Genomic DNA, 144,179 nt, shown 5'->3' with positions numbered 1-144,179 from the left:
ATGTCATAATACAAATTTATGGCTACAGTTTACCCATCTTGTAATGGAGACTTCCACCAGGATAATGTGCCATGTCACAAAGCACAAGTTATCTGAAACTTGTTCCATGAAAATAGCAATGAGTTCACTGTACTTCAATGGCTTCCCCAGCCACCAAATCTGAATTCAATAGCAAACCTTTGGGATGTGGTAGAATGGGAGATTCGCAGAAGAAATGTACAGCTAATAAATCTGCAGCAGTTACATGATGAAATCATGTCGTGTTGATGATGCAGGATGCAGTCATGTTTACAGCGCCATGCTATAAAAAATTCAAGTTGTTCTGAGAGTAAATGAGGTCCTACCCAGTATTACAATGGTGGTCGTTACAAAATGGCCAATGAGTGTGTGTGTGTGTATGTATATACACACATATGTATATGTATAAATAAACACATTTTATATATACACATGAAGGAGCGGGGGTGGCGCAGCAGGCTTGGCCTGTGTCTGCTCTCTGGTAGGTCTGGGGTTTGAGTTCTGTTTGGGGTGCCCTGCGGCAGACTGGTGTCCCGTCTTGGGTGTGTCCCCTCCCCCTCCAGCCTTACACCCTGTGTTACCAGGTCAGGCTCTGGCTCGCCGCGACTCCACTCAGGACAAGCTGTTTCAGTCAGTGTGTGTATACACATAAAATATTTTTTCTTGAACTACATTTTATAAATCTTTTGAAAAATTACCACATAACTGTACACCTTTTTCTTAGCTCTTTACTGACTATTAGCAGGGCTAGATTTTAGAATTTTTATGGTCCTAGGCACCTTCAGTACCAAAGAGGGTGAAAAAATTGAATTATGTCCATTGAGACAGAGTGTTGAATTTTGTGTTAACTGCTGTTTTATTTTTGTAAGTATGTAAGTTTTTGTCTGCTTTATAGTATTTGAGCTAAGTACTTTTCCTGGTTAAAGATAGTATTTAAAACAGTATGAGCATCCTCTGGTGCCTAATGCGTGGTCATTGAAAACATGTCATTGTAGTTGCAAATTTAGCTCCTTTAGAAGGCTGCATATAAAATTTGAGACTAAGTACTTCTCTTGCTTGGTGGTAAATAGAGACAATAATGATTGTGAGTTTTTAAGATATAACCTGCAGTAACTCAGGGCAGTCTCTAAATTCAGTCAGGATCAATGCCCCATGTGCAGGCAATACTCATGGAGATGGGAGTATGGGCTAGACTCATACTTATCAGAACTCCAGGTTATCTGAATACTTCAAGCAACTTTTTCTCATCAAAGTCCAGATGACAAAATTACAGAAAGTGTTGTTTGAGAAGACAAAGAAACAGCTGTCAAGAAAATGGACTAGCACCTATCTCATGCACCTGTGTGTGACAGCCTATTGTTTGCACCACTGTATTTTTGAATTTACATGATATGTATGGGAGGTCTATATGACAGGAAAAAATAAAACACAAAATGCAAGGGTTTTAGCTATTATACCCATCAAATTTACATCTACATTTATTCTATATATATTTTATGATATATTATCAACAGTGGGCAGCAAGAGTCTAATTCTGAAGCGTTTACTTAATGACAGATCAAACAAATTACAGTTTTCAATGGAAATAAAAAGTCAAATCAAGTACATCAATAGTGTATGAAAGTGCAGTTATACAAATCAACCAGAAGGTGGAAGTACAGCACTGACAGAAGCACTACCTGTGAGCCGAGTGCCCATGACACTGATTGCCAGGCGAGCTGCACTGTGAGACTTGGGCAAAGCATACTGGGTAGACAGGATGGACAGGTGGTGAATGGCAAATGTCTGTGGATATGAAATCACATGTCACATGCTAATTTTAATCATAATGTAAAGGCAGGACCTTTAAAATTAAAGGTTGTGAAGTAAATGACCAGGTATAGTTTGTTTCTTTCGACTTTATGCACCGACGTTCATCGCATGAGTAGGTGCACAAAACTCAGGATAAACAAATCCTGATCGCCTTCCTACATTCTTTTAAAGGTACACAAACATTTACACACTATACAGGAGTAGCAGCTGTTTAAAGGCTTATCTGTGCATGATCATAAAGTTATGGTGTATGAACATTTACACCTTACATGAGCCGAAGAGATCATTAAGCGAGTCCGAAAAAGGTGAGTTTTCAGACTCATCTTGAATGTAGACAGAGTTTCAGCAGTTCTGAATGAGAGGGGGAGCTCATTCCACCACAACAGAGTGAGAACCAAGAACGTCCACATGGGACAACCAAGCATGCAGAAGTAGATGAGCGAAGCAGTCTGGTCTGCGTGTAGCGGCTGATCAAGTCTTGTAAATGCCTAGGAGCAGTTCTACTGAAGAATTTGTATGCAATAACAAGGGTCTTAAATTTTATCCCTACAGCTATAGGAAGCCAGTGCGGAGAAACAAGTAGAGGAGATACATGGGAACGCTTTGGCAAGTTAAACACAACTCGTGTAGCAGCATTCTATATCAGCTGTAGAGGTTTGATGGCAGTAGCGGGAAGGCCACACAAGAGAGAGTTGCAGTCTTTCATTAAAAAGCATTAGAAAAAACAGAAGCAAAGAGGTTGCAAAATTAAGTTACTTAGTTTCATTTTATAAAGTTTAACATTTTTATTATGTATTTAAATAAAATTAAAATATAATCTAAAGTCCAAACTAAACCTATTTAGACATTAAGGGCCATATTAATTATACTTTGAGTTTCAAAGTAAACATCCAATCTAATAAATAACCAAACATTTCTCAAATTACTTCCCAAGGTACAACCGAAACTGAGGCATAACTCTCTCACACACACACACACACACACCATCTGAAACCCCTCATCCCATACGGGGTCACAGTGAGCCAGAGCCTAACGCGGCAACACAGGGCAAAAGGCTGGAGGGGGAGGGGACACACCCAGGATGGGATGCCAGTCCATCGCAAGGCACCCCAAGCAGGACTCAAACCCCAGACCCACCGGAGAGCAGGACCCAGTCCAACCCACTGTGCCACTGCGCCCCCCCAACTGAGGCATAACTAAAATAAATAAATATAAATAAAGCAACATTTGTCATGTTCGCAGGTAGCAAGAGAGGTGACGGACCCAAATGCAGGTGCGTGGTTTATTAGGCAGCGTGGGCAGACAAGAAGTAGGCAAATTAGAATAGTCCAAGAACAAGCAGTAAGTCACCGAGGAGCAAATGTCGAACAGGGAAGAATCCAAATCAGTGGTCCGGAAATGAAGCCGTAGGTCAGGATACCAAGGAGACATGGAGGAGAGGGCAAGGAAACAAGGGGGTAGAAACATAGGAGAAATTGCAGGCCCATGATGGCGTGGAGGTTGCAGTTTGCTCAAATGAGGATTAGTGATACGGGGTGTTTCGTGCAGCCCTTTTATGCCCCCTCTCCCTAATCTGCTGCAGGTGCATCTGCTTCGTGGTGAACTGGAGCCTAACCCAGCAACACAGGGCGCAAGGTTGGAGGAGGAGACACCCAGGACGGGATGCCAGTGCATCGTAAGGCACCCGAAGAAGGACTCAAACCCTAGACCCACCGGAGAGCAGGACCTGGCCAAACTTGCTGCGCCACTGCGTCCCCCCAAGTAGAAAGTAGTGAAACTTAAATTTCAGAAGTACAGAGTACAGTCAGTTAGTCACATAAGCTCATATAAACCACTATACATTACATGACCACCTGTATGTAGGCCTTTTTGAACAGATAACTTAATGCATGTGTATTGAGATCAGGAGAGAATTGAGTGCAAAAAAATGTTTTGAGACCCTTTCTGAATTTTGAGAGAGATACAGCAGTTCTGAGTGAAAGAGGAGGGTTGTTCCACCATCTGGGAGCCAGAACTGAAAACCTTTATGCTTTTGATTTTGAACATCTTGTGCATAGAACCACCAAGCAGGCGGAGTTGAAGGAGCACTTCAAGGAGCACTTCGTTGATTGTTTTGTAGGCTGTAACTAGAGTCTTAATGCAGTCTGCTGTGGGAAGCCAATGGAGTGAGACAAGGAGAGGAGATACATGGGAACGCAACTCATGCAGCAGAATTCTGTATCAATCAGAGAGATTTGATGGCAGAGGCTGGAAGACCAGACAGGAGAGAGTTTCAACAGTTCAGGCAGGATATCATCATGGTCTGGACCAGAAGATGTACAGATAACCAATAACAAAAACTAGAAGAAAATCTTCCTGTCTTTGCAATGCAGTCACAACTTTCACTTTGAATATCATCTGGAATACATTTACATTTACATTCATTTAGCAGACACTTTTCTCCAAAAAAATGTACATCTCATAGAAAATACACACACACACACACACACACACACACACACACACACACACACACACAGAGAAAGAGTCTGAACCGCTCATCCCATACGGGGTTACGGGGAGCCGGAGCCTAACCCAGCAACACAGGGGGTAGGGCTGGAGGGGGAGGGGACACACCCAGGATGGGACGCCAATCCATCGCAAGGCACCTTTAAGCAGGACTCAAACCCCAGACCCACCGGAGAGCAGGACCTGGGCCAACCCATTGTACCACTGTGCACCCCTATAGAAAATACAATGTCTAAATTATATTAGCAGAAAGAGGCATAGATGCAGATGTGTGATTATTTTTTTAAGTACAGTTAGTTAATTACCTCTATATGAACCGATGTACATCACACAAGTAGCTGCATAAAACTTTATCCATTTTATTTTTGTTTTTTAAATATAAACATTTATGTTAAATTACAACAGTACCTGAGTAAAGGTTCATCCATTGTTGAACAGGCAAGATCTCAAAGTTAGAGGCGCATGAACATTTACACATTAAGTGAACCTAAGAGATCATAGGCAAAGTGAATCTGAAGAGGTGAGTTTTAAGACCCTTTTTATATGTGGACAGAAATTTAGTAGGTCTGAGTGAGAGGAGGAGGTCATTCCACCACAACGGGGCCAGAACCAAGAACTTTCTTGCTTTATATTTCATGCTTGCGGCCACCAAGTAGGCAGATGTGGAAGAGCATAGCAGTCTGTTTGGGGTGTAGTGGATGGTCAAGTCTTGTAGATAGCTGGAAGCAGTTCCACTGATGCTTTGCCATAACTGCCATATGCCATAACCAGGGTCTTAAATTTGATCCAGACAGCTATAGGAAGCCAATACAAAGAGAAAAGGAGGGGAGATACATGGGAATGCTTCGGCAAATCAAACACAACTCAGCTAGCGGTGTTCTGTATCAGCTGTAGATATTTGGTGGTAGTAGCAGGAAGGCCAGACAGGAGAGTGTTGCAGTAGTCTAGGCAGGATGTTACCATTGCCACGCGGAACCAAGGACACCGGGACAGCTGGACCCAAGTGCAGGATCATTAATCTGGAATCAAGGGGTCAGGCGAGTTCTCGTTGTCGGGAACAGGCAAAGGGTCAGTCGATCGGCGATCAAAGTGAGAGCGAGGATCCATGAACGTGGTCAGGGGACGAAGCGAAGGGTCAAAAACCGGAGACCGGATACAGGAAACAAGGGGTGTGGAAGAGCAGGACATAGTGCAGGAGGACGATTGTCTCAAATGAGATTCCATGAGTGTACGGGAGCTGAGGAGGGTCTTTTAAAGGTGAGTGGTCAGTCAGGTGCTAGATTGGTGTCAGGTGCTGTTGATTGTGGTGCAGGCGTGGACGTGAAAACCATGGCCTGGACAAGTAATTGCAGAGAGTCCTTTGTGAGATAAGGACGGATCCTGCGGATGTCATGCAGGATGTATCTGCAGGTCCAGGTTGTAGCTTCAATGTGCTGAGAGAAAGACAGACTTGAGTAAAGCATCACTCCCAGACTCTTAGCTGAATAAGTAGCCAAAATGAGTGAGTTGTCCAGTTTAATAGAGAGTTCATGACAGAAAGACAGGCCAGCTGGGAGGTGAAGGATCTCTGTTTTGGAGAGATATTTAAGTTTATTTATTTAATAGATCCTCTTCTCCAAAGCAGCACACTACTCAAGGCAAATAAAAGTACATTTCACAGCAGAGGAAGAGTTTTACATACTGACACAGAAAGTAGTTTGTCTGATACTCCCATTTTTATCATTTCATTACTTTAGTAGCTGCTTACTGGACTGTCAGAGATGAAATACAGAAATAATCATAGCAGAGGATGTTACAACCCCAGGCATCTATACGGGTGACTAAGGTGTAACATCAGGTAAGTGGTGATGAATGGTAACAAGGGGCTAACAAAATCACACTTTCCAACAAGGAAGTGCTTAAGTGTAAGTTTGTTACTGTGCTAATCAGTGCAGATATTCTGGTGACTATTTACAATATTTACATAACACAAAGACACTTTCCAGGGGAAAAATGAACTAAGACATCACCAAAGAAAAGAGCTTAGGAAAACCAGACTAAACTATCTCAAGTTGGTAGACTACCCTAGCTATTAAACAAAACAAAAGGGCATCCTAGATGCTGAAGACCCTAACTAACTTACCCTATCTACCAAAAACCAAAAGTACAGGGGGTAGCATCTGCCTCTTTCCAAATGTGTCTAGACAGGCTGCTGAAATCTACATGTTGGAGTGTAGGTCACGTGATTTGCTTACCTGTCCGCTTTTCCTCAAGAGAACAACACAAAATCAATAGACCAACAAAAGAATAACTAAACACACAAAACAACAGAGTCAATAATCCAAACACTGTCGAAGCACAAGCACAATGAGGCAATGGTCAGGGTGTCTTGGCAAATGAAAGGGGGACTTAAAATGGTGGAGCATAGAGGTGATAGGTTTAAAATGGAGGAACTGAAGAGATGACTAATGATAATGGACAGAGATGAAAACCAATGGTAAACAGACCTGTAAACAAATTCAGCTTAGGGTGTGTAAAATTTGCATGTTTCTCCCCATGTTTGCACTCCCCCAGATATGCACAGAAGACCACAATGGCGAACTGCTTCCATGCCTCCCTTGCCTTATTAACCATGCCTACATTTACTGAGTCATCCGTGACTTGATAACATATCCATCGAATAGGGTTTGCCCATTCTAAGGGCCTGTTTTACTGTGACAAAAATGTACCGTACCATCCATCCATCCATCCATCCATCCATCCATCCATCCATCCATCTTCCTCCGCTTATCCGGGACCAGGTCGCGGGGGCAGTAGTCCGAGCAGAGCCCCCCAGACTTCCCTCTCCCCGCACACCTCCTCCAGCTCCTCTGGGGGAATCCCAAGGCGTTCCCAGGCCAGCCGGGAGACATAGTCTCTCCAACGTGTCCTGGGTCTGCCCCGAGGCCTCCTCCCAGTGGGACATGCCCGGAACACCTCACCAGGGAGGTATCCAGGAGGCATCCGGAACAGATGCCCGAGCCACCTCAACTGGCTCCTCTCGATGCGGAGGAGCAGCGGCTCTACTCCGAGCTCCTCCCGGGTGACTGAGCTCCTCACCCTATCCCTAAGGGTGCGCCCAGCCACTCTGCGGAGGAAACTCATTTCTGCCGCTTGTATCCGCGATCTCATTCTTTCGGTCATGATCCAGAGTTCATGCCCATAGGTGAGGGTAGGAACGTAGATCGACCGGTAAACTGAGAGCTTCGCCTTACGACTCAGCTCCCTCTTCACCACAACAGACCGGTACAGTGACCGCATTACTGCGGACGCCGCACTGATCCGTCTGTCAACCTGCCGCTCCATTTTTCCCTCACTCGTGAACAAGACCCCGAGATACTTAAACTCCTCCACTTGAGGGAGCAACTCCCCCCTAACCCGGAGGGGGCAATCCACCTTTTTCCGACTGAGAACCATGGCCTCGGATTTGGAGGTGCTGATTCTCATCCCCGCTGCTTCGCACTCGGCTGCGAACCTCCCCAGTGCACGCTGCAAGTCTTGACTTGATGAAGCCAACAGGACCACATCGTCCGCAAAAAGCAGAGACGAGATCTCGCGGCCACCAAAACAGACAACCTCCGTTCCCTGGCTGCGCCTAGAAATTCTGTCCATAAAGATAATGAACAGAATCGGTGACAAAGGGCAGCCCTGGCGGAGTCCAACATGCACCGGGAACAGGTCTGACTTACTGCCGGCAATGCGAACCAAGATCCTGCTCCGGTCATACAGGGAACGAACAGCCCGTAGCAACGAGCCCCGAACCCCATAATCCCGAAGTACCCCCCACGGGATGCCATGAGGGACACGGTCGAATGCCTTCTCCAGGTCCACAAAACACATGTGGACTGGTTGGGCAAACTCCCACGAACCCTCCAGCACCCTAGTGAGGGTATAGAGCTGGTCCAGTGTTCCACGGCCAGGGCGAAAACCGCATTGCTCCTCCTGAATCCGAGGTTCGACTATCGGTCGGATTCTCCTTTCCAGTACCCTGGCATAGACTTTCCCAGGGAGGCTAAGGAGTGTGATCCCCCTGTAGTTGGAACACAATCTCCGGTCCCCCTTCTTAAAAAGAGGGACCACCACCCCGGTCTGCCAGTCCAGAGGCGTCGTTCCCGAACTCCACGCGATGCTGCAGAGGCGTGTCAGCCAAGACAGCCCCACAACATCCAGAGACTTGAGAAACTCGGGACGGATCTCATCCACCCCCGGAGCCTTGCCACCGAGGAGTTTTTTGACTACCTCAGCAACTTCAGCCAGGGTAATGGACGAGTCCCCCTCCGAGTCCCCAGCCTCAGCTTCCTCTACGGAAGGCGTGTCGGAGGGATTGAGGAGATCCTCAAAGTACTCCTTCCACCGCCCGAGAACATCCTCAGCTGAAGTCAGCAGCGCACCACTTCCACTGTAAACAGTGTTCGTGGAACACCGCTTCCCCCCTCTGAGTCGCCGGACGGTTTGCCAGAATCTCTTTGAGGCCGACCGAAAGTCTTCCTCCATGGCCTCACTGAACTCCTCCCAAGCCTGAGTTTTTGCTGCGGCGACTGCCAGAGCCGCGCTCCGTTTGGCCCGTCGGTACCTGTCAGCTGCTTCAGGAGTCCCATGAGCCAGCCAGGCCTGATAGAACTCCTTCTTCAGCTTGACGGCATCCCTTACTTCTGGTGTCCACCACCGTGTTAGGGGATTGCCGCCGCGACAGGCGCCGGAGACCTTATGGCCGCAGCTCCGAACCGCCGCCCCGACAATGGAGGCGCGGAACATAGTCCATTCAGACTGGATGTCCCCCACCTACCTCGGGACCTGGTTGAAGCTCTGTCGGAGGTGGGAGTTGAAGACCTCTCTGACAGGGGCCTCCGCCAAACGTTCCCAACAGACCCTCACTATGCGTTTGGGCCTGCCAGGTCTGTCCAGCTTTTTCCCCCGCCATCGAATCCAACTCACCACCAGGTGGTGATCAGTTGACAGCTCAGCCCCTCTCTTCACCCGAGTGTCCAAGACATATGGCCGAAGGTCAGAAGAAACGACTACAAAGTCGATCATTGACCTCCGACCTAGGGTGTCCTGGTGCCAAGTGCACTGATGGACACCCTTATGTATGAACATGGTGTTCGTTATGGATAAACCGCGACTAGCACAGAAATCCAATAACAACTCACCGCTCAGGTTCAGATCAGGGAGGCCGTTCCTCCCAATCACGCCCCTCCAGGTATCACTGTTGCTGCCCACCTGGGCGTTAAAGTCCCCCAGTAGAACGACAAAGTCCCCAGTGGGAGCGCTTTCCAGCACGCCCCCCAGGGACTCTAAAAAGGCCGGGTACTCTACACTGCCGCTAGGCGCATAAGCACAAACGACAGTGAGAGACCGTTCCCTGACCCGAAGGCGTAGGGAGACAACCCTCTCATTCACCGGGGTAGACTCCAACACATGGCGGCTGAACTGGGGGGCTATTAATAAGCCCACACCAGCCCGCCGCCTCTCACCTTGGGCAACGCCAGAATAGTGGAGAGTCCACCCTCGATCGAGGAGAGTGGTTCCAGAACCCAAGCTGTGAGTGGAAGTGAGCCCGACTATATCTAGACGGTATCTCTCAACTTCCCGCACCAGCTCAGGCTCCTTCCCCGCCAGTGAGGTGACATTCCAAGTCCCAAAAACCAGAGTTGGCGCCCGAGGTTTGGGTCGGCCGGACACTCGGCCCCGACCACCGCCCAAATCACAATGCACCGGCCCCTTACGGTTTCTCCGGCAGGTGGTGAGCCCACCGAAGAGCGGCTCCACGTCATGGCTTCGGGCTGAGCCCGGCCAGGCCCCGTGGACATAGACCTGGCCACCAGGCGCTCGCATGCAAGCCCCCCCCCCAGGCCTGGCTCCAGGGTGGGGCCCCGGTGACCCCATACCGGGCGGGGTAAACGAAAGCCTTGATTTTTCCTTCATAAGGGGTTTTTGAACCGCGCTTTGTCTCGTCTGTCATCCAGGACCTGTCTGCCATGGGAGACCCTACCAGGGGCATATAGCCCCAGACAACATAGCTCCTGGACTCATTCAGGCACTCAAACCCCTCCACCACGGTAAGGTGGGGGTTCACGGAGGAGATGTCACATTGTGCAAATCTTATTTCTAATTAGTCAGTAAGCTACATCAATATTCACATGCCAGTTGATTAAGTTTGGTAAGGAGAATCAGGCTCCCAGGAACTCCCTATCTCATCCACGGCTTTATCAGGCCAGAACCTTCACACTGTCCCAGTGAAAGGTATGCTTAGTGACAGTGGATAGTGTTATCACATCCCCAGCTGGTATTTGTGTACCCACATCAACAGATTTCCATTGGTCTGTCTCGTCTAGTGACACTCACAGATGCTACATTGCATGTTGTAGATAACATTCCTCTTGTCAAGGTCAGTGATGATTTGCTTATGGCTCGAAGCCATGTTATTTCCAGTGTGTTACTTGGATTGTGAGCCATCTGTATCCCATATGGGTGGAGCAGCTGGGATGTAATCTCAGAGACATTCTTTATGTAAAGCAATATAATCCATGTGAGTGTGTATGTGTGTTGATGTGTCCTTAGCTGGTAGACACCTGTCACAAATACGTCTTCTGACAAAGTTGTATGGTACCTATTAAGCCCACACATACCCATTCGTTCTTCACCTCAGGTTTATGCACGGTGTCCGTAATATAGTTTGTTCTGAAACAACTGAATAGGGTCTAGATAAAGCTTCTACGGCAGGTGGGGTGGTGGTTCTTATGACTGGTCTGGATGTGTTATTTTTGTGTAGGCCAATGTTTCTAATTGTCCCCGATGCTCTGTTTTACAGAACCATCCAGAAAGGGAAAATTTTTGATATGCTCCTTTTGCATTGTGAATCCAATGCCTTCAAGTGGTGGATTTAGTGTAAAGGCCATCTCCAATTCCATATTTAATGATCACAAATCTGTCATCCACACATCGGTTCCAAAATTTCTGACAAATTTTAGGCAAAACACTGCATTCCAGTTTCTGCATTGCCGCTACAGCAATCAGTTCCAGGATTGCTGTGACTTTGAACTTCATACAGAGATACTTTTCGTTAGGACAGCATGAGAATTCTGGATAGAACAAGACATAACAGGAGTTCCTGGAAGTCTGGCTCTCCGGACCAAACTCAAACCAACAGTTAAATGAAGTCAGATGACAGTTGTAAGTAATACAGTAAATGTGTAATATCAGTTTCAGTGTGCATTATATTCACTTTGGAGGATCGCCGCTGCAGTTCATCATGATTCATGTAAGTTTATTTGCTACCACTATATTGTTAAGGGGGAGCTGTGCTGGAGCAGCGGGCTTGGCCAGGTCCCGCTCTCTAGTGGGTCTTGGGTTTGAGTCCCACTTGGGGTGCTTTGCGACGGACTGGTGTCCTGTCCTGGGTGTGTCCCCTCCCCCTCCAGCCTCATTCCCTGTTCTTCTGGGTTAGGTCCTGGTTCACTGTGATCCTGCTTGGGACAAATGGCTTCTCTTTGTATGTGTGTGTGTGTGTGTGTGTGTGTGTGTATATTGTTAACCTCACATCCAAACCCCACACGCAAACACCTGGCCACAATTAGCACAGTGTATAAAGGGCATCAAACAACCACCATCCAGTTGCGGAATCTTGTCAGAGATAACCATCCTCCAGTACTCAGCAATCATTCTTGCAACCTTACCTCTTCTCGTTCCTTGGCTTTTCTCGTCCTTGCTCCCCTGCTAGGCTCCAAGGCTCCCATGGCAACAACCTTTCACTTTGTCCTCCCAACTACAGCTCTGGATCCTCCCTACAACGTTTGCCAATCAATCAGATCTTCTTCCTGTCCCTGACTACAAAATCTGCTTTGTCCCTTTGGTACAAAATAAAACATCTTGCACTTGGGTCCAACATCTGTGCTGTCGATCTGTGTCTTAACATACTGTATATCCTGATATATCTACATTATTCCATTCTTATCGTGTAGTTGTGCTCTTGGATAAAAGTAATCTGTTTTGTGTTTGTGCATTAAGTGATTTTTTTGTTATCTATTTATTTTGTGGTTTGTCAAAGTGCATGGAAATCTAAACTGTGTCCTGTACTACAAACTGGGTGTCACTCAGGCACTTATAGTAATCGTGCCATTTCTTTGTTTGGTTTCTTTTGATTATAATCAGGAAATAGATTTGGTTTTGGTCTTCAGCTGACGTGAATTAGCCAGGTTTAAATTACAGCAGGTGCGAAGACTCAGGATGCAAAGATAAGGGAGTCTACGTGTGGGACTCCACCAAGGGAAGCCTCTGACACTACACGAGTTCTGCTTTCAACACTGTGTTCTGTGAGGAAACATGTGTGGAACATGTCTGACATCAAAGTTGTCTATGGCAACCAAATTGTGCGATATCACCATCAATCAAAGACCCAGACGCTCACGTTGCTTCAGTAAGATGGTTTATAATCATCAGTCAAGTCCTCCATCCTGTTTCAAGCTCTCAATGGGACTCAGCTGCCAGTCTGTTGTGAGGAAGGCTGACTGCATCCCAGCCCACCCTTCCCACCTCTCATTGGACCTCCTGGCCCTAACTGAAACCTGGATTACCCCAGATAACATGGCCACACCCACAGCCCTCTCCAGAAACTACTCATTCTCCTCCACCTCGTGTCCCTCTGACAGAGGTGAAGGCACAGGCCTGCTCATCTCTTCCTAGTGGGAATATTCTGTTCTTCCTCTCCACCTGCCTGATCGGTCCTCTTTTGAATTGCATGTTGTCTCTCTCATTGCCCAAGTCACACTCATTGTGGTTGTTCTCTGTTGCCCCCCCTGGCCCTCCCAGCTGCTTCCTGGATGACCTTGACATCTTGTTGAGCTCTCTCCCATGGGACAAAACTCCAATGTTCTACTGGGTGACTTCAACCTGCATGCTGAGGACATTCATGCAAGCAGTCTTCTGTCACTCCTGCAAATCCAATTCGATCCCTCTCTGTCTCAATTTCCTGCAACTCACAAAACCAGCAATCACCACAAACTTGTCTTCTCTAACTGTGGCTGTCATGCCCACTCTGTTACTCCACTGCATGTCTCTGATCATTTCTTTATCTCCTTCCAGCCCTGCATCACTATTAACCCGTCTCTTCCTTCTGCATCCATTGTCACCTTCTCCGCAACCTAAAATCTCTCTCACCCTCCCACCTCTTCTCTGCCACACCCTCTCTCCCTTCTGCTGCACAATTCACAGAGCTGCCCACAGACATTGCTACTAATGTTTTCCTCTCTGCCATATCTTCCTCTCTAGACTCTCTCTGTCCTTTAACTTCCAGACCACATGCCCCAGTTCCACCCTATGGCTGTCAGATGTACTGTGTACCAACAGAACCAAACTCTAGGCTGCAGAGCAACGATGCTGAAAATCAAAGACTCGCACAGATCCATTTGTCTACAAGGATCTCTTAGCATCCTTCCACTCTGTTGTCTCTTCAGCTAAAACCATCTTCTTCTACATTAACCTTCAGTCTGCAATTAACAAACCACACAGATTTTTCACAACCTTTAAATTCTTACTCTGTCCTCCTTCTCCAACCCTTCCTTTTCTCTCAATGCTGATAAATTTGCTTTGTTTTTCATGCACATAGTCAACGGAATCACGGACAAGTTCTTCTCATCTGCTTGCCTTGATTGTGCTGCACGTCCCTGTGAAGTCACACTACCTGAATTCAAGCCCCGTCAGAAAGTGAAATCTCCAACCTCCTGCTTTTACACAGAGCCCCCATCTGCTCCCTCCTCATTTCTCTGCATTGACTTCCTATAGCTGCTCAGATAAAATTCAAGACTCAGGTTATGGCCTACAAAACCATCAATCGAAGTGTGCCCCAATATCTACAAGACCTGATCAAAACACACCCCAACCAGACTGCAACGCTCCTCCACCTCTGCCCGCTTGGTGGTCCCACATACAAAAGGTCCAAAACCAAAAGCATAAAGGTTTTCGGTTCTGGCTCTTATGTGGTGGAATGACCTCCCATTCTCACTCAGACTGCTGAATTTGTCACTATATTTAAGAAAGGTCTTAAAACTCACCTCTTCCAGATTCACTTCTCCCATGATCTCTTCTGCATGTTAATGAGTAATTGTTTCTTCCTGAACAACCTTGTGATAATAACTGCTGAATAACAGATAAACTTTAATGCATCTGCTCATGTGATGTACATTGGTTCATAACATGAAATGTAACAAATTAACTGTGCTTAGATTCACCCATCTGCATCTAAGTCTCTCTCTCTGTTGATGTAATGCACTCATTGTAATTCTCTGTGAGGTGTACTTTGCGTTGGAGAAAAGCGTCTACTAAGTGAATAAATATAAATGCAGTACAGGTAAATATTTTTTCTTCACACGACATCAATAGCTGTGTTTCTCGGTGGATAAAGGAGATGAATATCACTTCTTAAAGCAGCTCTCTTTGATCATCCAGCTCAGCCACATGATCAGCAGCTACTTCTACTTGGGAGACACAATCAGTGGGTCCTGTATTGCCTACCTCCTCTCTGTATGATGTTTCATCATTGTTGCTGATGAGACCCACCACAGTTGTGTCATCTGGAAACTTAATGATGTGGTTGGAGCTGGATCTTGTGGTTCAATCAGGAGTCAGTAGGGTGAAGAGCAAGGGGCTGAGCATGCACCCCTGGGGTTCCCCTCTGCTCAGTGTGGTGGTGCTTGAAATCGTGCTGCCAATCCGAAGTGACTGAGGTTTTCCAGTGAGGAAATCCAAAACTCAGTTATAGAGGGAGGTGTTCAGGCCCAGCCGGTCTAGTTTGCCCACGAGTTGCTGAGGGATGATGGTATTGAATACTGAGCTGAAATCAATGAACAGCATTCTGATGTAGATGTTCTTGTTTTCCAGGTGTGCCAGGGCCAGATGGAGGGGGGAGGATACTGAATCCTCCATGGACCAGTTGACCCAATATGCAAATTGGACTGGGTCAAGAGTGGGGGGGGCAGAATGGATTTTATGTGTTGCATGACTAACCTTTTGAAGGACTTCATGATGATGGGGGTCAGCGGAACAGGGCGATAGTCAGTCAGGCAGGATGCAGATGACTCCTTTGGCACCGGTGTTATGGTGGCTGCTTTGAATCATGTGGGGATAATTGCCTGACCCAGTGAAATGTTGAAGATGTTTGTGAAGACATCTTTAAGCTCTTCTACACAGTCCTTCATAACACGGCCAGGTATGTTGTCTGGGCCAACAGCCTTGTGGGGGTTGATCCTAATTATGGATCTCTTGATGCTGGCTGTGGATAGACACATGACGTGGTCGTCAGCTGTTGCTGGTATCTTTAGTGTCGGTGTATTGTTCAGCATTTCAAAGTGTGCATAAAATTCGTTGAGTTGATCTGGCAGAGAGCTGTTGCTGTCACAGGCCTGTGGTGGGGGCTTGTAATGCGTAATGATCTGGATTCCCTGCCACAGACTCGGTGTGTCTCTGTTGTTGCTAAAATGTCAGTTTATCATTTGCATGTACTGGCACTTGACTTCTCTGATGCCACAGGACAGGTTGGTCCTTCCTCTTCTAAGAGCTGCTCAGTCCCCTGATCTGAAAGCAGCATCCTGGGTTCTCAGCAGTGTGTGGACCTCCCCTGTCAGCCATGGTTTCTGGTTAGCCAGCATGGTGATGGTCTTAGTGACAGTGACATCATTGATGCATTTCCTGATGTAGGTAGTAAATGTCTCTGCGTACTCTTGAATGTTTGTGTGATAATCATAGGTTCTCTGAACATAGTCCAGTTAGTGGTATGGAAGCAGTCTTGTAGTGCAGCTGTGACTCCCTCAGGCCACACTCTGATCTGTTTTAAAACTGGTCTGGCAGCTTCCACCCAAGGTTTGTTTGCAGGCAAGAGCAGAACAGCGATTTGGTCAGAGAAGCCTAGGTGGGTGATGGGGGTGGCTTTGTAGGCACCCTTAACGTTTGTGTAAACAGAGTCCAGTGTATTGTTCCCTCTTTTCAGAAAGTCAAGGTGCTGGTAAAGTTTAGGTAGCAAGTTAAAGCTTGTGTGATTGAAGTCCCCGACAAAAATAAATATACATCAGGGTGGGCCATTTGTTGCTTGTTGGTGGCATTCTATAGTTGAGTAAGTGCCTCTCTAGCGTTGGTGCTCGGAGGTATATACACAGTTACCAGCAGGATGGCCCCTTGGCATATAGCAAAGGTCAGCACTTAATAGACATAAACTTTTTGTGTTTAAACACTAACAGTGATGAAGTGTTTATGAACCACTACAGTATATTGGCACCAAGCTTTGTTTACATAAAGACACAGGCCACCCCTGCGAGTCTTGCCAGACAACACTTTGTCTCTGTAAGCCCTGGAGGAGGTCCATCTGAATGGCGGAGTCTGGGACAGTTTCGTTTAGCCATGTTTCCGTAAAAACAAAAACACAGCAGTCCCTCATACTACGCTGAGTGATTCTTTGTAGCCGAATTTAATCCAGTTTGTTGCGGAGAAGTAGCTATTTTCAACTATTGGCAAAGTCAGCTAATGACAGAGTCATCACAGTAAAATACTATCATAAGTGGAGACCACAGAACCATATTTACTGGGCAATTCAAACAGCTGTGGTATCTCATAGCTCCTTATTGGTGGGTGCTCATGTGGTTTCAAATTCAGCTCTCTTGAGTTTGCATATTCCCATTATGTTCTTGTATGTTTTCTCCAGGCCATCCAGTTTCCACCAACACTGAAAAGATGAGTGTCTCCTGAACAATGACTTCAAATTGCTATTATCGTGTTTGTGTGTGAGTGAATATTTGTTTGTGTGTGATTGCCCTGCAATGGACCTACTTCCCATCCAAGGTGTACCCAGCCTCACTGCTTATGATTCTGGGACTTGCTCGGGACCATTGCAAACCTGCACTGGACAAGCAGTTATTGACAATGGAAAAAATGTGTTTGACATCAGTGAAGGTTTTGTATAACCTTACCAAGACTAAATATAACTTCCTGAGTTTCATCAATCAGCTGAACCACTCTATAACCAACAGGTCTCAGAATTATTAACTAAAAGGTATTATGTACCTGAGCTCTTTTCTTTTACAATCTTCTTGATGTTTTGTGAAGTTACTGATTATTCTGAAAACCATCCTATGTTGAATCTAGGTTCTAATGTGTGCATAACCCTGCCATTATCATAGGTTTACATTGGTCATACTGAATAGTGTGTCATGCCCAATGATGTCATGCTCAACACCAAAGCAGAACTACCCATATATGCCTGTTCAGAATCCACCTAATCACAAGAATTAAAGCACTATGATGACAATTCACATTCGTGGACTCTCCAGAGAACAAACTTATTGTTGAAGACCTTGTTCATGTCACACCCTCTGCCACACCTGCAAGCACTCATGGCACTTGAGTATAAAGGACGCAACCAGACCAGGGATGACTGCGGAACCTCATACGAGCTCCCGCTGTCTCGCACTTCCTTATCCTGGTTCCCTGTTGACGTCTCCCTCGGCTCCCTAACTGTGTTTCTGTCCTTGACCTCACTTCTTGAGCACCCCTCCTGTACGACGATTGCAGATCAAATGAACCCCAACTGTCCCTGACTATTCTTGTGGATCTCCCTACTAATAAAGCACCTGCAACTGAGTCCACTGCGTCAGTCTCCTGTGTCCGCTATGGCAGAAGGTTCCGCCTCTCAACTGGACTCAGCGGTGCTCAACCGCCGTACACCACGCCGTCTCCGCTCAAGGCACCATGCTGGGGGTGCATGAGCAGTCCCTGCACCGACTGGAGCAGATACTGGAAGGGCTGGTCTCCGCCTTGGAAGAGAGTAGGGTGATAGGGGTGTCTTCAGCCTCCCCGGAACCCCCAACGTTGTCAGTTCTGGACCCTGCCCACATTGGTCTTTGCTTGGTCGCTCCTGAGAGGTACGATGGTTATCCAGAGAATTGCCAGGGGTTCATAATGTAATGCGAGCTGGTGTTCTCGTGCATGCTGCATCTGTTTGGCAATGACGAGACAAAAGTGGCGTACCTCATCTCCCTGCTGACAGGTCCCGCACTCCAGTGGGCGACGGCGGGTTGGAGGGACCGACCACCTATGAAGATTTCCGGGGGCGGTTCGAGGCCGTCTTCAACCATCCCCAGTCGGCTAGGGCTGCCAGTGACCATTAAGCAGAGCAACTGCTCGGTCGCAGACTACTCCCTGGAGTTTCGGACCCTGGTAGAGCAAAGTGGTTGGAACTCCACCATCCTCCTGGCTAGCTTCCATGCTGGCCTTGACCCCTGGATCCAAGCTTAGCTTGCCTACTGGGGAGTGGACTGGGACCTAGATCGATTCATTGAGAACGCAGTCATGGTTGACGATCTGGGCCGAGAACACCTCCCAGAGCCGTGGCCGGTTCCTCTCTTCCTGGAGCCCACCTCCGATGGTCCAGAAGCAATGCTACACCAGATGAGAGGAGACGCAGACTGCGGGAGGGCCTGTGCATGTACTGTGGAGCATATGGACATTACAGACAGGACTGCCCACAACAGCCCATGCACAAGACACGCCCAGAGTCCCAGGTGAGTGTTGCCCGCTGCTCTTGATCTCAGTTAAACCTACTGGTGATACTCGCTTGTGAGGTAGGACTGGTTCAGGTACTGGAAATGGTGGATTCTGGAGTGGCGAGGTGCTTCATGGATGAGGGGTTTGCATGTCACTTAGGCATCCCTATAAGGGCCTGTGATGTATCGTTAAGGATCAGTGCACTAGATGGCCAGCAGTTGAGTTTCAGAGTAGTGGCCTATATCACAGAGAGTTTACAAGTCACGGTGGGAGTGTGCCATCAAGAGGGGCTGTCCTTTTACGTTATCCAGGCCCCAGAGACCCCGGTGATCTTGGGTTTCTCTTGGCTTATCCAGCACGATCCCGTCTTTCATTGGAGTTCCAGGGAGCTGGTGTCCTGGGGCCGCCGATGTACCCACACATGTTTAACACTCTCCTGTCGCACTACCTCTGCGGAAGGTACATAGGAGGCCATTCCGGTTGTCATCCACCTGGAATATAGTGACCTCAGCGAGGTCTTCGGTGTCACCCAGGCTGCCATACTTCCACCATACCGTAGCTGGGATTGTGCGATCGACCTCCTCCCAGGCACTAGACCTCCCTGCGGTCAAGTGTACCCCCTGTTCTTTCCAGAGCAGAGAGCCATGGAAACTTATATCATGGAGGCACTGGAGGCATGCATTATTCAACCCTCCATGTCACCATCCTCCGCAGGATTCTTTTTTGAGGGAAAGAAGGACGGGGGGCTGTGGCCATGTATTGATTACAGGGGTTTAAACGCAAGGTCTCCGGTGCCTGTCGCGGCGGCAATCCCCGAACACGGTGGTGGACACCGGAAGTAAGGGATGCCGTCAAGCTGAAGAAGGAGTTCTATCGGGCCTGGCTGGCTCATGGGACTCCTGAAGCAGCTGACAGGTACCGACGGGCCAAACGGAGCGCGGCTCTGGCAGTCGCCGCGGCAAAAACTCGGGCTTGGGAGGAGTTCGGTGAGGCCATGGAGGAAGACTTTCGGTCGGCCTCAAAGAGATTCTGGCAAACCGTCCGGCGACTCAGAGGGGGGAAGCGGTGTTCCACGAACACTGTTTACAGTGGAAGTGGTGCGCTGCTGACCTCAGCTGAGGATGTTCTCGGGCGGTGGAAGGAGTACTTTGAGGATCTCCTCAATCCCTCCGACACGCCTTCCGTAGAGGAAGCTGAGGCTGGGGACTCGGAGGGGGACTCGTCCATTACCCTGGCTGAAGTTGCTGAGGTAGTCAAAAAACTCCTCGGTGGCAAGGCTCCGGGGGTGGATGAGATCCGTCCCGAGTTTCTCAAGTCTCTGGATGTTGTGGGGCTGTCTTGGCTGACACGCCTCTGCAGCATCGCGTGGAGTTCGGGAACGACGCCTCTGGACTGGCAGACCGGGGTGGTGGTCCCTCTTTTTAAGAAGGGGGACCGGAGATTGTGTTCCAACTACAGGGGGATCACACTCCTTAGCCTCCCTGGGAAAGTCTATGCCAGGGTACTGGAAAGGAGAATCCGACCGATAGTCGAACCTCGGATTCAGGAGGAGCAATGCGGTTTTCACCCTGGCCGTGGAACACTGGACCAGCTCTATACCCTCACTAGGGTGTTGGAGGGTTCGTGGGAGTTTGCCCAACCAGTCCATATGTGTTTTGTGGACCTGGAGAAGGCATTCGACCGTGTCCCTCGTGGCATCCTGTGGGGGGTGCTTCGGGATTATGGGGTTCGGGGCTCGTTGCTACGGGCTGTTCGTTCCCTGTATGACCGGAGCAGGAGCTTGGTTCGCATTGCCGGCAGTAAGTCAGACCTGTTCCCGGTGCATGTCAGACTCCGCCAGGGCTGCCCTTTGTCACCGATTCTGTTCATTATTTTTATGGACAGAATTTCTAGGCGCAGTCAGGGAACGGAGGGTGTCTGTTTTGGTGGCCGCGAGATCTCGTCTCTGCTTTTTGCGGACGATGTGGTCCTGTTGGCTTCATCAAGTCAAGACTTGCAGCGTGCACTGGGGAGGTTTGCAGCCGAGTGCGAAGCGGCGGGGATGAGAATCAGCACCTCCAAATCCGAGGCCATGGTTCTCAGTCGGAAAAAGGTGGATTGCCCCCTCCGGGTTAGGGGGGAGTTGCTCCCTCAAGTGGAGGAGTTTAAGTATCTTGGGGTCTTGTTCACGAGTGAGGGAAAAATGGAGCGGCAGGTCGACAGACGGATCGGTGCGGCGTCCGCAGTAATGCGGTCATTGTACCGGTCTGTTGTGGTGAAGAGGGAGCTGAGTCGTAAGGCGAAGCTCTCAATTTACCGGTCGATCTACGTTCCTACCCTCACCTATGGTCATGAACTCTGGATCATGACCGAAAGAATGAGATCGCGGATACAAGCGGCAGAAATGAGTTTCCTCCGCAGAGTGGCTGGGCGCACCCTTAGGGATAGGGTGAGGAGCTCAGTCACCCGGGAGGAACTCGGAGTAGAGCCGCTGCTCCTCCGCATCGAGAGGAGCCAGTTGAGGTGGCTCGGGCATCTGTTCCGGATGCCTCCTGGACGCCTCCCTGGTGAGGTGGTCCGGGCTTGTCCCACTGGGAGGAGGCCTCGGGGCAGACCCAGGACACGTTGGAGAGACTATGTCTCCCGGCTGGCCTGGGAACGCCTTGGGGTTCCCCCAGAGGAACTGGAGGAGGTGTGCGGGGAGAGGGAGGTCTGGAGTACTCTGCTCGGACTGCTGCCCCCGCGACCCGGCCCCGGATAAAAGCGGAGGAAGATGGATGGATGGATGGATGGGTTTAAACGCCATCACAGTGCGTTATCCGCATCCTCTACCTTTGATCTTTGCAGTACTCGAGCAAGTTCACGGCCCTGCCTGGTTTACCAAACTCAACCTTACAAGAACTTACAATCTTATCCGGATACAAGAGGGGAATGAGTGGAAGACCGCCTTAAGCACCACCCTCGGGCATTATGAGTATCTCGTCATGCAGTTCAGCCTTTCAAACACGCCTTCCATATTCCAAGCTGTGAGGGTATGGACGATGGATGGAGGCAGCAGTGGAGACCACAGAACCAAAAAAGATTTATTTTTGTTTACTTAAAAAGATGTTCTTCAAAACACATTAACCCCAGCCAAAATACAAAAACAAACATTAAGTTACAAAAGAACATAAGACCTATGAGGCATGGGCTTAACCCCTTGCACCAACAGCAATACACAGCTCTCCTGTTTGCTGTGTCAGTGCCTGTCTGCCTAAATCTGCATAAGTTTGCATCCGTCTGCCCCAGCTTTATAGCAGTAACTCCGCCCTCCTGGTTACACCATAACAGCCTCAATAACTATTTCAAAGTACATTTCCCCAAAAATAACATTCAACATAAATAAAAAACATACAAGCCATACAAAACATTTATCCGTTATAAATATTTGTATCTTACAATATATAAGAACAATTATCCCATTACACAGTAAAAACACCCCTGTCAACTTGGTTGTGCCCAAGGACTCCCACCTAGAAATACCCCAAATGGTTCACTCCATCTGGTTTGCAATACAAGCTACCCAGCACAACAAAATGCCAAATAGTTGAATGGTAAGCAAAAAGATTACAGAACTGCTTTTTGAAAACTGCAGTAAATGTGTTTACTTTTAACAACCAACTCCATGTACTTGTCATACTGTAATAAAAGAAGTGTTAATAGTTAATGACAAACAGATACCGGTAGGCCTTTCCCAGCACCCAACCTGGTTCAAACAGAAAATGTTAAGTGACATACTGGACCAAGATGAACAGCATAACAGTACAAAATGAAATGCAGGTGAACAGGCAGTAGCAACAACAAGATTCAGTACTACATTGATGGTTTTTTTTTGCTGGCATCTTACTGATTCTTCTTTGCTACCAGCATGCCCGTCACAGCTCAGTATGTGACAAAAGCTTTTGTCAACCTGTGACCTGATCAACGAGTGCATTCTAGTCTACCTGGATGACATCCTGGTGTTTTCCCAAACCTGGAATCAGCATGTGAAGGACGTCAGGACAGTTCTACAATGACTCCTCCAGAACGGCCTGTACATCAAAGGTGAGAAATGTTTGTTTCATCAGACCCAAGTATCTTTTTTTGAGGTACATCCTCGACCGACAAGGAGTGGCCATGGATCCACGAAAGGTCCGAGCCTTACTGGAGTGGCTGCAACCCAAAACCCTGAAGGAGCTGCAATGCTTCCTGGGCTTTGCAAACTTCTGTTGGTGCTTCATCCGTGGGTACAGCTCGGTCGCTGCTCCCCTGACGGCACTCACCTCTAGTAAGAGTCTGTGCCTACAGTGGACAGAGGAGACCCAACAAGCTTTCGTTGGCCTCAAGGTGCGGTTCACCTCTGCACCCATCCTCCGGCACCCAGATCCCTCACTTCCCTTCGTGGTCGAGGTGGATGCCTCTGTGGTGGGAGTAGGGGTGGTCCTGTCACAGCACCAGGGAACCCCCTCCAAGCTTTTCCTCTGTGCTTTCTTCTCCCGCAAGCTCAGCCCAGCTGAGCAGAATTATGACATCGGGAACTGGGAGTTGTTAGCCATCAAACTGGCACTCAAGGAGTGGCGCCAGTGGCTGGAGAGAGCAACACACCCCTTCCTGGTCCTCTCCAATCACCATAACCTTCCTCCAGACCGCATGCTGGCTGACTCCTCGCCAGGCAAGGTGGGCCCTGTTCTTTACGCGTTTCCATTTCACCAACTCGTACAGACCAGGATCAAAGAACACCAAGGCAGACGCCCTGTCTCTGATCTATGACCCTGAACCAACACCGACGCACTCCGAGACCATCCTGCCCCGGCAGTGTATCATAGCTCCATTTAGGTGGAAGTTCTTCAATGAACTCTGAACGGCCCAGGCCACTGACCCTGGACCCCCTGACCGGCTGGCCGGGAAGGAATATGTCCCGACCCGGCTCTGGTCATCGGTCCTGCAATGGGTTCATGACGCTCTGGAAGCCGGACACCCCAGGGTGCGCCAAACGGTCTTCCGCCTCCAGGGGAGGTTCTGGTGTCCATCCATGCCCAAGGATTTGCAGGAATACATCGGTGCCTGTGTTGCCTGCACTCAGGCAAAGACACCTACTCTGAAGCCTACAGGCCTCCTCAAACCCCTGGCTATGCCAACTCGCCCCTGGACTCACATCACTGTGGACTTCCTAGTTGACCTACCTCTATCGGACAGTAAGACCGTAGTTCTTACCTTGATCAATCGCTTCTCTAAACCTTGTTAGCTGCTCCCTCTCGCAAGGCTCACTACAGCGCTACAGACAGCGGAACTTCTGTTCCAGCACATCTTTTGCTCCAATGGGCTTCCGGAAGACATTGTGTCCGATAGAGGACCTCAATTCACCTCCTGAGTCTGGATGGTGTTCTGGGACAGACTTGGAGTGTCTGTCAGCCTGACCTCAGGGTGCCACCCGCAAGCGAACGGGCAAGTTGAGCAGCTACAGCAGGAGATTGACAAGTTCCTCCGCCTCTACTGCTCGAGGAAGCAGCACGAGTGGGCGCTTCCTGCCATGGGCCGAATACACCCATAACGCCCAGCCCCACGCATCAACAGGTATGTCTCCCTTTCAGTGCATCAACCTGCCTTGTCTCCTTGGCAGTCCTCCCCCCAGCCAGGTCCCTGCTGTGGAAGCATGGTTTAAAGACAGTGAAGAGACTTGGCAACTGGTGCGCAACTGTCTGCAGACACAGACTCAACGGTACAAACACCAGGCAGACCGACACTGTCATCACCTCACCTTCATTCCCGGACAGAGAGTATTTTTGTCCACTAGAGATCTGAAACTTCGCCTCCTGTCCCGTAAACTCAGTCCCCGCTACATAGGTCCGTTCAAGGTCCTCCGACGGGTCATTCCAATTACCTACAAACTCCTACTGCCATCCTGGTTACGAGTCCAGCCAATATTTCATGTTTCCTTGTTAAAGCTGTGCGCTACATCCCTTTTTCAGGCCTCTGGTAAGACACTGCCAGCCTGAAAAAGGGATGGGGATCCTGCGTACCTGGTAAAAGCCCTCCTCAACTCCTCTCGTCGGCAAGGGGGCTTGCAGTACCTCATGGACTGGGAGGGGTACGGTCCAGAGGAGCAAAACTGGGTTCCAGCCCGCGACATTCTTAATCCTGCCTTCTCTCAGCTTTTCACAGGGATCACCCGGACCGGCCGGCGCTTCTCGTCGAAGGGCAGGAGGTGCCGCCCGTGGGGGGGGGGGGTTCTGTCACACCCACCACCGCACCTGCAAGCACTCAAGGCATGTGAGTATAAAGGGCGCAACCAGACCAGGGCTGATTGTGAAACCTCATACAAGCCATCGCTCCTGCTGCCTTGTGCTCAGTATTTACCTTGCTGTGCTTTTTCCCTGCTTCCTTATCCTGGTTCCCCGTTGACATCTCCCTTGGCTCCCTGACCGTGTTTCTGTCCTCGACCTCATTTCTTGAGCGCCCTTCCTGTATGACAACTGTGGATCGAACAAACCCCGACTGTCCCCGACTATTCTTGTGGATCTCCCTACTAATAAAGCACCTGCAACTGAGTCCACTGTGCCCGTCTCCTGTGTCCACTATGGCAGTTCATCCGAGAAGCTGCTCATATCTGCATCAGAGTTCAAGGCTCCCTCAACCTGTTCATTGTTCTCACTATATTCGTCCGTTTTACCCATATTGAGTCTTTGTTTTTTCACCAAGAGCACCACTCTACTTTAATAAATTTTGTACTTAAGTTCCTCACTGCAACATGCCTCAGGGTTGTCATTACATGGTTCTTCCTACTGATGTTGAGGGTTCTGATATTATGTACCACCAAATCAATGAGGACTCTTGGTTACCACTTTAAAAAATTGCCATCAGTCTACTTCTTTAGATACTCAATTAAAATCCTTATTTCAGATTAGTGTTTACACAACCTTCAAACCACAGATTTAAATATACAATATTTACATTATTCTTACATATTTTATCAATAACAAGTTATCCAATCCAGATTTCTACAGTCAGTATCCAGAGTAATTCCCATGAATCCAGTGTTGAACAACTCTGAATGTGCCCACCACTTGAAAACTGACTCAAAAATAAAGGCACCAGTTTACCTAAAGAGCCACTGTTTGGGCTCTGGAGGACATTGGTGTGCCTAGAGGAAATCCATCACCCTGGAGCTGAAAAGCATATTTATTTATACTACCTAACTTCAGTACTTCAATATTTTCTTGCTGCAAGTTATTAATCAATAAATAAGTTCCTGGCATAGATTATAGCCTCTGTAGTAACTGGAATGAAGAAAAAATGTTGTGACTGACAGAAGAAAATCTCCTTACAGCCATGACCACATTGTTGTCATGGAGATTTCTTGTTCCATATTCTGTAATTTTTATATAAATGTAACTTCAGACCATATACTGCTGCATCTTGTGGAATCATGTCACTTCACAGTGAAATTTTCTCTCTGAAGGACACAGTGACTAAGGGACAGAGAGCACTCACAGATAATGAGTGATGATCTCCCAACTTCCTGCGTGAATGTGGATAACACCACCACCTTGGCAGATAATTGACAGCAGGCAATATAAGCCTACTTATGCAGCTTTTCATTATTTAGCATAGCAGCACCTGTGTTCATCAGGTAAAACAATGCAACAGAGCCCCTGACAGCATGCCTCCCCATTGTCGATCTGTGATTCATCAGCCATCTTTTTTCTTTTTCTGGTCACTTCCAAGGGGACTGTTTTTTAAAATACTCGTTGTACATTTCCTCCAGTTCAAGTCACCAAAGCCACAACAACAAATTGTGTTGTGCCTCCACAGCAAAGAGACCTCCATGTTGAGAACTTGTGAAGAACTGTGTTTTTTCAGAAACTAATGACTCAGGGTGAACATCCCTCTAAGGGATTCAGAGGGGGGTAAATTACATTTTACACTGCCATAGAGCCATTTTTGGGACTTTCACTTTTTTTTTTTTTTTTTTTTTTCTAAACACACACACATTTTCAGAACCGCTTATCCCATACAGGGTCGCGGGAAACCGGAGCCTACCCGGTAACACAGGGTGTAAGGCCGGAGGGGGAGGGGACACACCCAGGACGGGACGCCAGTCCGTCGCAAGGCACCCCAAGCAGGACTCGAACCCCAGACCCACTGGAGAGCAGGACCGTGGTCCAACCCACTGCGCCACTGCACCACCATGCCCCCTGTTTAACAGTGGATGTTTATTGCTATAAATTCGGGGCACAGTAAATTCTCAAATAAGGTTAGCATTTCCATTAATGGAATTGGCAGGAAGGAATGTGTCAGTCATTCCAAATTAACACACAGACCCCAGATAAATGCATAAAAGTTTGAAGGTCAGCTTGTTGTTTATAGTGGCACATACAACATCTTTAGATACTCCTCACTGTGGCAAACTACTCGGTAGTGTAATCCTCACCCTTTAATTCCATCAATCACTTGAAAATTGAGTCTCTTGGAGCTGCCAAAAGTTTGTCATCAGATTCTGTTGGAATATATTCTATCATCAGGTGTGACATTTAGAAAAAAATTAGGTCCATTTGTCACCTAATTTGCTGCTCTGAAAATGTTTCAACAAAGGTCAATTTGTCACTTTGACAAATTTCCAGAAATTGAATTCTAAAACCAGGTGTCAATGTCTTTTTATTTTTAAAGATCTTAGATTGCATTACAGAACGGTGGAATGGGCTGACTTGGAACCTTTCCTTTAACGCAATAGCATCTCAGAATTAGTCAGAGTCTTACTTCAAATGTTGTTACAACTGGCTTTTTTACTGCTGAAAGTAAAGCATTTTATACAAAGTATGTAACTTCACTCACCGGTTGTCTTGTCAGGATTGCTGTGGACCAAAGCTTATCCTGGATCTAACAGAAGCAATACTATGTGGGTGCACCCTAGACAGGACACCACTGCATCCAGTGGTCTTCTAGAATTTAGGTACAAAATTTTAAGCTCATTCACAGAATCTAACTTCCAATAGTATGTCTTTGCAAGATATTTCTGTGGATTTTTCACAAATATGTACTTGACTCAAGTGCATAACTTACTTCTACTAAATATTTAGCCTGCATCATAATTTTAAGAAACGTAGAGAGTTCTAGATACTTTTAAAAAATGTAAATACCTTGCTCAAGGGGGACAGGTGCACAACCACGTTTTTCTTGATCACAAAAATTTGTGACCAGTCAATCACAGAAATTGCAAAAATCTAAATTTTAAAAAATTTTTGCAAAATAGTCCATTTCAGTTGCATTAGAAGTCAGATACATGTACAATGCCTTAACTTGAAAGGAAACTGAACATTTTCAAAAGAAAAATTTAAACACCATAACCCGTCAGTCAAATAACCAGTCTGTTACAGTGATGTACGCTGAAATGGTAATTTGGGCAATCTTTGCAAATATTTATAACATCATAATTTGGTTTTCCTAAAGAGAATTGGCCACAGGATTCACAAAATAGCCATTTGTGGCTATTGGCCAACCAGTTTCCCTCTGCTGCACAAGAGTACTGCAGCAGGAAATGGCATTCGAACCTCTGACCTGAGTCGGAACATGGCAGCTGTAACCACTCTGATATCTGCTACCTCTGGTTTACACTTATAGTCATACTGAGTCAGGAATTAGTTTTTAATGTACTGTTAAATGTTTCATCATGGGGGGGCGCAATATCGCATTGGGTTGGACCTGGTCCTGCTCTCCGGTGGGTCTGGGGTTCGAGTCCCGCTTGGGGTGCCTTGCGACGGACTGGCGTCCCGTCCTGGGCGTGTCCCCTCCCCTCCAGCCTTACGCCCTGAGTTGCCGGGTTAGGCTCCGGTTCCCCGCGACCCCGTATGGGACAAGCGGTTCAGAAAATGTGTGTGTGTGTGTGTGTGTATATTAATATTTTTTTGTATATAAAACTAAGGGAGGCAAAATGTAAAAAATTCACAAAAATTAAAAACATAACCTAGCTCTTTTAGCACATACACAAAAAAGTCAAAAAGGAAAGAAAATAGAATAGGGAATGACATAAAAATTATACATAAAAAAATATATCACAAAAAAGAATACAACAGGAGAAAATACATGTAATAGTTTAATGGGGAAATATAGTAAAACAACGTAATTCTCTCAGTGCTCATATAGTAGAATTATTTATATCCATAAAATTATCCATTGCAAACAAAAATGAAAAGAGATAAGACTGATATTTCTCCTACAAAAGGAGATGAAGAGTATAATCCATTGTATATACTGTAAGTAATACATATTTTATGCACTAAAAGTTCAAATGTGTACTCTAGCAATGAATGAGCCCCACATTTCTTCAAAGCATGTACTTTGGTTTTAAGGCTCACACTTCATCCACACACACATTTTCAGAACCGCTTGTCCCATACAGGGTCACGGAGCCTACCCGGTAACACAGGGCATAAGGCCGGAGGGGGGAGAGGACACACCCAGGACGGGACGCCAGTCCGTCACAAGGCACCCCAAGCAGGACTCGAACTGCAGATCCACTGAAGAGCAGGACCCGGTCCAACCCACTGCACCACCGCGCCCCCCACACTTCATCCACTGAAATATATTCTGCTAAAAGATTTAATTGTGTGATACTGAGTTCATGTCTGGATTTCTAATTCAATAAAATTACCTTTTTTTAGGAATAGTAAAGGTAATAAGTATTATCTGACAGTTCTGAATTGGAGGAACAAATAATCTGGGGAAGAAGTAGTGGAAAAATGCAACTATTCTAATAGTAACAGCCTACCAGAAACACTGTGTATTTTTGCAGAGCCAAATCGAGTGAAGTATTTCTCTGGAATGTTCAATGTACACTGCATGCACCTGAATTCATTAAGACATTGAGTCTATAAGTCACCTTACATTGAATAACCTGTATATTAGTATTATTATTCATCAAGAAGATATTTTGGACAGAAATGTGTGTCGAAAACTCATGGCCAGGTTTCAGTGATGTGTCTTTCCCACTAGAGGGTATTTTAACTTTTTAACTCCACATTCAACAATAATTTATTTAAAGAGTTTTTTCTAAGATTTCCAAATGTCTTCTGTTAATTAAGATAACAGTAAATTGTTTGATTTGTAAATTTTTTACTTATTGACTGATTTAACTGGTTATATAAAAAATTATAAATATTGTTCCTTTCCAATATTACATTTTTTCAAGTTCATAAACCCAGTGAACCTGTGAGAGCAGGGGTGGAAGATGACTCACAGGTTGATATTATGACTTCTGATCTTGGAACAGTTATGACTACAAGCAGCAGGATGTACATGGTAGTAACCAGTTCAGATGGTGATGGAAAGCAATTGCAGGTTTGTATCTGCTGGTGGAGGAAGGTAATATTGATAAGAGGCCTGAGGGTTCACCAGGAAAGAAAAGGTACCTGGATGTAGGAGGGCAGGTGCCCGGCATTGATCACTACTTGTTGAGAAGTAGTTCAAGTCAATCAATTGAAGTCCAGCGGCAGGTCTCACCAAAGTTTGCAGGATATCAGTACCCCTGGCACGGAGGAGGCAGGACTAGGCACCGAGTTACACGATGGTGAAAGCCCAGGCAGGTGAGGCTGTGCAGACAGAAGGGAGTAAACTGTCAAGGGGGCAGCGGTCAAAGGTTAGGTGGCCAGCAGGTAGAGGAGCTGGTGCATGAGATAGTGTAAATAATAATTTGGATGTGGTGGTTGGGGGAGTCAAGGGGATGTATGATGGCAATTCAGGATATTTTTTCACTGTGGCATCACGGTAAAGTCGGCTGGATTGTATCCTTGTGTATAGCTGTTGTAATATATGCATGGGGTATAACATTTTGTCCTGTTTACATTGAATGAATGAATGAATGTTATCAATGTATTATGCTGAAAGATGTGGCTCAGATGCATAATACCATTTGTTCACAGTCAGATTTTTTTTTTATTCTATTGGATCAAAAGTCAGGGTTGTGCCAGACTAGAATGTATTTTGCAAGGTGTCTATTTGGACTCAGGAATTTTGTTGTTTTTCCACTAGGCTGATATTGTCAAAGCAGTTGACATTACTACATTCTTAAAGCAGCCATGTGATTTTATAGTAGTCTTGACAAAAAGCAAGTCAAAGAATTTCCTTGCACTCTGACTGCTCTATTTTTGTCTGAAAACTATCCTTTTCATAAGGATAAAGCCATGTACATTTACATTTCCATTAAGTTATTCATTTAGCTGATGGTTTTCTCCAAAGCAATGTACAATGTTAAGGTTAGTTATTACAAGCTATTACAGTTATTACAATTATTTACCCATTTGTACAGCTGGGTAATTTTTACTGGAGCAATTTTAGGGTAAGTACCTTGGGTTGTTCACTGCCATTTAGTGATATATTGTAACTGGTTTGCTAAGTAATAATAATAATAATAATAATAATAATAATAATGAAGTGCTTCGACAATCCTCCTCAAATTTTATGCTGCTGTAAAGTTTTTTGTTTTTCCAGTAAAATTTTGTTCTTATTCAATCAAGTGAATGAAACCAGCAAGTCATAGTAGGCTGAGCTGGAATCATTGCAGTTTTAAATAGAATTATCATTTTGATGGTTGCTATTTTCCTTATCATGGAAAAAGGTATTGTAACGACCCGCATTACTGTGTTTAGGCGGGATGATGTATTTGCTGTAAATAGTTGCATTATGGAAAAATATGAAATGTAGGTGTACAACCACTGGGGGCACTTTTGGGGAAAATGATGGGGTGACCATGTTTGCCAGTGTGTTGAGAGAGAGCCTGGGGACACTAAGCAGAGAAGGCTGGCTTGAGGCGCAGATCCTGGAGGAAACAGGGACCTTGGACCAAGAGCATTATTTCCGTGTGTGTTGGTGTTCATTAAAATGTTTGTGATGAATGCTGTCTCTGCATCCTTCTTCGCCCCATCCAAACCCACGTCACTGTGTGCCACAGTATTTTTTCAGCACTGGGTAAAAAAGCTGTTGAAACAACTCTGACAACCTGGAGGTTATAAATAATACATTTATTTATTTTACAGACACTTTTCTCCAAAGAAACTTCTAATGAACTCTATGTAGTGCCCACACACCTTATAAACTAAGGTGACTTACACTGTTAGATACACTACTTACAATGGGTCATTCATCCATACATCAGTGAAACACACTTTCTCTGTCACTCACACACTATAGGTGAACCTGAGCAGCATGTCTTCAAACTGTGGGAGGAAATCAGAACACCTAGAGAGAACCCATGCAGACACAGGGAGAACATGCAAACTCCATATCCACTGAGCAGGGATTGAACCCACATCCTCTCACACCACCCAGGTGCTGTGAAACAGCAACACTACTCACTGTGCCACCATGCACCCTCAATCAAATGTTAATACCAAAATTGTGGATTTTTCCCAATTTACAGAGCAATTACAAACACATGCCATGGCTCTATTTCTTACATAGTGAAAATACTTTTACTGGTCTTAGAGGGTTTTCATTCTCACTATATCTAAGGTGTTTTTTACAGAAACGAATCTACAAATATATCAAAAAGCATTTATATTATAAAGCTTTTATTATTGTGATTTAGCAGATAAAAATCAATGTTAATTACAGACTTCTAGTCCTGTGTTCATAAGGAATCAGTATACTGTGTTCTGAAGTTTCCATCTTACAGATCTTTGTGTTGCACTCACCTCAACTAACAAATCCAATTAAGTCTCAATTTAGAACCAAATATAAATAACATGCTTAAATAAATAACATACTTGGGAAGTCTGCAGTCCTTGCACAAATTAAGTCTTAGAATTTTGCAAAAGTAATTAAATCTTATACCTTAACATCTGAGACCTCTGCACAAGATAATGGGACACATCTCTCTCCTTCCCCTGCCATTTTCTTCTGAAATGGCTGATTTGATCCATTATTTTGACTGAGAAGTTGTCATTTATAGTTGCACGAAAAAGTTTGAGAACCCTTTGGAATTTGCAGGACTTCTGCTTAAATTACTCATAAAATGTGGTCCAATCTTCAAGTCAAAAAAGTGGACAAATACAATCTGCTTAAACTAATAACATAAGCAATTGTACTTCTTTTCAATATTGAATATATCACTTAAACATTCACAGTGCAGTCTCAAAAAAGTATGTGAACCTCTAGGCTACTGACTTCTCCAAAAGTTCATTGGAGTCAGGTGTTCCAAATACTGAGATGAGGTAGGATATGTGGAGTGGAGTTTCCCTGCCCTACAAAAATATGCACAAAGATTACTGACAGTCTGCTCATGTGTACTATGTCAAGATCACAAGAGATTTCAGAGGACCTTAGAAAACGAAATGCTGAGATTATATATAAAGTTAGAAAGCTGGAAAAGACTATACAAGTGTTTCTAAAGCTCTAGGGGTTTATCAGTCCGCAGTAAGACAAAGTTTAACTCTTGTACAGAAACTCACTACACTACACTACATTTAGAGGAAATAAAACCACTGCACACCAAAACCACATCTTCCATCCAGCCATGAAGCATGGTGTAAGGAGTATCATGGTTTGAGGCTGCTTTGATACCTCAAGACCTAGACAACTTGCTATCATAGAGGGAATAATGAACTCAAAGCTGTATCAAGAAGGTTTACAAGAGAATGTCAGAATAGTGGTCTGTGACCTGAATAAAATTGGGTGACACAAAAAAAACAATTACCTGAAACAGAGGAGTAAATCAACAACAGGGTGGCTTAAACAGAAGAAAATTTGTGTTCTGGAACTGCAAAATCAGACTGGCCCTCAACCCAATTGAGATGCTGTGACATGACCTGAGAGCTGTTCAGGCAAGGAATCCTAGAAAGACCAATGAAATGAGTTTTGCAAAGAATGGTCTAAAACTCCTCATAAACATTGAGCAAGTCTGATAAGCAGGAAAGGTTTTGCAGAGCTTACCGGTGTTAAGAGGTTCTACCAGCTACTAAATACAGAAGTTCATACATTTTTCCTGCCCAGACTGTGAATATTTAAATGATATGTTCAGTAATGACAAGATGGCACAATTTTTTGTGTGTCATTTGTTTAAGCAGATAGCATTTATTACTGTGTCTTTGTTGAAGATCAAACCACATTATGAGTAATGATGTATAAGTCCATGTAATTCCAAAGGGTTCACAAATGTTTTCTTAATTGTATGTATCATCAGAACTAGTCCAGTCTCAGGATGGTTTGTGTTTAGCCATTTAACAATTCATTTAGACCTGTCAGCCAACTGTTGCATGTTATAACATGCAGATTGTAAAGCTTGTATTAATTGGTGTATTACATCCTGGGGTGGCAGCTGCTCCATACAGAACAAGAAAGCCCTACAGAGGGTGGTCAAAACAGCTCAGGAAATCATCGGCACACAGCTACAAGCAGTCAAGGACACCTACACCACACGCTGCCTCCAAAAGACAATGCGCATCATGAGAGATCATAGTCACCCCGCACGGGCACTTTTCTCTTCCCTGCCATCTGCAAAATGGCTTAGGTCTATTCGAACCCGCACAGCTAAGTACAGGAACAGCTTTTACCCCACTGCTGTAAGACTGTACAACACTAACCAATGTGCCACCTTTAGTAACTAGAGTTGGACTGCTCCACATAAGCACATTGGTAAATTACACAGTCACTTTAAGCATTCTCATTCTCTCGTTCTGAGTTCTCTGACTGTTACCATTATTGTTACTACTGTTACCATTATTTATTGTTATTGTTGTCATTGCTGCTATTGTTATTTACTGTCATTGACACTGTTTTGTTTGTCATTGTTTTGTTTGTGCAGTATTTCTATTGTCCTTGCCCATAATCTGTGGTACTTGTATCTATGATAATAAACTTGAACTTGAAACTTGAAAAATACACCCCACTTCATGTTTCTCAGCTTGATATATCCCACTGTTTATATATTGCTCAAAATATGAAAAATGTTTTAACTCAATTCAAAAAAATACTTTGAAAGCGAAATCTTTTAAAACATCTTTATTTTTTAAGTAAACAAAAATAGCACAAAGTATTAAACAATAAAAATATTAAAACTCTGAAATAAATTGTAAACAAATATTTTAAAATGCAAAATAGAAATTTAGTTATTTTATGTCTGAAAAATGAAAAATCTTGAAAACTGTATCACTGGTGCTGGTGAATAAAAATATAGGTGGCATTAATTTCCTTATGAATCAATAATGCTGATGTTGTTTACATGAGGCAGAAATCCCATCTCTACAGCCAGTTCCAAAATCCCAGGGATGGCATTGAGTTTATCAAAGATAGCTTTCGGAAAGACATCTTTGTCTACAGTTGTTCTCTGCTTCTTACAAAAATTGGTCCCAGTGGCTTCAATCTCTGTGCGTCCACACTGTCTCTTCCGCCCCCGTTTGCTGTTACTATGGCACGCCGCATGCAAATATGAGATTTCCAAAGATGATGCATCAATTTCTGATGGAGTGGTAGACCAAGCTGCAAACAAGCAGAACAATGGATCAAAATATGAAGTAAGGACACACCTGATAAAAACATAATGGTGTTCCAATTATTTTAGCTTAACCAAAAAAAAAAAAAAAAACTATTACGCTTTTAAAAAGTCAGCAACTTTAAAGAAAATGTCTGCACTCAAAATGTTGTACTACTCCAGATAGTCAACAAATCTAATGTTCTCCTCTAGCTACAATTGTAATGGAACAGAAAATTAAGGTTAAGACATACATAATGGAAAAGGTACTGGAGTCCGAGCTGCCATCAAATCTTCTGCTGAAGGACAAGGAGTCCAAGCTTCAGACAATGGCACTGATGATGGAGCAAGATGTAAGATAGAGACATGCAATGAAAAACACTTTACCTTGTCTTGAAAAATATAGTTCAACAATTCTTAACTATAAATGCCTTATATTTTTTCAAAAAATAAAGTACAATTTAAAGAATAAATGTAAATGAATAAATTAAATCTAAAAACGGAATTGTGAAAGCAAGATGCAATAGTGAAGGAAGACCGTGCTTGAGACTTACGCAATGGAACTGAAGCAGGAGTCCAGACATTCGCAGACATCTGCAGCGGTGAAGGAACGAGATATGAAGGAAAAGATGTATTCACTGAAAAACATAATACATTTAAAATGATTTTTTTTACATTGACAAAGTTAACACAGCAATTTTTCTTTTTACAGCCAAAATTTAGAACTGTTTCAGCAATTAACTGTAAAAATCTAATTTTCTGTGCTTGGTGTAATTTGAAAGGAAGACAAAACCAACCTGGAGACATACACAGGGGAATCTGAGCTGGAGTCTGAGCTGCAATCCAATCCTCCGCCAAAGGACCAGGAGACCAGGCTTCAGACATTTGAACTGGCAATTCAAAACATCAGATGTATTATCAAAATTCTGCATTTTAAGGTACCTTCCACTTGAAAGAAAATTAAAAACATTCAGCATGCCACTGGTTAAAAATTCTACTTGATGTGGTAACATATTAACTGCACCCATTTCAGCAAAAACAACCATTTTCAGTGAATGACAGAAAAACCGTAATTTCGCAGCCAAGTCAATACACCTCAGCATTGAGCTCAGCTACACCTGTAAACCAAACCTCAATTTGCTTAGGTCAAATGTGATGCCATTTTGAAAGTTCTTTATACTTTTCATACTTTGAGGGTTTTTTCTTTAAGCTATTTTTAATTTACCATATGAATAATTTCTTTTACTAAAATCTTCAGTCTCTGTAAATATTAGCATATACTGATTCAACAGTGATTTAAATGTCTGTCACCTCCACAGGTAAAGGATACAGATGCATTTCTGTGCATCCAAATGCAGAAGGGTGATGTTCTCAAAAGCAGAGTGAATTTATCTACACCGGACAGCCAGCATGGCCAGCACTAAGGTTTTCAGCAATTTGTGCTACAGTAGCTCTCTGAGATTGGACCAGACACCTTCGCTCCCCACACGCATCAATGAGCCTTGGGTGCTTATGACCCTGTCGCCACTTCACAGGTTGTCCTTCCTTGGACCACTTTTGGCAGGTAATAGGTAGGTACTGCATAATGGGAACACCTCAAATAACCTGCAATTTTGGAGATGCTCTGGCCCAGTTGTCTAGCCCTCACAATTTGGACCTTGTCAAAGTCGCTCAGATCCTTACACTTGCCCATTTTTCCTGCTTCCAACACATCAAATTCAAGAACTGATTATTCACTTGAGGGGGGTGCGGTGATGCAGCAGGTTTGACCGGGTCCTGCTCTCCAGTGGGTCTGGGGTTCAAGTCCTGCTTGGTATGCCCTGCAATGGACTGGCATCCCGTCCTGGGTGTGTCCCCCCCTCCCCCCAGAATTGCGCCTTGTGTTGCCAGGTTAGGCTCCGGTTCACTGCGACCCCACCTGGGACAAGTGGTTTCAGCCACAGCCACTGTTCACTTGCTGCTTAATATATCCCACCCCTTAACAGGTGCTATTGTAACAAGATAATCAATGTTATTCACTGATCATATCCAGTGGTCTGGCAAGGCTCCCGTTCTTCTTCTCTGCCTCTCTCAACCGGTGTCTCCTGCAGGGCTTGGTGCTGGGTTCTCTGCTCTTCTCCATCTACACCTCCTCCTCGGCCCTGTCATTGCCGCCCATGGATTCAAATACCACTGTTACACTGATGATACCAGATCTTGCTCTCCTTTTCACCTGGAGCATCAGACATTTCCGCACGCATCTTTGCCTGCCTGTGAGACATCTCTGCATGGATGTCTAATCACCACCTCCAACTCAACCTCTTCAAAACAGAGATGCTACACCTCCGAGCTGGCCTGTTTTTCTGTCATGATCTCCCAATCAAACTAGACAACTGACTCTTTTTGCCTACCTCCTCGGCTAAGAGTCTGGGAGTGATAACTGACTCAAGTCTATCTTTCTCTCAGCACACTGAAGTCACAACCCGGACCTGCAGATACATCCTCCATAACATCCACAGCATCCGTCCATATCTCACAACTGACTCTGCGCACCTACTTGTCCAGGCCATGGTGACATCCCGTCTGGCCTTCCTGCTACTGCCGTCAAACCTCTACAGCTGATACAGAATGCTGATGTCCGAGTTGTGCTTGACTTGCAGAAGCATTTGCATGTATCTCCTCTACTCGTTTCCTTGCACTGGCTTCCTACAGTTGCCCAGATCAAATTTAAAACCCTGGTTATGAGGTACAAATGCATCAATGGAACTGCTTCCAGCTATCTACATGACTTCTACATCATTTGCTACACGCCAGCCAGACTGCTACACTTTATCATTTGCTACACGCCAGCCAGACTGCTACACTTTATCATTTGCTACACGCCAGCCAGACTGCTACACTCTTTGACATCTGCCCGCTTGGTTGTCCCACGCATGAAAGGTAAAGCATGGAGGTTCTCAGTTCTGGCTGCTTTGTTGTGGAACGACCACCCCCTCTCGCTCAGAACTTCTGAATCTTTGTCCACATTTAAAAAGGGTCTTAAAACTCATCTCTTCTGGACTGACTTTGCCCACGATCTCTTAAGTTCATGTAAGGTATGAATGTTCATGCCCGTAAGGTATACATGTTCATGATCATGCTCGGATCAGTCCTTTACAGAACCAAGCCTGCAAAGTAACGTAAATGTTTACGTGTATCTCAAAAAAACAAAATAAAATAAATAAAAAACTACTAGGAAGGTGATTAGGAATCAGTGATATTCTGGAAAAGTTTTATGGAGCTACCTGTGTGATGAACATCAGTGCAGAGGATGAAGAAAACAAACTGCACTTAACTGTACATCTGCAGCCATGTCTTTTTCTCCTAAGGTAATGCACAAATTTTATTTTCTATGACATGCGCGTCGCTTTGGAGAAAATCGTCTGCTAAATGAATAAATGTAAATGTAAATTTCATTCACTTCAGCTGTCGGTGGGTTTAATGTTTTGGCTGATTGGTCTATGTGCACTGTGCAAACAAAGACAGACAGTGCTTAAGTGAGAGGAGGAACACAAAGCGAGGTGATGCGCCAAGTGTCCCATAAGGGATATCGTATACAGAAGCGTGACTTGGACCAGACAGGGACAGGGACACAGAGGACAGATGCAGATCAGACTGAAGCGCTGGACTACAACACAAACATACTATGAAAAGGACTTCAGAAACATGTGCGTGAACATGGAAGATGAATTACTAAGTAATCGCTAGGAAATGTGGTACAGAGCTTCTCAAGCATCTGCAACTAGATGTTTGTCCATCACTCCTTTTATAGTGCTGGGGATTTAGTGTTTATTGGGTTCAGGTGTGCTGGATGCGGCCAATTGGCTCCTGGGGTGATGTACGTTACGGTCATTGTCAGTCCGATTTTTAGGGGTCGTGACAGTATCACTATAAATTATAGTAATGTTTGTGTCAAATAAATCACTACTCAGTGAAGAGACACTGTGGTTAACAATTCAAACATTAAACTGCAAGTGTTATAAATATGCCTAAATATCTGTTTCAGTGTAGCCATTAACATCACTGAGCCTCAGGGTAAATATGTAAACTGAAAGTCAATGTATATTCTTATGTTCTCTCTTTTGCAGAAACCTTTATAAATAGTCTTAATGAATCCTTGCAAAATAAAAATAATGTCTCTACAGCAGATGTTATTTAAGTTTTGAATCTCGCCTGTTTAAGAATCTGGTGGAGGGTATTGATCTATTCCTTGAAGAAGAGTACATGTACAAAATCAAAATGCATAGCGGTGAATATGATAATGGTGAAATGTGTCCTGAACAATTTAAAATTAATTGTAATCGTAAGCAATAATACATAAATTGTTATATATTGACAAAACGCATCTTTGAAAAAAGTTTGAAAATGTAATACTTCATGCACCTGTATCAGGTAGGCTAAGAACTTCACCCCATCTTGACACCCAAGCTATTATACCTATTCAATAGTTTAATGAATCTTGTGAAAACGTACTAATAGTTTAGCATTTTTAAATTTTTATTTAGGCATTGGCCCGTGTATTTATTTGAGAGGCTGTGTGTGTTCATAAAACATCCTCAGTGCCTGCCTCCCAATATCAATATGTTGCTGATTAAAAGACACGGCTATTATATTACAATAATATAGAACATAATAACAGTAATAAATATAATGCATTCACCACGTAAGAACGTTCAAAATTCAAATAGACTGTAGATGCACGTTTTATCATTTCCATAGTTTTAAACGTATGTGCAGCACCATCCATCGACGTAGTAACACAAGTAGTGAACCAATACATTTTTAAACGATGCCAGGACGCATCGACACCACCCGTGTGCAATATAAATTTACATGTATTAATTTAGCTGATGCTTTTCTCCAAAACGACTTACAATTACTTACACAGCTGGATACTTTCAGTGAAGCAATCTAGGACCTTTTTATCTTGGTCAAGGTACTAGGGAGCTGGTGGAATCTGAACAAGCGACCATCGGATCCGAAAACTATTACACTCAGTTGCCCTCTTTTCGTTATAGTATTTATAAATCTACGGAATTTTGAAATTCGTGTTGATATTTCTGTATATACAGCACAATTCTCTAACATTACTTCGTAAAAGACACGTTATTGCCATAAGAGTATGTTTAAAAATTTCTATGGCCCCCGCAAACACACAGCAGGGTAAAATACGAAGCATGCGTGCGACTGCAATACAATAGAAATGACGGGAAAATCTGTCTCGTTCTTTACATTACAGTTCCTTGTACGAACTGCAACCTTTAATTCTCTCGTTTTGATTTATCTTTATTATTATTTACACTCGGAAAACTAGCAAATGTCGTCGTCGGCCACTCGGCATATTTATAATATATATAATGATGGAACATTGCCTTAAAATGACAAAATACCGGGCGATTCCGTAATAGCACACAACCCTGGGTAACGTTTACTTTGCGAGCTTACCAACAGTAATAAATCCACATGGCGCCACAGGATGGTGGTTAATTCTCTGAATATATGAACTCATCGGATACATTGAAAACGGCTGGTGAAAACAACTTCTGACTGGTTACCACCAAGTGAGAAAATTTTTCTTTGCAAGCAGAATTTAACTACGAATGCGTTCAGTTGCTAAGAGACGCGATGACGTCATCGTTTCCCCTAACGGTCAAACGTATAGAAATTACGATGAGAGGTGCAAAGATGGCGGCGTTGGAGCATGTTTTAGAGGTGTCAGTAGTGGTTTCTGATTGGACAAATGTTTTACATTTGATATCAGTGGAAACGAATTAAGGTGATAGTATAATGATCAACAGGTCATCTTGGGAGACTGAGACAATTTTTAAAGAGGGAAGAAACCCAGAAACAGCACCAAGTTCGAACATGTTGTTGTAAACTAAATCCAGTCGTCCAGCTTACTATATATGATATTTGTTTGTTTCTTTGTTTTTTTCTTTCAGACAGCTGGTAGTATAGTTAGAGCTACTACCTTTGCTACCAAGGTTTGATTCCTACCTCTGGCTGTACCCTTAAGCAAGGTACTTACCCTAAAAACTGTTCCCATGAAATTATCCAGCTGTATAAATGGGTAAATAATGGTAACCTTGATATTGTTTGTTGCTTTGGAAAAAAGCATCAGCTAAATGAATAAATGAAAACTTTCTACTTCCCTCCCTATTCTCATTATTTTCAGTATACTTTTTTTTTTGCTGAGATGTATGTCGCTTTGGACAAAAGCGTTTGCTAAATGAATAAATGTAAATGTAATGTATATACTCACTGTACTGCAGCCCCTGTTTTATCTTTTAGTCCATAGCGATGTCATACAATTCTAGGAACTCAGTGGAAGACATTATTATCTATAACAATAGAATTTATGTAGAATCTTAATTTCTACATTAATATTCAAGGCATATTCAATCTTCTTCATAACATTAGTATCTATGTATAACCCAAATGTTAGTTCTGTGTCTATATAAATTACACACACACACACACACACACTGGCTGAAACCGCTTGTCCCAAGCGGGATCGCGGCAAACCAGATCCTAACTCAGCAACACAGGGTGCAAGGCTGGGGAGGGGCACACCCAGGACGGGATGCCAGTCTGTCACAAGGCACCCCAAGTGGGACTCAAACCCCAGACCCACCAGAGAGCAGGACCCAGCCAAGCCTGCTGCGCCCCCCTCCATATAAAGTACAGTACTGTACAAAAGCTTTAGGCACTTGGTTGGGGGAAAAGCTATAAAGTGAGAATGCTTCCAAAAATAATGCTCTTAATTAATAAACTTCTTACAAAGCTTAGTAGCAACCGCTTGGCGTGGTGGGCTTGGCCGGGTCCCACTCTCTAGTGGGTCTGAGGTTCCTGGGTGTGTCCCTTCCCCTCCAACCTTGTGCCCTCTGCTGCTGGGTGAGGCTCGGGTTTGCCGCGACCCTGCTCAGGACAAGCGGTCTCAGATTGTGTGTGTGTGTGTGTGTGTCTGTGTATACTTTCTTTAACGACTGGCTGATAACACTACATAGAGTTCATTGGAAGTCGCTTTGGAGAAAAGCATCTGCTAAATAAATAAATGTAAATGTAACGGTATAGAAAGCCCTTACTGTAATACTGTAACTTTTTGCTAAAGTAATGCTTGTAAACCTAAAATATTGTAAAGATGCGCGTTACCGAGAACTTGGGCAGGAAACGGGTCTGTTGTAAATAGTTGGACTCTGGGTAAATTGTAAAGTGTTCAACCATTGGGGGCAATTCCGGAGAGTGTGAAGGGCTGGCTGTGCTGGCAGTGAGTGGAGAGGAAGCCTGGGCTTTCTCAATAGCACATATTTTCAATACCACATTCCATCATTCTGTGTCATTACTACCACTTGGTGTTTACCTTTTGTGCTGGTCCAAGTAGTATATGGAATCATTACACGTGATGTCTAAACTATATGTATGTTACAGCTTAGTTAATATACACACACCTTGATGAAGGCACTCCATTGAAAAATTTCCATGTTTTCAAAATTAAAAACTGATTTTAGTAAGCTATGTGTTTCTTATTCACAGCCATAAACTTTTGATTCACAGACTTCCAACCCTTTGAGTTTTTACGTTACATGAAGGTGAAGTCTGTAAGATAGACAAACAAATACTTTACTTTTTCAAGACTCTAAATTGCCCAATTGAGTGGTACAAATCTTCTGACAAAATTATTTGAAGGGCAGCTTGTTTGAGTATTACAGAAACCACAGACCAGTCTGACATTAAAAAAACCTCCTTCTTCGTTATAACAAAGTATGCAGATGTACCCACTTAAAAAAGATGTACCCACTTAATTTAGTAACCCTTCTAAATAAAATAAATTAAAAAAATATTGAAACTTATTATTTTATTAATATTTATCATTTTAAACTTATTATTTTAGAACTGAGAAATCCAGTTAAAACATTTTTTCTTTTTCATCAGCCTCTGACAGCTGAGGAAAAATATGGATGTGTTAAAAGCGCTTGTACGTGTCCAAGTCTTCAGTGAAAGCAAAACAGTTATGGCACCGGTGCGTGGCGATGAGTTGACTGCTGATCCTTGCAGACTTATTAGTTTAGTGTATATTGTTTTGTATGTGTCACTATCCTTCCAGCCAGTTTACTCTTATTACTTATGACCGCCAAACACTTCTGCAAATACGTGAAACAGTGCGATTAGACGCAATTCTTAGCGTTAGAGAGCTGAACTTACTTCCTTCGCTCTGCCACGAACAACATCGACATGACCGCGACCCACCAGGCCCGGTGTGCAAATGAGAACTTAAGTTAACGCCGCGGGCTACGACTTCCGATGCCCAGCATTTTCCTATCCAACGTTCAATCTCTGGACAACAAACTGGACGATCTCACAAGACGACTTAAATTTCGAAGAGACTTACAGAACTGCTGTGTTTTCTGATTTCCGGAGACGTGGCTCACCGCCAGCACACCGGACCACGCGGTCCAGCCCGAGGGCTTCTCAATCTACCGCGCAGATCGGACTGATTCATCGGGGAAAAAAAAAAGGAGGGGGCGTAGGTTTTTTTATTAACAATGCATCATGGTGTACAAATGTGGAAGTGATTGCACAGAACTGCACTCCGGAGCTTGAATACCTTCTCAAATGCTGACCGTTCTACCTTCCGAGGGAGTTCTCGGCTGTGCTCATGCTGACTCATGGCTGCGGTTTATTACATCCCACCCCAAGGGAACACATACACAGAACGAACTGTACCACGTCGTCACTAGGAGAACAAGCACCTAGACAGCCTGTTCATTATTTCTGGGAACTTTAACCAAGCCGATTTCAGGAATGCGTACCTGAAGTACCATCAGCACATCTCCTGCCCCACCAGAGGGTCAAACACCCTCGACCACTGCTACACTTCACACAAAGGTGCGTACCGCTCCCTGCTGCGTCCGCACCTCGGGCAGTCAGATCACACCTCGATCATGCTGATCCAGGCAGAAACTGAAGTGAGAGGAACCTGTGATGCGCACTGTGCAGCGCTGGACACCAGAAGCGGAGGAAAGGCTCCAGCACTGCTTTGACTCCGTGGACTGGGACATAATGTTCAGAAACTCATCCTCCAGTCTGGACGAGTATGCCACAGAGTGGTCACGGACTTCATCCGGTACTGTGTAAGTGTATGCATACCACATACAGTCCGCTCATTCCCTAACCAAACACCAAAACACCGAAATCCGAAATAAGATCTGTCACGTGTGTGCAAACCTGTGCGTTTCAGTCCGGAGATACGGATGCGCACAAGAAGAGTAAGTATGAGCTCCGCAAAGCCATCGTCGCCAGTTCGAAACGGAAATAGCAGGAAGGTAGAATCAGAGTTTAACTGCACTCAAGATGCACGCAGGTTGTGGCAGGGGATCCAAACTTTAACAAATAATAAACCACAGAGGCGGACATGACAGGTGCCGCAGCGTCTCTCCCTGACGAACTGAACACGTTTTATGGCCATTTCGAGTTCGTGAACAAAGACCTCCCGGTGCAGATTCCATAGCGCTGCATGGTGATGACGCTAGTCTCACCATCTCTGTGGCACAAGTGAGAAAAACTTTTAGCTAAGTCAACATCTGCAAAGCTGCTGGTCCGGATGGAATTTCAGGGCGAGTTTTACATTCTCTGTGAGCAACTAGCTGCTGTCTTCACGGACATATTTAACACCTCCTTAAAAAGCTCAATTGTACCCACTTGTATCAAAAACACCACCATCATCCCCGTTCCTAAGATGAACAAAGTGAGCTGCCTTAATGACTATCGCCCAGTGGCACTGACCCCCATTGCAATGAAATGCTTTGAGAGGCTGGTGCTGGGACACATTAAGGACACCATCCCAAACACTCTGGACCCACTGCAGTTTGCCTACGCCACAACAGATCCACTGAAGACACAATATCACACACACTTCACACCACTCTGGCTCACCTGGACAATTAAAACTGCTATGCAAGGCTATTTTTTATGGACTATAGCTTGGCATTCAGCACTGTCATCCCAACCAAGCTGATCAACAAACTACTAGGTCTGAGGCTGAGTGCCACATTGTGCAACTGGATCCTGGATTTCCTCACCAACAGACTCCAGCATGTGTGAATTGGCAGAAATACCTCCTCCCCACTGATCCTCAACACTGGCACTCCACAGGGAAGCGTCCTGAGCCCGGTGCTGTATTCCTAGTTCACACATGACTGTGTGGCCAGGCACAGCTCCAACACCATCATAAAGTTTGCTGATGATACCACCATTGTGGGTCTGATCAACAACGATGAGACAGCCTATAGAGAGGAGGTGAGGCTCCTGGCAAAGTGGTGCCAGGACAACAACCTGTCCCTCAATGTCAGTAAAACTAAGGAACTGGTGATTGACTTCAGGAAACAGGATTCAGCTCATGCGCCCATATACATATAGGAGGGGACATTGTAGAGAGGGTCAACAGCTTCAGATTCCTAGGGGTCACCCTCACTGCCAAACTCACATGGACTGAGCACACAGCATCAACCATCAAAAAGGCTCATCAACGTCTCCACTTCTTCAGGCGTCTGAAGAAAGCCAGGACGTCCACTACAGTCCTCACCACTTTCTACAGGTGTGCTGTGGAGTCCGTCCTCACGGTGTATTACATCCTGGTGTGGCAGCTGCTCCATACAGGACAAGAAAGCCCTACAGAGGGTGGTCAAAACAGCTCAGGAAATCATCGGCACACAGCTACCAGCAGTCCAGGACACCTACACCACACGCTGTCTCAGAAAAACGATGCACATCATGAAAGATCACAGTCACCCCGCACAGGCACTTTTCTCTTCTCTGCCATCTGCAAAGCGGCCCAGGTCTATTCGAACCCGCACTGCTAGGTACAGGAACAGCTTTTACCCCAGTGCTGTAAGAGTATATAACACTCACCAGTCTGCAACCTTTAGTAACTAGAGTTAGACTGCTCCACCCAAGCACATTGGTAGATCACATAGTCACTTTAAGCATTCTTATGTTCTGAGTTCTCTGCCTGTCTACTGGTATTATTGTTATTGTTGTTACCGTTATTGCTATTTGCATTACTCACTGTCATTGCCATTGTAATTGTTTTGTTTTGTGCAGTATTTCTATTGTCTTTGTCCATAGTCTGTGGAGAAGCATTCAAGAAAAGAATTTCATGATACTTGTACACAGCAGTTGTACCTATGACAATAAACTTGAAACTTGAACTTGAAACTTGGTCTCCTTCCTGCTTGTTTGAGCTGCTCTTCATAGTATCAGTGAGTTAAAGCTGAACACAGCATATGTGAGTGAAGAAGGCAAGAATACACGTCAATAAATAATGCTCAAAAGATGACAGCAATTACATCTGCAAATGCTGAACAAACTATGTGAATGCAGTATTGTTCCTTAAAACAAAAAGGCTGCAAAAAAAGCCAAAAGCCGCAAAAAAATTGCTGCAGCCAGAGTGCCACCTTGTGTTTTACAACAAAACTATTGCATACAAAAGCTCCTCTCTTTAAAAAAAAAAAAAAAGTAAAAGATGGTCCTTGACTTCCAAATTTGATTGGGACCCAAAGTTGATTTGTTAGTCAAAAGTGACACATAGTGGGCCAGAATCATCAATTCTATATGCAACTACTAATGCAATGTGTGCCAGAAAAAATATGTATTTGACTAAGTGATGGTATTTCAGAATTGCATGTCTGCCTCTGTATCTCTCCATCAGTTGAAAAAAGTGCCACTCAGAAGATTGTCTCTCTCCCTTTAGCAGATCTTTCACAGAGAGGAGGCAAACACCCCCCTCCCTCTGCTCTTGTGAGCTTGGGTATGTCATGCACATGTCTGAGCATTCTTTTCCCTGGCAGGAGTATTCACGACACGGTGTAAGTAAGAAAGCTTAATAAAGAAGCCTGCACAAAGCTAGACCAGGATGTTGTTGCTCATGTGTGGCTCTGTGATCTCTAGTTTTTCACTACACATTACACTTAATTCACTGACACCCAATGATAGTATAGTAATAAGAAATAAAAATATAAGAAATTTTAAAACAGCATAAGTTGTATGCTATTAACCTTGAAGTTTGGCAAACAACTGTATCTCAACTCAGAGCCAGTGGTGTTACATGGAGATGCAGGATGACAGCAATAAAACTTCACTTACGTCTCAATGCTGGTGGATGTAGATGTAGGGGTTTGTTCAAGCTGCAGGATCATCTGCAGCTTCTTTACCTTCGCTTTGCTTGCTTTCAACTTTCCCCACTCTTTTGAAAAACTTGAGGCCATGCTTAGGGTTTGCTCTCTGCCAACAACCCAGTGGGGGATGCTTTGGCATGCAACTTTAATTAAGCCAGTGACCAACTGTAGTTCTGTACTTCGAATATGCAGTGCCTGGGATGGCAGCATAAAGATGTCAAATGGCTGTACCCAAATAGCTGTTCCCATGTGAAAAGACAAATTGCTGGTCAGGTAACAGCATCAGGTACAGTACATGTACACCCAGGCCTTGCCTGACAAGGTTTGTTTGTTCTATGAAATCACCATGAAATCACAAATTCCCATAGAGACAGAGTCAGATTAACATTATTTCTTACAGAGATCAGGTACCACACAAAAAAAATAATTTGCTTTAGATTAGATACCAAAATAAACAGTATTATTATGCATTACATATAATTTGCTCAAATTATTTCTAACTTGTTCTTTACTGTGATATTATAACCAAGTTCATTATCAGTAAGTGCTTGTCCAGTGCAGGGTTGTGGACAGAGTCAATCCAGGAAGTACAAAATGTGAAACAAGGTACTCTGGAGAGAGACAGTGTGTTAATTTAGCTTAGTAAGCAGCTGTGGAACTGCGAAGCACAAGGTTTACTTGCTGTGCCACTGTGTTCCCTTGAGTAAGGCAACTTACCATTAATTCATACAGTAATCATACTCTGTGATATAAATGTGTGTGTTTAAGCATCAGTTTAAGTTGCTTGGGAGAAAATATAGTAATCAGAGGTTGTGATTTGTTGAGATTATCAGTGTGACAGGAAGTTGTTCTCCATTCTTCCTTGAATTTGCACAAGTTTCTTTACAGTCACATACATTTTTTAGCATTCTATAATTTTGTCCCCTAAAAGTGTTATTCCAAATAATGTTAGTAGTTTGCCAAAGGGAACTACAGCAGGACCTGTGTCATTTGTTAGTATACAATCTCATCATCATTGGCATCCATCAGTCTAGAAAGACCATGGAATTGCGCCTTGGTTTTGTCCACTTCACGGTGGTTTGCATCGCCGGCCATGACTGTGAAGGCCCAAACGAATACGTATACAATCTACTACATTCAATTCAATTTATTTTTATAGAGTGCTCTTCTCACACAGTGACGCAGAGCGCTTTAACACAGGCATAAGGCAAGAAAAACAGATACAAACAAAGAAGACAGTTGACTAATGGCTACCATAATGAAGTACTTTTATAGAACTATAAGTATGCTGGCCACTGGGGAAAGGAACAAAAACTCCCAGCTGAAGGCTGAGGCAGAAAAAAAAACCTCTGGGGGTCCACGGGCCAGTGGTTGCCCACCCCTCCTGGACATTCTAGAAAGTAACAGTTGTAAGCCAGTGTAACAAGTAATAATGATTATGTTGCTAAATGGCATCTTGAATCCCCAGCTCAGCATGGAACGTCTCGTTCATCATGGCAGATGGACATCATCCTCTGTCAGCATGGGATTCATCTGTCATCACTGGCTGGCCTCCTCAGGTCTTATGTAACGAGGTAGTGCTCAAAAAGAAGAAAGAACAGAATTAGTAATTTGTTACTGAAGTTAATTTAATATGCATTTTTATAAAGGTGATAAAAACAACCAAGGCAGGTGGAATTACATTTCGAGGTGGAATGCCTGAGTGAACATGTAAGTCTTTAGTCGGGATTTGAAGACGGAAACAGACGGGGCATTTCTAACAGTAACTGTTAAGACTATTCCACAGTTTAAGTGCTGTATAACTAAAGGCACGACCTCCTACTGAGGTCTCATTGATCACAGGTGCTTTAAGGTAACCTGCATCTAATGAAAGGAGATATCGTCCTGGGATATAAGAATCAATGATCTCACAAAGGTAAGCCGGAGCAATGCCATGTACTGCCTTATAGGTCAAAAGTAGGATTTTATAATCAACTCTAAATGCGACCGGGAGCCAATGCAACAATCTAAGTACTGGTGTTATATAGTCAAACTTGCTAGTTCTAGTGACAATTCTCGCAGCAGCATTTTGTACCAACTATAACCTGGATACAGTCTGGTATGGACAACCTGACAATAAAGCATTACAGTAATCCAGCCTGCTGGAAACAAAAACATAAACCAGTTTCTCAGAATCCTGTCTACATAGGAATCACTGCAATGTAGCTATGTATATGAATTTAGAATAAAAAATTTAGTTGAAACATTTTTAAAATGAGGCAGCACAAAGTATAGTATGGTACCTTGTAATTGAAGGACCCAGCGGACGCCACCATACTCACTGCCACCATAAAAGTCTTGTGAAAAGCCTGAATTGCTCCAGTTAAAGCTACCCAGCAGTGTACATGGGTAAATAACTGAAAACACCGAAGTATGAAAACCTGGCATTGTACGGTGCCTTGGACAAAGGTGTCAGCTACCTAACTAAATGTAAATTTTAAATTCCTGCAAGACTGGAGACAAGCCAAGTTAAATAAGCACATTATGAAATTTTCTACAAGGCAGCCTTAATTTAAATTCTTTACCTTAGAAGTCAAATGAAAATGAGATGCAACTAATTTAAGTTAGCAACTAATACATAAAATCATGTAATAAGTAGGTAAAACAATTTATGATTTATTCTACAGAAGCGGCATTGTTGTACTAGTTAAAATAGGGACAGCTGGTAGCATAGTGGTTAGAGTTGCTTTGAGTCTCACCTCCAGATGTAGTACCCAAGGTACTTACCCTAACCAGTTCCAGTAAAAAAAATTACCCAGCTGTATAAATGGGTAAATAACTGTAAGTACATCATAAGTTGCTTTGGAGAAAAGGGTCAGCTAAATGAATAAATGTAAAACAGTGCAGCTGAGACATTATTACTGCAAATTAAATTACTGAAAAGAAGAGAAGCACAGGAAATACTGGTGCACAGCACCTTCGACTTACAAACATAGTTGGGACTGGAACTTTGATTGCAACAGGAATTGTTCAAAAGACCCACTCATACGTCATAATCAATAAAAGCTTAATAATAGACATTCCTTTATTTATTCATGAGCTTGAGTCTGTCAGTACATCAGATAAAGCTTTAATCAGTTAAAAAGTACATTTAAAATCATACACAATCTCTCAAACCGCTTGTCCCGAGCGGGGTTGCGGCGAGCCAGAGCCTAACCCGGCAACACAGGGTGCAAGGCTGAAGGGGGGAGGGGCACACCGGGGATGGTAATCTGCCGCAAGGCACCCCAAGCAGGATTCAAACCCCAGACCAGCCACACAGCAGGCCCTGGTCAAACCCACCGCACCTCCCCACATTTAAAATGAAAAAAGTAATTTTACATTAATTTAATGAAATAAAAAGTATTTAAAATGACTGCAAAACAAAAATACATCTCTGCAAACACTTACTCAGTACTAATTTTTGTCTGTAAACCAGTGCAGCCTTCCTCTTCTTTTTACTGATCAGCTAATACAGGGCCACCAGACATGAGTTGTACATACCATAAACTCGCAGAAGTGCCTGGAATCAAGGCAATCCTGCACTCCTTCGGGGGGAGCAGGATACCAGTGTGCTGGTTCTGGCACTGGGAGCAGAATATGTTCTACTGTGAATTGTATATCTGGAGGGACACTGTAGTCAGAACACATTTCATACATCTTTAACAAAAATGTCAACAAGATTTGATAGTACATTGGACTAAAATATGCCACAACTCTTGCAGCTTTGGTAAATTCAAAGGTTTAGGGTCCACAAGGTTGTCCTTCCATATTTACACAAATATACAAGAAAAAACTAAGTACTGCTGTTCCCAGGCCATGGTGCAACAATACACTTAAAACTGTAACCTCACCAAACGACATAAAACAAAGTGTGACAGCCGAGTGGCAATTGGTTGTTAGCAGCAGCTGTAAAAATAGTCAGAGCTATTTTAGGTTAACAAAAAGAACAGTCTAACAGGTAGATTAATAGATACTATATAGGAATTTACAGTACATTCAAGTAATTTGATGCCAACACACAAAAAAGTTCAGACAGAGGTATGTTTTCCACTGGGTTACCTCACCTTTCCTGTTAATTACACTTTTTAATCGTTTGTGAAGTGAAGATGCTAATTGTTGCAGTTTTGCAAGTGGAATTTTTGTCCATTCTTGCTAGATACTAGACTTCAGCTGCTCATCAGTCTGTGGTCGCCATTGCCTGATTCTCCTCTTCATGATGCAACGTATATTTTCAATAGTAAACAGATGTGGACTGCTGGCGGGCGAGTCAAGCACATGTTACAAAGTCTACAAAGCTACGCTGATGTAGCAAGTCCAGAATGAGGCCTGGCATTGTGTTGCTGAAATAACCCTGGATTTCCCAGGAAAAGATGCTGCCATATGTCTTTCTAAAATCCCAATATACGCCTCTGCGTCAATGGTGCCTTCACACATATACAACTCACCCATGCTGTGGGCACTGCTGCACCCCCCATATCATCAGAGATGCTGGCTTTTGCACCTTCTTCTGATAACACTCTGCATGGACCTTTTTGCCTTTGGCACAGAGTATACAGTATGTATTTTGTGTTTTGGTGTACTTTGTTTAGGTACAGCCATGATATGTTATCGTTTTTAAAATGGAACGACCTAAACAGAGAGGTCACATTTAGTTGTGCAAAACATGTATGCTGTGTTCATATATTTTATGTTACTCGAACCTACACTGTATAGTCCACGCACCCACACACAATTTCTACAACCGCTTGTCCCAAGCGTGGTCCCGACGAGCCGGAGCCTTACCTGGCAACACAGGAAGCAAGGCCAAAGGGGGAGAGCACACATCCATGATGGGACGCCAGTCCACCGCAAGGCACCCCAAGCACTCGAACCCTAGACCCACCGTATATAGTCCAGTGCTCTTTATATGAATAATGAACCATTTCAGTTGTGCTACATCTCAGTGAGGGGGTGTGGTGGCGCAGTGAGTTTAGCTGGTGGCTGCTGTGTGGCGGTCTGAGGTTTGAGCCCTGCTTGGGGTGCCTGGCAATGGACTGGCGTTCCGCCCTGGGTGCATCCCTTCCCCCTCCGGCCCTGCATTGCTGGGTAAGGCTCTGGCTTGTCAGCGGTTGTTGACAATGAATGGATGCATTTCAATGCTTGTAACTTTGCAATCCAAGAAATCTGTGTGCCCAGTGCCCTCTTTCTCTCTTCATCAATGAACACGGTGTGACAAAAAAAATAGTTCATATTTTATATAAATTTTTTTTTCACCTGTCACACTGAAGTTGCAGATATGGAGTGTACGGTCAGCTGAGCGGCAAATTCTGGAGTTACAGAGGTGAGATAACACCAACCACCCAACCACAGGAGTTACAAAAACCTCACAGAAACCATTGGGCCCCATTCCTCAGTTGTCACCAGTCTCTGATGTATGACCTATGATCCCTGATCTAATCTTGAAATAGCAGTACCTCCAAGACAATACAGTATTCATGACAAGTCTAACTGTAAAGTTTAAAAATTGGACAGGCATTCACTTGGTGACTGCCCTTGTGACCCAAGATTATAGATAAAAATTTCACAGCCTGTATTGCCTTTCTGTACCCAAAGCCAAGGAGGTACTTAACCTTAAATTGGGAGAAAACAATGCTGGTAGCTGGCAAGACATTTTATAGTTTAATTTTTTTGATGAAAGGAAGTGAATTTTTCATCCTCAAAAATTTCTGGCAAGCTCTTCACAGAAGAGGGACAAGAAGCACAATTCCACCCAGGAGTGATGAGCTCAGTGAACATTAAGACCCTTGAGGTAGCAACACTGCTCCTCTACTTTGAGAGGAGCAATTGTAATAGTTTGGAAAGCCCTCTGGGCACCTTCTCTGTACCTGGTTTACCTCACTCAGTGGCCAGGCAGCAGGTCAAGGCCACTAAAGAGAATACTACATTTCCTGCCTGCCCTGCTAAATCAGGCTGAAACCCCAGGAGTTGCTATGCAAAAAAGTATAGGCTGCCCTGCTTGGCTTGGTCTTGCCAGTCTTTAGTAAGGCAAGAAATTTTTGAATTTGAATGGATTTTTGGTGTGAACAACACTCAGTAAAATTCCACAAAATGCATTAATGTGTCCATGTCCTTTATCCTGGTGTTAGTTTTTATGTTGCTTTGTCATTTTTTGTGCTTTCATTTTCATTTTACATACTTTATGGAAAAGCTGTGGATAAATCACAAACATGCAGTGCATGCAAGACAACCTAAGAATATTTATGAACTAGAAGTGTTCTGCAAGGAAGAGTGGGGGAAAAATTCTTAAAACAAGAATTTACAAAAAAAAAAAAAAAACAGACTTGACAGCTGGCTACAAGAAACATTTGGAGGCTGTGGTTTTTGCTGAAGGTAGCATTACTAATTCTGAAAAACAAGGTGCCCAGAATTTTGTATGTCTTATTTTTCCAATCTATTAAATTCAACAAAAAAAATAATTATTGTGCATTAAAATTTGCACAAATATATTTGTTTCCCTACAAGGACTGTGTTAGCTTTTTTTTTTTTTTTTTTTTTAAAAACTTGGAAACTCACCAAAACATCTGACCAAAGGTACTCAAACTTACGCACACAGCTATGTATACTCTTAGTGGATGTGGATTTTTGCCATCACTTCAGTAAATAACACAGTAATACTTTTGTGGATCTACCTACCCTTTCTGTCCTAGTCTTCCCTTAATCAGCCCTGCAATAAGGCCAATTCAAACACCCCAAGGTATGTTGGTCTGTCTTTATTCTTCTTTAGCAGCACAAAGCCAGTCAACAGTGGCCCTATGCAAATGGTATAAAGATCGTGGTGAGGTTGTTTGAACTGGTTTCTTAGTTAGTGTCTAACTTAGTTTCAGATAATGTATTTCAAGTGGGTCTAGAAAACACTCATCCCCCCAAAAAAAAAAAGACTGGTACCCATCTCACACACCTGTCAACGACAGCCTGATGTTTGCGTTTGCTATTTTCTGAACTTTTTATGAAAAGCATTTAAAAAAAAAAAAATTTCATATGTACAGAAGTCCCCAACACATGGAAAAAAGCACAAAATGCAAGTACTATAAATGGGTACTAAAATATAAACATTTTAAATGCATGAGAACTGTACAAATTTGTGAAACAAAAGTTTTTTAAAAAAGCTACACTGCCTACCGTCAGCAGTGAAAAAGGCTTACTGAATAAATCTACAATGTGTAACACCTCACATAAATACAAACCCTGATATAAAAATAGGCCATTAGAAATGTTTTCTCAATGGATTACAATGGCACTCTGTCACTGGTCACTGAAGAAATGCTGGAGACCACCTGAGGTCTCTTGCAAAGAGCAAAGACAACAGGCCTCCTGTGAAGAGACCCCTATCCTTTGGTCATTACAGGTAGTGGCCTCACTCGCCACGTAAACTGGAGCTGATTATGTCCATGAAGGTGGCCTCAATGCGGTAGCATAACTGTACAGCTGGGTCAGTGCAGTGCAGCTCATCAGGTAGACTTGGTGTGGATGACATCACTGCTACAGCTTCCACTGGCCTCTCCTTCAGGTACTGCAGCCCTAGAAAAGGATGAAATGGTGTAAATAGTTACTGCTGAGGCGCTACAAGGCGGAAAATGCTCCCCATGGCTGCCCAGCCTTTTCAGTGGTGTTTGTTCTGTCTCTATGACCACTTCAAAACAAGGAGCACAAACCCATGCACTTTTACTGTACATCCTACAGAAATGCAAAGTTCTATAGAATCACATAATTACAGAGTGATAAATATAACTTGGAGAGCTTTTTGTGAACTTAGCCCTCATACATGTGCATACTGGATAAACCTGAAACCATTAGTAACTTTTTTAAACAATTATAACTTCATTCAAGTTATAGATCAATTATAACTTGACCTAATTACCATAATTGCTTGTACACCTCTATTTTTCAAAAATTGTGAAAACAACTTGGATCCATGGTCCAGCAGTCAAAAACAATTTCAAGAGATTGAAAAAATAAAGGTGCTCAATCAATCTGATCTAATTAGGCTGTGAAGAAAAACAGCAGCAATTGCTCTGCCAATCCAACTCTTTGCCCTGTGCTGCCACTTACTGGCAATGATGGGGTCCACGTCGCGAGCCTGTGTGGCAACGTCTGAGGCACACACCTGTCCCACTTGGACCAGCAGGGCAATGACATCATCATACAGTGGTGGGAAGGCTTGGCAGAAGGCTCCCAGGCACGGTAGTGTGGGCATAAAGAAAGAGTACCTTTTTGCCTGTGTCAAAACTGGGGACAGGGAAGGTTTTCTTATAGCATCATTCTCAAAAGTACATGCAAAAAGCAGTTACTCTTTCATTAGAATGTACTGACAATAGTACAAACCAAGAGCCTGCTTCCAAACCTTTTGAATCCATGAATCAACAACACATAAAAATTCCACTCTTTTTCAAAAGTAATGCAAAACAGCTTTATGCTATATGAAATGCAAAGTCATATAACCCCCATCTGTGGCCGAAATGGGGTTGACAAGGACCCCAAACACCCAAATTGTTCCTTTAGTTAATAATAATACCTAGAATGACACTGACTCAAGAGGATGAAATACAGAATGTTTAATTTTTAGCAAAAAATGCTTTTGGGCAAAATAAAAATTATTGGACACATTAAAAAAAAAAAAAAAAAAGAATTACCTCTTAGACAGCATAGCATGGGTCAAAAACACTCATACATGGCAATTTATAGGCAATTCTATGCCTTCCAAAAGAACTGTTGTAACATGGTATTGATATTCTGATATTCCTGGGCTCACTCTCTGTGACGGGGTGAATAGTCGCAGGAGAAGTCAGACATAAGGTGGTTCAGGGTGCTGCTGGAGTTATACCAGCACATCCCAACTGAAGGAGACCCTGGAGCATACCCAGAACCCGTTGGAGAGATTGTGATCGCTCGGCTGGCCTGGGAATACCAGAAAATAAAAGGAGGAGCTGGAAACTGTTGCTTCATGCAGGAAGTTCTCTATCTTCCTGCTCAGCCTGCCACAACCAACCCTCTCTCCTCTCCATAACTGGGAAGAAAATGAGTGATGCTGGTTTAACAAAATGACAAAAAGTCCAAGATTTCTGACATATACTACTGAGAAACACATACTACAAGACAGATGCATATGGGAAGAACACCCCAAAACACAAACTCGTCTACTAAGGTGCAGTTGTTCCCCCCCTCACCTAAGAGAGAGCAACCCTCTCTCTTGCAGGAGAGGACCAGGACCTCAGACTCAGGGGTGCTGCTCAACATCCCAGCTGTTTCACTCTAGGCAGAAAATGGTTCAAGAGCATGCCAAAGGTCAATCAGATTAAGCCAAAAAGAGAGCATCATCTGCAAACTTGAGACACAACACACAATCTTAACGGAGTCTGATACCCACATCAAATACAGTCCACGGCACGATGTCTACAGGCACAACTTAGCGTTCATACCTTGGATAGCACACACCAGAGGCTCTTGAACTCATATTCCTGCAGTATCTCCCATAACATGCACCAAGGGACAAGATCATATGCCTTTTCCCAAATCCACAAAACACACAAAGCTGAATTACAGTATTCCCATGCCCTCTCAAATAACTGTGCCATGGAGAACAGCTAGTCCACTCTTTCACAACCAAGACAAAAAACATGCAATGTTCCTCCTCAATCTGAAGACCAACTATCAGACAGGTCTCCTTTCTAGTGTATCTAGCAGTGCAAGTCACCTTCTGTAAATAGAATGTGGGCTGATAACACTACATAGGGCTCATTGGAAGTCACTTTGGAGAAAAGTATCTGCTAAATGAATAAACATTTACATTTATTTATTTAGCTGATGCTTTTCTACAAAGTGACCTACAATATTGAGCTAGCTTAAAATTATTAACCCATTTATACAGCTGGGTAACTTGACTTGAGCAATTTAGCGTAAGTACCTTGCTCAAGGATAGTACAGCAGGAGGTGAGACTGGAACCTGTGACCTGTGGATCCAAAGGCACTAGCTCAAACCACTACACTACCAGCTTCCCATAAATGTAAATGGAATCCACCAGTAACATGAAACACAGACTCCTATTAGCAGGGCATGCCCATTAGATTCAGGAGTTCCTCAAAGTGTTCCTTCCATTTAATAGCATTCACTTCAGCAGTTTTTCAGTTCTGCTAAGGACAGCCTAGGTAGGATCAAACCTCCTTCTGAGGCCCCAAATGCTTTGCCAGATTAAGCTGACATTCTTTCTACATATTCTTTTTAAATTCCACCAATACCTTCGCTGTGGCACCCTTGACTTGCCACTACTTCTCAGCAAAATCAAATGATCCCTGAAAACACTGACCAGAAAATATTGTTCTTCAGTTTAACAGCTTTCCTCACAGCTGGTGTTCACCAGTGGGTCGTAAGGATGCAAACAGTGAAGACACCAACTGCCCTCAGACCACATCTTTTAACAGGTAGCTCCACAACTTAAGTCTTGAACACAATCCATTAATGGCCCCAGTCTCAGAACAGGGGAGAATTCCTTAAGGTAAGAACAAAAGTAATCTTGTACTGAGTTTTTTGTCCAAGAAAACCCTCACAGAATGTTTGGATCTCCCAGTTTTGTTCAGCCAGCATACAAACATTGAATCCAATTCACCACCAAGCACTGAATTACTTGACAGCACTGCCCGACTCCTCAACGGAGTGTCTTAAACATGCAGGCTACACTCAGATGACACAACCACGAAGTCACAAAACACACTGAGTATTAATATCATTACAACGGACCCTCCAAAGCCTACTGATGTATCTTTTATCGTTTGGGTTGGTGCTGTTTGATGTTGCGTGAAAAGGTGTTTGTATTTGGTTGCCAACTCGTAATTGCTAATGAGTGGTTGGCAGTAAGTTCAAATTGTACAATTAGGAATGTGATCTATAGAACTGCCACTAGATGGCCATACGTTAACATTCTTTGTTTAGCGAAAATGCGATATAGCAGAGAAGAAGAGTTTGCCTCAGAGTGTGCACGAGTGGAGTGATGGATGTTTTGTTGGTATTTTAATTACATGTAACGTAACCTATTAGGATAAGCAGGATAGAAAATTGATGGATGGATGGATAGATGGTAACATTATTAGAAAATCCAGAAGTTGGTCTCGTCATTTGTGAGCTGAAGAAGCTGCAATGGGGTTAGTGACAACATTCTTTGGTGCCGAAACCCAGGAAGGAAGACTAACTAAACGGATAGCTCGCTGCAGCTAGCGAAGGAACAGGCAAAAGGGAAAATGTCAAACTGATTACAGAGACTGGAACACAAATGTGGAGTTTTATGGGCATCCGCAACGAAACTACTGAGGTCTCTAGAAGAAGAAAAATGTAAGGACAACACGAATTGTGACAGAGTTGTTGTCCATGCTCTCAATTAAGGAGGAGAACCTCCACAAACTGGATAAAGAAATAGAAGACAAAATACCAATAGACAAGCTAGATGCAGATGTAGCAAAAACCACAGACTAGACCACATCAGTCTGTGGAAATCCTGTGCTGCCAGATTTACTGAACATCAGATTGAAGCGGCAGAAGGCGTTAGGGCGGCCCGGCTAAATTATGCGAGTACACATACAGACAGATTAACTAATAGACCATCAGTGGAATTACTAAAGTTGTCTATAAGTAAATTTAACAGAGAAGTATGTCTTTGGCAAGAGTTCTGGGATCAGTTTGAAACTGCTATCCATGAAAACAGAGAATTAAGCAAAATGGAGAAATTTGCTTACTTGAAGTCATACTTTGTTCGACCTGCTGCTCGAGCTGTTGCAGGATTAAAAATATCCGACAGCAATTATGACGGAGCAATTGATACCCTGAAGGAAAGATTTGGAAGAAAGAACCTTGTGGTGAGTGCACACGCCCAAGTTATTGAAATTGACTCCAGTAAAGAAACCTTCTGATGCTGAAGCATTAAGACAACTGTATGATGAGTGTGAGATACAGATCAGAAGTTCAGAACCCTTAGATGTTGTATCAGACACTTATGGAGGATTCTTGTGCCCCACACTGCTTCAGATGATACCAGACAATCTTGTCCTTGAGTCAACCTGTAAAATGAGTCCAGGTCATCAATGGAAGGTTCCTGAGCTTATAACTTTGCTTCAATGGGAAGTTGAAAGTAAAGAGCGTGCGATGCACTTTACTAATACAGGAACCATAACCAAGGATGCACAGGCTTCTCACAAACCGTACTATAAAGCAGATGCACGGAGCGAGACAAAGGTCAGAAAGGGCAAACATGCCTACAGCCGCAGCTCTCCACACAGGCGGTTTTAATGCACCTCTTACTTGTATATTCTGTGATAGCACAAGCCACAAATCAGAATTGTGCACAGATGACATAGTGAACACTCGAAAGGAGAAATGATAGAAAATGAGGTGTTTTGTCTACGACCACAACACAACACAAGGGTTTGTAAAACAAAGGGTGTGTCATGCACTGCTTGTGGCAGAAGACACCATGCTGCATTGTGTGACAAGGCCGAACAAGCAGAAGCCCCCAACGACACTGAAGGTTCTACAGATGCACTCATTTCATCCGTTATGCCCCGCACTGCAACAACACACACGAAGGGTCAGAACACCCTGCTGTCGCAAACAGTGAGAGCGTGGACTGAAGGACCCGGCCAACGGAAGGCAGTGCGCTGTTTAATGGATGGTGGGAGCCAACAAAGTTTCATCCACAAGAAGCAGGTAAAGATTTTTGGTCTGCCAGTTCAAAGGAGGGAGACTCTAAAGTTGTATACCTTCAGCTCTCAGAACCCAGTAAGGGTTGTGAGAAATGCTGTAAAATTAGTGCTGGAGAATGTCTGGAATAAGGAACAGAAAATAAAGATTGAAGCCACTGAGACACCGCAAGTGTGTACCACAATTATGAAGGTTCCTGGTGAACATATTCGACACCAGCTAGAGAAGAGGGGCCTACCACTAGCAGGTGTTTCAGTCGATAGCAATGAGGAGCGAAAAATATCCATACTGATTGGAGCCAATTACTACCGGAAGATATTGTCAGCAAGAGTACAGCAAATATCACAAGCCCTAGTAGCTGTAGAAACAATATTTGGCTGGGCAGTACAGGGTCCAGTCTCTGCTTCAAACATGAGCGAAGTCACTTGTATGAACACTGGAATGAGAGAATGCAATGAAGTCTCAAAGCAGCTGCACATATTCTGGGAATTGGATTCCCTGGGCATAACACAGGGAGATGGGGACAGCGCAGATGACAGCGAGGCTAGATGGAGCTTTGAGGGGGTCAGTCAAATATATTAGAGGGCGATATGAGGTAGGGTTACTGTGGCAGCAAAATGCCCCACACCTCCCAGACAATTTCAGAATTGCCCATAAAAGACTTGACGGACTGCAAAGGAAACTGAAAACAGATGTAGTGTTGTTCAAGGAATACAATGATGTCATTGAGGATTATCTGTAGCAAGGGGTGTGTGAAAATGTCCCAGAAGACAACTGTTCACAAGCGATAGAGGACAACGTAACATATTACTTGTCCTATCATGCTGTAATCAGAGAAGACAAAATGACAACTAAACAGAGTGGTCCTTGATGCCTCCTCTCATGAGCATGGCAGTCCATCTTTGAACAATTGTTTACTGACCGATCCAAACCTTAATCCAGACCTTTTAAGCATTTTAGTGAAATTTAGACTGCATCTAGTTGCATTCACATCAGACATTACAAGGGCTTTCCTATAGATATCCATTACAAAGACAGAGAAAGATGCCTTAAAATTCTCATGGATTACAGGACCACCTGACGCTGAGAGTACAAGGCCACGCAAGATGAGGATGACCCATGTCGTGTTTGGGGTTTCTTTAAGACCATTCCTGCTGGCAGCCACGATCCAGCATCATCTACAATGGTACAGCCATCCATCCACATGCCATTAACATTCTAGAAACCCGCCTTTATGTAGATGATCTGATTGCCAGCTCAGAGGATACCAAAGAAGCTTATATGCTGACATCAGAAGCAAAGGAGATCTTGTCCACAGCCAGCATGAACTTGTGTAAGTGGAAAACAAATTCTGCTGAGCTGAAGGCTAAATGGCTGAACAGTGGCTTTGAATGTACGCAGGAACCTGAAGCACATGGTTGTGTGCTAAAAGTGCTTGGGCTGGTGTGGAGACCAGATACTGACAATTTTGTCTTTGACCTTAGACACCTGATGAGCACCTTAAAGTAACACAAAAAAGAAGCATCTTGAAATCATCAGCTACAATATTCGATCCCACAGGTTTCCATTTACTATACGAGTTACATGCCTTTTCCAAGACATGTGGCAAAGAGGCTTAGGATGGGACGAGGAGCTGCCAGAAGACCTCAGTCATGAATGGCAACAATGGTGCATGGAGCTCCAACAGCAGCATCGGATCACCATTCCGAGGGGGTACAGAATAAGTGACTGGCAGAATAAGCAATCCCCACTTCTTCATGTCTTCAGTGATTCCAGTGAAAGGGCATATGGAGCAGTTGCATACCTCCAAGGATGAACTAAGGAGGGAAGAACTGTGACTAGTTTTGTTGCATCCAAATCAAGAGTGTCACCCATAAAGAAACTAATTTTACCACGTTTGGATTTGATGGGAGGTTTAGTTGGAGCTAGAATAGGGAGGAACTTGTTAAAGATTCTGAACATGATGCCATCCCAGCTTTGCTTGTGGTCAGATTTCATGTTTGTTATTCAGTGGATTTGTGGCTCAGCACAAAGATGGAAGCAGTTTGTTGCAAACACACAGTCACAGTCACCTGTCAGAAGCTTGTGGATTCAGGAGGCACAAGGCAAAGTGTTTGCCAGAGAAATGAATAAAGACAGGGCAGAGTATTCACGAGGACTCAAAAATCAGAGACCTTAACCCTTTCCTTGATGAATATGGATTAATATGTGTGGAAGGAAGGTTGCAACAGTCAAGCCTGAGTGAGAGAGAGCAGCATCCATGGCTGCTACCCACCAACCACCAACTGTCTGACATGCTGGTTATGTATTGCCACAGCAAGCTAATGCATTCAGGAGTCAGGACACACTGGTCCAGCTGAGGGAAAGATACTGGATCCCAGGTGGCAGACAGAAGGTAAAGAAGATCATATCTGCTTGCGTAATCTGTAAAAGGTTCAGAGCAACCCCAGCTCAGCAGGTGACTGACCCCTACCAAGGAACAGGATTGCTGAATCACCTCCATTTGAAAATACAGGCATTGACTTTGCTGGCCCTTCTTATGTGAAGAACTATACCAACGTAGAAAAGGCAAACATTGTGTTCACTTGTGCTGTGACACAAGCGATACACTTAATGTCAGACTGGTCCATAGAAAAATTCCTCCTGGCTCTAAAAAGATTCATGTCCAGGTGTGGCCTCTGCGGAGTCACCTACTCAGACAATGCTCAAACCTTCAAAAGGGCTGATCATGATCTTAGAGAACTCTGGGCGGCAATTAAAGAGCCTGAGCTTCTGGAATATTTTTCCTCAGATGGCATATAGTGGAAGTTCATAGCAGAAAGAACACCTTGGTGGGGTGGATTTTAGGAACGGTTAATCCAATCAGTGAAAACAAGTCTGAAAAGAGTGATGAGGAAAGCGTCGTTGAGCTTTGAAGAATTGTCTTCGTTGTTGACAGAGGTGGAAGCAATAGTCAATTCAAGGCCGCTCACATTTATGTACAGTGAGTTGGAAGAACCTCAACCGTCGACATCAGCACATTTTCTTGTTGGGAAAAGACGTACTTCCTTACCACCAAAGTCTTTCCACAGTGAGAGTCAAAGCACCAACGACGGTAAAGAGGAACTAACACAAAGATGGAAATATCACCCAAGGCTTCTTAATGAGTACTGGAAGTGATGGAGAATGGAGTATCTGTTAGACTTGAAGTCTGCATATACCAGTAAGATACCCCTTCCTACTCCACTGAAGGAAGGAGCTCTAGTCTTGGCTGGAGATAACCAAATGCCATGGCCTATCTAGGAAACTGGGATAATCAATCTCCCAGGCAGAGATGGATGTGTGAGGTCGTGCACTGTGCAACTTCTAGCTGGGACTGTATTAAGAAGACCTGTTCAGCATTTATTTCCTTTAGAAATTTGATTGTGTTACGGTCTTCGGGGGGGGGGAGGATGTTGTATCTTTTATTGTTTGGGTTGGTGCTGTTTGATGATGTGTGGAAAGGTGGTGTTTGTATTTGGTTGCCAACTTGTAATTGTTGATGAGTGCTCGGGAGTGAGTTCAAATTGTACAATTTGGAATGCGATTTATAGCACTGCCACTAGATGGTCATACATTAATAAAATTCTTTGTTTACTGAAAATGCAATATGTAGAGAAAAAGAGTTTGCATTAGAGTATGTATAAGTGGAGCAATAGATGTCATGTCATTGTCCGAACCGCTTGTCCCACACGGGGTCGCAGGGAGCCAGAGCGTAACCTGGAAACACAGGGCGTAAGGCCGGAGGGGGAGGGGACACACCCAGGACAGGACGCCAGTCCGTCGCAAGGCACCCGAAGCGGGACTCGAACCCCAAACCCACCGAAGAGCGGGACCAGGACCAACCCACTACGCCACCGCACCCCCTAGCAGCAGATGGTTTGTTGATATTTTAATTAAACATAACGTCGTTACTAAAAAACCCAGAAGTCGGTCTCGTCATTTGTGAAGTCAAGAAGCTGCAATGCGGTTAGTGACAACACCTATCTTGGAAGTATAAGGCAGGAGGGCAGGGTATGCCATAGATGGGACACTGTAGGACAATCACAGATTAATACACACAAATTGCAATTTAGAGTCACTAGTTCACCTGAAACACGTATCTTTGGACTGTAAGGGAAAACCAGAATACCTGTAGGAAAACCTGTGTAGGTTTAGCAATGAGCAGAAAGGTACCAGCAGTACCCAAGAACAGCAGAATAAATCAACAAAGTAAAATGATTAAATAAAAGTAATATTGACAATGAAAGGAAAAGGGGACAGAAAATGATTCTGCAAGTAGCAAAGGCAGAATTTAAAGCTGCCCAGAATAGGTCTGACACTCTGGAACTGATTTAACATTTATCTGTGTTTTTAAAAAAAAAAAAAAAAAAAAAACATGGTTGGAATTTTACATGTTTTATGAAAAAAATGGTTAAGACTTTAATGGCACAAGACAGCAATACTTATTCTTCCCAATTTAAGTGAATTGTAATTAACAGTTGAGAATTTAACTTACAAGCAGATTTTCAGGCAAGGGAAGCCTGTATATTAAAGTGCAGTTACACAAATCAGCCAGAAGGTGGGAGTACAGCACTGACAGAAGCACTACCTGTGAGCAGTGTGCCCATGACACTGATTGCCAGGCGAGCCACACTGAGAGACTTGGGCAGAGCATACTGGGTGCACAGGTGGGACAGGAGCTGAATGGCAAATATCTGTGGAGAGGAAATCACACTTCAGCTGAAGATTTAATCAGAAGGTCAATGCAAGACCTTTAAAGTTAAAGGCTATGGAGTAAATGACTGGGGGATTGAGAGCATGTGTAAATTTAGCTGTGCATGTACCTGTTTTTCAAGCTGTGGCTGGGCCAGGAGTTCAGGGATAAAATCTAGGCAGATGTGAATGGAGGGTATTCCTGCCACTGTCAAGGGGAGCAGGGCCTGGGGGTAGCCCTGTGAAGGGAAACACATTGCTGTCAGAGTCTGCAAGAACCAAGATCAGCCTTGAATACTGTTTCAAGCTGAGACAAGAGCTTTACCACAATTAGAACCTGTGGTACTTATCTGACAAAGCTATCACATCTTAGCCAAATAAAGCATAGACAATACAGATAACAGGGTATTAGACTATATATTTACATTTATTCACTTAGCTGACACTTTTCTCCAAAATGACTCACAGTGTTAAGCTAGCTACAGCTATTTACCCATTTATACAGCTGGGCAATTCTACTGAAGCAATTTAGGGCAAGTACTTTGTTAAAGGGTGCTACAACTGAAGGTGATATTCAAACCTGCAAGCCTTGGGTCCAAAGACACCAGCTCTAGCCACTACCAGCTGGCCCAGTTGACTATAAAAGTAGAAACAGTGCTCCTTAACTGCTGTTAACCATGTCTCAGATTCATCCAAGTATTTGGGAACCTCAGCCTCGCATCCTACAGTTCGCCCTAGTTACCTGGAAGTGGACCAGTTTTGCGATGTTGGGATCAGCAATGAACATCTGGTGGAGCAGGGAACAGATCAGGCACTGCACCTCCCGTAGGTCACTCAGCAAGCCCCTTTCTGGCTCCTCATCTGTAGCATGCCCTGCCCATGACCCCACTTCCATTTCGTCTCCTTCTTCTGTCTTTACATTGGTAGGGCCACAGCTGATACCCTTCAAAAGACTTTCAGCGCTGCGCCCCTGCTGCTGCTCCTCGCTAGTTGGCATACAGATCTCAAGCAGAATCTGCACAGCTGCACTGTCCTGGGATTAAGACATGGGGGCAAAGAGAGAAAGATGTGCAGAGATGAGGCCCCGTTCCCTTGGTACCATGCCCAGCCTCCCTGATGGGCCATCTGACATGGAATTTACAGCTGTTCTCATTACAAGAGGAAACGGGCAAGTACTGTGTTGCTACAAAAGATCCAGATCAGTCTGGCATCAGTCTCCCATAGGACGGGACAGGACATAAACCACACCACAGGCTTCAATCCATTAGTCTCCCCCATCAAGAGTTGAATTATTTAAGGGCCAGTTGGAAAGACACAATTTATATGGAAGCTTTCAAGAAAGAGTTTTTGATAGTGTACCGATTCCACTTCTACTCTCCTGTAATATAAAATAAACACTTCAAAGTCAAAGACCACCTTTCGTGTTAATCTCAAAATCATCAGAAAACTATAGTTGCCTAAAAACATAAGGCAAGCTTAAAAATGGATATCTGTAAAAGAACAGGTTCAAACCTAAATACTACTTTGGACATGTTAAAACTCAGCAATTCTGTAACAAAATATTTGTTTCCATGGCCTGCTAGGTTAGCAGAATCCATGGTGGAAGGCACGTCTGAACCCACTTGCAGAACTACAAGGATGAGGAGGGAGGTGTACCTGCGCTGCCAGCAGGGCATTCTTCAGCTCCTCCCGTGTCACTTCAGGAGTGTCTGGCTGGCCAGCCAGTCCCAGACTGGAAATAGTCTGGCTCTGTCTGTCAAAATCTGCTGTCTCCTTCAGGTGGGCATTCAGGTAGGCCTTGGAGGCAAGGAGGTAGCCGTTCAGCACGTGCAGCGTTATGTCCATTAGTGGAGGGCACCTGGGCATCAGTGCAAGAAATTCCATCCAGCCGCAAAACCAACAAAACCCACCGTCAGAATCTTTCATGGGGTGATGCACAGAAATCCTGTCCTTACATTATTTGTTCTATATTGGTAGTAGGCTGGCTATAAATCCAATGTTGTATTAAAAGGTCACCATGACTCAAACCAGGTATCTGGCAGTCTTAAATAACCCATACATTAAGAAGCATTTTTTTTTGCAGTTTAACTAATATTACATTAAAAATAGATAGTTAAATTAGTCCATAAAAACACTACATGTTCAATCTACATTACCTAATTCACAACCCACAGAAACAGACTGACAGCTGCCTATCAGTGCAGATGAATGATGGAACATGTGAAAAGTCAAATCCGCACACAGCAAGAGAGGAACATGGGTACCTGTAGACTCTTTGGTCACACCGCAGCACAATAAGTGGGTCCACCATCAGGTCATTTTGTGTGTACTTTTGCTGCCGGAAGAGCTTTGTGGAGGGCTGCAGTGCATTCACCGTCATGACCCACAACCTGAAAAGAATCATGACCACAAATTCACACTAGAGGACCAAAAGCCCAAAAGAGTAAGTCAAAATAGAAATAATACTTTAGCAACTTTGACAATCATTTCCCTTAATGTCTTTCTTCACAAAAAATGTTCTTACCAACATAACAGTAAAGTTTTTACTCTTGTTGACAATCACCGAGAACTTCAAAACATCATCCTAAGTTTTGCATGAAGATTTATTACACACTGTTGCCTCAAGGCTTTAACCACACTCAATATCAGAAGAAAAACAATGCATTTGGATTCCACCCAGGAGAGTCCATCATCAATGAGCTGTTTTACTGAATAGCAGCCAATCAATTCATCATCTGCATTCTCAGTCCAGTCTTTGAGATGGTCACTAGGACATGGCCTCCTCTCTAACAGCAATCTGTTACCCAGAGCAGTACGGTGGCACATCGAGTAGCACTGCTGTCTCACAGTGCCTGGGTGGTGCGAGAGAACATGGGTTCGATCCCTGCTCAGTCTGTGTGAAGTTTGCATGTTCTTCTCGTGTCTGTGTGGGTTTCCTCCAGGTGCTCTGGCCACCCATTGTAAGTAGTGTATCTAGCAGTGCAAGTCACCTTGGTGAATAAGGTGTGTGGGCTGATTACGCTACATAGAGCTCATTGAAAGTCGCTTCGGAGAAAAGAGTCTGCTAAATAAGTAAATGTAACAATAGCAAAATATTAATTAGGAATGTTCTACATATTTTAGATCCCCACTCTTATGTACCCCATCCAGAAATAAATACAGAAAATGCCACACCAATGCTTGGCTTTAACAGTTCAAATATCATCAGGAGAAAGGTCAGCCACGGAAATATGCAGGAATACACAGGTCAAGGTTAAAAGGCCAACAGACAGAGTAAAGTGTGGAGTCACTGACCTCCTGGGCATCACCGTATTGAGGACCATCCATAGCTTATTCACTGTCTGCAGAACTCGTCGGGAAACCCCGTTGCTCAGCAGCAGGCTCATGCTGGAAGTAAGTGCCTCTGCATACGGGATGAGGTCACTGGCTGAGAGTAGGGTCAGGTACTCTAGCATCTGCATCAGCCGTGGCCCACTGGATGGAAGCGTACAGAAGGCTGGGCCAGTAATTGACAGGAATGAGAGGAGGTTGGGAACAATGGAAAAGAAAGCAAACATAAAACTTATAACATGACCTGGAGGGTTTAAATTATATATCTTCCCTGTTCTAGAAAAACCTGTAAAATTACACTTAAGAACAGAAATAAAGTCCACCCCTCTTTGCTATCAGCTACAAGATTCATTATGTCATCTGTTAACACAGGGGATGGCTGTCACCCACAGCGCTCCATAGCTACTCAGTTTAGCTCTCTTGTATGGCATATGTTATGTAAAAGATGGGGTTCTTTTTGTTGGTTAACCCTTGTAAAGTTGGATTAAATCACATTCATGTTCCCATGATCAGCAGTCATATTAACACATGTAAAGCACCGTGCCTAAAACGTAGAAGAGAAACCAATGTTAAACAAGAGTGATGGGCTCCCTATCAGGCTCAGAGCCTGCCTGGTAGTGCTCACCCTCTTGGAGCTGCTTCTGCGAGTACTTTCTGGTGGAGCTGGTGAGCAGCATCCTGCGGAGCAGAGGCAATGTGCCTGTGATCTCCTCCTCACAGATCCAGTCTTCCACCATGCACAGGTGGGGGTAGTTGGTGGCAAGGAGTCGCAGCAGTGCAGAGTGTAGCCCTGACGGATGGTGAGTGGAAAAGGGATGGAGACAGAACGGTGATGAGGACAGACAACTTGGTTAACCATATCATACTGTCCTCTTCTTCAAAAGTCAGGTGTCTTGGAGTACTTTGGTCAGAAATTAAATCATCCCATCAAGGCCTGTTTATCTCCACAGTTCACAGCAAAGAAAACCACTGAGCTCTGAAAGACTAAAAATTTTCAGTTTACTGAATTTGATTAAATTTGATCTAATTGATTTCACTGATGTTTGTGACTTCCCAAAACGTCATACTAATTCCAACTATTTATTGTACATCTATGGATAGCAGTACCATTTCATACAAAAGACAGACCTGAAAAAATAAGTGGGTACCATTTTAAATTGAATAGAACAGATATCGCTCAAAAGACAAACTAGCAAAAAAAAAAAAAAAAAAAAAATATAATCATTAAAAAATTTTTTTATCAATTTCCTAAAGTTTAAAAATTATGTATGAATGAGTGACCCACTGTAAGTAGTGTATCTAGCAGTATAAGTCACCTTGGTGAATAAGGTGTGTGGGCTGATAACACTACATATACTGTAGTTCATTGGAAGTCACTTTGGAGAAAAGCATCTGCTAAATAAATAAATGTAAATGTAGAATATAAACATGGCTTCCTCAGCTAACAATTAGCTTGCAGGGCCCAGCTCTTACCTCCCAGCTCTTGCTGCAGCCCCTGGGCCTGGCGAATCAGATACTTGATGGGGATCTGGTCCATGAGTGTTGATGAGTACGACTTAGGTTTCTTCTGCATAAGGGCTGTGGCAACAGTGAACCAGGGAAAGTTAAACATTTTCTGGAAACAGCTACAATCCTGCCACCATGGCCCTGCTACTTGGACAAGGTTCTCTACCCCCACCCTCCTGAACCGCTACTGGTTCATTAGTAAAGATGAGAGGTGTTGTTTACACCACACATTTGAGGTATGAAGCTCTTAAACAAACTTGACAATTTGGGCAGAGTTTTGCAGCTACAAACCACTAATAATTAAACAAGCAAACAAAAGCCATGTCCAGATCAATGGCTTGTTGATGGCACACTAAATCTTGCCAGCATACTGTCAAGTTGTCTTAGCCAAGTCTAATGCCACATCTCACTGGAGTGCTACAGGGGTTATGTAGAAGAAAGACCCTCTCAAAAGGCAGTACAATAGAGCAAGCTGCTAGTTAAACAGTTCCACTGAGGCTTGCACTCTTCACATTGTTTCATAGAATTTCCATCTCTCTGAGGTAGCAGACGCCCATTCGAGTAACAAGAATTCCACTTTATGAGGAGTTGAATTTTTTTTTTCCTCCGAGTCCTGTTTATAAGGAGTTTTTTGGCATTTATGAGGACAAAATTTGGATTTTGTGTGCCTTCTGACGGCTTAGATTTATTCATTAGGCACACGCAGTCTCCAAAACAACGTACAATAATTATCATACAGTAATTAGCTGATGCCTTTGTTCAAGTTAACTTAGAAAACTCCCTACACTCATTGGCTCACCTATACACCAGAGTAATGTAACATGCTAAAATACATACATACACACTACAGCCCATTTAGAGTCACCAATCCAACTGAAACAGGTCTTTGGACTGTGGGAGGAAACCAGGGGCACCTGGATGAAACCCATGTGAACATTGGAAGAACATGCCAACTTCACACACAAAGCACCTTTCTCCTGTTATAATCTTGGTTGGCATTGCTGCTGTCTGGGCTATCCAAACAATGTCAACTTGTTCAGGGAGAATGAATTCATTAGCATTGTTTTCATAGATTTGTCTTTTCTGTATACATTTAATGGGAATTGGTGATATTTCAGTACAAATATGTGTTAATTTTGGGGTTCAGGAACACACAGTAATTTTACCATTGAAATTAATGGTAACTACATCACTTATGAGAATTCATACTTCTACAAAAACTCTTCAGAAGAGTAGAGGCTGTGGCATTTTACAAACCCAGTGCTTTTGTGTTGGCCAACAGGGACTCTTCATAGGACAATACGTAGTAGAGGACCAGCAGCTGCGTGGTAATGCTGTAATGACACCGTACCTGGCTGCTATCCCCCTGTCACACATCCAGAAGCAAAATATTAAAACCAATCAGCAACAACACAAAAAAAAAAAAAAAATTAAGAGGAAAAAAAAAAAAACAGATGAGTAATTAAGTACCACAGACAGCCAAGCTATAAGACCAATTGTAACCAAATTAAAACAAATTACACCAGAGTGAAAACAGAGAGCAGTGTGAACAGAATCAAGGTCTTACTACTGCTATACTCTTGCTATTTAATGTCGCAGTTTTTGCACTTCTCTGTTCTTTACAGTGCTTTGAGATGACCAGGGAGTGTTGGGCAGTGATATGTGACTGCAAAACACTTACTCCAGTGAGGCCCTGAAAGACGCTTAGGATCTCCTGCTCAGTAATGGGCTGGTTGGTGGCCTCGGGGTTGGCCTTGGAGGCTGGCGTGAGTATGGAGTTGATGTAGACATCAATGAGAGGCAGAAGCTGGGTGTGGAGGGGCACAGAAGTCTCGCAAAGCTGTCTGAAGATCCAATCCTATGTTAGGCAAGGGACAAAATTCAAATGTAATACCCATAACTGGTCCATAATAGCAATGATCTGGAGCTATAGTTGAGAGTCTTGTCATGTTACCTGTGTTTCATATGGCTGTACTTTTTTTGCAGAAGCCAAAATAAGTGTGCCTATAAATGATGGGAACTTACAAACTCAATTTCAGGTATAAAAATACACATGAGGTATGTTCAAACCATCATTGAAGGCTCCAACCCTATGAATGGTATTGCCTTAGTGGCATCCTGCATGGTGCTTAATCTGAACTGTATCAGAAAATATCCAGCTATATAACAAATAGAAAATAGTTTAAACATTTTGACAAACTTAAACTGATATTTCCCTGCAGAAACACTGGGAGTTGTATTTTTTCCAGTGTAGTGAAAAATTTTCCAGTTTTCTCTGTTCATGCAGCTTTTTGACATTACATTCACATCTTTTCTCAGTTCTAGTAGTATATGAATGGAACCTAATAGAGAAAGTTATGACATTTCCTTTGTGAGGAAGATAACAAAACGTGCAACCCTAGGTATGAATACGCAACTGCCAATTTACAGCGAACACAGTCAGCTGCCTTTAGCTGCAATGACAGTAAAACTTCATGTAGCTGTAGCCCAGGGTCTGTTTTAGCTCACGTCTTCATGCAGAACTGATGTGATCAAATTTACTGTCAAAAAGCATCACAAATACAGAAAACTGGAAAGCAGAAAATGCTTCACAGCACCCTATGAAGAGGATACAGAATGTGAGGTTATTTTTGTAGTAATACCAGTGGCTCAACAGCCAAAATTAAAAAAACTGTATCAGTTGAGAAAGGTCCAACTGTGAGGTTCACCTTTATTGACACCTTGTACTTGGTGAAGGCTCTGCTTTTCAGGAGCTGGTAGATACAGTGAATGGGCAGGAACCCAGTAATGTTGGCACTCAGGTTGTTGGTAACTGCAACCCTCACAGCATGGGCAGTGACTACCTGCAATATAAAACACAGGATAGTTGAAATGCAAGATGGGACTGAATGGTAGCATAGTAGTCAGAGCTCCTGTCTTTGGATTCAAAGGTAAGGTTTCCGGTTCATATTTCACCTACTACCATAGTACCTTTGAGCAAGGAACTTACCCTAAATTGATTCAGTAAAAAGTGGTTATACTCCGCTGTATAAATGGGTAAATTGCTGTAGATAACGTAATACTAAGTTACTTCGGAGAAAACTGTCAGCTAAATGAAAAAAAATGTTACATTGTATTCTGCTGCTCCCCAGACTTTCTCCTTTCCTTCTCCAAAAGGAAAAATATTGCTCCCTGTGCTGTCAAGAGGAATGCAACTGTATACACTTCCTTGGCTCTAGTTTATTAAACTCCAGAGGTAGTCATTCAACAATTCTGTGGTCTATATCCTCCAGTGAAGAAAGAGCAAAAACTAAGTGGTGCTGATATAAAATCTTGGTAGCAGTGCAGACGAAAGCCCAGTAAGGAGCAGTGCAAACTCTGAAGGCTAGTCAGCTGTCTAGCCCATCAGAGAGCTGTCAGATTTGCTTAAGCAAAGCCAGCTATTTCTCAATATTTTTATGCTACCAGAGAGCAGCTCTCTGCCAAGTCTGCTCTTTCGAAGTAGAAATGCACCATTTTAAAACAAGCAAAATTTCTTTCTTCCCACTTCTCCCACGCTGCACTTTGAGTTTGTCAACAAAAGGGTTTGGATGTTTTTTTTTTTTTTTTTAAGAAGCATGCTACAGATAATATCATATGGATAGCAGTCCCTTTCCATCACACTTGTAGCTCAAAGCATCCCTGCAGGCTACAACACAGCACCTGTTCTGTGAAGATTTCTTGTGTGAAAATTGTCTTCATTTTACTGAGGGAACTTGGCTTTATCACAATCTGGAGAAGACCAAAAAAAAAAAAAAAAAAAAAAAGGTTAGTAAGGAATTAATCACAGTGATGTTCGAAAGCTGCAATTTCACTACTGCACCCAGAAAATGTCCAAGGGGAAAATGAACTACTTTGCAATATATAATTTCATTTCATTATGGGGAGGCTAAACAAGAGGCTATAAAACAATGAGCCAAAGTGTTGTATAAAAAAAAAAAAAAAGACAATTCTAAAAGGTTCTGAACTTAATTACTATAACAAATGGTTGCACTGCTTTCATTCAAACAGCAAGACAGTTCATAGTCAAACATTTGCTGAGGGAGGAATGGGAGACTGTGTTTTAAACAGCCAGGGGATGAGCAGCATTCTGTTACCCATCTCCCCAACCAAGACAGCAGTATTGATCTTCACTTTACCTTCATGCCTAAAGTGGAGCAGACCAGTTCAATGATGGCACTAAGCTGGTTGCTATGGAAATACATTGCAACCAGAAGCAACATCTCTCCGAAGGAAGCAGATACGCCTGCAGCACTGAAGAGAGGCACAGGGTGGAGGAGCCAAATTTATGAGGCACTTATAAATACAACTTCTGCACACCCTTCCCAAGTAAAACAGCACTAATTTACTTTAGAGAGGAGAACCTAGCCACTATACTTTCATAATGAGAGTGTGTTTACACTAGATCATGTCGCAATGTATTATTGGTGCCCTAAATTTAAAAAAAAAAAAAAGAAAATTTATAAGTAAGGGTCACAATGGTTTCAACAATGGCTGAAAGACTACATTCTGGCTAACAAACAGGCCCTAGAAATGTGTTCTTTTACAGACTATGATTTGCAAAATAAAGGTAAACTGAAGAGTATTTTGAAGCAGTATTTCCAAACAGTCTAAATATTCCATCTCCACACATTACACCAGTAGCCACTCATCTCAGTGAATAAAGATTTTGTATAATATCACCTCTCAAAGTACTCCTCTTCTTTGATCATCCAACTCAACCACATCACCATTAACTGCTCCTGTTCAGGGGTGCTGTGAAAAAAGACACACTCAGTGGGCGTTAATGCATTGTATGCAAAGCTCAGTGCATCTTTTCCATTCCTGAGATCTCCACTAAGAACAACTGAGCAGCAGTCAACAGACCAAGCTGAGTTCACTTTCTGCCATGGGAGGAAGAATTCTGGATGACTGTTCACCATCTCCCAAACTGCACGAGCCCATACTCTCTATTCATTCTAATTCCCTTGCTCTTTGTTTCTGAACCCCATGACCACTCTTACACTATCTTACCCTACATCACCACACATCCTCCAATATTTCCCATAGCAAAAGAGCAACCAGTATGCAAGAAGCAACTGTACCTAACAAGTGTAGGGAAGGCCAGCAATTTGCAGAAGGACAGTGACACAAAGCGCACACCAGCTGGAGTGGCAGGGGGCCGGCTAGTCATCAGCTGGAGGAGCTGCTCGGCCTCCTCATCAGTGGGCCTTTAGAGGAGAATGCACATGACGATATGATTAGACACACACCAGCAACCAGTCAATCATATACTGACACAAAATTATACAGTTACACACACTTATCCAATACACAAACATTCCTTTGAAGCTGGGCCCCCATTCATTTCTTTGTGTCACTACAGCCTTCTAACCAGGTTTTTAGTCACAAAATGACACTCAATAAAACACACACACAGAGTCTGAAATCGCTCAGCCCAAGTAGGGTTGCGGCAAACTGGAGCCTAACCCAGCAACACAGGGCGCAAGGCTGGAGGGGGAGGGAACACACCCAGGACGGGACGTCAGTCCGTCGCCAGGCACCCCAAGCAGGACTCGAACCCCAGACCCAACAGAGAGCAGGCACAGGCCAAACCCACTGCGCCACCGCACCCCCCTCACTCAATAACAGCCACTCCTTATAGTTCTGTTTTCCTGCCACTGCAGCAATACATTTCTCACCCTAATCATCACTGACCACTTTGTTTACCTCCAGCCAGGAGATGTGGATTTCATTAGGGTTTTAGAAGCACAAAACACTGGGAAGTCACCAAATTGTCACAAAACTGACAGTCAAGGCTTTGAAAACAAGTGAGCGTGATATGTTTGAGAGATTTAGATTTTGGGGGACAACGAAGGCAGCGTCATAGCAAGCCTTGGAGGCGGGGTTATACCTGAGTCCTGCAATGCCCATAAGGGCACAGTAGAGTCGTAGTAGAGCACTAGCCTTCACCACATGCTCCTCGCGCAGGCCAGAGCAGATGGTGCCAGCAGACACGTCACCCTCACTGTCATTTGGCACATGGGTACTGCGCGAGCGTGGCAGAATGCCCACCAGCTCAAGCAGTAGCTGCCGCCGCATCTGCCAAAGCACCGAGCTGCTCTCACGCTTTCTCTGCAGTCAGACCGAAGAGAGAACACATGCAACACAGCCCATTAGCACACACCAACAAAACAGGCCTATACCATGTGACCAGCTCCAATATTTGACAACAATAAGGTTGGGTGGTGTTTGCACCATCTTTTCTTTAAACTGCTTTATTAATTACTTTCATCATCATTACCAGCCTTTTTATTCAGCGTCCACAACAGTTTGTACAGCATGACATTGGAAAAAAAGCACTTTCTCAAGGGAACAACATTATGGCATTATGGTTTCATCACAGAACTCAGAGAACAGCAGTAAGGATAAAAGGCCATGCCCTACTTGCTGCCCTGGGTAGTTTTATTTGGATAGCAAAGCTCCTCAACTGGCATTTCAAAACAGATGCTAATTAATGTATTCAGAAATATCTGACTGGTGAAGAGTTCAGGTTTAAGACTGGTGAATGAGAGCATCTGACCAAAGGAGATAGCAGAATGCAAGTCTGCTTGTGGCACTGTGCTCCTCACCCACCTGCTGCCCATTGCGGATGAATAGGCCGAACCAAGTTCGCACTTTGCTATTGGTGCCCAGCAGCAGCCCACTGACAAAGGACACAAGGGGGCTGACTGCATCATCAGCAGTGTCCAGCTTGTAGTCGAGAGTCAAGGCCACTCCCAGGCCAGGCAGATGACACGCTTCCACCTGAGAAGAACAGCACACATTACTGTACCAAACTACAGAAAACAGCCACACACACACAGCTAATAATTAATCATCTACTGGTGACAAACTATATCAAAAAATATTTTAAAAGTCTTCATACATAATCTACCACAGATTTTTTATCCTCAATATAGTCATTTCTTGCTTAATGACCCATGCCCATTAACATAGTACACTCACCTTGGACCAGCAATCTATTCATAAGTCAATTTGTCTCCAAGTCCAAACTGTCTTAAAACTATGTCACTATAAATATAAATTCAAAGAACAGCTGTATTTTTAAGTAATTTGCTGGTTAAGTTCTCTTACAACCTTAAAAAAAAAAGCTACAAAACTATTCTGTAAGACTTTCAATGTTTTTTATTTCAACATTAAAGTTTAAACTTAAATTCACTAAATATAAAATACTTCATCACTGTGTAGCAGAGTTAATTTAAGGTGGTCACACACACCCTTTTTATTGGGGTATAAAGCATACAAATTTCCTAACAAATTTTACAGATTGATCATTATAAAACTTTAGATAATAGAACTTTTCGCTGATGAAAACTAAGAAGTAGTGTCCCCCCCCCCGAAATGCTAACCATGCACCAAAGCATCACCTAATGCACCAACAGATGGCAATCACAAATAAGCAATATTTTATGTTCTCAAAAAGAACAGAAAATAAGCAAACAGAAGATGAACAACCTGCAGATGATCCTGTCTTCTCCATTCACGTTTTGAACACATTAGTAAAAGTTCTGCCCGTCCGTTATAATGGATGCCTATAATAGCTTCCATTTCAAGTTTGTGCAGCTGTCTATGTTTCAATGTAAATAAAATACAACTTATTTTGTTTTTAATAATTTCTTACTGTGCTTTAATTTCTTCTTTTTAATTATTGTACTGGTTATTAGCGAATTTCATGTGATATGGGGGGTAGGTAAAAGAACGAGCACCAACACCTTGGAGTAGTTGGGGGAGGAGTCTGCAGTACTGCGCAATTAGCATCCGAAAAACTCCACCACTGCCTCCCTCTGCAGTCTCTACAGTCGCTTAGTTCAATACCACCATTTTGCTTCCACTGCAGATAAACTGTAGAAATCTTGATGTTATACCTGGATATCGGATGAATGATGTGCAAAACGATTTATCGTTGCAAACTGAGGAGACTGTATCAAAATTTCTGTTACACTATGGACCAGAGTTCTCTGCAGAACTACTGTGCTGATTTTGGTTCATACTACTTAAATGCTGCATTCATTGACTGAATTCTGGGTAACTTTTTTTTGAACATCTGCTCACAGTGATAAAAAGATTTAGATGTTTCTTGCACTGTATATTTAACATTTTTTTTTAGATGTTTAATTAACTGACCATAGCTAACTTTATTGGATTAACTTATTTAACCACAGAAGCCCACAGTTAATTAAGTGATAAGCATATTTAAAATAATTTAAAAGTTCAAATATCAAGTACATTTAAAGGAAATGTTTACTTCTATTAGTCCAAACACACTTTTCTGAAAAGAACCAGCAGGAACATTAATAAAAGTGGCACCTAAAATGGTATTCAGTATCACCCATTTCTAAAGTAAATTAAGAGGCAAGTTGGCTTGCGAACCAGCATTTGCTTCATGTTCTCTCCAGGGGCCAAGATTAGAAAACTACATTTTAGGGATTTTAACACAGTGATGGACTTGATACATTTCCCCTTTAAGTAGGCCCTCATCTGCAATGCATACTCATCAAAGCCACTGAAATTGTGGGACAGTGTGGACTCACCACCATTGCCCTGACATTGAGTGCCTGAGATGGGTTCATCTGGCAAAGCTGACGCAGGGCCTCTGTCCTGCGCCGCCCACCCACACTCTCTTCGTCTTGCCGCTCCCCATTCTTGATCAGGCCCCTGCATACTGGTTAGATACCCCAAATTCGTTAATAAAGCACTCTCAACATTCAAAATTCCCAAGGAAAACACTTCAGCAAATTGTTTTTAACCTCTTGAAATGATGAAAAAGTGCAAACTTCAGGTTCAGCATGTACCATGGTGGTTAAGGACATGTACCATTAAGGTTGCCAGCTGTAGTGTCACTTTGCTATTACACCACTATTGCTGCAGTACACTTGAGTTAATACAAAAAAAAAAAAAAAAAAAAACTTGCTTTGAAGTGATCTTGTAAAATATCCAGGTGTATAAATGGGTAAAAATTGCTGACATGCAGCTGCCAACTCAGGGATTAGACAAATGAATGGTAGCACAGTGGTTAGAGCTGCCACCTTTAGACCCAAAGGTTCTAGGTTCAAATCCTATTTATTGCTTTAGTAACCTTGAACAAGGCACTTACCCTAAAATGCTCCAGTAAAAATTACCCATCTGTATAAACAGGTATATAATTGTAGGTAGCTTAGCACTGTGAGTCACTTTGGAGAAAAGCATTAGGTAAAAATGAACAAATGAGGCTCTGACCCAGTGGGAGTTTCTAGCTAGACATATGTATTTGTATGGCACTGACACACTTTAGCTTACATATGTTATATTTATTCATTCAGCTGACTTTTCTCCAAAGCGACTTACGTTGCTAAGGTACCCACAATAATTTACCCATTTATACAGCTGGAGCAATGTACCTTGCTCAAGGGTACTACAGCAGTAGGTGAGATCTGAAGCAGTGACCATCGAATCCGAAGGCAGCGGCTTTAACCACTACCTTGTCAGCTGTCCCTTTTTGTGTTATCAAGTTAAAATTAGTGTAATGGTTATCAAAACCATTTGATTCATTCTACAGGAAAATTTTTTTCACATGCAAAGCACATATAAATACAACGACAAAAACTATATAAATACACTGCACTCAACGTTCATGGAACAGGGTCCCATACAATTAAAAACCGCTATAACAGCTTATGGAAAGGTATGTTTTTTCCCCATAAAAAAAGCTTATAAAAATCAGTACAGTACCATTTTTTGCCCAATATGTGGTCATTCTACTTCAACAAATGTACTTTATGTGATCTCAAAAAAGAAACAACGGATAACTCACCATACATGAGCACTCAATTGCATAGGAATGATTCTATTCAGCACATGAAAACTCCCATCCCGGATTATCAATTTTCAGAGAAAGTAAACACTTTGGAAAAGTGGGGGTAGACAAAAAATGTGTCAACAATGATAACTAAATGATACATTCTTAGGAAAAAAAAATAAAACTCTTACATTCCCGGAACAGGGTTGTAAAATACCGCAAAATTTCCCAAGAGGCCATAACAGTTAATGCACAGATTATAATTATATTGAGATTTTAAGTGGGAGGGGTACCAAATGAAGTAAGCAAAATTGCACTCAATTTGGAGAAAAAGCATCAGCTAAATTAACAAAATGACCATTTACATTTATTCATTTAGCTGATGCTTTTCTGCAAAGCGCCTTACATTGATAAGGTTACAGTTATAGATCATGACCATGAATAAATTTAAAAAATCAAAAGCTAAAATAGTGGAACCTCAGAAATTGAGCCCTACCTTCATTGAAGCTGTCTGGGACATTGGCAACCAGCAGACATAGGAACCAGTCACCATTGCGAACATGCAGCAGGGCCTCTGCAACCTCTACAATTGGCAGCAAGGAAGGCAATTCTGGGAGGAAAAAAGACACCACAATGTCGCAAACCAGTAATGTGACAAGAAAGTGCAATGACTTCAGAAATCTCTCACTGATTTTATGGTTGCCTGTACTAAACAATACATTCAGAAGGCATACACAAAGTATTTCATTACTGCAGCATTATACCTGCTTGTAGGATGCAGAGTACATCTGCTACTTCCTCCAGGTACACAGGGCTTTCAAACAGCTCAGAGGACTTCAAGAAAAACTCTCCATTGGAATCGGCAACCTGGCAGCAAAAAGCAATAAAAAGGATTTAAGCATATTCATAAAATCTGACCAGATACATAAAAATGTGTTTATAAAGTTTACTCTAAGTCTTCAAAAGAATTGAGAACAAAACATAAAAAAACTTGGTTATATGAATGCATAACTAGTTATAAAAGTGACTTTACATAAGAGCTTCTGCAACAAAGCAGATAGATACTGAAGTACATTAACACAGCATGTCAGACATTTACTACAATTATTGAATAAATCTGACAGTTGTGGGAAAAAAGTGATGGGCTATATTTTCTTCTCTACTGGTTGAAGGTACCTGAACATTCTAAAATGCTCTTGGAGTGATATCCACTTTTTGTCCCCTTACAGCAGAATATTTGATCAAACTGGCAACAGATATCATCTGGCACAGCCACTCTGAGAAAAAACTATGCTGGACTCCAAACTACACCTTTAGACCAGCATTTGCCTTGTGTCATAAAAGCCACTCAGACAGCACAAGTAAAATAAGGAAGTCTTCAGTACAGCACATTACGCAAAGTGATAACCATAAAAATAAGGATACGAAGCACACGGCAAGAGATACCTTGTTCATTATGGCCAATAGCTCACTTAAGGCAAGCCTCAGTCTTCGGAGGGGATCGCTGTGCTCAAACTCAAGTGTGAGGCCATGCTGAAGCTGTGAAACCAGAACACTCTCCCCATTGCCGCCACCAGTCTTGTGTCTGAAGCATATAGTCAAGGACATCAAGAAGATGTAATGAACTTGCTGTTATTTGTATATTTTTAAAACAAACATTTACAACAGATGAATATTATAACCTTGCATGGTGTGTATGAGACTTGCTGTCAACCTCACCTGTGCCAGCAGACGTACATAGCTGAAATACATTATAACTGTGTATGAATATACGAGAAACAGGGCAGATACCTGAGAAGCTGCTCCTTCCTGGCATCCTGCTCAAGTGCATGGAAATCAACTGAGAGGAGTGCAACAATAGAGTTGACAGCCTCCACGCCCGAGAGCAGACGCAGGATGAGTTTTTTATCCTGCGCCCAGGAGTGGCTCTGATCGGCCGGGGCGCACAGGGCCATGCGAACGAGGCAGGGGAGTAGCAGCCGCAGCTCTGGGTCACTCAGCGCTGCCAGACATACTACATCTACTTTCTGCATGGCCTCAAAGGCATACGGGCTGACATGCTGCAGAGCGACGCTGTCCGACATCCCGCTGCACTGTGGACCTGGCAATGAATGAGCAGAAAAGACAGTGACAGTCACCGTGACGCCACCCAGGCTGCTCTCCCAACTCTGCTTCTGGGTTCCAAGAGCACTCATGACACCCGGGTGGAAGCAGGAAGGGAACCCCTCGGGACTGAACTTGGAAGTCAGTGGTACAAAACAAGACAAGTTACTTACAAAAGTGTTAACCCTAAGAACTTTAGAAAGACAGAGCGAGCGGTCTACACAAGCAACCGTGACTACACCACCGCACAGGCTCACTCGCCAGACTTCTGCACTGCGGCTCAGCACAGCTAGCATAGAACAATAATGAATGAGGGCTTTTTTAAGCTTTCTTTCAGACCACCTTTCAGTTTCACACGCAGAATGTGTGACAGAAAGTGTGTCCATTGTTGAATGTGTCTTACCTTAGTTGTTAAAACTTTGGATAACGCCGAAGCGACGCTCCAGCCAGGCCTTCGGACTACCAGAAGCCTCGGTGTTTCCTGATCGGTGCTACACCACCGCACCGGCGAGCGCGATTCAGTAGAAGCGCACCTCGCGTTGCTCCGTCAGCATAATCATAATTGTTAAATTACCGCCCCTTATATTTAAACTGATATCCGTGCTGAGTCGTTGGGTAGAAACCTTGCAGAAAATACGCAGTTTACTTAATAAGAAAAAAGAAACACGTCGTTAAATAGCATGTGTGTAAAGAGACACAGACCTAAATATACAATGGTAGTAACTGGCAGCATCCGGGTGTAGATATGCGGAAGGTCTACGTAAAACACGTAGTCAGTTCGACCAGTAGAAGGCGTACAAATGGAAAACTACGCAAAATGAACCGGAGTAGAAAATGAACAACGGTAACTCAGGAATATGAAGTCAGTTTATTGTACATGTGATCAACAGAACATGTCCGTAGGTAGCTCGCTACCTGATAAAACATAATAATAATAACAATAGTGTACAATGGATGTTCAGGACCGCCCAAGTTCCATATGCTTCAAATAAAGAGAAACGGTGGAGAAGTTTATAAATAAATTTTATTCATCCAAAGTGCTTTAAAAAGAACCCTTTTTCATTAAGTCATGAAAATCCCTAACAACATTTTGTACAATTTTCAGCTTTCCGGCCTCTGATGCTCTGAAGTATCTTTTCATGAGAAAAGAAAGAAAAAAAAAAAACACACTGATGACAAGCATTTCACTGGTTGTTTTCTGAGATTAACCTATAGCTTATATCACCTCCAATTCTAGATCAGGTAAAGCACTAACAGTGGAGATGATTCATTCAGATTTCAGAAAAGTAAGAAGAGAAGACGAGAAATAACTGGGCCCAGGTAGTTCCCATCTCGAGGTGCCACTGAAACGACACACATGCTTGCTATCCCAAAACTGCAGGACTGTTCAAACGCTCCACACTAGCTTCTTATTTTTCAAATGCTCATATTCAAACAGCAAATACATGCAAATTCAGGGTGTTAACTTGGCAAGAGTTGTTCAGATTTGAATCAACAAATTTAAAACTAAAAAAAAAAAAAAACTGAAATGAAATGAATAAAAAAAATGGAAAAAAAAAAAGGTTTTGAATGACAGCACTTTTGTTTTTGAGCCATAAAATTTGTTCTGATTACTTGGACCCACTTAGCTTGTTTATATAGAGTCATCTTCTGGATCAATTTGAAAGTATCAAGACAACTCTCAAAACCTTTGTCAATATTCAACGGATACCTGCATTTTAAAGTGAGTAAAGCTGTCCCCTTTTATTCCTCAGATATTGTTTTACAAAATCAGAATATTGGAGGTCTTGTTAAAAACAATGCAAACAGCTGGTTTTCTGAAGAACATACTATAAAAAAACCTGAATATACCCTGAAACCTTCACACCAGCCACTCAGCTCAGCTTCTTTGATGTCCTTTGACTGCCTTACAGCAGGAATTGGCACAGAAAACATACACTCACTGTCTGAAACCACTTTTCTCGCAGGAAACTGGAACCTAACCCGGCAACACGGCACAAAGCTGGAGGGGACACACCCAGGATAGGTTGCCAGTCCACCACAAGGGACCCCAAAGAGGACTCGAATCCCAGATCCACCGGAGAGCAGGACCCGACCAAGCCCGCTGTGCCACCGTGCCCCCCATTGCACAGAAAACATGGAATTTTAATAATCTCAAAGGTCCTGTCCCACTTCAGTCATTTACCAACAGCTGACACACACAAAATAAGCTGATTTTCTACTCCAACGCTTTGTATTATTCAGCCACGGAGGCAGGGAATGTCATCATCTACACCAACATTATGACACATAACTTAGTTAAGCTTGAAATTCACACTCAAAATATTTTATGGTTTCATCCAATGTAGATAATACTGGGGACTTGGAAAACATTATACCAAGGCAGTAAATTTCCCTTGGGTTTAGTACAATGTAATGAGTTTGTAAGAATTGCTGGATTCGGACTGATCAAACACCTTTAATGAATATATTCTCATATGAAGTGGTATGGTTCATTCATTTCATACTATCAAGAATAATTAAAAAGATCCTTTTTGTATAAATGCAGCTCTTACAAGATTAAGCACATTGTACATAATCTGTATTTCAAAAGCCAGTCTCTGATGAGGTAAAGATAATTGGGAGTTCAGCTACAGTGAAGCATACATAAGGCAGAAAGCAATTTTAAAATGTATTATGAACAGAAAAGACAAAGCATTTTTAAATATAACTTCACTTTATATGAAACCTGTATTACGCACAAATCTCTGAGACTGCAGGTTATTAGACAGGACAGAAAACAGACCAGATACAAGATTTTAGAAAACTGCATCAAGGAAGTCAAAGTCTATCTTGATATGACAAATAAAGCCACATGGTGTCACAACTTAAATCGAATCTTGGTTTAATGCCATATTTTCTTCCAGTCTTGGCTTTGTACACCATCATCCTGTAAGTAGTTCTTAATTCCATGTGCACATTCTGGAAAAACATTAAAATCTACGAATCCAAAAAAAAAAAAAAAAAAAAAAAAATTGCCACTCTGCACAGCTTCAATACAGTAGAATGAAATAAAATTGACATTTCATATTTATATATGTATATATTTACACACAAATCCAGATGGCCAATTTGACCTTCATGTGAGAAGAAACTACTATTACTGACATACGGACTGAAACACTTGGGGAGGGGGGGGAATGTACTCAATTTTCAGTGTGGGAAAAGCATGAGGGAACAGGTAGTGTCTGAAATCAGCATACACGTTTTATTCCAACAGTGGAAGATCAACGGGAGGAGTATTTGAAAAGCCATTCATCTTTCTCTGTGCGCAAAACTGCATATCTCCACAGGCTGTAATTTACACCACACATTTACTTTGAAAGTAAAGAGCTGGTCTAAATGTAGCCGTGATTAATCGTGAAAAAGCCATCTTCCACACCTGTGCAGGTAAACCAGATTTAAAGAGAGGAGGTGGGTGGTGTAAGACGGGGGATGGGGGAGATGGTGTAGGTAGGGATGAGTGGGTCAGTAAAGACACACCTTTATCTGCTGGTCTGGCACTTGCCTCTCATTTCAGACAAAAGCATCAGCTGGAACAGGGAAGCAAACCTGAAGATCAACTACAGTGAGATGCATGCAGTTCACATTTTCAGTTTGTCAAAGTGCAGACTTCCGCTGATGTCCTTAGCCAGATTTCACAGAACAATCCCTCCCACCCACCCCCCCCCCAAGAAACACAAGAACAGGAAAATTGAGTTGAGGCTCTTTATTCCTAAAACAGGTGCTGCACCAAACTTAGTGGTACAGCATTTATATAGATTTTTTATATATATATATATTTTATTCATATATATATAGCGCCGTTTGGTTCGAGTCTAAATGTGTGGTATAAAATACTATATACGACAATGTACCTCTTATTTGAACACAGTGAACTTCATTGCTGTACAAGTACTCTGCAGCTACAGCTTAGCTGTAAGTCTCCCACACACAAAGGCATGGACATAAACCTCCAACCTACTTCATCTGTACATCATGACAAATACAAATCTGTCCCCTTTACAAAAAATAATACTCTAAAAGCAACCTACTGCAACTTTTTTTTATTTTTGTGGGTTTTTTAATTAAGACGATTACATATATTTTTGACCAACTTTTTTTAAAGCAGGAAGGCAATATAAACCTTCTATATTTTAATATATAAAAGAGGTTAAGAAATAAGACAAATTACACATTTAAAAACTTACAATAAATAAGATTGATGCAGGCTATTCATTTGGATAGCGTTTCATCCAAAGAGAGGAATTTCAGCTTTTTTTTTTTTTTTTTTTTTTTTTAGCAAAGTCAATTAGTTGGTTTTATCACTGATAGTCCCTTTTCTTGCAATACTTTACAGACATGTATCATGTGGACAGGGCCACTCCAGTGTTACCATTGCAAATACCATGGCTGTGGGGGTGGGGTGGAGGTTTCTCTGTTTCCTGATAGTGGCCTCATTCTTCTGCAGTGGTTTTCTCATTTCAGAGGCTGGACCAGCAACAGAAGCAGCATAACTTTCATGGTATTAGCTAATAGAAACACATGGTGCCCTGGTCCACTTGCATTGGGAGGGCTTCAGACTCCAAGTCCGGCACTATAGTTGGGTGACAGGTAGGTCCCTTTCAAGCGCTGTTACTCCTTCCACCTCCTACTCCTCTTCCTCACTGCTCCTGCACCACCTCCCCAGGCTGTTCCTATGCTGCCCATTACAGCATGTTCATTATGAAGTTGTACATCTGATTCAGCACCACAAAGTGAACGGGTAAACAGGACCGCCGGTCCTGCGTTGCTGGGTCACATGTTAGCCAGGAGAGGGCATTGTACTGCTCAAGAACAAATCTGTGGCGGGAAAGAACAAAAATAGGTCATCAAAAAGCTTTCCCCAACTCGAGTTGAATTCAGTCCACTCCATTTGGATGCCACACACAAAGAACACCTCCTTCTGAAGCATTAAGCTTGCGTGACATTTTTCAGTTCCAAAAAAATTGAGAACCATTTCATTCTATGCCAACATAAATTAAGCAGAATGGCAATCTAATTGTTCTGACACCATGTTAATGACATTTCTTCAGCTCCACACAAGGAACAGTACCTGAGCACATCAGAGGTCTGACTGGAGTCCAGGGGGTGGGAGTGTTTGCTGTGCAGCAGCTCATCTGATTGCACTGAGGACACATGGAGGTGCAAAGAAGCCTGCAAGGACAGGAGTTGGAGTGACTGTGGATGTTCACACACATTCAAACCCCATCACAACAAAGCATATAAATCTGAAACAAAGAGTAGACAGACTATGCAGGAAGCATAAGATCCAGAGTTACAGAAATATTCCTTAGGGGGCACATTAAGATTAACAACCCTTTGCTAAAACTCCTAATTTTATTTGAATGAGGAGCTGGATCCTCAGTTCTGTCAACAGTAGTAGCCCCCTGATCCAGTGTGCAAGTTGTCATTTTTTTTAATGCTGAAGAAAAAAGAACATCCCTGTTTTAAAATGAGGAACTTAAATCACTTGACTGGGTCAGGGACAATAAAATAATCATGATACCAGATGAGCGAATCCAGTGCATGGGTAGAGGAGTAACTGCCTATTACATTAAGGGGGGGGGAGAAGCGTGAGGGGTTCAAATTATTATGCTGAGATACTGCCAGAGGCTTGCTGTAACACTTCCCAAAATAGTGTGAAAGGAAGGAATAAACCACCTGTAGAGTTTTGTATGGAAATGAACAGAGGAACTCACCTTGAGGAAAAGAGGACACTGGTTCTGAGCTTGTGGACAGGCTGACCAGAACCAGTCAGGCAGTGGGCCAGCTTTAGCTGTGGACACAAAGTAGCCTAGAGCCAGGGGTTGCTGGAGAATGTTTGGAGTTTCATCATGAGATTCCATCCGGTCGGTGCTCTGTCCCTGAGAGGGAGACGTTCAGCATATGAGTGGCAATACACATGTGCACAATGCTACCATTCATAGTTTTGGCCAATCAAAGGTCACCTCAAAGGTACAGCACAGCACAAAACGATATATCGATAGACATATATACTTTATTGATTCCCAGGTGGAAATAAGTATCTATTCTCATGCTCTCTCCTGTTTAATATTCTCCACAAATTTTTTCTTTTAAAAGTACTGGAGTCAAGCAGGTCTGTGTGAGACACAGCATCAGAGAAGCTGCTGGTGAGTGAAGAACGTGTGCACTTGCTTTAGCCCACCTTGCTGCCATCTCCTCCTTGATGGTAGTGTGAGCCTGGTGAGTGAACTGGGGATGTGGTGGGGGAGGCTGGCAGGATGCTGATGATATCCGGGTCCACCAGGTCATTCTCCGTGTCCAGAAGCTCAAAGATTCCGATTGCATCTGAGCCATCTGAAAAACCAGGGCACAGGTTAGTAAAGAACATCTGGGCACAGAATGCAGGTGGTCCCTGATTTACGATGGCGTTACATTCCACGAAACGCATTGTAAGTTAAAAATATTATAAGTTGAAAATGTATTTAATACACCTAATACACACCTTTGCGTGACAGACTGGGAGATGCTGATTGCTGCCCAGCATTGCGAGAGAGAATCGCACCGCATATTGCTCGCCCGGGGGGGTGGGGGGGGGGGGGAATTCGAAGTACTGTTTCTACTGAATGTCTATCGCCAGCTCACCATCGTTAAGTCGGGGAGGGGGGGAAAAAAAAAAAAAAAAAAAAAAAAGCACAAGTCGAACCATTGTAAGTCGGGAACCACCTGTACTAATTTACACTTAGTTTGGCTGAGCACAACAGCAGTCAAAGAAGAATGGAGCTACGCCGACTCACCATTGATGGGGTTGAAAGCAATGTCAATGTTCTCCGTAGTATAGTTGGAGCTAGCGACCTGGACAAAGGCAGAGGTTGGGAACACCAAGATGTGCGTGCAGGAAGTGTCCTGGGGTGTGTTCAGCTGGGATGTTTGCATGTTTAGGGTGGTGCTGCGTCCAAACACTGAGCCCGTGGATACAGAATCTACAGGTGACAGCCCAAAGCAAAGAAATGTGTCAATGCAACCAGGACATTGCTCTAGGCTACATGGTCTGATATTCAAACTTGACATTGACCTTTTAAGAAATAAAATATCAAGGCAACAGTCTGGCAAACATAACTGTCATAAGATTTCATGTGTCTCTCAAATAGTTACTTCATATTATCTGATGGTTCAACTAAGCAGAAATATGTAATTATTGCCCTAAAATGCAGAGCAGAATTCACAAACAGTACTGCCATGCTACAGGGAAAAGAAAAGAACAGTACCTGGCATAATGACGAAGGAACCCTGTGGTTCCATAGCAACCAGGCAAGCACTGAGAATACTGGGAGTATCCGCAGCAGAAATGCCACACATTCTGCACATCTCCTTCAGGCGTCGGCTCAAGGACTGCAGGTTTCGTCTACTGAGGATGATACTCCAGTCTGAAACGAAGAGGGAACATCAGACAGAGGCACAGCTTCTACTCTCTGCCTTTCCTTCTCTACTTTTCAGTCTGGAAGCATTTAGACCAAGCAGTCAGTATCACACCTTGGCTTCCCAGAACGAACACCACGACTACCCTAAAAATGTGCTTCCAAAAGTCTGCCATTCTGTCATATGTGGAGCATTGCAGAAAGGCAAATTAACAAGCTAGACTGATTTTGTGAGACTGTGGACACTAGTACTTACCTCTCAGCTCCCCATGACCTATTCTGCCAAGGCGACCAATCACCACTCTCCAGGGTAGTGATGTCATCTGCACCAGTCCAAGACACCACTCCCACAGCTTCTGGAGACCAAGTCTCCTGGCTGAGCCCTTTTTCCTTCGGGCCCTAACACACCAAGTGAAACGGCCGTTAATAATGCTGCGGCCAAAAAAAAAAAAGAAAATTCTCACCACAATAACTGGCAGCTATTCCATTCAGAGAAACAGGGCATGATTGTTTTTGCTCCTGGTTAGGTATTCATCTCCTCTGAAAACTAATAAGAAGTGGTAATTATGAAAGTATTAAACTTTGTTGATCACCTGTTGGGTACATCAATGCTGATGATGCACGTCTCCAGTAGCTCCCCATAAAGGTCTGTGCAGGTGGCCAGCAGCCAGCGCTGGTCATGCGAAAGGCAGTAGCCTACAAAGAGAACATTGTATTTTTGCGATGCCTCGCCAAACGTCTCCCCAAGTTCTGTCTGTTTATCCTTCACCGGGGCCAAGATGAAGGGTGGTGTGTAAAGCCGCAGACACTCTGGCCTCTGTCAAGGAGAAAAGGGGAAAGGGTCAAAGGTTATGCTCTGGCTTGCACAGGTTCACTGCTCTGAAACAATATGCCTATGACACCTGAATACTGGAAGATAAACCAAGCTTTTGCCAAAATAAGGCAAGGTATAACCAAAAGTCACCCAACCAGATAACTGCTTGAAAAGTGGAAAGACTCTTGCATCTTGCTTTTTACATCTACCTCTGGGCTCTTGAGGGCAGTGTCCAGGGCCAGGCCTGGCCCAAAGCCAGTCAGGGTTTTGACGTTGGTAGAACTAGGCATCGGCCGTCGGCACTGAGAGAAAACTGAGAAGGCCAGTGACTTAAGGTGCTGGGCATACATGTGTCGCTCCTCACTCTGCACCGGCTGAAGAAGATACTGGCAGGGGATGATCTGGAAAGAAGAATGAGATTTGTATCAGAATGTAACAAAGAAAGGACAGTTAATTATGGAACACAAAAACTCCACAGCAGAACATGGAAGGCAGGTGTGAAGTGGAGGAACAGACTGGTTACCTGCACGGATACAGCATTCCTGATGTGTGTAGGAAGGAACTGGAGCATCTCCAGGTAGCAGCGCAGGAGGCCTGCCGTCCACACGTTGGAGCGTGGTATCCCTTCTGCCTCTTCATAGCTGAACGGGTCCACGATATACACAACAATAGCAGGCGGGTAGGTGACAGCGTGTGACTCACCATCTGTGGGCACACCGACCTTCTCCCGCTCCATGGTGCTGAAAGAGAGGCTTGGTCAAGGAACCATTGCAGGATGAGGGGTAACATGCAACAAGGGTCTTTGATTTGCTAGTAGCTAGTAAAGAGCTGAAGAGCAAGCATACCTTTCGGGTGGTTCCGTGGCCCCTTGTATTGGGTTGGCACAGGACACACTGTCCCCAGAGGGGCCAGTGCTAGCCTGCCCACCCAGAGCGCCCATGTTCCCGAAGGGTGGGAAGGAGCTGGGTTTAGCTGACTGCATGCTGCTACCCATGCCTGCAGGGCCTGAAGAGGATGTGCTGCCGACCGCAGAAGCACTGCTACTGGCGAGTGACGAGCCCCCGTGTGTGCTGGTGCAGGTGCTTTGGGTTCCAGCGGAGGAGGTGGTGGAGGGGTTGGCTGGCTGTGTAGATGAGGGCTGGGGCAGGGGAGGAGGTGTTGGCTGAGCAAGAAGGGAGCTGTCCAGAGAAAGACCAGCAAGGTATGGTGCTAGAGAAAGGGAAATGAATTTAAATAAAAAAAAAAAAAAAAAGTGTCAGTGATGTCCATTAGTTTTAGACAAGAACATTTGTAGGTTCATACAATGAAAACAAGCCATAAATCAGGACCCAATTTATCAGGTGTTGCTCAGTTTGTTTTTTTAAAAAAAAAAGAAAAACACCCTTAAAAGTACTAATTGGATGCCTAAGAAGAAAAACTCTAAATGATCTGTCAATGACTAATGTGTGTCATACTGAAAAAAACTGAGCACTGTAATTAAGCCCAATTATTTAGTTTTAAAAAATGAAGTTTATTCATTTTACTTTGAGTCACCAGCTCAAACTAATACAACAAATGTCTGATAGTTCCAAGTAAATAGTTATAAACAACCCCTGAAGAACAGGGCTGACATACCAAGGTCATGTCGGCATACTTGGGCATAAAGTTTTAGTTTGGCAAAGTAGTCACTGGGACCGCTGGCTGCTTTGATAAACCAGTCGCTCACGGGCCGCTCAGACAGCTTCTTGGCTGCAGTATTGCCAACGCGCACAATGCCATCAGCGTGCACTTTGGAGAGGGGCCGGTGCTGGCCAAGGCGGCACGACTGAGTGGGTTGGGGCAGAGATTTAATTAAGACACAGCATCTTTAACAACTCATCAGATCTTTCATTTAAAAAGTAGTTTGTAACTATACTACTTCAGATTGAGAACAATTAACCTAACAGAAGGGGGGGAGAGGAGTGAGAGGGGAAACAGCACATGAAAGGAAATGTCAAAAGTCTGACAAAATCAGGTGAAGTTAGTGCACAGCAGCAGTTTTTGCTGGGGGGGGGGGGGGTAATAAAACGGGAAACAAGTGAGGGACCGCTTTGTCAAAGGTCTCACCTCATAAACCGCAGTCAGGTCCCTGAAAAAGTTTCTTGCACCATTAAGCAATGCATCATTCTCAGGGCACAGCACCAGGTAGCCCACATCACGCTGGGAGCCAAAGGGATCCAGCAGCAGCTTCTCCCAGTAGGGCAGGCTGAAGGGTGACAGCACCACAAAGTCGTATTCGTAGCCTACCAAAAACGTAGGGATGGGTAGTGGCTCTGGGGACTCATCAGTGCCTGGAGAAAGGGAGAGAGAGAATTTCCATCACAGGCCATCCTAACACAGCCCCAAAGAAAGGATTGGGGGAGCTCTTCCAGTCATAACCAAATCTGACTATGGGGCACTGGACAGCAGTCTGTATGGCATTGAGTGGGTCAATGCATGCCACATACCATAGGACCCGCGGCCAGCCATTTTATGGAACTGCTGCCAGGTGAGGGGACCCTGGACACCCCAGGAACGAACTGTCCTCTTCTTCTGGATGGCATCCTGAAGCACAGGCTGCAGTGACATTAATACCCGCAGAACATCCTGCGAGCACAGCGTGCTGACATCCACTGCTGAGGGGGGCAGACACACATGCAGAAAAACATCCTTAAGACTGGGTTCAAGATTTACATTTACATTTATTAATTTAGCAGACGCTTTTGTCCAAAGCGATGTACATCTCAGCAAAAGTACCATTTATGCATTACATTAAGAGAAAGAGACACAGCTGCAGACATGTGACTCAAGTAAACCTAGTTTGTTGCCTACCACTTGCTGCACCGAGGTTCATTGAAATCAACAACATAACTACTTTAAACAACCATTTAGCAACTAGATGAACTGCAGCAAGTCACATTAAGCAGGGATATGGCAGCTGCCTAAAAATCCAAGAAGAACACTGGGGAGCCTCACCATTGCGCTTGGCCCAGTGGTGCAGACAGGTGCTCTTCACAAGTGCCTCGTCCACCTTTCCCCCTGACATGTTGTCCATGAACTGACGGCCATGCTCCAGAGCCAGATAGCAGTCACCACAGTAGTCCCTCTCTTCAACACGCTGGCCTGCCCAGGGGGGCACCACTGACCCCTCAGCCTCCAGAACAGAGAGGGGTGAAAAAGGACTGCTGCACTGTTCCTGCAGCAGGAGGAGAAGCTCATCGGGAACACGGTCCCTGGGGCTGCCCAGCCACTCTGGGCAGGTGCTCCCATTGCGTAAGGCCTCAAAGCGGCGCTCAATCTCGCGACCAGCATCTGAACCCCGGCCTACAATGTCCAGCTCATCCTCTAGAAAGAGGCCAGACCCACTGCCGTAACGGCGATTCACCACAGCACTGAAGCCACAGGTGCAGGAGTACTGCACCTCACAGTTAGGGTCACTGATGTAGACTCCCACGTCGGCACCCTTGATGTTCATATTGCAGACACAGACACAACAGCTGTCGAAGTTGCAGTCCTTGAAGAGGTTCATGACTGACTCAGACAAGATAAGGGTAACATAAAGGCTGTGGGCCTCGGGCACAGAGGGCACAGTAGCTGGTTCCACAGAGTTGAGTGGCCGGCAAGTGGAGGGTGTGGAGGCAGGTGAGTACAGATCTGAGTTTTCATACTTGAGGGAGCCCTGCACACTTGAGGGACCCCGTGGGGTGCGTGGGGTGCGTGGCGTACGGGGGGTGGGAGCTGAAAAGCGGGGTGTGGCTGGCGATGGAAGGATGCCGGGGCCACTGTTACTGGGGGGTGCGCTGTTGGACATGAAGGGTGTGTGGGTTTGAGGTGTGTAGGTCTGGGTGTAATCCTGGTCCAGGGCACTTCCCACACTTGGGATATTGCTGTGGGGTGGAGGAGAGGACACACATTTGTTAAAGGGAAATGCTCCACCTGTGAGCTGTCAGCAGGGATCTGAAAAGTGTTCCTCCTCACAAATCCAGAACATCCTAAGCCCTGGGGCAAATGCATCCTCCACAATGTTTTATGGTACACTTCTTCAAATTAAAACAGATATCAGAACAAGACAGACTGCATGGAAGGAACAAGTAAAGCTTTATTCTCACCAGTTTAATAGCATGGCTTATAAAAGTATCCAGGCAAACTTAATGGTATTCCTGCAACCATTTTACAGCCTGTGAGTTTACTGCCAGGTTTACCAGGTTGAAATGTGCTTGCCAGGATAAAAACTTTCCTCTAAATTCATGGTAAAATTACAATAAAAGCTTTGTCTTTTTCCTACATACTTGTTCTGATTTACAGGGGGGAAAAAAAACCAGTGTAACTAACTTCAGCACAGACCACCAGCATGCAATTAACCACAAATGACATTCACACAGGGGAGAGGAAGTGCCTGCATCTGAAAGTTTCTCCTTTACATACACCACAAACTGCAACAACATGTAAATATTTCATAAAGTCACATCTCCTAAACAGCTAAAAGGACATCTGGGTGAGCTGGTGTTTTGAAAGTAAAATAACGGCCGATGACAACCTGAAACCCTTCCGATGGTTTCTGCCATGCAAGCTATTTAACGCACAACCAGAGAAGTGAGGAAAACCACAAGGGTTGTGATGGCAAAAAAGCCTAAACTACATCCCCTCTTGGCACTGATACTGAAAATGTTCAAGGGAAGAACTTCAGCTAGTCCAGCTAACTTTAAGACAAAGGCTTCTGCAGCACAGAAAGTGTGGTAGAGGACACAGACTTCAAAGACACAAAAGGTAGCTGATTTAGTCCCCACATGAGAACAACGGACCCTAACATTATATTCTTAAAGCATGAAACCTGCACACATACAAACTATATACCAATCAATTAGGTCTTGTTCTACAGGAATATGGTGGAAAAAAACAATATCACTATTTACACCAATACCCATGAAGAGGAGGAGCATTCACCTGTCTTTGTTGAGGAAGGCCATGCCTGGCATGGGGTTGAGCAGCTCCAGTTTGCCTGCACAGCTCCAGCTGGGGCGGTAGACACACTCCTCGGGTAGCTTGATTGGTGGCAGGCACTGGCTGGGCAGTGTCTTCAATGGGGCGAACATAGAGCATCCCAGGAAAGGCTGGCAGACCTCAGGCTTGTACACAAATGAGAAGTCCTGTGGATAAGGGGAAAGGCTATCAGTGCCATTTATACAAACGGTCACTTTCCACTGACAGGAATTTGCTTTTCCAGGAACCGAACACCTTAATGCAAGCCATTAGGAGCACTGTAAAGTGCCCCAAGTTAAAAATCACTGTGTGAAATAAGTAGTTTAGAGACTAACAGACCACCAAGAGGACTGGCTTGAACATGTAGCCACTGGCAGACAACCACTTCATTACTGCTTTTGTACTTGGGGGCAGTCACATGTTTAATATGATGTAGAGATCAGCATTTTAAGATTAAGAACCAAATATCTGAAGCCTGGGGAAATGGTATTAATCTCCCATTGCAGTCTCCTGTACAGTTATAGTAAATAAGCACACAGAAAAGAGATGGTAATGGGCATCTTCATGACCTGTGGGAAATCAAAATTAGTCCTGTTTAAACTGCTGTCCACTCAGTGTGCAACATGTAAGGTCAAGGTAAAACAGACTGCTAGGGGAACATTTTCAGGGACACAGAAAAGCAGTAGGAGGATGCCTCTAATACTCCACCAAGCCTGGGTCAGAGATGGAGCGAACCTTGATCTCAGACGGCTTTGGGCTGCAGAAGCTCTCCTCCACCTCAATCCTGAACTGGCCACTGAGTGAGGTGGTCCCATCCAATGCAGTCATGCCAGCCCCAGTATCCATACTGCCATATTCTTTACTTCCTGTGTTCATAGGCGAGTACCCCATGATGTGCTGTTCAAGGGAGGGGGGTGTAGGGAACATCTGGTGGAGGTCTGCAGAGCCTGGAAAACAAAAAAGGAATTTTTATGAAAAAGTCAACTTTTCAAGAAGTGGACTCAGTTTTGGGATTATTCCAGGTATACCACCTAAAAAAGCCAGCAAACTACACTTTAAAACCTTGCTCTATAGTCCAGGTTCATCACTTCAACAGAGACAAGTGTTAGACAAGTGACTACACTTTCCACTTTGAGCGTGAAATTCTACAGAGATGTGTCACTGGGGTTAATTGTCCTTTCAAACTCATTAAGTATCTGAGAAGTAGCTTTCATTCAGTATATAAAAAGTGCTCCTGAATTCATGCAGCTAAACTATCTCCTATACTTGAACATCTGTTTCAGTTTTCAGGTGTTAACCACCAACTGTCTCCATAACTTCCTGTGACAGAAAGCTTTGGCCCAATTTTAAGAATTTCTAAACTCCTCCACTAGATGGCAGTCCACAAAGAATTTTGACAGGTAATAAATAAGCAGAGTGGCATTTCACACATGGGAACAGCAGACCACTGTAAAAGCCACTGAGGAGCAAATGGCATTTTTGTACCTCATTAATCCACTGAGTTTCAGCGAAGCACATCAGAGCATTTTGGAAGAAAGTTCCAAACAATGGACAAGAAATGATGGCCAATGTGTCCTGGACACAATGTAATCTACAGTCTTACTTATGCAGGACAGCGGGTCAAGTGTCGTGGGTTTCGATTCCTTATTGCCGAATTTTTCATCCGTCCCACTGACAACTCGCCTGGAGCCAGGCTGTGAGAAGAAAAATTAAGAACAAAAAAGGAAGTTCAGTAACAATCCAAAATCCCAAAGGTCATTAAAACATTTGGAAATGGCTCCCTGAAACCAATTCTACAGCACAACAGGGATTACTGAAGTCCTTTCAGAAGCTTCTTGTTAGTCCACATGAAAGTTTTACTTTTAACACTTATGGAAAACTCAACCATCTTCCAATACATGTACACGCAGACAGGGCCAGGACCAGGGTCTGTCTTAGTTAATGTGATATCTGTTCATGACAACCATCAGACCCACTGACCACAAGCTCGTCCTCATCAGAGTTGAAGAGGTTGTCCAGGTCATTGATGGAGACAGCAAGGTCAGTCTCATTCATCAGGCTGGTGGAGGCAGTGCGATTGTGGGCTGCTGTGTGCTGGGCATCTGCTGAGGGGATTTACATAGCAGGACATGTAATGGTCAGGATAAATAGCAGTGTGTGAAATAAACACTACCAGGTCAGGAGATGAGCACAAAAAGCCTGAACATGACAGCTCATGCTGCTCCAAAGTGCCAGTGGTTTTCATGCCTGTGATGTGATTATTCAGGTGAAGTATCGTGAACTACTAACGGATTGTATCACAACCTACAAGGTGAGGGTGAGGCTCTAAAGCAGCAACCATTACCTGACTTGCCAGAAGGGCTGAAAAGTGACATGGCATCCTCACAATCTGCAGCACCAGCATTGGAATCATCCCCCTGCCACCAGAGAAAGGGAGGGAGGAAGAGTGTATTGTCTGTTACGCACCTTCTCTAAAATAGATTCAGGTTGTAAAGACAGATGTGGGAAAACCCATAAAATAAAGACAACTAGAAACTAAACATGAAGATGGAGAATTCACACAACAAAGAAAATTGAGGGAAGACAGTCTACTAACCTTGTGTTTCTTTCCAGCCTCCCTCTCACCACCCTGCTTGTCCTTCTTTTCTGGGAACAAAAACTCCACATCTCCATCCACAAATGCATAGGGGTCCACCTCAGGCTCATGCTCACTGTCACCAATGGCAGCTGTCAGGTGCTGGTTCCGTCTCTGCAGGTAGGTCTGTACCAGTTCCTCTGACACTTTCAAGGGTTTTGTGGAGGCAGCCAGAAGCCTAAGATGTCACAACAGTATCCATAAGGTCTTAAACTTGGACAGGATCCAAGGTATTACTCATTCAGTTCAAAGAGATTAATACACATAGTTAAAATGCAAACATATAGACTGCCTGAGGACATCCTGGGGGCAACAGGCAGCATAGTGGTTGGAGCTGTCACCTCTCACTGAAAGGACCCAGGTTCAATTCCCACCTCCCACTGTAGTACCATTGAGCAGTTTCTTACTGTTGATTGCTCCAGTAAAAATTACACAGCTGTACAAATGGGTACATAGTGCTACGTTATTTACTATTCAATCCATATGCTGCAAGTCACTTTTAAGAGAAGTGTCAGCTAAACGAAAAAATAATAAAATCCTAAGAGCTAAAGAACAGATTAGATACAGCACCAGTGTGACAAAAGATGCCTAGACAGCCAAAGAGTACTTCTGATCTGGATCAGCTGCAACAGAGATATGCAAACTTGAAACTGACCTGGAAACAACTTGAAGGGATGTATGTGCCCAAATCCCCCATTAACTCCCCCACACACGCGCACACGCACACACACAAAAGAAATTCATGTTCCCCCAGGCAAGGGACAGATAGTGAATACTGAACCAAGAACATACTTAATGTCCAACAGGGCAGGAGGTCCATCTTCTGAAGTACAGATAAAATACTGAGCTCCACATAAGAGTCTTGATTACTGACCATCAAAATATGCTGTCAAATTCAGACAGGATCACAGTCTTACTTCAGCAGTACATTTAATGAATTTTCTCTGTGGAAATTTGACTACAACTACACATGGTAAACCTTCTCACAACAACTATGGTAAGCAATGACAATGCAGTAGCCATTATTTTCATTTCTGTATCAGTATTGCACAGTGATGACAGAAGTTTGCAGTAATCCAGTGGGGAATGGTAACACCAGCCTTTAGAAAACTTACAAAATGTTACGTACCCTATCTCCAAACACACGCATGTGCGCGTGAGGGAGAGAAGGACAGCTAATATTTTAAAATAGTACTAAACAATGGTTTCTGCTTATGAGCAAATACTGTGAGAGGCATGCTAGCAGTGGCAGCATTGTGACACTCTCCAGTGAAGCAGTGGGGTACTGTGGCCCTGTCCAGAGATTACTGGGCATTCAGGGCTGCAGCAAAAGGATTACACGTACAGGAACAGTCGAGAACTGGCCTGCAATTACATAATCATTCAATAATTCCCATCAGGAAAGACATGCTCTCATTTTAGACCCTACCTTTACAGCTGCTTTAATGGCTGCTGCTTACATTAATTGCACTATCCTCTCTTTCCACAGGGGCATCCACTGCTTTATCTAATCAAGATTCTGGAACCAAAAGTGAATAGCATTCCAGCTTGCCACAGTGTTCAGCACAAATATGAGAATGCATGATGTCAAAAGGTTACATAGCAAGTGATTAATGTAGTACAGCTGCGTAGCGTGGCAGGGAACATTCTCAGCTGTGAGCACAGACAGGCTCTGAGAACCTGCTTGGAACAGCATACAGCTTTGAGAAAAGGTTAGAGGTCCCTGTCCGTCCACCCCCACCCCAAAAAAAAAAAAAAAAAAAAAAATCCTGTGACTGGCACCACGGTGACAATCGTCTCATTCTCCTAGGCATTGGCACCACACTCACTCTGTGACTGACACGATGCCATCATGTCCCCCAAGGTATTCATCTCTCAGCTTGTCGCCAGGAAGCTGCGGTGTGGGGAAGTCTGCCTCTTTCCTGCGCGGCAGGTTGAAGAACTTCCAGGGCATGTGTGCAGCATCATCTTCCAGGCTGACAGCAGTCCCCACATAGACAATGGGCTCCAGTGCTTCTGTAAAGGCAGCATGGAAGGGATGGGCGAGGCTGTCCAGGCGAGGGTCTTCGGTCCCCTTCTGTGCCACCAGGCAGGGTTCAGCCACAGCCTGGTAGAAGTGCTGCCCATGAGGGGTGTGGGGGTTCTTCATAGATTCGCCTGCCTCCTCCCCCCTCTCACACGGGTGAGGGCTGAGCGGTGGAGGCTGTGGAGAGCCCACCATTTCTGGTGGTGTGCTGTGCAGCTGGAGACCTCTGGTGCCAGTGGTGGAAGCCACCATATCAGCATGACGCAGGCCCGAAAAACGGCTTGTTTCCTGAGGCCTCATGACCAGGCGCTGGGCAGCTGCAGCATCAGGTTCCAGTGGCATGTCTTCGTTTGTAGCGCTGCGGTGATGGAATGGTGTCTGCGGCCTCTTCTGCTGCTTCTCAGTCTTTTCAGGCTTCTCTGCAGTCTTGTGCTTGGGGGGCAGCTGAGGGGGCTGGCTGGCCAACTGGGACTGTCCCGAAACACTGCCAGCACGCTGCTTCAGGTTTTTGTGCCTAGTGTGGCCAGGGTGGAATGAGAACAATTAACTCATTAAAAAAGTAAAATGTTTAATGAACAGATCATTTGTTTGAGCTGTCACTCATTTCTAAAGCTTAACAAATCATGCTTCAAAAAAAAAAAAAAAAAAAAAGTAGCTAATGTATGTTTATACAACTCATTTATTTCAATGAGTCCACTGAATATGATAAATTGGGTGTATTAACTAGTAATGATTGAGTGAGGCTTCATGAACCATTTAATTGGAGCGATGAAACTATCAACGGCTCATTGATTACAACCAATCAAAGTTTTTAAAAGTAGAGCAAGGTTTCCACCGGCTCAAGGAAGACATTGATTCATATCACCACCTATTAAGCAGTAAGAAAACCAATCTCTGCCAGTCACTCATTACCTGATTCCTACCATGCTTTTTACAACAGTAGTTGACAGTTTTAAATGGCATGAATGACACGAACCCCGGTACATTTACGACACCCTTTAGTAAATGATCCATTTAGTAAATTAAACTGCCTCTGGTGTACAAACAGCTGATTCAACAGGTTGACACACAACTGCATATGTTTTGTTTTCTTTCATTTTTCTTTATCATGGTCATAATCAGCTGAAAGCCACATCTACATAGAGACGAACATGTAAATGATCTCCACATTGGTCACCGTTAAAAGGACCCCAAGGCAAACCCACAGTTGAGATGGTGGTGGCTACACTGAACACATTTCATTAGTACAAAAACACTTTGTGACTGGAGGAGCATTGCTCTTCTTCTAACAGTTCAAGTTTTGCTTTACAGGGACAGTAATAGTGTCCCTTTCCATCAGACTGCTTTCCTAGGTTCCAGGCAGCGTGAATTGTCAGTCAGATGCACAGACCAAGAAGGTTCAGGTTCCATTCCCGGGCCAAGTACGTGACCTTAACAGCGAAGCCCTCTTTTGCAGGAGGCTTGCAGCATCTGTAACTACTTCAGGATGTTAGAAAGGAAGTAATCAGCCTGTTAACTGCTGCAGAGAGAATGAGGGTGAGTGTGGGGAGAGCACAAAGAGGCTTGGCCAGAGGAAAGTATAGCAGCCCATGCCCATACATCTCTAAAGCCAGGAGAGTATTAACATGACGCAAAGGCCACCGGCTCTACACATTTCCTTAGTATCTTAACTAGGCTCTTTAAAGACAAAAGCTGGATATGGCAGGAGTCAGTCATTCAGATGATCGTCTCCCCATCAACAGCTCGGTTAAAACTCAGCTGGCAAGCACGGTTCTTCTCCAGTTGCAGCAGAAACTGCAAGGCTTCTGGACAAATAATGAGGTACTGCATGCCCATAAAATTATGCTACATATGCTACATATAAAAGTGCATGCACCCCTTCTCAAAGCACCCCTTCTTGCCCATCCTCCAGCCTTTCTGACAGCTCCAGACTGGAGACATTGAGTAATTGCCAGCTACTAGACTGCATTGCTGAACATAACCTTATTTTATTTGTGTTGAGTTGGCAGAACCTACCCAGTAGAGCTTCATTTTTACCAGTAGTAATGTTGTAACATGATGCATTTCTACAGATCACCTGTTGGTGAAAAATAGAAAGGAACCAAAGAGCTGCAGATAACCAGGTGAGATTACGCATTTCAATTATGAATTGAAATGACTCATTTAGACCCAAAACATTGTTGATCCTAATGCACAGTGTTTACACAGGGGGGAGGAAAAAACAAGGTACACTTACAATTCAAAGGTTCAGCTTTCACCACTTGCTCACAGGAAAGTTCCCAACATCGCAGCACACAAAATCATTAAGAGCCAAAGGCCTCACCTTGAGCAGGTGCAGCTGGACCTTTGAATGGGTTCCACAAAATCCCAGGTCCCAACTTTCTCCACCAGCTCTTCATCACAGGGTCCATTGGTGGTCGCTGAGAATTTCCGCCTGGCAGAAAAGCAGGAGCCACCCAGAATTCATTAACCTGACAGACCTAATTATTTTCTTTACATGTGTTTAGCACAATTTCTAACTTAGCATGATAGTAAATACATTACATTCTGTAAATTTTCTCAAGACAAAGAAAAAATAAATAAGGGGACCAACTGGAAAATACTCATAGTGGGCAGCACTTGTATGTCTTTATTAAGCTGTGTCCTTAAATCACTATGATAAACAGTACGAATGGAGTGGAGGGTCCTGCCCTCCCACATACTTGTTCTGAGCTCGGTTGATATTGCACTCCTGCCACACCCGCTCCACCACCTGGCTGGCCAGCTTGCGAGGGATCCGGCCTCCATGGTGGTTGGTGCTGTCTACACTGAAGCCGTCCGACGACAAGGAAAGCTTTACACACTTCTGTGATGACTGGGAGTCAGCTGCTGATAGGGTTGGTCAGAAGATGCAGAAAGAAATATGATGAACAACTCTATTCCAGGCATGAAGACACCCTCGTATACAACCTTTAAATAGTCATCCTTCTGCTTTCTTGGTCACAAATTAGGACCACCATTAGGATTTCAGAAGGCTCACTGGCCTGCCCGTATACTCACACCAACCATCTTTTTGGTGCGTCTCTCAGACAGAGACAAAATGCATTTAACCTTATATACAAACTACAAATCAAAATGACTCTACGTAAACAGTACAGCACTCCATTTAGAGCAGGGACAGTCAGGCAGTGTACCTGTCTGGGTCTCCTCGGGTGATGTGGGAGGTGTGAGGGTGACTGAGGAGATGGCAGGGTCTCGCTGAGAGGCAGGCACTTGGTGGCCACCAGAATAAGCAGCCGTGCAGTGGGAGGACCCCATAGGGGCCACGATGGGGATATCGGACTGAGGGACAAGCACCAGGCAGGAGGGGTAAACCATCCGAACCCCACCTGAGAAGAACCGAGAAACAAGTCAGATTTTCTCAAAAGAAAAACTATCAAATGTTATCACTGCAAGCAGACTGGTAAGTGCCTCAACAGAGATCTTACCAACAAGGACCTCCACTGCAGCCAATGAGTCATCTTCCCAGTCCATGTCCTCTGTTTTTTCCTCAAAGTTCTCCTTGGAGCTGGGACTGATGGGATAGAATTGGTTCCATTCCTCAATTAGCTTCTGTGTGGGGGGGTCCGACAGCTTGAAGGACTGGCCAGTCAGAGTTCCGTTCAAACCAAATGGACTCAGAATCACTAAAGAGAGGAGGGAGGGAAAGGAGGTGAGAACTCAGTCTATGACACACTCCTACATACTCATTCACAACCACACTTAAGCTCAAAAAGCCATACAACCTTCTCTCTTTTAAAACTTGGGTTTGCCCTTTACACAACAGCAGTCACCCTGATAGTGATGCACAGCTTGCCAACATCTACCAAGCTCTGCAGCAATTATAATACAAAAAGGTCCATTCAGAGGTCTTTATGGGTGGTTATATAGCAAAGGCCACCTCCCAGTAGATATCTTACTGAAACAGAAAGCACCATATGCCTAGCCTTCTCCACTGACCTTTCTTCAATATGAGCTTACCGAGAAAGCCTTATGAGCATGCTATGCTGACCTCTGGTTGAAGTGAACAGGTCCCATACAGTTTGTTCCCCCATGCCACCCACACCAAACCCTTTCCTGCTACACTTCATTGCTGTGGTAATGGCTGGGAGCCCCACCACTACCAAGCAGCTTTATCGATCTGTAGGTTCAGTGGGTAGGTCAAGACTGAACTTCCAGGAAGATATCTGCAGGGCTCGATTACCATGCAGCTTGCTGGCCACCAGGCAAGAATCCACTGAAAATATACGGGAGCCGCGGAGGTGGATTGGAGGGGGAAATCAAAGCTTGTATTTACTCTCTCCCCCATCAATTTCTCTGATCCCAGGGGATACTGGCTATAGACCAAGAGAAGCTTGACTTGACTGTTGTGGTGTTCCAGTGCCCTGTGACACCATCATGGTGGGGTTGTACAGAAATGACAGGTATGATAGATAAATAAATAAATGTAAAGAAACAATTTGCTTGGATTAGTGGCCCATTGAGGGCACAGTGGGCTTGGCCGGGTCCAACTCTCTGGCAGGTCTGGGGTTCGAGTCCTGCTTGGGGTGCCTTGCGAAAGACTGGCGTCCTGTCCTAGGTGTGTCCCCTCCCCCTCCAGCCCTGCGCCCTGTGTTGCCGGGTTAGCCTCCGGTTCGCCGCAACCCCGACAAGTAGTTTCACACTCCGAGTGAGAGAGAGTGCGAGTGTGTGTGTGTAGTGGCCCATTTCAGGCCAACTAAATGCTTGGTCTCCCTGAATGCCTGCATTGTCAAAGCTACCCTGGTGGCTTTGTTTACCATGGAGGAGTCATGTACCTGAAGCCCTTGCCCTAACCTGCTCATGATTCAATTCAAAAAGGCATCACTTGATCATAACCAGGCCCAAATGTCCCTCTTGGGCATTATGTCAACAGCCACAATATTGGCTGCAATACAGCTCATCAGAAAGACAGGCATGTTCTGTCCTGTAATCTGGGTGGATCTGTAAGTGAAGCATGAAGGGAAGACTTCAGCAGAACCAGAGCAGGAATTAAATATCTATCATCATACATTTTGCAGTGGAATGAGATCTGTTGCTTTCAAACACTGCCCCCTTGACGTTGAAATGAAACCATTTGCAAGCCTATAACGTGGCAAAACAAGCAACAGCATTAATAAGGATGCACACAGCTGTGATCTCAAAGACAGAACCCTGTACGAAGCACCAGTCTCTTAAGGGGATGAGACCAGTGTCTCGAAAAGGCTGCCTGAACTTAATCATCCTTGTTACTTCTGTTCACGTTTTGTGTTGAGGAGGTGGTCCTGCAATCTAATATCACATGGAGCAGCACTAAATCCTAACGTTCATGACTACCACATTTTGTTGTAAACATGCCTGTAAATAAAACAGCTTCTCCACTTGTGCACAGAGAATGCAGGTAATATACCCTAGACATGGTCTTTATAGAATATAAAGAAAGAATCATGTTTGTATGTCCCTCTAAGTATCAGACAAAAGTAAATTACATTAAACCAACTGCATTATGAGCTGCTTCACAGAAATTTGAGAGATAATGTGCAGTCAACAATTTGTACAGGTTGTGAACCTGTCTGAGCTAGGGGGCAACATTCACCTTGGAAAGGAGTGCTGGATTGCTGTGCAACTCGCAGGTGCTCCTCACTGAGGTGGTAGACAGGTTGGTGCTGGTTGATTTCCACGCTGGTGCACACATTGCTATCCCCATGCAGGAAGAAGGTGAAGGCGCAGGACAAGTGCTCACTGGAGGGAAGACAAAAATGGAACAGAGGATAATGATAAGGGGTTAAAGAATGTCTGCATTGGTTCACAGTGTGGAACAAACAGGAACCTGTGATGAACTTCAGCTCCTGCAGAAAAGGATTACAGAAACAAATCTTGCCATTACACACATGCTCTCCAGTGAAACCAGAAAGGAAGCAGAGGATACAGTGAACGTCTAGATAATACACCTCCATAAAGCCACTCAATTTGATTTCCGTAACCACACAGAGAACCCAAACTGGTCTGAGGTTTTCAAATACCCAGCAGTTTAAATATGAATACTTGGTAAGGATTGGATATCGAAGGGCTATGGTTTTTGCAATTACATTTATTCATTCAGCTGATGCTTTTCTACAAAAGAAGTTACAATATTGAACTACTTACAATTATTTACCCATTTATACAGCTGGGTAATTTTTATTGCAGAAATTTTATGGTAAGTACCTTGTTCAAAAGGTACTACAGCTGGAGGTGGGATGTGAACCTGCAACCTTTGGGTCCAAAGGCAGCAGTTCTAACCATTACGTAACCTGCTGCCCTGTAAGCAAGGGCTCTCCAGTTGTACCCTTAAGCAAGCTACTCAAATTGCTTGTTCATAAAGCTATATAAATTGGATGAACTGATGAAATCTAGAACTGGGATTGGAAGTCTGACTCAGTTTGTTCATTAATCTACCCATTATGCCACAACAAATAAAACGTTAATATTATAGCCATCTCTGGCTTTATTCACAGGCTAGGTTCTGCAAAAACATCAGATAAAGCTAAAATGAATTAAGAATTTGCTGTAAGACTTGTTTATTTGCTTGTCCTCTGCAGGATCACTGTGTTCCAGAGGCTATCCAGACATGGAGCACAGTGGGAAAAATGACAGCCCATCACAGTACTTGTATTAGCCTGGTTTTTTTACTCACTGGGTGAGGTTTGTAAAAGTCTCAGCTATAGCTATGACAGTCTTATAGGAGCTCATATTTTATTAACGTCAAGCTTCAGTATGTTAAAACTGACTGAAAACAAAAAGTCAAATCATTGACTAATTTATCCCATAAATACGCACAGTTCATAATCTCATTATTAATCGCCAAAAACACAGAGCGAAGAGGGGATGTAAACAGTGTGGAAGGGAACTGAAACAATCCAGTCCAACATTCCTGCTCTGTTGCACCCTGCTGGCAGGTGACGTTCTCTTTGCATATTGTTTACAATAGACAAGATACAATTAAAACAAAAATGTTTTCACTATCTCGAACGTTTGTAACACAAGGATACAGCATGCTATGACCTAATGAAATGACAAGAAGAAAATACAGAAACAAAAAGAAAGCCAAAAAGAAAGCAATAGTCAGTGCAAGTTAATCAGGGGGAGGAGGGCACAGGACAGGACATGACATGGAGTTGTGTTTGAGGTGACAGATCCACAGTGGGAACTCCCACTTCAAAAGCTTGTCACAGCCAAACTCAGAGAAATATTAGTGAATGCAGGTTCTTTCTTAGCAAACAAACTGGGACCCAAACGTAGAATCACGTACAGGAATTTCAAAATGAGAAGCAAATAGAGTGAGCTGTAGACCATATGGCTTAATGATTCAACTTTACAGGAGGGTAGAGCTGTTCCAGAAGTGCCCAGACCCTTGGATCAAAAGTAGAGCCAGAACCAAGAGACACTGTGGAGAGCCAGGGGCTCAAAAGTGCACACAGTACACCAAACAAAATTTTAGTGGCAAGCAGGAGAGCTCCTAAAGCAAGAGGCAGAGAAATCCATAGCAACCACAGTGGGATTACAGCAAGGCAAGGAGGGGCATTGCAGAATGAAGACTTTGTTGTTCACATTCAACAAACTCCATACTCTCAAACATCAGGAAGACCAACAGATTCTGATACCCTGCAAACTCTGACCTGCTAGCCTTACAGGTGCCCCCAGTAAATGCTCTTTGGGCAGCCATCACTCTGCTCTCAGAAACCCAGTAAACGGACATGGAAGTTTTCAAATTTCATAGTGCTGGAAAGGACACAGGACAGGAAACAAAACTATTTGAGTAAAGGTCCGGATTTTAAATACAGACAGTCCCCGACTTACAATGGGGTTATGTTCCAATAAACCCATCATAAGTCAAAAATGTTGTAAGTCAAAAATGCATTTAATACACCTAGCCTACCAAGTATCATCGCTTCTTATCCTTTAAGATGGTCAAGATCATCAACTGCAAAAGTCCAAGTTCAGGTGCAATGGCCATTACGGGCTTGTCGCCTTCATGCTGGGCAATTATCTTGAGTTTCCCCTCAAGAGTAATCTCCTTCCTCTTCTCAGCAGTAGCAGGAGACACAGATGGCGATTTGTAGACATGATGATCCATAAAACACAATGCATATACGGTGGGTATCAAAAAAAAAATAAAATGCTGGCAACACAGAACACTGTAGAGCACCGCTTGTATACACTAGCCGTCGCATGGCACCTGGGAGATCCAAATCGCTGCCGCTGCAGTCACGTCTGCGCCCACACCTCAACAAGCAGCACCTGGCATTAATCGGAGCATTCGGCTACAAAAACACCTCTCAGTCGCTTCTCAGTTGTGGAATCTTACTGAGACAACCTTCACCTCTGTGCCAACGATACTCACCGCATTCTAAGTCCTGGTTTCCTTTGTCCTTGTATCCCGTTCTTTGTTCCCTGGGTCCTGACGATTTGCCTCGCCTCCCAACTTCGGGTCTTCGCTCTCACCTTAACTGCCGCTCGACCAACTCTTTGCATGTCCCCAACAACGAGAACACTTCTGATCCCTTGGTTTTAAATAAACGATCCTGCACTTGGGTTCAACCTCCCCCATGTCCTCTGTTTGCCATGAAAGCTGGCCAGCATCACAAGAGAGTATTGTACCGCATATATCTCACCATCGTAAATACGAAAAATCATAAGTCAGACTACCTCAAGTGACCAGTTATCCTCCTCAAAACACAGACAAAGGGCAAACTGCCAGTGCACCATCCTACAGAAAAACGTGTCAGGTGCTAACAGGGAGCCAGAACAACTCTGTGACAAAGAATATGTGACTGGCTCAAAAGAGTAACAGGTTTTAGCAAAACAAATGCCGTTCTCAATGTTTTTTGCTCCCAGATATACAGAGGAGAACAGGAAGAGGTAAACAGCTGACAGACTTGGAAGAAAAAAATGGACCCATAAGGCAAACGTGCAAATATGAAATGCTAAGCATTACACTTCAGAGGACATTCGAGGCAGCTGTCAAACATGAAATCCTGTACTACCATGGAATGAATGTGAGTGACTGCACCTTCAGTAGAGCCCCAAAAAGAAGAAAGCATTGAGGTCTCCAGAGCAACACATCACTCACTGTAAGCAGCTGCATGTGGGAGTCAACCTCCCTCTCTACACCCCCAGGCAACATGTCAGAACCTTAGAGACTTCCTGAAAGACAATAACATTCTGAGATGGCTTGGCCAAAAATTACACTTAACTACACTTAAAGTAAAAATTATTTCACCTGAGGACATTTTACTAAATGTAAATTCTAGAAAAACTGCCCATGGCTGAGCTGCAAAGCTGGCATAATGAAAAAACTGGATAGGTTATCTTTTGCCAAGAACGGCAACCAAAATTTAATTAGAAAGTAGTGTGCAAATATGCCCTGCAGGCAGCAGAGGGTTCCTCTGTCCCACCAGTGCAGTCACACAGGTGGTGGCATTATAGAGGACAGGAAGTGAGAGTCTTCCTCCAGGATGTAAACAAGAACCTCACTGCTGTGAAAACAGGGCAGCAGAAGGACAACCTGCACCTCCTACGTTTCTCCAAAGTCAGTGGTGTAGAACATAATGCAACCCATCGACCACACACTTCCCCGCCACACTTCTACTACAAGGGATTGTCACTGGGGAATGAAAATGTAAGCAAAATATGCATAAAAAAAACAACAACGACAACAACAACAACAACAACATCATCATGCTCCAAACAGGCCAATATGTGGCACCGGTGCAATGCGGAAGCCAATTTTCAAAGAACTGGAATAAGCTGGATGAGTGGCGAAAATGAACAAAAACTGCTGAAGAACACCACAAGCCTGCCAACACCAGGGTCCCCCTCAAAAACCTTTACCCACACACAGCCCTCTTTTATTAACAGACCTAACCAGAGCAGAAAACCAAAGGGATCACTGCCACCTATTGAGAATAGAAGGAACTACAATGACTTCTACATCCACCACCCACACATACTTTCTAGATTCAACAAATAATTTAAAATTACAAAAGTCATTCCAAAAAGGTGCTGATGACCTGACATTCCTTTCCAATTTCATAAAATGGGAAAGCCAGGTAGAGAAAGGCAAGGGATACAAGTGAGATTAAAATAAGTGTAGCTGCAGATAGGTTAAACATTAATGCCTTTATCAGTTCTTTTTAAAAACTTTGAACAGCCGGATTAGTTCAACCATTCTAAATGTTCCCTGGGGATGCGGTGGTGCAGTGGGTTTTACTGGGTCCTGCTCTCTGGCAGGTCTGGGGTTCGAGTCCTGCTTGGGGTGCCTTGTGATGGACTGGCGTCCCGTCCTGGGTGTGTCCCCTCCCCCTCCACCCTTGCACCCTGTGTTGCCAGGTTAGACTCCAGTTTGTCACGACCCTGCGTGGGACAAGCGGTTTCAGACTCTGTGTGTGTGTATATAAATGTTCCCTGCACCCAGGGTCGCATACTATAGTCAAGGACAGAACAATACACACTGAAGTAAATATATTAAGATTTTATCTTCTGAGAAAAAAGACAAAATGCAAATATTTCACAGGTAGGTGACAAATATCCAGTTGTTTTTGGAGAGGCAGTAACTTTTCAGTGGCAAGTGTTGAGAAGTGGTTTGGTGAATCCTTGGCACATTTTTGCTGCCATTGGGCAGCCAGTGGAAGGGGATGTGATTATTTTCCTTGAGTTCGATCCCTGTTGAACCGGAGGTTTCCCTTCAGCTGCACGTGGAGGACACAAGCATTTGTGGAATGTGCAATGTCTCCCTACCTCTTACTCACACTTCCTGAACTGCCGGTTTGTATTGTGTGTTCTGGATACACAAGGTCTTTCCCTTTCTTTGCTTCCTGCAGATTTCTAATGCAGTCCCACATGGCTGTGTCTATTCTGCTTTAGTGTTGTTTTTGAGGTGTGGTATACCAGCTTCATCTTTGTATCTCAGCTTCGTGAACTGAACAAACTGCTGGAGCACTGATCAGTTTAAAAGGGGTGAGTGGTCTTCCCTGCAGACCCCCCCCCCCCCCAGCAGAGTGCTTTCTGCTTCTGTTCCTATCCGTTCCTTTTTTGTTTACACGCCCATGCTGGGACCAAGTCAGACAGCCAGCCTTGTTTGTCATGGTGTTGTTTGTGAAGGGGTTGCAAAGGGGTGATCAGGGTGAGGACTTGGTTTCAGCTGAAACAAGCCCATGGGCCTCAGTCACACAGAGACATTGCTACGCTGCAGTTTTCATGCACTCTGGGGTTTGGTGTACGCCTCTTCCTTTATGTGATGGGATCTCAGTGTGGGGTGGGGGGGAATGAGATGGACAGAAGAAATTTTTGGCAGTCTTCTTGTTTTAGCAACTGTTTAGATGATTGAGATGTTTGCATGTTTCCCAAGGAAAATGGCCAGCTTAAGTTTGTAGCATTCCTATTAGGGATGTGACATCACCCTGCAAGCGTCCCGCGGCTTAACACGCCCCCATTCAAGGAAGAGCCCCTGTGCAGCACTCTGGGAAATCCTGGGGCCTCTTGCTGCTGTTAAGCCCTGCAAATTTAAGCTGTACTCAGTGTTGCTTATGCCCTGGACTGCCTTGGAGCCAGGGCAGCTAGTGTGTTTTGGCAGCTCTGAGATGTTGATGTGTCAGCTCAGTAAGGCAGCATAATGGAGCCACCGTGGTGGTACGATTGGCGATTTGGGGGGGGGAGTGACACTGTTCTTGGCATTGGAGCAAATCACTTTGTTGCAGATGCTGAATGAGTTTTCAAGCCTTGGAGACACTTGATATGAATGCTTTCCCTTGGGGCAACTGACTGTGCTGGCTTTTATAGCTGCATGTTTGGTTTCTGGGGAAAGTTCTGGCAATTTTTATTTCAAGAACTTCACTGTGTGAGGGCACACACTACAGTCATCAACCCTCATATTCACTTTCAGAGGATAGTCCTTGGAACATACCATTATTTACCAGCTGCTAGCAGCCTAAGTGCTCATGCTACCATTCCAGGTCTTAATGTTCACAACAGAACTGGTGTAATAGCAACATTTTTAAAAGCCAAATATAAAGTCAGAGTCCTCAGGCTGTACTTTGCCAGAATGGTAGGAGACATCTTCTCTGTTAGATTGAGTGGAAAGGTAATGTTCAGGCTGAAGATTTTCCAACAATGAGCGTGCTTCCTTCACCTGCAGTCTCCACAAAGCCACAGCAGTCCAAAGGCCTGGGTGTCTAGACTGATGTTCATCCATCTGATGCCAATCCTTGGCACGATTGTACTCCCATCCCCCATCCAATGGCTTGAGGATTTTGTGGTGTGAAATGGAACTCCTGGCAATGGACTCCACCAAAACATTTACATTACATTTATTCATTCAGCAACCTACACCTCTCTACAAATCAAGAAAGTCAGGTTTCCTTCGTGAAGCTAGGTGGCAGACAGAAATTGTGACCTTGACCCAAATGAGTTTGTCATATTATGCTCTTCTTTCAGACAGCTCTGCTATGTGGTAATTACACACCTTACAGAGAAGCAGCTCACCAGGCTTGTCAGAAAACCCACATCACTATAGAGCTAGGTTGTACCCCAGGGTCTCTCTCACAAAGGCACAAGAGCAGGAGTAAGCCTGATGGATCTGCAGTGACAACTTCCTCCCACTCTTGAGTTCAGTGAAAACAAACAGCTTGGAATGAGATGAATGCCTTATTCTACAGGAGTGGGGGTAGGCAGGGAGAAACTCTTGTTTTATTTGGATCAGGATTGTGCAGCCCGTTTTCAGATGTGCACGGAGATCTGGTCAGGGTAAGGAGGGTGGTACTGATGGGGGTGGGTTCAGAAGTCATCATACATACCCCAGCTTTCTACTCCAAAGTGCTACAATTCCCATCCTCAGGTCTGTCTAGCAACATGATATTCCACAGGGATGATCACATGGTGTGTGCTGGTCTCTTTGGAATCGGTGTTGCTAGAGAGACTGGTGGGGGGGGATAAATTTAGCGCTTTAGCCCTAGACTTGTGGCTTGGGCTGTTTATCCTACACTGTCCTACTTTACAGGCCTGTTCCCTGTCCCCTCTCATCACAGGAGAAATGGCACTTGCCACTCCTCCAGTGGACTGTCCAAGCACATTAATATGATGTTATTTCTACACACCTGATGACATAACATGCAGCATCTTCTTCAGAATCCACCCTGTATGTTCCACCTTACCTGATGGAACTGGTACAGTTAGCCCTTAGAGTTAATGGTACAGGTCTGTTTGCAAAGATAACTGAAGAGAAATGGAAACATGCAATCCTCTGATACATTTCAGTGCAGGTGATACTATGGGGCAGCTGATGGTTCAACCTAACACCAGCTCATGAAGACACACAACTGTCACCACAGCCACATTATGTCCTGCAGCCACCCCCAGGCACAGTTAGAGTTGCACCACTTTAACGGCCATAAAGACAAGCCGACGATACCCTAAAGCTTCACTGTGTGTGTATGTATAACGTGTCCCTCTCTGTCCATAAGCACAGCACACTGGGCCTCTCCAAAAAGGAGCAAGGTCTATAAATGCCTGTCCACACTGCACTGGCAGAGCTCCAGCAGCAGCCATAAAGAGTGACTAAAGTGGCCTCGTATAAAACAGGAAATTTCTAGATCAGGACTGACAGCCTGTCAGTATGGAATACTTCATCTGGGCACATTAAAATCACACGTGCAGGGTGTTTCCATAATGGGAGCAGGAAAGCTGCAGTTTACTAAGTGTACGGAAAGGTGAATAAAAGAAAAAAGTAATGCTTATTTTCCAAATCAAAAACCAACTCTACTGAATTCACTGCATATGAGAATGCGCATAATTTCATCAAAATCAAAAAGCCAGTTATCACTTAGTCAGGTACATTACACAGAAAAAGACTAAGGCTAGCAGCATACTTTATGCTCATATACACTAAAAAAAGCTGCTGGGAGACAAATAAATAAGGAGTTCAGAAATATAAACACTACACATGACTCAGGGTGTATAGGTACTCTTCAAAGAAGAACACACTCTTTTTACTCATAAGGTATGGTTCGGAGGAAGCTGTCACGGAAAGAGGTGGACCTTCCACATTTCTGAGGAGGGGTGGACCATTAAAAGTTCAGCCTTCTCTCCCAGCCAGGTATCCTACCCTCTTATGGCATGTATAATAAACATATTTCACAGCCATGGAAAACAGTTGTGTTTAAAATTATTTCAATTTAAAATTACATTAGTCTGAAATATCTTCCAAAATTTAAAGTTCTGTAGAATGTTTAAACTTCTGCATATTTAAAGAAAATGGCAATGACTGAAATATAACTTGCATGAAAAACCTCATAACACACCATTCTTCAGACTTCATAAAATAGGCTCCTAGTACAGATTTGCAAAATGCATTCATTCAAAATGAATTTACATCAGCGGCCCACTGATGGACAGATGACCTCTGTTCACAAGCAGCAGCAGAGAACTCTCACTGAACACAGCAACATGCACATCAAGACCCCCTAACAACTAACACTGTATTATGCTATCCAGTGCTTGGAGGGCAGATGGCCAACAGCACATGTGACACAGCCAGAGCCTACAGGTAGGTGCATGTCTGACTGTATTTCACCCTCCACAAGTCATAGGCTTTGCTTCTTTCTGCAGTTTATCATTGTGTCCTGCCACCTGCCTAGAACGGAGGGCCATATATAAACCATCCACAAGTCAACTCTATAAAAGATTTTAGAACATTACTCCGACATTAAACATCCTGGTCCAGTCACACCAATGAGATAAAGACGCAAACTCTCTGACAGCCAATGACTGTGTCGGTAACATGTACAATAGATGATGAATTGAGGCTACTGGAGAGCTGCAGGGCAGAGGTCCCATGGGAACTTTGCGGGTGCTGCTCTAGAGAGGAGAGCTGCAAGGAAAAATAAATCCATGGTGAAAACAGAAAGTGCACAGCTCTACTCTCCTATAAAAAAAAAAAAAAAAGGAGATCTCAATATTTCTCCTCGATGCAACACCTTCTTCTCATGTCTTTAACGACACCAAAAACTGATGGAATAGGTTTTTCTTCTGCATAACAGTAGGATTAGAGAAGACTATCCATAATCTTAAATACTGCCACCAGATTTTACCCTAATAAAACAATGTTTTCAGTGCTCAAGAACACTATGCTCTTCTGCTTTCCTCCCCATAAAAGCAAACGGCAACACACAGCATAGCATGGTTGCGGAAAACATAAAAAAGCCATTTTTGTCATGTCTTTTCCAGAAAAGAAAAAATGACAATTTTAATTCAGTGCGCTGGATTTTATTCTGGATAAAAGTACACAAAAATGGATGCTGAAATATTTATATACCGCAAGATCATTTTCCAGCCAGCAAAAACAATGATCCAGAGCCAACAAAGAATTCTTACAATTGTGTCCTTTTGTTGCTTGCAAAATTTATGAAGAAACATTTATAAAGAAATAAAAGGAGTCAAAGGCCATTCATGTTTATTTGAAATAGATTCTTAGGATACTCTATCAATTAGGAAAAATTAAAGCCACAACAAGATTAAAAAAACAAAAAAACCCAAACAGCAGAACCATTGAAACAACACTCTTCCTCAATCAATCACCAACAGAGTAATGTTTAAATGACTCCTGTATCAAACTCACTGATGTCCCCGCATCCACCCACAATATCGTTTCCAATTAGGCCTGTTTATCAGCCAATGGTACCTTAAGTGTACTTGTGCCCCAGTTAACAATATTACCTGGGTCAATAATCTTTTTTCTGCTAATTTTCAATGCTGAGAGGGACTGTAAACTAGTAAGAATAATGTAAGTAATTCCCCCGTAACAGATATGAAAAAATATAACTTGTAATGTTACCTGTAATTCATGTAAAATTACACCAGCCTTCTCTCAAGTTCAGCCAATTAACATCTCCAAAATTACAGCTTGTAAGACTTGCTTATTGGGGCACAGAAGAAAGCACATGGTAAAGTATATTTCAGTGATAAACAAAAGTTCAGCTTCATTTTTAAACAGGTCAATGATGACAATGCCAAATGCAGAAAAAAATATTTGACATGACAGGTTAGCGAGACCTCCAACCTCAAGAGACTTGACCTAATCGGTTAGTTTAGAGATGCACGACAGCATATTTAAGCTGTACACAACAGACAACCATTTCCACAGTGCTGCTGCTGATCAAGGGTAGTCTTGGATGTCTGAATGACAAAATTCTCTACATTAGAATGCAGTGCTGTGGAGTCAGAAGCAATTATTGCATTACTGAAGTTGGAAAAAAATGTACCGACTCAGCTAAATGTACCGTATATGCTGACATATAAATTGACCCCTAAAAATTAGAGGTATAATATACGTTTAAGCTTATATTCACTGGATAAGTCAACCCCCAAAATAACGTGCAACTTTTGGGCAGTGCTGTGTAGTCGGAAGCAATTACAGGCAGTCCCCAGGTTACAGCTGTAAGACTTATGTAAAAACTCATAGTTAAGAACCACCTCCCATAGAGCCTACAATATTAAAGGTTTGAATAACATACAAGTATTCATAACAAATAAGGGGCACTGCTTTGCGATGCACATCAAAACAGTGCGCATCTACAGTGGTTCGTCAGCTTGCAGACAGAGTGCGTGAGCCCGAAGTAGGACAAAGACTTCCTTTTTTCCCCCCCCAATCAGACCACTTTGCTGTTAACAGCGTTGTGTGTTACTGTATTTAGCTTTAATTTTTTTTGTTTCCTTTATTATACTGTAGTAATTTATTATCTTTATAGCCTTCTCTATTACAAACACTAGTTACATTCATCATCATTTTTATTATTATTACCATATCATGTTAAAGATGTTTTAGTGCATCTGGAAGTGTTTCTTTAAATGTTTTTATGCATAGTATATAGTATATCGTGTACCTTTCTAAGACAAACATCACAGCAGGTTCAACCGGTGCCCGCTGTGTGGCGGGTCCAAGGTTCGAGCCCTGCTTGAGCTGCCTTGCGATGAACTAGCGCCCTGTCCTGGCTGTGTCCCCTCCCCCTTCGGCCTTAAGCCCTGTGTTGCTAGGCAAGACTCCGGCTCGCCACAATCCCACTCGGGTCAAGCGGTCCTTAACAACTGACGGATGAATAAGAAACATTTGACTGACTGACAGACACAAACCGTACCTAACTGTTCCGACTTGCGTACAAATCCAACAAAGACAGACTTAGGAATGGAATTCGTTCGTAATCCGGGGACTGCCTGTATTGTGTTACTGGAGTCGTAGTCATACGTTTTGTGTACCAACTCCACAGACCTGTTAGAAAGCCAGATGCCCCATACGTCTAGAATGTAGTAATTACTTAGCTAGCTGGCCATTCATTAGCCACAGAAGAACAAATAGAACTCCCTAAAGAGCAAGTAACATTTTCTTTTAGTTACTATCACTTTGTTAACTTGCCCAAGTCAGGGCTATCACTATCCAGAGCCTATCTCAGAATTGCAGTGCAGTAAGCTGGTCAGGGTACACCCTGGAAAAGACACCAATACACTGCAAGGTAAATCACACATTCACTCACACACTTGGCTAAATTAGAGTCACTAATTCACCTGAAATATTTCAGTTTTCCTCCAGTCCAAAGACATATCAACTTGTGTCTTTAATACCTTAAGACCTGTATGGTATTCACCTGAGATACCAAATATACCGTGCAAACCTGTGCATGTACAGGTGGTCTCCAATTTACGATGGGGTTACGTTCCCTGAAACCCATCATAAATTCAAAATATCGTAAGTTGATAATGCATATAATACACACCTCTGCGTGACAGGAGATGTGGGTCACTGCCCAGCATCGTGAGAGAGTATCACTCCATGTAGGGCTTGCCCGGGAAAAAGAATCTAAATTCAAAATTCGAAGTATGGTTTCTGCTGAATGTCTATTGCCAGCTGACCATCATAAAGTTGAAAGGGAAAGAGGGGAAAAAAGATTTTTAAAAAAAAAAAAACAAAACAAAGCTACTATAACCTTTAAGCATGTACAAGTGATACACAAAAGCAGCATCACTATAATCCATCACTGGATCAAGTAAGGTCAAGTACAGCAGAACACTTCAACACAACACAACAAAAACTGATTCATAAGCATAGAGGGAGGTTCTGCAGAGCTCAACAGAACCTTTTAACCACTGATTTTAACTGTTCAAATTTAAGCTGTTACTTGTGCAGTGGCACAGTGGTTAGGAGATGTGCCACAGTGACTGAGCTGTGTCAAAACTGGACTCCAACTGTGCAGAGTATGCAGGTTCTCCCCATGTTGGTAACCCAAAGACATGCACAGAAGAAAGCAATGATAAACCACTCTTTTACCCTCCCTTACTGTAAAAACCATGCAAGTTATGGCAATGAGTAAAATTCAACTCAATGGCCCTTGTCCTATTATTTGAGCACACCATGCACAATAATGCACATTTACTATGTAAACAGTTACTTTGTGATCTCTCCTTTTCTCTAGTGTATAACATCAACAAGTGTGTACTATTTGCATTTCCACACCATTCTACACCCCAACACACTATAGCCACATTAAGCCAACTTATGATATCAGGGCACTTTAAGCCCTAGCTTGAGCTCTTTTTCCTCGGATACTTTTCAGTAGACACGTCAATTGTTTGCAGTCCTGTACCCACACGTATAGAAATAAAGCTGCAAAAAAAGAAAGTGAAGTACACCTGAAAAAAAGTCATGCAGCTACAAAGCATCCTAAAACGCTTCCAGAGAAGGAAAAATATATAATTTGCTAGTACAGATTGAACTCCAACGTGGTAACACAAAAGCAGCCACAAAACCAAACCTGAACCGTCGTACTGAACCTGTCTGGCACAAAGCCAGGAAAACAAAGGGACTGAATTAAGAAAGGCAGCATGCTTCTGTATCATCAACTAGAAATCTATTTATAGCCCTGGCACACACTCAAGGAGAGCCATGATCCTGGTAGCAAGGAGTCCCGGTCCTGTAGTGCATCTCAGATAACAATGCCATGCAGGGATGCTTGTTAACCTCTCGCACCATGACATGGCCTACTCAGCCCTGCACCTTTCCCCAGAACAAGCCAGGTACCTTGGGAGAACCAAACCTATCAGCGGACATGGAGACCCAATACTATTACAGCTTTATTAGCAAAACAGACTGTCATCACCAGACCATGGGAATCATGCTTTACATTTCCACTGTGTAAAGATATTCCCACAGAGTACCTACATGCAGTCAAGAGTCTAAATTAGTTTGCAAAGCAAACAGGCTTTGAGTTTCCCCAGCACTGAAAAATACACATCTGTATGAAGATAAGAAGTTAAGCAAAATCCTTGTAAGCCACGCAAATGTGGCAGCGAGCATAGAAAAGGGGAGGGCGCAGTGGCACAGCGGGTTTGGCCAAGTCCTACTCTATAGTGGGTTTGAGGTTCAAGTCCCGCTTGGGGTGCCCTGCAACGGACTGGCATCCCATCCTGGGTGTGTCCCTTCCCCCTTCAGCCTTGCGCCCTGTGTTGCCGGGTTAGGCTCCAGCTCGCTGCAACCCCACTTGGGAGAAGTGGCTTCAGCCAACGTGTGTGAGTGTGTGCGCGCGCGCATAGAAAAGAAGCACAACATGCTCCCCTTCGCCTGAGTCTCACTTTCTTATCGAGGTGTGCAGGCACTGTGAGCAAATCCTGCCCAGGAGATAGTCCATTGCGCAGAATTGTGCTTCCAGGAACAGCAGCACGTTGGAGAGAAAGGGGGTTGCTTCACCAGACACTTATTCAACATCCACCTTTCATCAGACAGGCTGCTCAACCATGACTACAGGTTATGAGCCATGGGTATACCTGAGATCAACACACAGGTTTATTCTGTTGTACAATTCAATTCATTTTGTTAATTTTTTTTTTTTTTTGAAGCAACTTCCAGTTTTACCCACTTATGGCCACATATTAAGTACTTCACTCAAGGACACTACAGCAGGGTTGTCACCCAGAACCTGAACCTACAACCACCAACATAACTATGGCATCTGCTCGACACCCAGTGTTGAGGAGTCCTTACCTCTTGTTGATAGGTTTCTCGTCTTTCTCGTAGGGCTTGACAAACCACTTGCCAAACCGGACAAGGCTGCGGTTCATGAGGCAGCGCTCAAGCAGGCTGTGTATGGCCTTGAAGAGGAGTGTGCGACACTCATACGACAGGCCACTATCCCATGCGCCATCCTCCTCAGCTGCAGGACCAAGAAGAGCACATCAGTGACTTTGTCCAACATGGACAGGAGACAGTGCAAGTTCATCTTAATGCATCAGATGAAAAATAAATACCGTTATACACCTTGTTCTGCTGCACAACATTTTAGGAACCAAGATTTACCTCAAACTTTTAGGTTCAAGAAAGACTTCAATCATCTAGGTGAGGCATGACAGAAATAATAAATCTGACTTAAATACTTAAATTCGCCAAGTACAAAAATTACTAATAAAAGTTCACATGAACAAACAAAAAAACACACTTCACCCCAAAATGACTGGACCAAGGGTGACTGGACAATGGAATGATGGGAAAGTGCATCAAAATATTTGACATCTTTTCCATAATTAAAGTGAAATCCAAATTGTTAAAAACTCAACTTAAATATTTAAAATGATTTTCAAATGTACAACTAAAGAAAAAAATTATAACTTGCAAAACTGATAACGTATAGTAATCAATATATTGGAACAACCAGACAGTAACATGAACAGACACTCTCTCCTCCATTAGTTTGATGAAGCAAGAATGAAGTGTACTAACAAATTTAAGAATATTTTCATATTCTTTAAAAAAATCTCATGAATATATAAACATGCTGATTTCTTACTTTGAACTAACCACTAAAACTACTTTTGCTTGCTTGATAAGAGCTTGGGTTTACCGGCTTTAATTTGGCTTCATCTATTCTGAGTTTTATGCACCTATTCGTGCGATGATCATCAGTGCATAAAGTGGAAAGAAAAACTAAGTTTACTTAATCACATGTCTGCAACTACATCTCTCCTTCTCCTAATGTAATGCACAAATTGTCTTTTCTCTAAGACGTATGTCGTTTTGGAGAAAAGCGTCTGCTAAATGAATAAATGTAATTTGTCACACGAGATTTAAGCTATGCAAACACTCCAGGCCAAGCAAATTCAGCAATCGGGAAACACAAAACCTTTCCTAATAGACTCATCCATTTGTGAAATTGATGTTTATGATATACAAATGTAGCATCCAAATTTCTTTCTAAAGCTTTTGTGCATAACTTTAATAAATGTCACATTGTCCACATTTTGTGTAGTATTCTCATCTGCCACACCTGTACTGAGCGGGAGTCTTCGCCAACTGATACACTGTAGAAGTAAACGACATAACAGTAGTACTGGACAAGTCTCCCCTTTTAGGATTCCTACAGCCTTAAATAGCAAGAAACAAGATGAAATAAATTCCAATTAACAGTACTCTAAATTCCTTTAGAATCAAATTCTGTGAGAAGTGAAAACTTGAAGTGCAAACTTGGAACACAGAACAAACTGATGGATAGGTTTTGGTGCTTCAACACAGGAGAAACAAAACAGCACAAATATAAAAGGGGATGCAAGCAGAAGCCTGCAGCAGCACCCTTAGTGTGTAAAATGGGGCTCCCAGAGTGCAAAATGGCCGTCTGACCTTGTGTGACATCTCCAATTTCTGAACTCCTCTGCTACCTAGTCACTGCACAGCTAAGCAAACTGGTCGATGTCAGCCCCAACGTGGGAGATCATGTACGCCTGTCACTTGAACAGTCTGTTTTCCAGAAAATCTCAACAAACACCATATTTACACATGGCTGCTTTTGGCTCAGACTTGTAGCAGCTGCTAACTGTTGCAGGTGCAAGATCTAAACTGGTAACAGAAAGGTTCACTCTGACATCCTCATCCACAATGTCATTACTTTATGGCAGTAATCTCATTGTCAGGGACCACTCAGGACTTGAAGCACTTAAGAAGCTCTCAAGTGCATTTCATACACACTTTCACTTCAAGACATTTTCACACAGGATTTGAGTAGTACTTTCTCTGAGTGACTGAGGGCCAGCCTAAAAATGAATGCAAGGAGAGCTTGCTCCAGAAAAATATTCAACAAAAAATATCCTATACAAACAAATGGATGGTGGATGAACTGTTTCATCCAAATCAATGCCTGCTTTCGGTGGATGTGCATATTCTAATATTACCACCATTTACTAGAAATTCAAGAACAAATTTAATTTTTTCCCTTCTTACTCCCTCAGCAGACAGACCATTGTGCTGTGCTGGACCATTAAGAGGAACAGATTCTAGCATTTACAATACTAAAGCACTACCTGAATGAACCCCTGTTCATACCTACATGTTTAAAAAGGATCAAGAAGAAAGCCATGCAGATCCCATCATGAATGGTCACACGGAAGTATTGAGTATTTACATCTAACATTTCACCTTCAAGTATGAAGTATCCAGGTAACCCTTGATATTGCATCACCTCATCCACTCATCCTGATCTGCACTGTACTCCAACAAACTCATCTACCTAAATCCCACACATCCTACCAGTGCTGTGGAGTCAGAAGCAGCTACTGGGTTACTGGAGTTGGAAAAAATGTACCAACTCTGACTAAACGTACCATATATGCTGGAAAATGTTTATCTGGAATATAAGTCATTCCCCAAAAATTAGAGGTATAATATAAGTTTAGGCCTATATTCACCGGCTAAGTCGACCGCCAAAATAATATGCAACTTTTGGGCAGTGCTGTGGAGTCGGAGTCAATTACTGGGTTGCTTGAGTTGGAGTCGAAGGTTTTGCTTACCAACTCCGCAGCCCTGCATCCTACACCTTTCAGCCATTGGACTGATGTGAAATCCAGCATCACCTGCTAACCATTCTGAACAAAAACTTGCACTTCAAATGCTGGAAGTATTTATTTCTATTTGTAAGGGAACAAAACCTTGAATGCCTGTCTATTTCAGGACTTTCAACTTTCATGTTTTGGCTCCTCCAGTAAAATGAACTGAGAAATTTTCATGAAGTCAAAAGCACCCGAAACAAACCTGGGTAAACACTACAAATCTTCAAGTACCTACTCCCTAAACTTCAAGTAACTAATAACTATTCAAGTACCTCACCAGGAGCTTCTCCACAAAACCGAAAACTTTTTCCACCAGACAGCAATGGAGAATCAGCAGTTGACAAAAAAGGCCTTTCAATTTCAGTCAAATTCAAAACAAAACCGAAGTGCAAAACTCAGTTCCTCCGCTTAAAGCAGAGCTAAAGCGAGAGACACAGGGAAGCAGGGTGCATATTCTGCAGCAACACTGGGCTCCAGGGCCAGCACAAACTTTGAACTGAATTCCTCTCTGAACAAAGCCTTGCCCTTATTGCTGCGTCCACCCAAAATCTGCCAAGCGAGACAACAGGGCAGGCAGGAGACCCTAGAAAACAGCCATGCTAGGGGGGCTGTATGAAGGCCTCTAAATTGTTTCACTTTTGTCAGGTATATTTTAAACTACTAAAGAAGGGGAACCTTTAAAACAATTTTCATAGACACTGACATCACAGCTTGATCCACAGCCATCTGTATTGACTGTTGTGCCTGCCTGGTGTCCCTCTCCACCTTTCTGACCACTGACAGAAGAGTCTGGAGGGAATCAAACCGTCTGAAATGTACCACCATCCCAACACAGTCAAACAAGAAAACTTTATCTTAATAAACAAAACAGCCATGACAGTGACAAAGATATCTTAAAAAGTATCATAAAGGTGACTCAACAGGTAAGATAAACTTCACTAGTGATATGATACGAAGAAAACTTCAGACACAATAACATCCAAAACGAGTCAGTCATCCTTCCAATTTAACCCAATTAACCCAAAGAGCAGTTCTGTGGAGTACAGAACAGCAGCCGCTCAGCCACGCACGCACGCACGCACGCACGCACGCACAGTCTGAAGCCGCTTGTCCAGTCCTGGCTAAACCAGGCTTAATTTAGAGACCTGGGCCATTGTTCCTGTAGATTTATACAGTGTCTGTCTTTGTGGCAGGATTGAATGGGTTTGATTACAAGAAGCAAGGTTCAGAAAACAAACCCCTGACTATGGAGGAGGCTCTGACCCAAAAGGCACCACTCATGGCATTAAGAATTCCTGTATCTCTTTCCTCCAATCTCACTCGAAGAAATAACCTCAGGAGTGGTGTGGGTGCCCCAAGAGCCACAGGTATCTATCCAAAGTTATGCTGTGAGTCAGTCAAAGAGAACGATTAATGTCAACTGCCAAAGGATCCTTCCAGGCATGAGGCAGGGCCAAAGCTGTAGGCCTGCCCACAAGCAGAGCCCTAGAAGGCACTTGACATCTCCATTACTAATTACCAGGTATTTACAGAGCGAGCTGCAGTACTGGGCTGCTGTTCATACACTTTCACGCTGGGGGGAGTGCTTCAAAATGACCTCCCACCACCACCGAAAGGGACCCATTCTGAAGCAGCCATACAATCTAAAAATAAAACAACTTTGATTTCTCATAAATGTCAGTTCACTATGACTACAGAAGGGCAAAAACAGGGAGTGGCATTTATTGAATACATATGCTGCACCACTTTTGCTCTCAGCTCAGAGAACCGCACATCTAGGTCCATAAATATCCAGCAAGCTTTGTGCCAAACACAAGTTACTGTCATCAGTTAAGGAATGTGGCTTCCCAGGCAGACATTACAGCATGTTGAGGCATCCATATCTATCTGACTCCAAAGCTTTTAGAGATCACCCTAAATTTAGTCACATTTATTTTGTCAACAGAAAGTTACGGCAATGTCTGCTGGGGTATAAAGGATTTCCCCTCTCCCTCAAGCCCACATTAACAGTCCTCAGTTAAAAATGTGACAACTATTTGAGGAAAACAATGCCTACCACTGTTCCATATCAATGACTTCCCTTACAGTAAGGTTAAAATGCTGTATCAATATCAAATTCTAACTATTTTGAAGCACACAGGCATTGCATTTTTACTTGCAAAAAGGCTAATGTATTCCGCACACCTGTATTATCACATCCAGCTAAAATACCCCATGACTACTTCATCTAGGCATTAAATGTCACATTAAAATACATTAATGTAAATCCTACTTCAATATTAAAATAATCTATTTATTCTATCCAGTGCACAATAATGCCACAGCCTGAAGTCTTTCTGAACTGAGATTTTGCAACTTGGTGTTTGTGATAACCCGCAAACTGTGTACTATTCAATATCTCAAACCAACCACCAGATTTTCCTCAAGAGTCTAAAAATCTTCCATGCTTTCTTCCTAAAAAATCTTGGTGTTGTACCAACTTCCAGTCATTGATTGGAACTGGTGGGGGGGGGGGAAATTTCTCCATAAAAGGTCCCCAACCAAAAACAGAGCCATTAAATTCAATGAACATGTACCCTAGCCCTTGTAAGTCTCACATCCTGCATGTACCACACATCAACATCTCCTGCCAAGAGCTCCTGCCAAACAACTTATTTTTCTCATCGTATCCATGCCGTAAGTCAGACTTCCCAAACTGCCAAAAACTATTCCTTACACACCTTGAATAAATAAGGGGAGGGAAAAATTGCTGAAAATTTTTAATGTCAACCATTATCAAAACAAACAAGAGGTTCAGACTCCACACTTTAAAGGACTTACTGCTGCTGAGTTAAAACACAGGAACCAATAGCACTTCTGATCCCTCTTTCAAAACACAGCAAAGCACAGAGCAACAGATAGACCTGTTGGGCCAAGGGAGCGTCTGTGTGATTTTTCCCCTCTTCCTTTAACAATCTGTACCAACAAGCCTCACATAAGGCTCTTGTTGAGCTTCACTTTGAGCACCCGAGGTGCTCCTCCATGATGGCTCTCTAATAAGCGAGTGCTGACCAACTGTCTAAGAGATACAATGACCTTTTCTCCCCTCAGACTACCTTCAAAAGTGGGTTTGACTTGGGAAATTGAATTATTCCATTATCAACACAAAGATCTTCATCTTAGCTGCAACCTTGGCTACTGAGAAGCATATAGCTAAGGTACCATCAGTAATGCAGGTGTGTGTAAAACAGACCTCTGTCAGTTGAAAAGACAAAATGAAAAAGCCTTGCATTTAATCAGCTGACACTTCTGCCCAAAGCAACTTAAAATGTAAAGTTACTTTCAGTGATTTCAAATTTGTATACCAAGGTAATTTTAACTACCTTGCTCTAAGGTACTAGCTGCAGGAGGTGGGATTTGAACCTGTGATCCTCACATTCAAAGGAGGCATCGATAACTACTATGCTACCTACTGCCCAGGTCAAGAATTCACTGGCTTAAATTTAACACATAAGCAAGCAAAACATTATTTTGTAATCAAAATTACAAACAACCAAAAAGATCTGGGTATTAAACATTGTTTAATGTACCAGTGTGTCACCTGGGGATGGGGGGGATTACATATAGAACATTTGCCAAATCCCACCATTATGGAAGACTGGTGAACCTGAGCAAAAGTTAATTACAGAGCAGTTACCCTCAAAGACAGAATTTGATCCCCAATTTCAACTCAAAAAGTAGTCATTTTACAAGCTAAATTACACTCATTTACTTCCACACCCTGCATGTCACTAGATAGGGAGAAATACAACAGCTTTGGGGACAATCTACATGAGAACAAACAGCTTGGTCTTCTAAGGGGTATCGTTTCATTGAGTGACTACACTCGCCGGCATAGAATAATTCCACGCACGGCCAAGAAAAGATTAGAACTGGTCCCTCAAGTGTTTGGTTAGGAACAGGCCAAGTCCCCAACACTGGATAACAGGCCCCAGTGCACCACCCCTGCCCCCACACACCCCACTCTCATGGCCCTTCTTGAATGGTGATTAATAGCAAGGTGTTAAAAAGATCTCAACACCAACATTTTCCCTAAGGAGAGAAGATAGAAGGGATTAGTAGCATGCTGGTTTTCAGAAATGGCACCCACTCAAAATTAAAGACTTTCACAAGCCACTAATCTGATGAGGGAGCAAACAAGAACACTGTGGACCAAGGATACTGCTCTCCAGTAAGACAGGGTCCAAATACACAACACCTTTTACTTCTCCCTCCCCCAGCTTGAAAAAAATATGTAAGAGGGATGGACTCCCAAAGGCAAATGCTTTGAGGCCAAGTTTTTCTTTTTTAAAAACAGACAAGTTACATACAAAGCAGACATTAAAAGCACAATAAAGCCATTAGCTTCCCTTCACCATATTTTATTTTTTGAAGAACTTCACTGTGACTCCATGACAGCGATGTAGGGAATTATAAACTCCTGCCATTCCACTGAATTCTTTCTTGCATGTGGTTTCACACTGCAGGTGGCTGTATCATTTTCTCCGCTACTAGTGCCATGAGCCAAACTTTATCTCCACTCACACCACAGAAACCTTGAATATAGAGCTGCTTGTTGATGCCTACCTATACTAAAGCAATGGGAGTGGTTATCATGGAGTGTGCCCATATACTTCTGGGCTTTTTGATGATGAACAGCATTAAAATCCACAGTGGGGGGAAGCATCAGGGGCAGAAAGCACAGCTCAGCCGACTATTCTTTTACTGCTTCATTTTCCATAATACAAGTAATGTGACCAAACAATGCAAAGAGTGCACGTCTAAACGAAAAAATACAGTAAAGTATGCCTGGAAAAACACCCCCCCCCCCCCAAAAAAAAAAAAAAAAGAAAAAAAAGCACAAATCAAATGCATTTGGCAATTTTAAATTAGCATAAGCGCAAGATGTAAAACAAGTCTAATTCAGCTAAACACTTTCTGGATTTAAAAAACAGATGTGTTCAGTAGGAAATGTAAGCCTACTGCTTGGCATGAAGCCTTCACAGCAAGAACACCATCAGATTCACCTTGTCTGGCTTTAATAATGTCTACACAGGAGATGAAATGTACTCTGTACTGGACACTCATTAAAAATGCTAGCAGCACAGATTCACACATATCCCCTGATAAGTTCTGTCATTTACAGGAACCTCCTCTTTGCATAATGCCAGAGGGTCCTACACAGAACTCATAAAACTACTTCTGTGAAAAATCTTTTCAATTCACATTCTGCACAAACTTTATAGGTTACTTGAATCAGTCGAAGGAGCTAAACTGGCAGCCCTCATGGCCTGAAGTCCCCACATTCACACAAACAAAGATGAAAGGGTTCTCAAACAAGTTCTACCTACATCCACTGAAAAACACCGCTATGGTGTAGGCACACACCTTAATACCAACAAGTGAGACTTCTCAGGCTTGGGACTGTTTACCACAACCTGAGTACAGATTACATCACTGTTCCCATCACCAGTAAACAACTGACAGAACAGGCAACATCACAAAAATGAACAGAATAAAAACATCACAACTCTGCCAAGCACTACGACCACGGTTTCAAGTTGAAAAGCACAAATACTGCTAGTACTACATCTGAAGGTGGCAGAAGCAGCATGGTGCCAAATATGTCATGATAGAGGGCTTCATGGAACTCAAAATGCAAATCAAAGTACCATTAGTCTGAAACATGTTACAAATAATACCCAGTTGTTCTTATTGAAGGATGACTTATCTAGCTGCCCTTCAGGAACTGGAAATGGAGTATGAGGTCAGCTTCAGAACTGCAGGATGGCAACATGCTAAACAACATGCCAACATGTCACTAAGCAGCACAGTCCACACACAGGCCTGCTTCACCAAAAACTTAATAAAGAAAAAAAAATTATTAACTGGCATGAATCCTCAAATGGCAACCTCTTGCTTTTCAAAATTTAACCCTTTTCTCCATGCTTCACAAACATTTATGCACATTCCTGCAGTTAATAAAAGCATGCATCACACCCACAAGTACCCCATATTCTTACACCAGTGTTTTTGGTTATTACTGTGCAAACAACAAGATTAAACTGACAGCTCTCTTGGCCTGACCTTCCACTGCCTGAACAATGGCAGCAAAATGTATTATAATGGGTAGTGGGAAAATGGTGTGACTCCAGCACCTGGAACAATCTGCAACGTACATCAAATGAAATGGCCACGGGAGTGGGAGTCAACTGTAAACGAAGGCTGGAACATTCATGTGCTCTTTACATTTCAGACTTGTTCCTTGTCTTGCATTGTTCTTCAGCCACAGACTTCTGACTCCTCACATAGCCCTACTTTGTTTTTTTTTAAAGAATCGAAAGGTTCTCCAGTCTCCTTGCTAAGCTCAGCAAACTGTACCAAAGACTACAGTGATCTCTACATGTGGCCCCTTCTAAGCAACTGGGCATGCAGTGCTCAAATGCATCAATAAGGATCACATGGCAGAAAACTGTCTTGCTGTCAGTACTCGCACAAGTCAGAGAGGGAGCGGCTACAGTATACCTGCGAGCATCTGAGCAGGTTTGAAAAAAATACAAGCACTGCGACACAGAAGTGGTTTACTAAAATAAAAATTTCTACACTTCTTGCCATTACTTCAACAGAGCCGAAGCAGAAATAATCATTCAATAACCCAAGTCAAATATCATCTATTCCATTCCAGAAATCTTAAAAATCAGATCTCAGTTCAAACAGCTGCAATATGTGGAAGTACTACCATCACGATTACTAGTAAACTGAATAGTTATGTCTGTGGTATGCAACGAAAAGGAAGAGAGACTTTTTGTGAAGGTTCTGTCTTACCTGTGAGCTCATGGTGGATGAGCTCAGCAAAGCTTGGGTCATCGCCCCACCAGAAAAGCCAAAGCTCGCGGCGGCCGGGTTTCTGGTGCCGCCGCCACACACTCAGCACATCTGACTTCAGGCAGCGGCTGAAGCTGCACAGGATGGGGTCCTCCTCCGTCACAGGGAAGAGGATCGGGGCAGAGGTGGGGCCCTGCCACACATAGCGCTTCCATTTAATTCCAGTCAAGTCGGCCTATGAGAGGGGGGGGGGGGGGGGGGGGGTATGAGTGACAGCAAGTGCAGTGCAGAAAACAACTCAGCACCTTTAAGTAAACAGGCCTGCTAGGCAGCATTTAAGTAGCAGTTGCTAATCCTCTTTTATGGATTGCATTATTGGGAACACTTAGGGAAGAGATGATGGGGGGGGGGGGGCAGGGTCTTTTTAAAAAAATAAATAAATAAATAAATAAATAAATAAAAAAAAAAAAACACTAATGCTGAAGAGCTACCCAGGCATTTTAATTTCATCTGAGCACAAGAAAAAGCCCTTAACTTCTGAGCACTCATAAACGGGCTCCGTGTAAGAATTTAAAGCTACGAAACAGAGCTGTATGACTAGCTAAATCCTTTTTAATGACACACACATCAGGGGCTCCGTTTCATATAAATGTCATCCTGTCTTTATAGAGACAACAAAAAAAAAAAAAAAAAAAAAGAGGGGGACATAAATCACTACCACCATTAAGTGCTGAACCTGGAACATTATGCTCTACTGCATCCCCTGAAGAGGCCATATTTTTCTGCTCTTGACACAAGAAAAATACATGCAAAAACTGGGGGGTGCTATATAAATAGATGAAAGAGGCAAGTAGGAAAACACCCATATTTCAAAGAATACTTCCTTTCAATAATTCTTCAAGTTCAGATATGATTTTCCATAATAAAAAAAAAAAATCAATAGTAATCCACAAGTACCAAACAAAAAGCTACAAGAATGGACTAAATTATCAAAGCCTACACCATGTTATGGATTACTTCAAAAACAAGGGAGTGGGGCAAAGAAGTACTTGGATTTCCCCCCCCCCAAAAAAAAAAAAAAAAAAAATTCAGCTGTGTTGTAAATCTGCATAACAAACACGACAGAAAAAACTGAAATCACTTGTGCTAGACTTCACACAGGCTTACTGACAACTGCTGCTGATTATCAAAAGTAATTTCACGGTAAATATCTGCAGTGTATGGTTAGTGTTGTGGTAACTTAAGACAAATAATCTGTATTACAGGGTACAGCGTGGTACACTGAAGTGAAAAATTTAAATCAAATTCAATGGAATACCAATGCTGTTCATAAGTATCAATATTAAAATGAAAATGAATATGCAGTTTCAAAGATCTAACATTTATTTAAACGAGAACTTAAGAATTGTCAGTTTGTGCTACCCCCAATTCATAATCTAATAAACACTCAAGAAAATATCACTTGGCACTTAATTTATGCCTTTGTTAATACATCGCTATGCAATGTCCTCTTTATGCCAGTGAATGAAGGATTCCTATCTAACTTAAGACCTGATTTAGGTCATAATTTCTTTCCCTCCCCACTACCGTAATACTGAAAATTCTCATCATAAATAGTTAAAGAATAACACTGAAAACTGTAAATCTAAGTAACAGCTAACTACTGTATGAGACCATGCATTCTAACCATTAAAGAAAAATATTTCAGAGCTAAAAAAACCTCCATCTCAAAACATGAACTCAAAGTTTTGAGATGATGCTACCATCAGTGTTTCAAAACTACTCTCTTTCACAGAACAAGGATTCGGTGTCGCCTGTAAATTTACATGCAACATCTGCACTGGAGGTGGGAAAACACCAGCCTTGAAGCCTGAGACCAGGTAGTCCAACACTAATTGCAGGCTATAGAATACTATAATACTTAGTGTCAGGCAATCACTCAGAGACAAAAAGTTGCGTCTCACTGACAAGTGCTTGGATTCATGAGTAGGGAAAAAACTGCTACAAACTATGATGTAACGGAAAAAATAAGCAAAAAGATGTGCACTGTTCTGAAAATCTTAGCAAAGCCCAAAACCAAATCTCGCCACGCATTGTGTAAAGCCAGCAGGCAGGCAGGGTGGATGAAGGGGGACAAGTGCAGGCTATGGCCCTTCCATCAGCAAGTGAGCCAGAATGCTTTTAGCCAGGATCCATTTTTCTTTTTAACATGAACTCACTATCTCAGAGATGCAGGAAGGCAGATCTCTCTCCCTCTCTGGTTTATGAATTTCATGCTCATTTCAAAAGCTGTCACTTCAAAATAAATCTTGGGGCGTCTTTATGGGAAGGTTAGAACCCTCAATACTCTCTTCCTGCTGAGCCAGAGAAGAAGAGGGGAAAAAATAAATTGACAAAAAGTCAAGTTTCAAATCACATGGCTGGAGCCCAGGAACAAGTCTGAGCTTTCAGGAAAGAAGGAAATTTGTTTCTTCCCTCTGAATATAATCTAATTTTGTCTATTTCAAATTTACAGATCTAAAACATTCTGTTCATCTTCACTTTCACAGGGCACTATGGTTTCACGCTCCATTAAAAATGCTCTAAACAGCTGTCCTCTGCAGCAATTTTTTCTGAAGCAAGTAACAGGTGATCATCTTGGTTACTTCCCCAAACCCCTCAATGTCCTCCAAGCAAAACCAGATGACTTGAAACTAGTAACAGCTTCTGTTTGCATCTCCTTAGAGAAAATGTAAATCTAACTGCAAGCACTGCAGCAGTTCTGTGTTCTAACGGCAGTAACAATTCTGTAAACCACAGTAAACAGAAATATCTTTGCAGGCACAAGAGATAATCTGGTAATGACCATTAATGATATATGAAACCAGGTGGTGTAAAACAATCTGCAGCATTGCTCCAGCACATATTATTTGGACAGCCAAAACTGGTCTCTAAGTATAAACTAAATTACCCTCAAACTATACCAGAGGTATACAAACAATTTTTCTTGGGGGGGGGGGGAGTCAAATATTCAAAACAATTTAACAAAGAAACTAGCAAAAGAGAAACCAAGTCTAATCACAATAAACATGTGTGAAATGTGCACCCACATGCATTTATCCAGTAACTTGTCAACACTGTGTGACAACCTTCTGTAGCAGACTGAATACAAGCAGGTATCTAGAAATTCCTAAACATTTCCAAAAACAGCCTTGAGTTCACACTAACAGCTCAGATCTGTCTTCTGAAACCACTTTTTTAAAAGAAACTCTACAAACTAAAGTCTATATCTGCAACATGTAATACCTGCACTGTGTGGTAAATGGCTAACAGATCATTAGATCTGTTGAAAAAAAAAGGGTTAACATTAACAAAGAGGGCCTGAGGGACACCTCGGATCCATATCCAACTAACCACCCCATCCATCGGGTGGTAAACTGTGCAAGATGATATACACCACCGCCTCGTCTCATCCAAGTCACATGGATTCAGATGTAGCCACTTCCACTAGAGTTTTCTTTTTGGAGGTGACATGTGTAAATAAGACAGACTTTTTTCACACAATCAGCCAAACTTTATGGCTTACCTAAGCCGGCCAATCGTAAAACGGCCAGTGCTCTCGAAACGTTTACCTACATTGGCCAATCAGAAGGACAGGAACCTGTACTCGCGGAGCGTTTACGTCACCACCGCCAACAGTTACAGTCACAGTGGGATGAGTTTGATGGCAGTTAAAGACACAACCAACCGCTCAGCTGATTAGAGGCGCTGTCATAAAATAATAAAGAAAACCCACTTATGTATTTCTTTTCTTCCACATTCAGTGGCCAAGTGGAATGCAATCCTAATTAAAAAAAAAGAAATTAAAAATAACTTGCTTTAAAAAAATATTGTTATTCATTAACAGTTCCGAAATGAGTTTCCACCAAGTTAGAAATAAAGTTGCGCTAATATGGCCACCAACTAAAAACTACATTTCAAAGGCCAATACTTGTAAAACTTACACACACACACCAAGCCTTGGCTTGATATTTGGATGGCTCACATCAAAAACCAAAAATACCAGAGACTGCGTGGTTTTAGACCTAAATATTTGGCTATGCACACAACTTGAACGTCATAAAAAGGAGAACTGCTAGATTAAACTAAGCAAAATAGCGGCGTTTACAAAAATGAAAACAAAACTGCCAACACATACAACAGCCACACTGCCCAGGCTCAAAGCACACGCTATTTCAGAACAATTCAGTGTGGTAAAAATTGTGTTTTCTGGCTGCCAGAGGTTTTTGAAAGTACAAAATATTCAATTCAGCAACAACTAGTAACAACATGCATGCAAAAAAGTTGAGGTATTCATGTTGTATTGCATGCATGATCATGAGCATAGTTTTAGACCACTGGCTGACTAAAAACATTTCGTCGTGTAAAAAAAAAAAATCTGAACACTGGAATTATTCACAGCCCATAGCATAGTAAAATAATAAATAACTTTGCATCGCTGGCACATAAACTATCCGTAACTGTTTATCATCAAGTGGAAGCAGTTTGACGGCCGGCTGATACTGAGCACTAAAGACAAGCAAAACAAGCGACACGCAGCAGCCCATCTTTCCAAATAAGTCACACTGTGCCGATAAACACAAGTGGGGAATAAATGTTAAGTGTCGAGTTACGTGTGAAGGCCCCTCCGCCCCGCTGTGGCTAACGCCGAAGCTAACAGCAAAGCTAACAGCGCTAGCTCGTTAAAAATGGCTGCTTTTCCCTTCACTTTTAAATCTCTCACCAGACAGAAGAGGTTGGAATGGCAATCCTCCAGGCTGGCCCCGTTCGGCACGAAACAAGAACTCATCCTCACTGCGGGGTCGGGCACGCCATCGCTTCACTTTCCGAGAAAAAAGGACGATTTTTCTCTGATATTCGTCTGTTTTCGCCTCCTCTTCTTTCTGCACTAAGATTAATACAGCTCAGCGAAGCTACACGAATTATTTTTAAACAATCGGCTGGCTAAATTCAACAACCCTTCGCTTCCTCTCGTGTCTGACCAAAAAATGTGTATATTATATATCGCCAGGTAAATAAAAAGCAACGCGGTCGCCGCGTCGTCTGCGTTAAAAATACATGTATAAGTTAAGTTAAAATAAAAAAGCGAAAATGCTCTTAAAACAAAAAGAAAAGGAGAGCAAAGAAGCAACTCTCCCCTCCCCCTTTGCTTAGTTAAACGGTCTTTGCTAAAATCGCCTCTCTATTCTGCCATCGCCCCCGAATTCGATTTTAAAACGAAAAACATCTTGTCGGAAAAAAGCGATCAAAAGCTGGTGCGGAGGTGTGTTTTCTTGTTCATTTTAAGTGTGATTTCGGTCTCTGTTCCTGCTGGTTTCCATTTGAATTCACGGATTCCTTTCTTTAATGGCGGCCACAGGGAGAACTCTGCCTCCTGGAGCCGATTGGCTCGTCCGCGGTCATGAGGGCTTCTGATAATATGGTAACTGATGGCTGCTGCCGCCAGGCGTGAGCGAGCGGCGCTGCTGAGCCACGGCGCGGGAGCTTGCAGCGCAGTCGAGCTGCTACCGTCTGCTGCTGCTGAGCGAACCTGGAAGACCCATCGACTTTAGCAGTGCTCCACCTAGCGGGTCCACTCTGCAGTGCAGTATTTTCACAAATACACTGTCGCTTCAGAAATCCTAAAGTTAACTACGAAATATAAAGTTACAACAGGAGCTGTTTACATTACAGGTTTTAAAAAGTGCACATGTTTAAATATGGCGTTTACCCTGCACTTTAGATGCATTAGATCACGGGAAAATGGTGTGGGCTCACACACAACGTTACATACGATACTCTCAGCTAGGCGGCTTGTGTAAATGTCATTTTGAAATATCCGATGGAGTGAAATAAATCCAGAAGGTTTTAAAAGGGTACATAATGTAACGACCCGCGTTGGTGGTGTTTGAGGGGGAATACACTTATTGTAAATAGTTGCATTGTAGGAAAAATGTGAAATGTGGGTGTGCAACCACTGGGGAAATGATGGGGTGACACTGTGAGTGTGTTGGGAGGGAGACTCTGGGGTGCTAAGCAGATTGGGAAGGCTGCCTGGAGACACAGGTACTGGAGAAAATGGTGTTTTCAGACCAAGAACATTGTTTTCCTGGTGCTGGTGTTCAAGTAAATTGTTCAAGATGAATGTTGTCTCTTTGACCTGTCTAAGCCATTGGGGCTGCATGCTACATTGGTATCAGAAGTGGGATGGGGCAGGACGGTAAGAGGCTGGATCTGAACACCAAAGAAGGGGGAATTGGCGTAACAAGAGAAGCCTGCGACGGTGGAGGGTGAGACGGACAAGCTGCCTCAGAGCACAGGTGTCCAGGGGGACCCCGGGGAAGCACATGCTATGGCAGAGAAGGGCTGCGAGATGCTGCTGGAGACAGGCGAGCAGATCAAATGGGGTCTCCCTACACCCAGGAAAAATGCAGCAGAAAGAGGCAGAGAACCACCGGCAGGTACAAAGGAAAGTCGCCCTATGGAGAGCGTCACTTTCCCAAGGAGGTCGGACGACGTGCTGGACGATGTGCTTGACAACATGGAGCAGCGTGCCTCATCTGTGGACAGGCAGAGCTCCGTGGTGGAGGTGAGCACAGCCTCCAATGCAAATTTGCCCGCAGACGAAGATTTGCCGCTTTTGAGGAGAAAGCGCCCAGCCTGCTTGGAGCCCCAATGAGCTTTCCAAAGTTAGCGCAGCGCGGTGGACCAAATGGCAGGAGAGCTGCAGAAAAAGAGACATCCGGTCTCACAAGCATCGCGGCGGACTGCGTGTGACGAGGTGGCAGAAACGTGAGCGGCAAGTAGGTCAGCTTGCTCAGGTGCTCCGCCAAAGCGTGGCCGTGCGGTGAGACGGCCAGGTGAGCAGGAGGGGTGTTCGCAACCGACGGCAGAGTTGGGGTAGCGTGGAGTGGCTGCGGAGAGTGGACCCGATGGTCCTGCGAGAGCCGGTAAGCTGCGGGCAGCACAAGCTGGTTGGCAAAACTACGCGGGCGCCACCATGTCTGGTACGAGCCATGTGCAAGTGAAGAAGCTGTGCTGGGACCAAGGCCAGGCAGACAAGGGATGAGGATGGCTGCCCTGGCCCCCAAGCACACCGCCATTATGGGCTCCTTTGATTCTCCCCACCCCAGTAACCAGCGCTGAGCGTCTGGGACCTACACTCCCCGCTGGAGGCACATGAGGCACAGTGTTGGACAGTGGGACATTTGTGGGACAGGCAGCAGCAGGGATGCTGTTATCTTTTTGACGGGGTCAATGTAACAAGGGAGAGTCTGCAGGTGCTAACCAAGCTGGGAAGGCTGGCTGGAGGAAACAGGGTCTTTGCACCGCAAGCATCATTTTCCATCATTTCCTGGTCATTCTCTGCGTCCTTCTTTACCCCATCCAAATCCATGACACTGTGTGCTGCAATACACACACACATTTTCAGAACCGCTTGTCCCATACGGGGTCGCAGGGAACCGGAGCCTAACCCGGTAACGCAGGGCGTAAGGCCAGAGGGGGAGGGGACACACCCAGGACGGGACGCCAGTCCGTCGCAAGGCACTCCAAGCAGGACTTGAACCCCAGACCCACCGGAGAGCAGGACAGTGGTCCAACCCACTGCGCCACCGCACCCCCCTGTGCTGCAATAATATATGATAAAAGTAATAAAATTACCAAAAATCTATTTGACCATATCAGAACTTACTGAAATGTGTAATATTAAAAATTTATCAGAAGTTAGCTTTCATTAGTTAAAAATGTGCTCAAAATAGTGTATATCTTTGCTATGTGAATGTGTTTGTACACTACCACAATACGAGACAATGATATATTGGATAATATTATGTCTTACTTTTTCTCTGTTGCTTAAACAGAATTATCAAAAACTTTTGTAAATTTTTAAAACTTCCAAGCAAACTCTAACAGTCAGATTATTCTACAAAAATACTACACTGCATTTTAATTGCTTGGACAAAAAAATTCTTAAGTCAGTAACCATCCATCCATCGATCTTCTGTCCCACTTGTCCTAAAAGGGTCGCAGTGGCAGCAGGGAGAGCAGAGAGGCCCAGCCGCCCCTTCCCCCGCAACTTTCTCCAGCTCAACCCGGGGGCTCCCCAGCCGTTCCCAGGCCAACTGTGAGATATAATCCCTCCAGCGGGTCCTGGGCCGACCTCAGGGCCTCGTCCCAGTTGGCCGTGCCTGGTATACCTCCAAAAGGAGGCGTCCAGGGGGCATCCTTATCAGATGCCCCAACCACCTCAACTGGCTCCTCTCAATGTAAAGGAGTAGTGGCTCTACTCTGAGCTCCTCCCGGATGTCCGAACTCCTCACCCTGTCACAGAGAGTGAGTCCCATCACCCTGCAGAGTAAACTCATTTTGGCCGCTTGTATCCACGATCTTATTCTTTCGGTCATCACCCAGAGTTGATGACCATTGGTGAGGGTAGGGACGTAGATCAACCGGTAAATGGAGAGCTTCGCTTTATGGCTCAGCTCCCCCTTCACCACTACAGTCCGGTACAGCGACCGCATTACTGCTGCCACTGCTCCCAGTCTGTGGCCAATCTCACGCTCCCTTCTTCCCTCACTCATGAACAAGACCCCTCCACGTGGGGCAAAAACTCTCCCCTTACCTGGAGGAGGCATACCATCCTTTTCCGTGACAGAACCATGGACTCAGACTTTGAGGTGCTGATCCTCATCCCCACCGCTTCACACTCGGCTGCAAACCGTTCCAGTGCGTGCTGGAGGCAGCCATGTGACGGTGCCAAAAGGACAACATCATCTGCAAAAAGCAGAGACGTCACCTTCCGACTCCCACACAGAATGCCCTCCTGAGCTCGACTGCGCCTTGATATCCTCTCCATGAAAACCACAAACAGGACTGGAGACAAGGCACAACCTTGGCGCGGAGTCCAACACCCACACTAAACAGGCCTGACTTAATGCCGAGTATGCGGACAGAGCTTTCGCTCCGTATGTACAAGGACTGAATGGCCCGCAGTAGTGGGCCCGGTACCCCATACTCCCAAAGCACCTCCCACAGAATTTCTCGGGGAACACGGTCATAGGCCTTCTCCAAATCCACAAAACACATGTAAACTGGATTAGCAAATTCCCATGCCCCTTCAATGATCTGTGAGAGGGTAAAAAGCTGGTCCACTGCTCCACGGCCAGGGCGGAATCCGTATTGTTCCTCTTCAGTCTGAGGTTCAACTATCGGCCGGAGCCTCCTCTCCAGCACCCTGGCATAGACTTTCCCAGGGAGGCTGAGAAGTGTGATGCCCCGATAGTTAGCACACACTCTCCAGTCCACTTTCTTAAAGAAGGGATCACCACCCCAGTTTGCCAATCCAAGGACACTGTCCCCGAGGTCCGTGCAACATTGCAGAGGCATGTCAACCATGACAGCCCTGCAACATCCAGGGCCTTAAGCATTTCCGGGCGGATCTCATCCACCCCTGGTGCTTTGCCGCTGTGGAGCTTACCAACTACCTCAGTGACTTCCACCAGGGAAATGGACTCTGACAGCCCGAAAGCCTCTGGCCCTGACTCCTGTAAGGGAGGCATATCACTCAGGTTTAAGAGTTCTACAAAGTGCTCCTTCCACCTCCTGACAATGTCCTCATCAGAGGTCAGAGTTTCTCCACTCCTGCTAAACACAGCCTGAGCGAAACTCCTCCGACCCCTTCTGAGCTGCCGGATGGTTTTCCAGAACCTCTTTGAAGCCGACCGATAGTCATTTTCCATGGCCTCTCCAAACTCCTTGCATGCCCGGGATTTTGCTTCTGCAACCGCAGCCACTGCTGCCTTTTTCACCTGCCGGTACCTGTCTGCTGAGTCAGGAGTCCCCAGAGCCAACCAGGCCCTAAAGGCCTCCTTCTTCAGCTTGACAGCTTCCCTCACCACCGGTGTCCACCAGCGGGTTCTCAGGTTGCCGCCATGGCTGGCACCAACAAGCTTTTGGCCACAGCTGTGCCTGGCTGCTTCCACAATGGAGGTTTTGAACAGGGTCTATTCAGACTCCATGTCCCCTACCTCCTCCGGGACATGGGAGAAGCTCTCCTGGAGGTGTGAGTTAAAATCATTCCGGACAAGGTCCTCTGACAGTCGTTCCCAGCATACCCTCATTAAACGTCTCGGCCTACCGGGTCTCTCCATCAGGTATACATAGCACCGGACCCCCATGCTGGACCTTGCAAGTGGTGGGCCCACATGTCCCCCCCACGATGCCTTTTCAGGCTGAGCCCAGCCGGGCTACGTGGGCTACCCGGCCACCAGGCGCTTGCCTAGGAACACTACCCCCAGGCCTGGCTCCAGGGGTAGGTCCTGGTGACCCTATTCCGGGCAGGGTAAACGTTCTTCTGTTTCCATTTTTCGAGGAGGTTTTTGGATCGTGTTAGTCTGGATCTTCACTCCAGACCTGTTCACCTTGGGAGACCCTACCAGGAGCATAATGCTCCCCACGACATAGCTCTGGAGATCCCTAGATCATTCAAGCCCTTCCGCCACACCAAGACCCGATCCAGGAAGGGTAAGGCAGTAACTCTTTTTGAAATGTCTAAGTAAACTGCTCAGCAGTAAACACAAAAAACTTTTATATAAATTGTTTCAAACCAAACTGAATATTGGGTTTTTAGCTACAGGCAACCTATCACTTATGCTATTCAACACTTCCGTTCTATAAACCATTGGGTGCAAAATATTCCAACACAAAATCAGCAGGTTATGAGCTGTTTATGGTTTTGAAGGAGCTTCAAGATGGAAGGGGGAAGGGAAAGTCAACATCAACACTGAGCTCTCAGAGAGAGGGGTGTTTATACGGGTGGTGGCAAGGCATGGAGAAGGGTGCAATGAAGGACACTTCATATTCAAATTAAATTACAACAGGAGAGTAGCATGGTGGCGTAGCAGGTAGTTTAGAGCTTGCACATTCTCCCTGTGCCTGCAAGAACATTCCCCAGGTGCTTCGGTTTCCTCCCACAGTCCAAAGATTTGTGTTTCTGGTTATGCTACATTGTCCATAACTGTAATATCAGCCATATATACTGTCCCCATAGAAAGGAATAGCTGTTTAAATACTGTATACTGTGAGCCAGTGGGTGGTCCGGACAAGGGCAAGAGGAGGGATATACATGACGGACAGCTCCCAGTGATCTGCCCTTGCCCTCATAGAATAATGACAACCAGCTGTCCCCACTTGAGGGGAATTTGAAAGGGCTAAAAGCAGCTTGTTGGAGGACTTTTAGAGGACTGCTTAGTGAGTGTTTGTTTCTAGTTTGGGGTTGCAGGTGTCCTAAAGGGCTGAGGCCCTGTTTTGGGTTTCTTTGAGTTTTTATTTTATTTTTTATTTTATTTTATTAAGTAAAACTGATTTTTTTGGGAGGGGGATGCAGTGGGTTGGCCCAGGTCCTGCTCTCCGGTGGGTCTGGGGTTTGAGTCCTGCTTGGGGTGCCTTGCGACGGACTGGCGTCCTGCCCTGGGTGTGTCCCCTCCAGCCTTACGCCCTGTGTTTCCGGGTTAGGCTCCGGCTCACCACGACCCCGTATGGGAGAAGCGGTTCAGACTGTGTGTGTGTGTGTGTGTGTGTGTGTGTGTGTGTGTGTGTGTGTGTGTGTGAGAGAGAGAGATTTTTGTTTGGAAAATCTGCCTGTGCAGATGCCTTTGCCTTAGACCTGGTTGCCATCTCTAAGTGAAAATTTTCAGAGCATATATTTTAATGTGCAAGTACCTTTATTTGGAGATGGTGGTGTTAATACATGGTGTTCTGGTAGCACTTATTTTCAGCTGTGGTTTGGGGCTTATGAGTTCACTTGATTTTACAACAGTCACAAATCTGATATGGGTAATGAAACAAGCATTTAATTTTAATGAGGGGTATCTTCTTATGTTTCTTCTATCTCACCTTTGTAAAGACACCATGAAACTCCAGTCATGGTGTGAGTGAAAGTACTTTGTAATGTTTACCAGCCCTATGATATATATATATAAACATGACAAAAAGTAATTTACTTTATCTTATCACATATGACAGACAGGTGGATGGTTTAATCATTTATACACTTTACTAGTTATTTTGTTTACCTATTTCACATTTCTGATTTTAATTATTGCTGCTATCATAATGAAAAAAGCAACATTTGACTTCTTTAGTTGTAATAAACCAAATACTTTTATGTAGAAGCAAAGTTATACATATATTCATTGAGAACTTTTACATTTTCACTAAAAAAAAAAAAAACTGAGAGAAGTCACTTCCAAAGAATTTTGTTGTGCAACAGTAAGAGTATTTTTTTAAAAAAGGTTAAATAAAATGGGAAAAATCTAAACAAATAGAGGCACAGTACAGACTGAATATAGTCTAAGGAAATGATTGTGCTGATCCTTCAGAGATCACATCTTGTTTCATAGATGAAGCTGAGGTAATTTATAAAAAGTTTTACTGTGGTCCCTTCTATAGTAAGTCTAATGGGAGAAGCCTTAGGGCTAGAGTGAAATGATCATGAAGTTAATTACAGCTGCATAGGATGTGTAAGTGCAGATTTTCCTCAGCTTTATTAACAGTGATAAAAATTATTATTTATTGAGGTCAATCAAAATTAAGTATGATTGAATTAGTATTATATGGGTTGTTTTGATTACAGTGTGATTAAGTCTGAGATTGGAAAATGAATTTTGATTTTAAAGTATTGACAAAATGAAGCATTTTAACTGTATTGTAATTCAATAAAAACACAATATGGATTTAAAGTTAAAAGATATTTAATTTACTACAATAACTCCTGAGGAGGAGTGGTTGCCCTTTTTCAAGTGTGTGTGCCATTTTTTTTATGGAAATAACTTTTTAAATACACTTAAGTGAAACAACTGGTCATCTTTAGTGTAGGCAGTGCAAATACTGTATTTCTATTATTCAGGCATCACATGACATTTCAAAAGCTTTCTACAGATCAATAAAATTGACCTCTCAGAAAAGTGTTTCTCTGTAGAGTTCGAAATTGCACTTCGAAAAGGGGCTGAGTGTCTCTAGCACCCATGGGCCCATGACAGCTATGTCCACAGTGTAACAGAAGAAAATCTGTTTGTCAAGGCTGAGGTAATATCCATTTCTCCTTTCAGCAGTAAAAGAACAGGTCAGCAATCACTGGGTCCAAAAAGGTCAGCATGTTTAAATCAAGTAGCAATTACACAGATTTCTTCATCTTAGCCTTTACACATGTAGGAGAACACACACACATTGACTGAAACTGCTTGTCTCAAGTGGGGTCGTGGTGAACCAGAGCCTAGCCTGGCAACACAGGGCGCAGGGCTGGAGGGGAAGGGGACATACCCAGGATGGGACGCCAGTCCGTCACAGGGCACCCCAAGCGAGTTTCAAACCCCAGACTGACCAGAGAGCAGTCACAGACCGAACTCACTGCACCACCACATCCCCCCATGTAGGGGAAGATAAACTCAATACATGGAAATGGATTGTGGGGATCTTCAGTGGCTAAACGCCGAAAGCAGTGATTTTGTTTGAACACATAGATAATGACACTTAGTTTCAGCCGGAATAACTAAAAGGAGATGTATGAACTAAGCTCATGCGTATACTGTAAAGCATCACCTTTAAGAAAAACATCCAGGCACACTTACCGGGAAATCAACGAGAGCAAAACATTGAGAGGCTCTATGCCTCTGTCTTTTAGGCCTAGCTATTTTTCCCCCTTAAAGTTCATGTCCCAAAATCGGCTATTCACAATATAACTTCATGGGATGTATTAAGGGCAGCATGGCGCACAGTAGCACTGCTGCCTCACAATGCCCTGGTGGTCTGAGAGAACATGGGTTCAATCCCTGTTCAGCCTGTGTGAAGTTTGCATGTTCTCTCTGTGTCTATGTGGGTTTCCTCTAGGTCAGGGGTCGGCAACCTTCCGCATTAAAAGAGCCATTTGGGCCCGTTTCCCACCAGATAAAACCCATCTGAAGCCGCAAACCCAGTTTGATCCCTAAAATGAAGAAAACACAGCATATATAGTTTCATTACACTTATGCTATGTATATAAAGACTATGATTTGTTACATTTATGAAATAAAGGAACTACAAAGAGAAAATGACTGACATTATATTTCTAAATTATTTGTAACAACCAAAACAACAAATTCTTTTGAACTCTAAAAAAAAGACACTGGCACGTATAAGTTTATTAATCCCTTATTTGCGGATTTTTTTAAAAGAAATCAAAAGAGCAAACAAAAAATGCCAGTTTATTCTAAAGGTTGCCGTCATCGGCTGATTTCCTCAGTTGTGTAGCTACAGCAGTCAACCGCCAACCTGAATATAAAACATAACTACATCAGTTCAGGGTCCAATATAAAAATACATATTTGCAAAATACACACACGCACATTTTCTGAACCGCTTGTCCCATTCGGGGTCACGGGGAACCGGAGCCCACCCGGCAACACAGGGCATAAGGCTGGAGGGGGAGGGGACACACCCAGGAGGGGACGCCAGTCCGTCGCAAGGCACCCCAAGTGGGACTCAAACCCCAGACCCACTGGAAAGCAGGACCCGGTCCAACCCACTGCACCACTGCGCCACCACGCCCCCCTATTTGCAAAATAATAACTCATTAAATGATTTTGTTCACTTGACACCTTGGTTAATGTGACTTCTGTTCCTGAACCTCACTGCACAGCTGATTAATATCAGGGCTGTAAGACGTCACTTTGATCTTCGCACAGGATTGCAAGCTGTCATGCGTGAGGCGCAAACAATGTTTGCTTTT

The 144,179-nt window shown here is 43.6% G+C and overlaps 2 protein-coding genes and 1 long non-coding RNA gene across 6 annotated transcripts; all 3 read right to left on the bottom strand.

Moving 5' to 3' along the window:
* Nucleotides 1-34,993: 34,993 nt before the first annotated feature.
* LOC114910443 (uncharacterized) lies at nt 34,994-41,031 on the bottom strand. Its single transcript, XR_003797637.1, has 5 exons — nt 40,802-41,031; nt 36,136-36,228; nt 35,893-35,976; nt 35,593-35,673; nt 34,994-35,346 (listed from the first exon to the last, which is right to left on the bottom strand). It is a non-coding gene; the product is annotated as an uncharacterized LOC114910443 (long non-coding RNA).
* An 11,792-nt stretch (nt 41,032-52,823) lies between these two features.
* On the bottom strand, nt 52,824-82,498 carry ints2 (integrator complex subunit 2). Its single transcript, XM_018755463.2, has 25 exons — nt 82,162-82,498; nt 81,447-81,756; nt 81,102-81,240; nt 80,420-80,522; nt 80,152-80,265; nt 78,412-78,542; nt 76,454-76,624; nt 75,732-75,952; nt 74,923-75,048; nt 74,522-74,593; nt 73,978-74,092; nt 73,502-73,570; nt 72,529-72,663; nt 71,502-71,678; nt 71,078-71,186; nt 69,788-69,892; nt 68,940-69,104; nt 68,279-68,480; nt 67,249-67,374; nt 66,641-66,842; nt 65,727-66,017; nt 65,116-65,223; nt 64,881-64,986; nt 55,639-55,815; nt 52,824-55,107 (listed from the first exon to the last, which is right to left on the bottom strand). Exons 2-25 carry the CDS (start codon nt 81,737-81,739, stop codon nt 54,944-54,946), a joined length of 3,621 nt encoding a protein of 1,206 aa, XP_018610979.2. The 5' UTR covers nt 81,740-81,756; nt 82,162-82,498; the 3' UTR covers nt 52,824-54,943.
* A 3,469-nt stretch (nt 82,499-85,967) lies between these two features.
* med13a (mediator complex subunit 13a) lies at nt 85,968-134,815 on the bottom strand. 4 transcript variants are annotated; one of them, XM_029251141.1, is made up of 30 exons: nt 134,160-134,815; nt 129,398-129,632; nt 119,727-119,895; nt 105,261-105,406; nt 103,117-103,314; nt 102,823-103,017; nt 102,352-102,517; nt 101,973-102,083; nt 99,453-100,163; nt 97,585-97,801; nt 97,333-97,405; nt 96,969-97,093; nt 96,592-96,682; nt 95,724-95,935; nt 94,953-95,155; nt 92,985-93,895; nt 92,477-92,644; nt 92,097-92,320; nt 91,626-91,815; nt 90,857-91,220; nt 90,535-90,751; nt 90,221-90,412; nt 89,791-90,014; nt 89,454-89,596; nt 89,048-89,206; nt 88,577-88,762; nt 87,985-88,136; nt 87,518-87,682; nt 86,872-86,972; nt 85,968-86,618 (listed from the first exon to the last, which is right to left on the bottom strand). In XM_029251141.1, the coding sequence occupies exons 1-30, from the start codon at nt 134,223-134,225 to the stop codon at nt 86,486-86,488; spliced, it is 6,447 nt and encodes a 2,148-aa protein (XP_029106974.1). In that variant the 5' UTR covers nt 134,226-134,815; the 3' UTR covers nt 85,968-86,485. The 4 variants fall into 4 exon arrangements, with proteins under 4 accessions (XP_029106974.1, XP_029106976.1, XP_029106975.1 ...); XM_029251143.1 differs by having other exon boundaries at nt 96,969-97,090; XM_029251142.1 differs by having other exon boundaries at nt 102,352-102,514.
* Nucleotides 134,816-144,179: the final 9,364 nt, after the last annotated feature.

This window comes from Scleropages formosus, chromosome 4 (assembly GCF_900964775.1).
Source record: "Scleropages formosus chromosome 4, fSclFor1.1, whole genome shotgun sequence".
NCBI lineage: Eukaryota > Metazoa > Chordata > Actinopteri > Osteoglossiformes > Osteoglossidae > Scleropages > Scleropages formosus.
This window is presented reverse-complemented; position numbering and strand designations above follow the sequence as displayed.

Bases quoted from the DNA above. Each gene is read 5' to 3' on its own strand.
- ints2 (XM_018755463.2), bottom strand. From the start codon at position 81,739: ATGTCGGACAGCGTCGCTCTGCAGCATGTCAGCCCGTATGCCTTTGAG. The intron at 81,241-81,446 runs GTATCTGCCCTG...TATATGCTTCAG, and splicing joins AGGAAGGAGCAGCTTCTCAG to ACACAAGACTGGTGGCGGCA. The intron at 66,018-66,640 runs GTACACCTCCCT...TCTTAATCCCAG, and splicing joins ATGCCCTGCTGGCAGCGCAG to GACAGTGCAGCTGTGCAGAT.
- med13a (XM_029251141.1), bottom strand. From the start codon at position 134,225: ATGAGTTCTTGTTTCGTGCCGAACGGGGCCAGCCTGGAGGATTGCCAT. The intron at 119,896-129,397 runs GTAAGACAGAAC...TTGGTCCTGCAG, and splicing joins CATCCACCATGAGCTCACAG to CTGAGGAGGATGGCGCATGG. The intron at 97,094-97,332 runs GTAATGGTTGCT...AAATCCCCTCAG, and splicing joins CAGCCCTTCTGGCAAGTCAG to CAGATGCCCAGCACACAGCA.